The sequence below is a fragment of the Melitaea cinxia genome, chromosome 12 (genome assembly GCF_905220565.1).
Source record: "Melitaea cinxia chromosome 12, ilMelCinx1.1, whole genome shotgun sequence".
Lineage (NCBI taxonomy): Eukaryota > Metazoa > Arthropoda > Insecta > Lepidoptera > Nymphalidae > Melitaea > Melitaea cinxia.
The window spans coordinates 9,252,781-9,396,959 of NC_059405.1; the positions used below are offsets into that span (position 1 = coordinate 9,252,781).

The 144,179-nt window shown below is 34.1% G+C and overlaps 6 protein-coding genes and 3 long non-coding RNA genes across 9 annotated transcripts; 5 read left to right on the forward strand and 4 right to left on the reverse strand.

The window, feature by feature from the left end:
- Window positions 1-8,904: 8,904 nt before the first annotated feature.
- Window positions 8,905-11,646, reverse strand: LOC123658556. The gene is made up of 3 exons (XR_006743912.1): window positions 11,586-11,646; window positions 10,512-10,536; window positions 8,905-9,242 (listed from the first exon to the last, which is right to left on the reverse strand). It is a non-coding gene; the product is annotated as an uncharacterized LOC123658556 (long non-coding RNA).
- A 5,350-nt stretch (window positions 11,647-16,996) lies between these two features.
- LOC123658308 lies at window positions 16,997-35,702 on the forward strand. The gene is made up of 3 exons (XR_006743852.1): window positions 16,997-17,140; window positions 18,216-18,219; window positions 35,658-35,702. It is a non-coding gene; the product is annotated as an uncharacterized LOC123658308 (long non-coding RNA).
- On the reverse strand, window positions 30,893-50,367 carry LOC123658305 (baculoviral IAP repeat-containing protein 7-like). Its single transcript, XM_045593744.1, is given in 11 exon segments — window positions 30,893-31,059; window positions 31,584-31,720; window positions 32,793-33,063; window positions 37,107-37,254; window positions 39,729-39,831; window positions 41,709-41,780; window positions 43,296-43,454; window positions 46,023-46,227; window positions 47,236-47,376; window positions 49,222-49,367; window positions 49,960-50,367. Coding segments are annotated over 10 exon segments (1,776 nt in total). The 3' UTR covers window positions 30,893-31,059; window positions 31,584-31,597.
- A 4,738-nt stretch (window positions 50,368-55,105) lies between these two features.
- LOC123658307 (3-ketodihydrosphingosine reductase) lies at window positions 55,106-65,915 on the forward strand. Its single transcript, XM_045593745.1, has 3 exons — window positions 55,106-55,652; window positions 56,122-56,363; window positions 65,652-65,915. Exons 1-3 carry the CDS (start codon window positions 55,106-55,108, stop codon window positions 65,868-65,870), a joined length of 1,008 nt encoding a protein of 335 aa, XP_045449701.1. The 3' UTR covers window positions 65,871-65,915.
- Window positions 65,916-66,094: 179 nt separating this feature from the next.
- Window positions 66,095-72,366, reverse strand: LOC123658218. The gene is made up of 8 exons (XM_045593660.1): window positions 72,084-72,366; window positions 71,468-71,625; window positions 70,442-70,550; window positions 70,270-70,355; window positions 70,038-70,178; window positions 68,356-68,455; window positions 67,073-67,225; window positions 66,095-66,498 (listed from the first exon to the last, which is right to left on the reverse strand). Exons 1-8 carry the CDS (start codon window positions 72,364-72,366, stop codon window positions 66,398-66,400), a joined length of 1,131 nt encoding a protein of 376 aa, XP_045449616.1. The 3' UTR covers window positions 66,095-66,397.
- Window positions 72,367-95,464: 23,098 nt separating this feature from the next.
- Window positions 95,465-99,414, forward strand: LOC123658747 (protein farnesyltransferase/geranylgeranyltransferase type-1 subunit alpha-like). Its single transcript, XM_045594088.1, has 5 exons — window positions 95,465-95,844; window positions 96,513-96,636; window positions 97,461-97,551; window positions 97,656-97,795; window positions 98,908-99,414. Exons 1-5 carry the CDS (start codon window positions 95,715-95,717, stop codon window positions 99,380-99,382), a joined length of 960 nt encoding a protein of 319 aa, XP_045450044.1. The 5' UTR covers window positions 95,465-95,714; the 3' UTR covers window positions 99,383-99,414.
- A 7,788-nt stretch (window positions 99,415-107,202) lies between these two features.
- On the reverse strand, window positions 107,203-113,006 carry LOC123658398 (asparagine synthetase [glutamine-hydrolyzing]-like). Its single transcript, XM_045593827.1, has 2 exons — window positions 112,860-113,006; window positions 107,203-108,996 (listed from the first exon to the last, which is right to left on the reverse strand). Exon 2 carries the CDS (start codon window positions 108,994-108,996, stop codon window positions 107,341-107,343), a length of 1,656 nt encoding a protein of 551 aa, XP_045449783.1. The 5' UTR covers window positions 112,860-113,006; the 3' UTR covers window positions 107,203-107,340.
- Window positions 113,007-113,793: 787 nt separating this feature from the next.
- On the forward strand, window positions 113,794-116,062 carry LOC123658399. The gene is made up of 2 exons (XR_006743869.1): window positions 113,794-113,922; window positions 115,942-116,062. It is a non-coding gene; the product is annotated as an uncharacterized LOC123658399 (long non-coding RNA).
- Window positions 116,063-126,780: 10,718 nt separating this feature from the next.
- Window positions 126,781-134,877, forward strand: LOC123658178 (virescein-like). The gene is made up of 2 exons (XM_045593619.1): window positions 126,781-126,977; window positions 134,609-134,877. Exons 1-2 carry the CDS (start codon window positions 126,861-126,863, stop codon window positions 134,684-134,686), a joined length of 195 nt encoding a protein of 64 aa, XP_045449575.1. The 5' UTR covers window positions 126,781-126,860; the 3' UTR covers window positions 134,687-134,877.
- Window positions 134,878-144,179: the final 9,302 nt, after the last annotated feature.

The window sequence follows — 144,179 nt, forward strand, 5'->3', positions numbered from 1 at the left end:
TGATTAGTCAGACTAGTACATTATTATACATAATTTTGCACTTGATTTCCATGCATGGTTTTTAGTCACATATCCAATTATTGTACTATAATGTTCTATGTCTGCTGTAGACTTAAATAGAAACAGTCACTATTCGCATAGAAACAGTCACTATTCGCTACCTATTTATGGAATTGTAATATACATAACATCAAAATTTTAGCTGAAATGTCCTTTATGCTATAATTATTTGATATTGACTTTTGGATTAAAAAATAAATGCAGATTTGATTAGAATTCGTTTTGATAATATTGTCAATATGTAATGTATATGTGTATGTATATAGAGCGTTTTGATATTTGGTACCTAAATTTGACCCTTCACAAAACATAAGATTAATTTTAAGCAACAATAAAAATCTCAGAAGCGTTTAATATTCTTATCTGAGCCTTGAGTCAAGGACCATATTAAGTTCATACAATTCGATCATCTCGGTTCGGCAATATTCCATATCCATATTTCAATGAACTAAAAGCTAGTCACACAATGTGATTTCAACAATGCACTTTTTATATTATGATCTAAAGTTGCGCATAGTATGACTGTTGATAAATCATTTTGTAAAGCAGTGTTATTTAAATAAAGGAAAAAAATGTAAATAGCTCCAACATTACAATTTATTTAACTTTCTATAGCAGCCCGACTGGGGTAGTACCTCGACGTTACAGAAGACAACAGCGAAATAATACTGTTTTGAAGAAGTATTGTTTTTCTGGTGGTGAGTAAGGTAACCAGAGCCCCTAGGGGGATTGGGGATTGGGGATTGGGTCGGCAACGCGCTTGCGATTCTTCTGGTGTTGCAGGCGTTTATAAGCCACGGTAACCGCTTATCATCAGGTGAGCCGTACGCTTTTTTGCGACCTAGTTTTATATATATATATATATAACTTACCTGTCATCCTTGTGTTATCTGTCTAACATTTGTTCCTAATTTGTCACGACAGACTATCAGGTTACAGGACCATGCGAAGAATTCCAGCTTGGACGATAATTACTCGAGGCACGATGTTCAATTAGTCTCTCCGAAACACCATTGACTGTGTCGAACCATTCATAGCTCAGACCATTCATCTGTCACGGCACCTTTGTTATACCCTTTCTACTAATTCGTTGTCCTTTGTGCCTCTTGGTTAATACTATTTAAAATAAAAAGAGGTTTTTTTGTACTTTAAAACAGTAAAGGCGGTGTTGCGACGATGTCGTAAAGTTATGTTTCGCATTTATGTTATAATAATTGTCAAAATAAATTCGTTTATAAGCTTGAGGGTAATGCTATTTTAAGAAAACTATGATACTATCTTTATAACCCTATGTATCTAGCGGGTAAAGTTTGATCTTTTTTTTAGATATGTAAATTATGTACGTTTCATCTGTGTTCTACTTCATTGTGTTCCACACAAAAGTCGCTTGAAATGTAAATGTAGTTATTCTTTGTATTTTTTCGTCGGAGGTCTCGCAACGAAGGGTTGCTGAAGGTCACAACATTTGGTATAAAAGCCACTTTGTATTAAATACGGCCATTTAATGTCGCTCCGTTTATATTTAAATGTGTTTCAAAAGTGACATTCACATATCTGTAATACAAATTAACACTGAGTCACGATGATTTGTTTTTAGCCATTATAAGAAGTTATATAATTTCCTAAGCCTAATATTGTGTATTCATATTTGTAAATGAGTAGGTACTAGATATTTGTACAGAAGTTAGATTAGTATCTGTAATATTCTATTCTTTTAACCGACTTGAACGACCGACCGAAAAAAAGTGAGGTTCTCAATTCGACTGTATTATTTATATGTGTTACCTCACAACTTGTTACTGGTGTACTGATTTTGATGATTCTCTGTTTATTAGAAAACTGGTGCTCCATAGGGTTCCATTTAAAATTGATATAATTCTGACGAGAACTTTTTGAGTGATTCCTAATAATGCGTATTCAATTGATTGTTTTCTCAACTACGTTATATTACTTATCGATGTAAATTAAAGTTTTTTCGTTTGCTAGCAAACACAATTATTGTATATAATTATGTACTTAATACAAAGACAAGTAAATAGTCTAGATTCGCGTCATAGGCGCCGGTGACTATATATGATATCTACTTGTAATAATAACGCAATGGGCTTGTTTTGAAATTCTTGCAGATATTACTCAGTGAGAGGATAAAGCACGTTACAGAAACGCTATACCATTGAACAAAACCGCCGGAGCCCTATTCAGACAACTTGTGTTCAATATGGTGCCAGTAGTTTAAGCAAGTACATGTTGAGAATAATCAACCAATATTATCTTTAAATACATATGGCGTGTCTAACTTAGTTTAAGTTAAAATTAATGTAAAATAAATACCTCAGTCTTAACCCTTTGAAAATAAAAAAGACATATAATATAGATATGATACATATAAGATAGATAGGTATACTTACGACAATTATTAAATGATTCTATACTAAGATGAAAAAATAGGTAGTTTATATTAATTACATAAAAAAAATTAAAATATGTAAAACAAATCTTAAACCATAAACATTAAAATATAAGATATTTTATTTCTTTTCTATTCGTTTTAATGTTTTTCTAAAGTCTATAAGAACAGGGTTGCAGTTATAAGTTGTAGGTACCTCTACGTACGGACGGGCAAAGCAGCTTTCACATTTATTACATAAGCATGAATGTATTACTAGATGACATTTTAGCTTAAAAAGATTTATCATCGTGCTTGACGCTAACTTATTTACGATTTCTATAAATCTTAATATACTCTACTTATTATAAAACGGATTTAAATGGAGAAATAGTGGATGCCTGACTTCATTACTATATTGAGATTAAAGTATTATATCGAATTAGCTATTTATGCCACTCTGCAACTTGTATAACCCAATAATTAAAAGATACGGTAACTGTAACGAAATGGCTTAATTTAATGATATCTATAGAAGGGTAGGAAGGGGAAGGAAGTATATTACTCATATCTATGTAGATTTTACTTATTATAAATATTTTAACTAACAAGAGCCTTAATTGCTGAATTTTGTCGATTGCTAGCTATTAAATAAGCAGCACATTTTGTGATGATATCTTATTATCTTTAAAATGTCGTTTTGTCAATTCATTTCGAAGTTTGTCAATGCCACCTTTCTGAAGAGAATCTCAAACAAACTGACTAAAACTTTCTCCATGCAAAATCTTGACATACATATTAGTGTTAAGAAATTTTTTGACCCGATTGCTGAAGGAAGTTTACTTATTTAATTGAATTGCAAATATTGACGAAGAACCTTACAGTTGGCAACGGAGTTTTAGTAATTAACCAGAAACAACACGTAGATAATATCTCGAGGGTTTTTCAACCTTAACTGACAACTTCATTTTAACTAATATAAACGTATTAAGCAGATCAGCATGCCAAGTTATTATTTGACTTCAAGGTTCTGCGTAAAGATAACATCATAAAGTCGCAAAAAGTGAAATTAAATAAATATTAAAACACTGTACACGATATTACCTCCATGTACCTAGAATGTACTGATAATCATATTGTTCATATTGTCTAGTCAGTCATTGACAAATTAGCGAAGAGTTTCAAAAAGAACCTTAACAAACTTCTCCTAGACTGTTGGATTAAGGGCCAAATGAAGAAGACAGTTTGGCTAAAGACAGAACACATTGTGAGATTCATCAGCTTAGGGAACTTGCCAGCAGACCAAGAAATAGTTTTTAAACGATAAATGTTCGACCTACGAAATTTAAGAATAAAAGAATAAGTAATAGTAATAAATATTTATAAAATTATCGTATTGTAATATATAGTAATTTTTATTTTATTTAAATTACATTAGCAATAATTTGAATAAATTTTATATTGAATAGGTATTAACATAAAAATTCGGTTATGAAAGCAAACCATTGTGTGCTTGTTCAGAGTTGCAACACAATCTGGTTGCGGAAGCAAATACGATAGGTTAAGTAACTAACGAGCAAACGCGTTCGTGTAAATATCACATCCAGTACCTACTACTAATTTCATCACAATTCCGTCCCAGATGAAGTATATATTGTGTAATAGGTACATTAATGTACGACTGTGTAACTACACTATTTGAGTACCTAACTTACAATTTATTAGTGACGTCATATAAGTGACGTCACTGATAAGATTATAAGTTATAATCTTATCGATGACGTCACATTTTACTCAGAATTTTTGCTAATCAAGTCTTGTTTATTAAAGATATTTTTGGTATTAAAATATTACGGATAGTAATAATTATGTTATTCTCCTTTATCAGTGACGTAGCCAGCTTAACTCGCGCCCGGGGCATAATATCTTTTTAGCGCCCCCTCCCTCCCATTCGAAAAACATATACCTAATATGTCCAGCAATTTGTTGTTTTGTGGATCATTTGGCACCTCTTTGTGAGTAGCGCCCAGGGCATGATGCCCCCTCTTGCCCCCCCTCCCGCTACGCTACTGCCTTTTGTACGGATTGAGAAAAATAATAAGAAAATTTACAATCTTATCACAATAGTTATATAAAATAGGTACCTACTGTTTGATTGCGAGGTAAATCCCGTTTATTTTTTTAATCATATTGCCATTGTAATATTTAGTTCATGACCTAGTTCAGTGTGACATACATAATTTAATTAATTTAAAGGTTAAATGTGGAATAAAGGTAATTTAATAATATAAAAAAAAAAAACTAGTAAATGGTAATCTTTAATAAAAACTTACCTACACATGCTTTTTTGTAGGATTTTTAGTTGAACTTTAAGGATTACAAAGTATTGTACTCCAATAGTATGTATGTAAATTACAACTGCCTAAAAAGACCCTTTTTTTTCAAAAAAACGAATCTGGAAATGCGAATAAATTTATTCATATTTACCTTTCTATAAAATCTATCTAAACAAGAAAAAAACACGGACGGAACAATGATAGAAACACAAACGCATTGCGAAAAATTCCTCTCACTTTAAAATTTGTCGGATAAACTATAGTTTACCTAATATCTTGAAGAAAAAATAAAGTCAGCTGACCATAACATGCTGGATTATACGTCAGCTGGCTGCTTGAACATGAAAAAAAAAATATTTTAACCGACTTTAAAAAAGGAGGATGTTACTCAATTCGAACGTATATCTATACAAATAAAATTGGAATGTCTGTTTGTAATATTAAAATAACCTTTTTTTACTAAATGCATATGGATGCATACACGGAACATATACCAAAATAACGTTTTTTAAAATTTTGTCTGTCTGTTTGTTCCGGCTACTCTCTGAAATGGCTGGATCGATTTGGCGGGAATTTAACTGGCAGATAGCTGATGTAGTAAGGAGTAACTTAGGCTACTTTTATTTTAGAAATTTATCTATTTTATAACTCTGTAAACCGAACAATAACTTTTTGTTAAATTCCACGCGGCCGAAGTCGCGGGCACAGCTACTCTATAATAATAATAAATAAATATATACACTTTTTTGACCATTATTACTGCAGTGCATAATTACACACTAACATGTAAATATAAAAATTATAAGGAAAAAATTATTTTAATCTTTAAATGCGTGTAGGTATTGCAAAATTTGCTATTTTTGATTAATCTCACTTTTTTATTTACAGAAATCACAAAGCAAAAATAATTATTTCTAAACTTTCTACACTTTTGTCAGTAATTTTTTAAACATCTCAAACGTTTATTTATTTATTTATTTATTTATTCTTAATGTACACCGAAATACAGACACATATAAAGAAAGATACAATAGAAGATGTACAAAGGCGATCTTATCGCTAAATAGCGATTTCTTCCAGATAACCTTTGGGTACAGGACACGATACAGTAGCAGCGGTTAAGGTGTGCACAAATTAAGGAGTAAAGATCAATTATAAATAGATAAAAACTACGATATGATAAACTTACATAATTATTAAAAAAGAAAAAAAACATATAAATAAGTAAATATTTTAGTATATAATGTATGAAACACATATATACACACACACATACATACATATAACATACACGTTTATTATTTTATATTACTCTTTTATAGATGAATGTAAATTTTATTTTGCAAAATGCAGTTTAAGTAGTTGTTGAAGAAGACTAGACAATTATATATGTACATTATACAGCTATATCCAAAGGGACTTGGAATATCCCGAGTGTGAATCAACGCGTGACCCGCTTGCGCGTGCGCATACGGCTTGTATTGTTCTACCAACAATAGCTGATGTCATACAAGTACGAACTGTGATACGATTTCTGGACACGTATGCACCGTATGTGTAACAGCCCGTTGTTCATAGCTTACACAGAAAATGGAATTTTTAACTAGTTAATTGTTGAATCAAAGTCTGTAGGTACATTGATAAGCTTAAAAATGCCTTTCTTTTCACAGTTTTAATTCAAACTCTTAATGTATGTATGTAGGTACATACGTGTTATTTGTTAATAATTGCTTAAAATATTCTTATTTTCAATAACTTAGGTTATTAATAGAGAAGATGACATCTTCCTAAAATACAATCATACTCACGAAATCTGTGCCGTAAAAGCCTTAAAGGCTTAAAATGTCCTTTACTATTAATCTATAAATAACCTGCCAAGAAAGACAATTGAAATTAAATGAGTTGCACTGTTTATGATGATGAGATGTCTTGAAATTTCCACAGGAACATGTAGATTTTCGTCAATGAAATTAATTTTAAAGTAATATGAAATTGGAAACTTCAGTGACGCTTGCTCTGAATTGACCCTTCGACCATTTTATTAAGAGCCCCATTTTCAGAAGGTACAGTTATTATGATTGAAAAGGAGATTGTTAGAAACGTTTGTAAGAAATTATTCCATCACATATAACTTATTGACGTAATATAATGTTGATAATGTTTGGGAGCACGTTATCTAATTACTTTTGTAAAGAACAAGTGTTTTTGTTTTTTTGGCACACGCTAATAGGAACTCGAGCGATAAAATTCCTTTTAGTTCATTGCTATTTGCTAATATCGCGGTAGTAATAATAAGAAATTGAGAGTTTTAAACTCGGGGACTTCGGGAACGAAGCAGCAGCGATAAATGAAAATTAATATGTCGAATTTCGACAAAAAGTACAATTAAAATTGCAAATAAGATATATTTTAAAATAAACTAGGATACGTTTCTTTTTTAATTTGAAAATAACCAAATAAAATTTAAGCTGTCATGTAAAAAATAAAACGATTTCTGTCTCATCTATGATTATTATGAGAAATCGTATAAGTAGGTATAATTTAATTTTAAATAAATAATATTATAAAAAAACAATATATTCAAACAATGATGTATTTTTTATATAAAATGTAACAATAAGTGAATACGTAGGTATAGTTCGTGTCGTTGGTGGCATGTCACCATAGAAATGGAATGCACACACGATACCACGGTTATCGGGTGACCCGGCGCTGATAGCCGGGAATGCAGATGTCATAACAATCAAGTTTCATTTTACTCACTATGTTTCTACGGGTAACTTAAAAACTGTAATATGTAAATAAATATAAAATAATAAATATAATATAAAAAATTGATACGCTGATATAATATTATCTTACGAATAAATCATAACACAAAAATAACTTAAATAATAAATATGATGTCAAAACTTCTGTTATGTATGTATTTGTACTGTATGACATTTACTAGGACAACCTTGGCTAGGGCTTCTATGTTAATGAAAAAAGAAGGGAAAGGAAGCTAATGAAAGCTATTGTGCTCTGCCCAGTGATTATGGTTGGGTATAACAATTTTTTAGCTATACGCTTACAATATACAGACTATTATATATAGGTACCTACTATCTCATACTGGATATATATTTTCCCACACTAGCATCCAGATGAATTTCAAAGCAAAATTTGCTACTTGAAAATCCAGTCGTTGACTGACGTAGAATCCGCTAATTGCATTCATTAAATTGGGATTTGAGTGTCAGGGATATGAAAATTCACACAACTCAAACACACGCTTGAACTACGACGGTTTTTATGATCTATAAAAATATTTATCGTGAACAGGAATCTAAGACGCGATCACTAGCGCAATAGTCAGTAGCTGTGACCACTGGGCCAGCCCACTAATCCTAAAAAGAAACATATTTTATAGTTATTGTTTACATTTATGTTTGTAAGTCACAAATCTACATAAATCCACCATTAAAAAGTGTATAATTCGGTGCTTACTTGTAGAACAAGATTTCACTTTTGATTCATCAAATTTCTAACGATGTCATTTACTGTCTTGTGTTAGTAACAAATCTGGATATTCTCTTGTGTGCGGGACCATATGATTGAATTTGTAATAATTGACGGTTTTAAAAAGTAACTAATGAGTTCCTTTTCAAGTCTGCTCAGTAGAATCTAATGCCGAATAGGTAGCATCACAGTAAATATAACTAATTTATTAAAAAACATATACTTTTTCAACTATTAATTAATTTATTTACTTTACCAAATAACGAGATAAATTACTTTTGACGCCTAATTGAACGAAGAATTTTTTATTTTGATTTTTTGATATTTTTGGGAACAAAATTATTAAAGACTAACTGCCCTTATAATTTATTTTTGTTTTATATTTAAAAAGAAGTAACAAAGTATTTAGCTATATACTAATAAAGTAGAGATAAATTTATATAAGTAGTATTAGTATTAGTATTAGTAAGTAGGTAATCTTCCTTTTCAGGTAACATTATTCAGATTTTTTTGACTTATAAAAAATATAAATATGTATTTTCATATTCGTTAGTCTTACAAATTGTATCTTACCCATATTATAGTAATACTATACAAACAAAAACAAAAACGAAAAGTACAAAAAAAAATCCTTTTAATTAGTGGATATACGAACTGGTCTTTATCAATCGTTCACGAAAAGAAATAGAAATCAAATTGCCTTAAAAATAACCTTTATTTCCTTATCAACCTGCGTATAAATGATAAAAGTAAAACAAATACCTGATAAATCTGATAAAGAGTAGATATGAAGGTAAACGCCGGATTAGATGAAGTAGGTACCTACGTACATTGTACACAATAAGTTTGTGATTTCTAGTATTCAAATGCAGCCGCCCTTGTTCAATATTATACCTCTGTTTTCTTAACAAAGAAAGTGGATTTCACTTGGTTCAAAACGAGCGTGGTAAGCGAGGGTCCTGCGAAAGAAAATCAGGTGAGATAAAAAAGTAATAATTATAGTTCAAAGCATATGATTTGGATTACTTACCAAATTTATAGCTTGACTAACTACTGCTACAGAATATTCATAACGAGCAAATCGACAAGCGAGACAAGAAAGTGATTATATTATTATTTTGTACAATTGCGTAATTACGGTTTCAAAAGGCAGAAAATATGGAGCTCTCTCGTCATTTACAATATATCTCCCTGTTGCTGATTAGTAACATTTAGTCGCCAAATAAGTAGCTCAGATAATCCTACTTACATCGTTATTAGATAATAGACCACTAATTTCTAAGTATTATTTTGCTTTACATATCACGATCCAGCCTGTAACATCCCACGGCTGGGCATAAACCACTTTCTCCTTGTAGGAGAAGGAAATATATTTACATAAAATTGAAAAAAAACTCTGTTTATCAAAAGATAACTTAATTAAGTCCAATACATTACAACAAGATTTTCTCATTTATAGTAGGTACCTGTATAGATAATAGGGCTAAGATCTAGATTAGGTAAAACCGAATTTCGGGACCGTGGGGGGATGGGGGGCGAGAGGGTGGGGAACGCTACCCCTGGTACCACTGTCACACCTCGGAACCCCATGGTTATGGTTATGAGCGTGCTTTCGCACGCAAGGGCGGAAGGGCTGCACTTCCCGTAGCGCCGGAGCCAAGCGTTCCTCTAACTTTCGAAATTCTTCTTCTAACCTCAAAACTTTAACCATGGATATCTCCATAACCATGGGGTTCCGAGGTGTGACAGTGGTACCAGGGGTAGCGTTCCCCACCCTCCCCCCCCCCATCCCCCCACGGTCCCGAAATTCGGTTTTACCTAATCTAAAGCTTTACCGATAATAGAGTAGTACTCTGTACTAATAACCCATAGGTTACATTCCATGACTTTAAATCAGTCTATGCTACAATATATCTAGTGATGAATGACATTGCATAGCGCACACGCCGACGCGGGTAGGCCGAGTAAGGAGTGTCTCTGACTCATTGCCTTGGCGCCCACGCTTTAGTTAAACATTAAATTCTATAAAGCAGATGGCGCCACTGCGCTGGTGTTTATCTTTATTCAGTTTAAAGAAATTTATCTATTATATTGTAGGTTAAGATTTCACAGTTAATATTACGTTTCGTTCTTAGAAGTAAATTTCCCTATATTGAATTAATTAATTAATTAACTTTTTTTAAACTAATTATAAGTCATTTGAACAAATTACTTCAACTATTTCTTACCTTTATTAGTGTATTTTTTTTTTATCTGAAATAAGATATTAATTTTAAAATCGAGATTATTGCGTTGGCGTAGTTGATTTGCCACGCGCTCGTTTCATGTTTATAATGGGTAAGTTACTTGTGGGCGGACAGGAGTTCGTCCTTCGTTAAGGATTACCATTTGCGTTTCATGCAAAAATAATAAATAACATAAGATACCTATCACACAAATGCATGGATATTTTATAAACGCAAATCATGTCTCTCGAAGGACCAAGATAAACTATTCTTGAAAAGGTGTTTGCAGTTATGTATAAACATTCCAGGGCAAAGATTAATATTATTGTGATTAAGCTAATTATATTGTTAATTTTTCAGTTGTACCTACTGTATGCAGCTCCCTTATAAGGCAAAATAATAATAATAATAATAATAATAAATACTCTTTATTGTACACTACAAAGAAATGTTACAAAAAGGGATACATATGAAGAAAGATGTACAAAGGCGGTCTTATCGCTAAGAGCGATTTCTTCCAGACAACCTTAGGGTATAGGACAGGGCATATAAAATGAGAAGCGGTAGGAGAGTGTACAAATAGTTGATAAAGAATTGGCATGAAGTTTACAAGCTATGTGATATAAAAATAAGTAAATATACTACATATAATACATATATATATATATATATATATATACATAAATATACATTTATATAAACACTACATATACATTACTTCATACATACACCATATATACTACATACACAAATACTACAAAATATATTGCGAAGGGACAAAAAATGTCAACAATGGCAAAAGTAAAGTATAATCAAATTACAAGCACATATTATAGGTAACTTAAACAAAATTACCACATTTATGTTTTTGACAAAACAAAGAAATAATTACCAAGAATTAGACTATTTATAGCTCGCGCAAAATAATGGTAGGTAATTTATCAGTGCAAAAGAAATAAAAAATACAATAAAGTAAACGAGCTCAGGCGCACGTTAACTTAATACAGCCTTGCAAGGACGTTACGTCTATGCCGCCTGCAACTATCGTTAATTAATTCCACCTTAACGCTGACTCACCGCACACCGATTATGCCATGGTATATCTGCACACTGCACAGCCCTACAGGTAACTAGCGACATCTAGTAAAGTGCATCTGCTCTAACCAGTAGATTTTAAAACTAAGGAATACTTCAATTATGCACTGCAGTAATAATGGTAAAAAAAGTGACATGTACCCAACATGTAATGATGAATAATGTAATAGCAATATATAATAGACTAGCTGTGCCCGCAACTTCGTCCGCTTGAAATTTGACAAAAAGGTTATTGTTCAGTTTCTGCAGAGTTATAAAATAAATAAATTTCTAAAATAAAAGTAACCTAAGTTACTCCTTTCTACATCAGCTATCTGCCAGGTAAAATCCCGTCAAAATCGATCCAGCTTTATCAGCGATTAGCCGGAACAAATAGAAAGACAGACAGACAAAATTTTTAAAAAATGTCATTTTGGTATATGTACCGTGTATACATTTTTTTTTTAAATATATAGACTAGCGCTTGACTGCGATCTCACCTGAAGCAAGTGAAGATGCAGCCTAAGGTGGTGCGCGCTTGCCTAGAAGATGCCTATTCACTCTTGATTTAAAGATACCTAAATTATAGTTCGTTGGAAAAACGGAAGCCGGAAGGGTATTCCAAATTTTTGCGGTGCGCATTAGGAACGAGGAAGCAAATCGTTTAGTGCGAGATCGTGGGATTTCAACCACATAGCGGTGTAGATTCATGCGATGCCTTGCGGTTCGGTGGTAGAAAGGTGATGGTGGAACCAAATTGTATATACACTCTCCGAAATATAACCTGTAAAATACCGACAAACAGGCAACCTTGCGCCGATGTTCGAGACTTTGAAGTCTAGAGCAAACCAGCGATTTGTCACCAATGAGTCTTCTGGCGCGTCGATCCACAGAATCCAAAGCAGCGAGCTGGTGCTTGGCAGAGCCATCCCATAAGTGGCTGCAGTACTCCATACACGATCGAACTTGTGCTTGGTAGAGAGTAAGAAGCTGTTCCGGTGTGAAGTGCTGCCTGACTTTATTGAGGATACCAAGTTTCTTACCAGCAAGTTTTACCTTGGATTCTATGCATCGATATGCATTTAGTAAAAAGCGGTTATTTTAATATTACAAACAGATACTCTTTATTCCAATTTTTTATTTTGTTTATACTGAGGTAGGGCACAGCAGGAATTTCCTGCTCAAAATCTAGAGCAGCCCGACTGGGGTCAATTTTTGCAGTAATTTTCTGACTACCGATCAGGATTACTTGACTTTTTGATGGGTTAACCGTAAGACCATATTGCTTACACCATTCGGAGACAGTAGCCAAATCTGAATTAATCGCAGCTATAGTATTAGGAAGATTCTCAAGATTCGAAGTTAGGTAAAGTTGGAGGTCATCTGCATATAAGTGGTAGAGAGAGTTTAAATTGAAAGTAATAGAGTTTATGAAAATAGAAAACAGGAGAGGAGACAGCACACCACCCTGCGGAACACCGGCCTTGACGTCACACCAGTCAGAAAAACTTTCGTCAAATTGTATGCGCTGCCGACGTCCTTGCAGGTAACTACGAAACCAGTCCGCTGCCAAAGGAGATATGTTAGGAGAACTTAGCACACTTACCAGTAGGTCAAAATCAACACTGCTAAAAGCGTTGCTGAAGTCAAGAAGGACTAGTACGGTAAGCTGCTTATTGTCCATTGCATAGCGAATGTCATCGGTAATTATTACGAGAGCGGTAGTCGTACTATGACCGGGGCGGAAACCTGACTGGAGAGGACTAAGGATACAATTTTTGTTTAAAAACAGACTGATTTGTTGATTGACGGGGATTGGGTCGGCAACGCGCTTGCGATGCCTCTGGTGTTGCTGGCGTCTATAAGCTACGGTAATCTCTTACCATCAGGTGAGCCGTATGCTTGTTTGCCGACTTAGTGATATAAAAAAAAAAAATGTATAGACGATGATTATTTTCGCGATTACAACTCAATGACTACTATCCAATCTTTTTAGGTCGAAAGGAAATAGCCAAATCACGGGTATTGTTAGATTCATATTGCTATAAATACCTTACCTTATATTATTCCTCTATGACCGTTAAACTTATACGTATCAGATATATAAATATTATAATAAAGATCTTGCTATCTGTTTCAACGTAAGTACTGATAAAGTTGTACTTTAAACGCCCTCCTTGTTATTCTTATCATCCAACACCGGATCCGAGAACACCCTACGACCTATGCATTTTAACTATAACATTGTTCACGTGAATGCGTCATATTTACCGATACAAGTATAAAACAACTAAATGGTTCGTATTTACGACGAGGTCATCATTAACTAGAGAGGATCCGAGAAACTCCAAATACATGACAGCGTGCCTCATGCGGTAGTGGCAATAACCAGGCACAGGAACACCTGTGTCTACTACGCCGACAATAGTGACGATGCAATTGGCGGGTTCGTCGCCCGAGCGATAGATGACATAGCGACAACTATTCTGGATCATAGCTTAAAAGTGTCCATACACAAATGCGAAACAACGATCGCAAGAGGTGTGCTAAAGCTAAGCGAATGTTGAAGAAGTAATTTAGTTATATATGTATATAGTAATGTTGTAAAAAAAAAAAAGCCTGTATTATTATATTATATTATATGTTTGATATACTTATTATATATTTAATATCGTTATAAAAATAAATATCTGTCGGTGTCATAGTCGTGGTCAAGTCACAAGAAGTTATAATTTAATTTTGATAATAATAGATACACGTAAAAAGTAGGTATTTTGTTGATGTATGTAAATAATGTACTTAAAAATATCTATAATGTGACAAAATATAAAAATATTGTTTGAAAATTTTAATTAGTTGTCCACCTAGGTCCTGGATCCAGCCCAGGTTGAGGTCATGACCCCCGTGACACTCCCCTGAATCCGCCCTTGGTGTCGGACAATCCTAGCAATTCTAGATGGTTCTAGAACTGCTGGTCTGAAGTTAAACTTTTATAAAAAAAAAAAAAACGCTTGCCGTATAGTAACAAATATTTTATGTAGTAAAAATGGGATGGGCAACTAAGAGCCCGTGGATGTCGTTAATATAATTAAAAAATTTATTGTCTGTAAAGTCAGTTTACGGGCAATTGTTTTACGTGATATATACTGATGAAAAAATGCATACTTTTATGAATTATTTTGTTGAATTATTATCACAGAATTATCATTATTTTGTATAATACATAGAAGTAGTTAATTGAAATTACAATTTTTTCGATAAATTTACATTTATTTATTCGAAGTTCTTCGAAGTCTTCTAGTTCTGACGTCGATCACGCGAGAAAAGAGATAAATACATGTCTGTGAAAACTGAGAAAATAAGCAATTTTATAAAATTAAAATATATTATATATTTTGTAAAAGTAAAGTCGACTTTAATAAGAATTAAGTTCTTTCTGGTTTATTTATTTTTTATTTATTCGAATATAATTGATTTTAATAATAACAATAATATATGTACGATTTTATTTTTGTGTACCCACACATTAGGAATTCTAAATATTTTTTGATATGATATTCAAAAAACGTTTATTTCAGACGTGTACATCCATAGTGTTAGTGTGTTAGTTACAATATTTACTTATAATCTATGTTACTTATTGTTAGTAAGATGATAATAAAATAAAATAACCATTTTAGTTGGCCTGTCATTGTTTCTATCCAATATTTTTGAATAGAACAATCAGGGCGAGCCGTGATTGTCCTCAGAATGCTGTTATTGTTGGCCCTCATGCGCCGCAGCAGAGACGATGCTTTTTTACGCATAATCGTGTGAAACCCGTGTGTCTGCGAACATTCCTGAAGCGCTGCAAAACCGCGGTAGCCGCAACAACACTCTAAAGGCATTATTATACTGCACACGTAGTGCTCTGTAGGCTCGGTGCGTGTAGCTCACCCACAGACCACCCGAGTAAAAGGACTGACAAAAAGCCCGGAATAGGGTAATCTTGACACCCGCAGTACCACGTGCAAACCTGCCTGCGAGCATATTGCTTCTCACCGCCAGCGCCCTACGCTTTCTCTCAATATCGTAATCATCATTCAAATCAGCAGTGATTATATGGCCTAAATGCTGACCCGTTAAATGCTCAGCAGCACTATGTCGTCAGGGTAACTTAAATTATTGAAGCATTGTCCATCGATATAACATCATGAACCCTGTTGAGACCCTCAATCAGCTGATTAAAGTAGATGATGATGATAGAATGTTTTAGTAAACAAAAATAATATATTACCTGTGTACTGGCCTTCTTATCAGTAACATTTTGATAAGATAATATTGGAGCGATACTCGGGGAATCCCCTCTTTCAGTAGTGGGTTTGATTCGATACTTACAGTTTGTGTTCTATGTAGTATAAAAATATGTATAAATGTAACATTACGATTATGGCTTTATTTAGAATGTGTTTTTGAAGTGGACGTTTTTTTTTTCGTTTTTGTTCGGGTACGTAAAAGTTTGTACCTACAAAAGTAGTAAATAAAAAAAAGTAAATAAAAATTTATTTTTATTCGATTGTGTAATAATTCCTATCATTTCTCTGGCAATTTTTTTTTTTGGGAAGTAATACTTAATTTATTAAAAAGTAGAAGACTAAAATGCAATGCTATAACCAGAGCATTTTAGTAACTAAGGAAATATAATAGAAGGGAAATAGGAATATATCCCAAACTCGAAGGTAGATCCCAATTTAAAGTCAATAAAAATATATGGCTACACTACTATGTTGTTGTTGAATACTGTTTAAATTTTATACAAACACATATCAAATATCAACCACAGCTACCACGGTGACCGCGTTAGGGCACTTATCAAAAGAAATCGAACAGGCATCAGGACACGTTTTGATAACTTTCAATTATCTCGAAGATTGAAAACAAAAAGTAAATTAAATAAATTAAAGCAATACTAATTATTTAAAAAGGATATGTACAGTAAAGAGTATATTAAATTAATTCATTCTAATATTGTTAGAAACAATAATAGTAATAAACATCCTAGCCTTAACGGTGTATTGTAAGATATTAATCCTGTATCGGGGGTCTGGAAATTCTGGCGGAAACACATGCAACACAAACGCCAAGATTTCAAAAATTTATTATGTATGGAATAGAATCCGTTGGCATTGGCGCAACAATCGTTACTCCAAACTGTTAAATACGACAGGGATTCATCTCTAGGGAGCCACTCTAACTTCATAATCATATTCCAAAGTCCGAACACTCAAACTGCAAAACGGTTTCGAATGCCCAGAGAACAGAGCTTTTGTTGGTGACATGAACACGTTGATTGACATTAGACACACCCATACGGTCGGGTCGGTCTTAATAAAACAATTTGCTCGATTTAGCAAATTTTGTGACGCTGCTTAATCGCTGCAGAAAATCAAGAATCAGCTTTGGATTAAAACGAATGATCAAAATCGGTAGACACAGTGAAAAGTTATGTGGTTATAATACAACGTAGGTCGACAAAAAAATAATAAAATAAATACGCATTATTAGATATGACTCGAAAAGTAATCGTTAGATCGCAATTAAACGTTAATAAGACCACATGACACGCACCACCTTTCGATTATAAATAATTGTGTTTGCTCGCAAACGAAAAAAAAATTGACTTCAAATATATCGACCACTAATACAACGCAAGTAGACAAAAAAATTAATACAAAAAAAGTAGTAATCAGATCTTGATCAAATTTAAATAAGACTACATGACAAGCATTAGCTTTCGATTAAAGTAAGAACCATCAAAATCGATGAACCCAGTGAAAACGGTTCAACCGTACAACGTAGGACGACGAAAAAATAATTAAGTGAATACGCAATATCTATACTAATATGATAAAGAGGTAAAGTTTCTAACTTTGTTTGTTTGTAGCGGGTAATCTTCGGAAATACTGATCCGATCATGAAAATTCTTTTTCACCAACAGAAAGCTACCCTATTCAGGTGTGATATAAAACTTTGATTTATTGTTTTGGGACAAAAATTCAGTGAAAAATAATAGTATATGTAAATCAAGTCATCATCATCATATACTTATGTTTATGAGTGATAGTACATATTTTGCGCCCCTATCCCCACTAACAATCAATTTTAGTCCTCTGCCTAAATGTTGCCTGGAAGAAATCGCTGCTTTAGCGATAAGGCTATCTGTTTTTTTACTTAATTAAACTTATGTTACTTTTGTGTTTATGTGTAAGAAAGTGTAAATAAATAAATAAATCTCATTGTATTTTGACAAATGTAAAACAAACATTATATATTTATTTTAGACATAGTCATCGCAAACAATTAATAGTAGAAATTTTCCTTAAGCTTGCGTAAGGACTGATTTTTGGAAAGGACACGACAAAGCTTTATGAGTAATTCGTAAAGGAAGCGAAGTTATTTATTCTTTGAAAACTTGTGTACCTACAGAAGATAACTCACACTTGTTGTTCATGTACTCTTTTTATCATATAACGCCATTAGACGATTGTATTCACAATACAAATCTTAACGTAAGCTAGTATTTTCTTGCATATGTTCAATGACAGATTATTGATACTGTATGGAATGTGTTTGGCAACACATTAGTGTCTCTAGCTACGTAACTACCTTTTTGCGACATTCTCAAAGAAAAAATGAGAAAAGTATCATATAGTATAAGTATGAGTAAGGTGTGTGTATAAGATATTGTACATTATACAATACATTACGAGCTCGGAATATTAGACTATAATAATAAATAAATAATATACCCAATAATACCCTAAAATCAATCATTATCGAAGAATCGTTACTCAATAGCTTCAGAGAAAGCGTCATGACCCAAGCTGTTTGATATTACACGGTTAAAAAGGTTTTCTCCGATAGATACTGTAACGAAATTTACTGAAATACCAATTAAAAACTTCAAACGATTATTAAATAAATGGAATTGCAAGCATTGCAGTAGCAAGTTGACTTAGGACACACTATTTAATTCATAGGTTCGTGTATTTAATGCTATATGATAATAAGGTCGGAGTTTTTTATTAAAATAAGAATCTAATGTCCTTTGAGAGTTTTATACTCATTTTTTACTCAAAATATCTTTAAATTTGATCATTCATACAAACATTAATTTTATAATAATTTTTTTTTTGTTATCCAAATTTATAATTTTAATTACTAAATTAGGCACATAATTTTATAATAACTAGGAGCCGAAACCCTGCCTAATAGGCTATCGCGTTTATGTCTATTGTGTTACTGTACTTATTTAGCAAATTCGATGTTCTAGGGACTGCGGATTGGCGACCAAAAAGTGTCCGTCCGTCGTCGTTGAGACAGAGGTTTCATTACACTACGTAGGTATCTAGATGGTGCTAAACTTACAAAATAAGCTGGAACAGTCGATTTTATTATGAAAAAGTTTACACAGAGACATAGTCCAGTGGATTTCTTCTGTTTTCCAGAGTCATATTAAAAAATCGACTCTACGGTCATAAGATGTCAACCTTTTGACGATACACTCTTTGACGATATACTCATGTTATGATAGGTGAAAACGCTTTTGTTTAGGCTCTAGTCTCAAGTAGTAAGTAGCATTGCAGCCGCCAGACCATACTGCAGTTTTCTATGTTGCTACGTACAAGGCTATTGTATATGAGGATTTTGATTTTTGGTTGTTTAAGTCCATGCATTTTCTTATAATAAAACCATATTTTACTATATGTATTATGAGAAAAAAAATATAAAAGATATTCTTGGATAAAAATATTTTTAACAAAATATATTAAATATATTAATAATATATAGGGGTTGTCCCCTTTCATACTTCGAATTGGAACGAGAAAAGGCGAAATAGGGAAAAATGCTAGGATGTTGCCGTTGATGTTATAAGCGGAAACTTTTTTAACATTTAATACTTCTTAACTAGCTCTCATCAAATAATTATATCTTATCTGCGCAAAATTCAATATCAGCTTTTGTTTACGATTTAAATTTTATGAAATTCAATCCGTTTTTAATGATTGCCGTAAAACCGGGTTAATAGGAACTTCTATATCAATTGTGACGTAACCGGGAATAAAATTCGGCGATGATTTTAATTAAATTAAAATTTTTGATATTGATATGATTAATTTATATTATATATGAGATGCCTCATCTTGCCTTTATTATCGCCAAACCAGTGGGAAAATTACAAAAAGTTGGTATAATGAACGTATTCACCTCCACTGTTACCAGAATTTATGTTTTTAGTGACTATTAAAACTTGGTTAAAATCTACACCTCTTAATGTTCACTTAACAAAATTAGTTTCCAATAACAAATAATTTATCATTGCATACTCGTACTCACCAAAAGATAAATTAATGTAATAAATTTTTATGATAAAATTATGTAATATTTAAAATAATGTTTATTTAGATTTGATACGAAGTTAAAGGGAACGTTAAGGGGGTAAATAGGAAATACTTACGTTTAAATAGATGCCTAGACAAGTAAATAGGGACGCATGAGGAGTTACTTGGAACGGTAAAGTTTGATTTGGGATAGGGTTTTCACTTTAAATTATTCCGTGATTATTATTAATGATGCCTTTTTATTTTCGTTTAATATGTATTTCAATAGATAGGGACTTCGAAATCCTGCATTTTAAGCCCGTCTTACGGTGCTACGTATAATATGCGTATACGCATAGTAATCCCGAAAATAGTGACTCATCGGTGTTGCTGTGATAGTTTAGCCACCTCCTTTGATTAACTTAATCGTAATAAATTACACGGCTTGTTTAAATTGACAATATAAAGAAAGCCATTCGGACAGGTGTGATAAAGCATTCAAACAAATAAATATTTGTTCGTGAATGATATAAATAGTAAAAAATGGCAAAATTTTAATAAATTTAATTATATATGTTTATAAACTAAACAAGTTAAGGATTGCGAATTACATAAAATTTTATAATTTATAATCTTTCTCGCTAATAAACAAGAATGATACCGCAAATCACATACCGGGAAAAAAGGAAGGCTAGTTGTCCTGTTACCATAATAGCCACTTACAAGTCGCATCCCGTCACAGGTGATCATATCTCCGGAAAGCAAATTAAAATATTTATTTCTCGTACCGTAACAACGGGCTAGCAATTATTACGATTTATTTTCAGCTATAATGAAAATATTATTGAGATGAGTTGTAATGCTTACTTTCGGGCGTGGAAATGAAACAGATATTTTTAACCGATTTCCAAAAAATGAGGAGGTTCTAAATTCGACTGTATTTTTTTTAATTTTTTTTTATGTATGGTTACTTCAGAACTTTTGACTGGGTGGAGCGATTTCGACAAATTATCTTTTGATCGAAAGGTGGTGTTTGTCATTTGGTCCCATTTAAATTTATTTGAGATACAACAACTGCTTTTCGAGTTATATCTAATAATGCGTTTTTACTTGACGCTTTTTTCGTCGACCTACGTTGTATTATACCGCATAACTTTCTACTGGATGTACTGATTTTGATAATTCTTTTTTTGTTGGAAAGGGGATATCCCTGGTTTGGTACCATGATAAAGAAACCAGGATCTGATGATGGAATCCCAGAGAAATCGAGGGAAACTCTCGAAAATCCACAATAACTTTTTACTAGGTGTACCGATTTTAATAATTTTTAATTTAAGAGTGTATGCTACCTCAAAAAGCTTATTTTCCACTCGGCAGGATGTCCATATCTTCCAAACTACTGAATATTTAAGTTTGAAATTTATGTATAGTAAAGTTCAGGACATAAACTATCTTTCATATGTTTTGAAAACACGATTCCATAAAATTTTCTCGATACAAAAAAAAATCGCAAAATTACCTCTATTTTTGTATTAAAACCTTAATATCTCAGTAATTGTAGAAGTTATGGACTTGAGATTAATCATGGTAATTAAAATAAGTATGAAGAACATTTTATATGTTGCGTTTTTTAAAAAATAACTATTGATAATGTTTGTGGGGAGAAAATACATATAATTCGCGCGAAGAACAACCAAGCGCTCTCAATTCTCATGTGTTTTTAGTATGGGTGAAATCTGAATTCGAGCTAAGGTAATGTAGCCCCTTAATCGAAAGCTGATGTTTATCATGTGGTTACATATAAATTTTATCGACATCTGATAACTACTTTTTGATTAATCTTTGATAACGCGTAGTTACTTGACTATTTTTTCGTCGATCTACGTTGTATTACTCGTCGATGTAATTGAAGTCGGTTCTTTTTTAGTTTGCAAGCAAACACAATAATGCGTATTCTATTTTCTGACTATACCGGATTTTTCTCGATAATACTTTGTATTCTGTTACCTAGACATTAATAAAATATTATTTCTTGCATAAATTAATGGAGTTTTATTCAATTGTTTTATGATCGCGTTATGTTTATGTTTTATAGGCGAATTGTTATGTCAATAACATTCTACATTTTATGTATAAGACACCCTCTCTTCTTATGAGATAAGTCATTTTTTAAAAAGTTTTGACCGACCAACATATTATAACATTTGACTATGTAAGGTCAGGAAAACGTTAAAGTTTTCATTTTTAACTGAATTTTATAAGCCTTGTTAAAAAAATCCAGGCAAACGAATTATCTTTTATATAGGGGTGGGTTGGAACTTCACTGTACCGCTCCATTACGTGTTGACGGATAATTTCCCCACCAGGAATTATTATGGTCTCTCTGCGAGGTACGATTGTCAGTGTTATAAGAACAAAACACCCATATCAGAAACCAATATTTGTGCAACTCATCACTAAACCAGAATGGTCATTGCATTTTTTTTTTATCGGCGATACTTGTAATAACGAATTAAATGTGTCTTTAAATCTGTATGAGGACATTACAACGCATTTTGCATATTAATATAGTTCCAAATGCGTCGTGTCGACGCATGGCGGCGTCTACGCTATTTATGTGCGTGCTTTCAAGCTATTCCCGTCCACTTTTCCAGACAGTAACTTCGGCGCCTAACTGCTAGTGTTGGCAGGCTTCAGGAAAACAAACTACATTCTTGAAAAAAGTTAACTAGAGTGATAAGTAAATACAAAGTTAAGACAATACAGTTATCTGTTTTAACAAAAAAGATTGAAAAAATACTATTATCTATACAAACAAATAGAATTGGAGTAACAGACGTTTGTAATATTAAAATAACCGTTTTTTACTAAATGCATATGGATGCATACACGATACATATACCAAAATAACATTTTTTACAATTTTTATCTGTCCGTCTGTCTGTTTATTCCGGCTAATCTCTGAAACGGCTGGACCGATTTTGACGGGACTTTCGCTGGCAGATAGCTGATGATGATGATAAGGAGGCTACTTTTATTTTAGAAATTTATTTGTTTAGTAACTCTGCGAAGTGAACAATATTTTTTTTAAATTCCACGTGGACGAAATCGCGGACACCGCTAGTACTAAAATAAGTATCTTAAACCATACGTATTGTTGATATTGATATTTTCTTTTTAAATGTGTTGATACAAACAAACATTGTGCAACATACATATTTGTTGCGAAAATCATAATTATACTTACACTTTTTTCTAGGAAATGACTAATATTAACTTCAATAGTTATATCCTATTCGTAGTTGAAAATTCTTCACCTTAATGTCGAAAATAAAACACAACTTTGATCTGTACATACGTTAAAGTTCTTTTGAAGTTCTATGATCTTAAGTCGAGTGAGTAGAGTTCAAATAATTAAATTATTTATACGGCTCGATAATATGATAAATAAACAAGAAATGGATTTTGAACGCATAAATTAAACTTATACAATGAGCTTATCAATATTTACTTTAATTATGCTAAATGTTAAGGAAATTAAATATTAACTCATACATAATGCCGTGGCGTGGCGTAGCGTGGGAGACCCGGACGGCCCCTGGCGGCACACGAAAAGGTATAATCACCTCGATTTTTTTTTTATTGCCGAAAATAAATTCGAAATTGCGTTCGCAATGTAAAACACAAAAATACAGTACACAATAGGATAGAGAATGAGAAGATTCATTGAGAATCTCCTCATTTATTTAAGTTGGTAACATAATAAAAATTGTGCTTGCAAACTACGGTTGGAACATAGGGGCTATCAGATACATAGGGGCTATCAGGTACATAGAGCTATCAGGTATATAGGGCTATCAGATACATAGGGGCTATCAGGTATATAGGGGCTATCAGGTACATAGGGGCTATCAGGTACATAGGGGCTAAAAGGTACATAGGGTTTATCAGGTACATCGGGGCTATCAGGTACATAGGGGCTATCAGGTATATATATTGACTATCTGGTACATAGGGGCTATCAGGTACATAGGGCTTATCAGGTACATAGGGGCTATCAGGTACATAAGGGCTATCAGGTACATAGGGGCTATCAGGTACATAGGGGCTAAAAGGTACATAGGGTTTATCAGGTACATCGGGGCTATCAGGTACATAGGGGCTATCAGGTATATATATTGACTATCTGGTACATAGGGGCTATCAGGTACATAGGGCTTATCAGGTACATAGGGGCTATCAGGTACATAAGGGCTATCAGGTACATAGGGTCTATCAGGTACATAGGGTTTATCAGGTACATAGGGGCTATCAGGTACATAGGGGCTATCAGGTATATATGGACTATCTGGTACATAGGGTCTATCAGGTACATAGGGCTTATCAGGTACATAGGGGCTATCAGGTACATAGGGGCTAAAAGGTACATAGGGTTTATCAGGTACATCGGGGCTATCAGGTACATAGGGGCTATCAGATATATATATTGACTATCTGGTACATAGGGGCTATCAGGTACATAGGGCTTATCAGGTACATAGGGGCTATCAGGTACATAAGGGCTATCAGGTACATAGGGGCTATCAGGTACATAGGGGCTAAAAGGTACATAGGGTTTATCAGGTACATCGGGGCTATCAGGTACATAGGGGCTATCAGGTATATATATTGACTATCTGGTACATAGGGGCTATCAGGTACATAGGGCTTATCAGGTACATAGGGGCTATCAGGTACATAAGGGCTATCAGGTACATAGGGTCTATCAGGTACATAGGGTTTATCAGGTACATAGGGGCTATCAGGTACATAGGGGCTATCAGGTATATATGGACTATCTGGTACATAGGGTCTATCAGGTACATAGGGCTTATCAGGTACATAGGGGCTATCAGGTACATAAGGGCTATCAGGTACATAGGGTCTATCAGGTACATTGGGGCTATCAGGTACATAGGGGCTATCAGGTACATAGAGGCTATCAGGTACATAGGGGTTATCAGGTGCATAGGTGTTATCAAGTACATATGGGCTATCACGTACATAGGGGCTATCTGGTACATAGGGGCTATCAGGTACATAGGGGCTATCAGATACATAGGGGCTATCAGGTACATAGAGCTATCAGGTATATAGGGCTATCAGATACATAGGGGCTATCAGGTATATAGGGGCTATCAGGTATATAGGGGCTATCAGGTACATAGGGGCTAAAAGGTACATAGGGTTTATCAGGTACATCGGGGCTATCAGGTACATAGGGGCTATCAGGTATATATATTGACTATCTGGTACATAGGGGCTATCAGGTACATAGGGCTTATCAGGTACATAGGGGCTATCAGGTACATAAGGGCTATCAGGTATATAGGGTCTATCAGGTACATAGGGTTTATCAGGTACATAGGGGCTATCAGGTACATAGGGGCTATCAGGTATATATGGACTATCTGGTACATAGGGGCTATCAGGTACATAGGGCTTATCAGGTACATAGGGGCTATCAGGTACATAAGGGCTATCAGGTACATAGGGTATATCAGGTACATTTGGGCTATCAGGTACATAGGGGCTATCAGGTACATAGGGGTTATCAGGTGCATAGGTGTTATCAAGTACATATGGGCTATCACGTACATAGGGGCTATCTGGAGTATATCTATCTAGGAGTTATCAACTTAAGTTTTTTAAATATGTTTCCCGAATGGTCCCAGCTTGTATTTTTTTTCTACTATTAACCTAATGAGTTGTAAAGAGAATTACATAAAATTTAGGTGCCACTAAGTGCCACTTTTGGAATGATATTTTTTTAATTAAATTGACTCTTTTACAAAGCAAAGTTTTATTTGCGTTCAGATATTTATTAACCGTATTTTATGGTTGTAGGTTCTTCTGGGTTAACTGTTTTGTCAAGACACAGTATATATATGATGACTAAGAATATAAATGAGAAGAGTTTTAGCGAAAAAATAGATAAGGTACAAGAAATAATAATAAATAAATTCAGTTTAAATAGTAAGGAAAGGAAAAAATTTATCATTAAATTTTCAAAGCTAAAGTCGGAAATGAAGTCACGGTGGATAACTGCAAAAAGAACAGAAGATAAATTTTTGAAAATGAATCGAGATTGGCTGCAAATAAACGTCGCGACGTTTGCTACGCTCCGATAAGTCTTCAAAGTCTTTAGAGGGACGACCAACACTTGATATTTTTTTTCTCGTCATTGATATTGTCCCTTGCAGCCAATCTCGATTCATTTTCAAAAATTTATCTTCTGTTCTTTTTGCAGCTATCCACCGTGACTTCATTTCCGACTTTAGCTTTGAAAATTTAATGATAAATTTTTTCCTTTCCTTACTATTTAAACTGAATTTATTTATTATTATTTCTTGTACCTTATCTATTTTTTCGCTAAAACTCTTCTCATTTATATTCTTAGTCATCATATATATACTGTGTCTTGACAAAACAGTTAACCCAGAAGAACCTACAACCATAAAATACGGTTAATAAATATCTGAACGCAAATAAAACTTTGCTTTGTAAAAGAGTCAATTTAATTAAAAAAATATCATTCCAAAAGTGGCACTTAGTGGCACCTAAATTTTATGTAATTCTCTTTACAACTCATTAGGTTAATAGTAGAAAAAAAATACAAGCTGGGACCATTCGGGAAACATATTTAAAAAACTTAAGTATTTAATCTTTGAATAAAATAAATAATATGTTGAAGGTAGTTAAAAAAAAACTTGTTTCTAAAAATACTAAGCAATATAATACCAAGTTACTAATAAACATTAATTACACATACCTGGTGCATAAAGGTCCATTGTATAAAAAAGTTCAGTTTCACTTAATCTTGTTTCAAATAAAATATAAATTTCAATTGTTTTTCGCAGCAAACCGTATAGAACAAAGACGATCTAAACGAGACGGTAAAATGACGATTGATTGATATGTTTAACGAAGTAAGAGTGAATGAAAGTTTACGCTATATCATTCATTATGTCCTTATCTATGACTATGTAGCAAAATTTTCTAATATTTATAAATTTTGAATTTTTGAATTTTGACCAGCTTTTTGGGTCAAATCACCCTCTGTGCGATTGTCGAATCAAAAAGCTGAAACGACTAAACGGCACAAATATTCGTCACTAATTCCAAATTAAATCTTTGTGCCGTTTGCAGTCGAAACACTTGGACCTTGGAATAACAGTGCTAAAAAAATTTTGAATGAGATAACTCCTCGCCTTATTGTCTTCACTGGTGACAAGAGGGCTGGTGCATTTTTTTGTCCAGAGAATCGGCTTAGCAATTCAACGGGGAAATGCTGAAAGCATTCTTGGCACAACATTATTTATACCAAAACTATCTGTAAATATTTAGTTCTTAAGTTGTAAATTGTATAATGTTTAAAAATAAAATACATTTTCTTCATTATGAGTGTAACTAAAACACAGATTATATGTTAATATTATTTTATTCTGTATAATTATACTAATAATATAATAATTACAAGCTACATCACCATACTATAGTACTAATCACATGACAAAATTAACTAGATTGTAGACACGGGGACATGCAACATTCACTTTTATATGCTACAGTATTGTGTCTTAATTTTTTAAGGAACAGTATTCTTTTGAATAATATTATATTATAAGCTAATCCATAAAGTTTCAGATCGTTTAACAATTTAATACAATATCAGGTCTAACGCAATAGTATCAATTACAAACGACACTGCCAAAAAAAAAAATACAATTTAATAATAAAGCATATTATTCACATTTTTCGTTTTTTTTTTTTGGTCAGTACCTTTTTCATTTATAATGCACAGCTAAGAATTATTGCTAACAAACCCTTCATACTCCACGTCCAGTAGGATACTCTCCTGTGATTCGGATTCGGAAACGCTTACAACACAAAAGCATAAACACCCAGACCACGACCAAGCATCTAAGTAGACACTACAAAGGTTTGTAAGGAGCCGGGATCGAACCTGCGACCGCAAGGGCAACAATCAGTGCTGTGACCGCTGCACCAACGCGTCGAATTTTAAATACATTGTATACATGCAATAATATAAATTATCGCGGTTTGTACTTAACGTATCTTTGTGTATTCTTCCGGACAGCCGCCACAGGATTCGATGTGGTACAATTCACATGAAAGTAGTCTACTACTATACTCTATTTTTTAATTTGCATACATTATACACTTGAGATGAGGACGCCGCGTTGGCGTTACAGCCACGGATTGAACCTGTTGCGCTGGCGGTTGCGGGTTCGATCCCCGCACATGACAAACATTTGTATTGGTCATACATGGTATTTTCCGTGGTCTGGGTGTTTGTGCAGACCCTGTGGGTCTCCCCACCGTGCCTCGGAGTGCACGTTAAGCCGTCGGTCCCGGTTGTTATCATCTACGCCTGATAACGATGGTTACTCATAGTAGGGAATATATCCGCCAACCCGCATTGGAGCAGCGTGGTGGATTAAGCTCTCCTACATGGGAAGAAAGGCCTATGCCCAGTAGTGGGATATTACAGGCTGAAGCGTATACACTTGAAATACCTTGCAGGTTTAGCACTGTAAAAAGGTGAAAAACACAAACTCAATAAAAATAATTGCAGTGCTAAAATACAGTTTATTTAGTTACAGTTTATTTAGTAAATTATTTAAAATTAGGACTTAGTTTGTGTTCATAATCTTAATCAGTACCTCTTACTCTAATACGTAATTGTATTTAGTATGAAAAAAGGGAAATAGATGTCTAAAATATTTTATTACACGTAGAGAAGTTAATGAAAATGTTTTTTTTTTTTTTTTTTTTTAGTATTCTATCTGTTTTCAAATTACAACTTTACGTATTTATTTCTTTAGTTACACTTTGTGTCTTTACACAACGAACAAAACAAACAAAAAGACAACACAAAACAAAAAGACAAACAAACTTTTTCTTTGTGTATTTTTAAAATGATAAAAGTTCAATTTACATTACATATAGTTGTAATGAATTAATAACATAATAGTTTAACAAATTTGTACAATATGCTTGCCAGTAAAATGTTGTCGTACTTTAGATTTAAAATCACGAGGCTAATACAATAGTTTATATTACAAAATGTGAGATTTTTATTTATATTGTTTTACTAATTGAAATATATTTAAACTATTATATTATTTTATGTATTTTTCACCATCATTTCTATTATAATTTTGGTGCTAGCAACATTTAATAATTTTGTTCGATAATTGTTTCACCATTCTAAAATGTTTAATTGTTTTCGACTTTTAAAATCTCAAGAAAACTAATATAGTATTTTAGGTAATTAATTTTATTTAACAATAATCAATTTTGTTTAATTTGTCACTGAAACCGGTATTACCGATACATTATATTATGAACATCTTTCTTAAGTATAAACTACATTAGACAATTAATACGCTCAAATGGTAGCTTACATAATTACTTGCACGTTTTTACACACTACGAATTAAAACTGAAATATTTCATACAAAATCAGGGCCGGATTTAGAGGTCTGGAGGCCTCGGGGTAACACAGGAGTGGAGGCCCCTTGGCCCCAAATTATTTTTCAAATAAAATGAACGATTTTTTTAAAAGGTAAAACGCGAAAAAAATATGAAGTTGTTTATTTATTTATTTTATTTAATACTTTTTTGTACACCACAAATACATAACAAACAGAGCATAAAGATAGTTACAGACAGTACACAGTACAATGGGTGGGGTTATGGCTAATTAGCCATTTCTTCCAGACAACCCAAACATAAAAAAGAAACTTATTATCTTAATTGGGTAGGTGGTGTAGATGTTTAATAAACTTACATACAAATGTCTAAATTCTAATACTTACAGAAAATACATAAAGAAATAAAAAGAAGAATAAAAATATAATATATATTCTATCATAAACTAATAAAGGTGTAAGCAATAAACGTAAATTGAAGATAAAAATTAAGTAAAATGATAAAAACACAAATAAACATATAAACAAAAAGAAAGAAAAAAAAGAAATTGCACCATATTACACTAAATCGTCTCCATCTTAAGATAGTAATCCTTAAAGTGTTTCTTAAAAATCAATAGTGATTTAGCCTCCCTTATGGGTAAGGGCAGACTATTTCATAATTAATACGTTCAAATGGTAGCTTACATAGTTTACTAGTGTGAAATTGAATTTTTTTCCGAAGTCTTTAATGTAAGGCCTCCTCGTTTGTGGAGACCTCGGGGCTGTAGCCCCGGTTGCCCACCCATAAATCCGGCCCTGTACATATTTAACAAGCATGTAAAATGCAAGACAATTCATTAAGAGCGTTATTTTTAACCGTACAAGAGTAAAGATACAGTACCTACTTATTTTAGAGTTTTATTATACAATAGTACTGATGTATCCATGTACAAAGTATGTTCATGGATGGTACTGTCAATGATGACTTGATCATCAACTGAATGAGATAAAGGGGCCGTCCACTAGTTACGTTAACAAATTTATATTTGTTTAAGACCATTCCCCCCATTCTTCCCTTAACATGAAAATTTAAAATTCTAGAAGACAGCTTTTTTATTGACATTCAACATGCCTAACTGACCTATTTATCCTTGCAAAGCTTGAACTATAATTACGTATATATACAAGCTAGTTATATGAAACTCGATCAGTACCCAATACGGAAGGTCCTTGGAGTATAGGAATGAGTATAAACTGAATTATGCATAATTCAGTAATTTTTGAGTTTATAAGTAGCAAACTATGTTCATCTTTTATTTGGAAATTATTTCGTGTTTTAGGAAAGTTATTACGAAGTCTTAACGACGTAATTTATGGACATCCCCTTTGATCATATTTATAGGCCTTAGAATAAAGCAAACTAGAAATTACGCGTCTTATTTTGTTAAAAAAAATTGATAGTCTAAAAAAATTAATGTAATGTCGTATATTCGAATATGGCGTACAGATAAAACGAAACATAGATTTACAGAAACATACTAAACAACTTATTGATACACTCCTATCGAAACATTTCGCTGCACTGAACAGTTTTGAATCAATTCCAATGTTTTAATTTTACACTTTGAGTATTTATCTCTGAAATAAAAAGATATTCGTCTGATTAATTACTTAAAGAATCTATACTTATATTGTAAAGCTGAAGAGTTTGTTTGTTTGTTTGAATGCACTAATATCAGAAACTAATGGTAAGAATTGAAAAATTATTTTTATGTTGGATAGTCCATTTACAGAGGAAAGCTTTATAATACTTTAGTATATTTTTCCTTTAAATTATTTTAGATGAAACCGTGAGGTACAGCTTTAGTGTAATAATATAATCTAATAATAAAGTACACAATTTAAGCACATATGAGATTTAAATAAAATTTAATGTAATCAAATTCAAAGAGAAAGACGCAACACTTATCTTATATAGGTACATATAATGAATTTTCAAAAGACCATTGTTTGTTAACCTCCATATACTATCTGTCAATATGATAACAATCGATACAATAATATTCAGATTAAATAAGCATTAAATTCGATTAATGTCGAGCATATAAACGATTAGATATCATAGGAACAAAAATACAAACGACGTAATTAGACGTACATACCTAAAACGAATCGGTCAGGCGAGGTATGCGCGGACTAGGGCTTTAACGGCCGCGCGACACAGCGGACACGCCGCTAGCGCCGCGCCGCAGCCCGCGCACGACACCAGGTGTCCGCACGGCAGGAACACCACGCTCACCTGCAGCACACGCTCTGTACCGTACCGAATCGAACCGAACCGCATCATACCCAACCGTACCGTACCAATCTCTGCACGCTTCACACACGCACTCACGCACGACACTAGGTGTCCGCACGGCAGGAACACCACGCTCACCTGCAGCACACGCTCTGTACCGTACCGAACCGAACCGAACCGCATCATACCCAACCGTACCGTACCAATCTCTGCACGCTTCACACACGCACTCACGCACGACACTAGGTGTCCGCACGGCAGGAACACCACGCTCACCTGCAGCACACGCTCTGTACCGAACCGAACCGAACCGCATCATACCCAACCGTACCGTACCAATCTCTGCACGCTTCACACACGCACTCACGCACGACACTAGGTGTCCGCACGGCAGGAACACCACGCTCACCTGCAGCACACGCTCTGTACCGAACCGAACCGAACCGCATCATACCCAACCGTACCGTACCAATCTCTGCACGCTTCACACACGCACTCACGCACGACACTAGGTGTCCGCACGGCAGGAACACCACGCTCACCTGCAGCACACGCTCTGTACCGAACCGAACCGAACCGCATCATACCCAACCGTACCGTACCAATCTCTGCACGCTTCACATACGCACTCACGCACGACACTAGGTGTCCGCACGGCAGGAACACCACGCTCACCTGCAGCACACGCTCTGTACCGTACCGAACCGAACCGAACCGCATCATACCCAACCGTACCGTACCAATCTCTGCACGCTTCACACACGCACTCACGCACGACACCAGGTGTCCGCACGGCAGGAACACCACGCTCACCTGCAGCACACGCTCTGTACCGTACCGAACCGAACCGAACCGCATCATACCCAACCGTACCGTACCAATCTCTGCACGCTTCACACACGCACTCACGCACGACACCAGGTGTCCGCACGGCAGGAACACCACGCTCACCTGCAGCACACGCTCTGTACCGTACCGAACCGAACCGAACCGAACCGCATCATACCCAGCCGTACCGTACCATTCTCTACACGCTAGCAAAAACTCTGCAAATAAGAAAAATTCTATTTACCTCATTATCCATGCAGACTTTGCACATTCGGGCTTCTCTTAACTGTCTATTCTCTTCTTCTAAAGTCAACTGTTTGGTGTTTGACACCGGGCTGGCGTCTCGTTCGTGATTATTATTAGCACTTTCATTGGTTACGCTTTCTGATTGACTAAGGCTTGAGGGTTTATTTGATGACGTTGAAACATTACTCGGTGTAGGTGATCGAACTGGACTATCTGTCTGGGATGTTTGGCTATCTGATCTATCATCTTCGGCGTTTGATGGAATTATTCTGTGTAAAATTAAGATTAAGACTAAGATAAAATTAAGATTTTAAAAATTAAAATTAAATTATTCTTTGAAATATGTCAGAAAACTGTTGTATCCTAAAATGTTGTAATTGACTTAAGGCGCCTCCCTGACCAAAACGCCGCGCTAGCCGTTTTTTGTGCACTTTTTTGGAGCTATCTACTTGTTAATGGAAAAAAGAATCAAACTAATAAAAACACAGTTAAATTCTGCATAATTTTGATTATACAATGGTAGATTTTTTTTTTTTTTTTGAAGGAATAGATGTTAAATAATCTCCTTACAACGATACCACAAAAATGAGAAATAGTGATTGATAATATGCATCTCCTCGTAAAGTAAACATTATTTTATTTTGCAACCGACACCAATTGATAGACAATTGAATACTGAACAATACGTAAGAATTTTTTTTTTCAAAAGACCCAAATTTGAATTTTTATAGATTTTTTTCTAAAATCTGGGCGTATTCACTACTGTAACTCAAGCACAGGGTATCGGAATTCAGTCTGCCGCTAGGTTTGGAGGGAGAAGCTTGTGTTGTTTGTCACCGTGTCGGGTAGCGCACGCTCAATTCACAATATCAATTAACAATAATAAATTTATTAGCATCTTGTTAGCATTTATTGTTGAAGTTTATTTTAATTCGTTTTTATCTATGATATCTTGATGATTATCTATGATAATAAAATTTACTTTGTTTTTATTTTATTTCTCTACTTACACTGTCTGAATAATAAAGATAGATTGCTTTTTAACCGACTTCTAAAAAAGGAGGAGGTTCTCAATTCGACTGTATTTTGTTTTAACAGACTTCCAAAAAAGGAGGAGGCTCTCAAATCGACTGTATTTTGTTTTAACCGACTTCCAAAAAAGGAGGAGGTTCTCAATTCGACTGTATTTTTTTATGTATGTGGATATCAGAACTTTTGACTGGGTGGACCGATTTCGATAAAAAAATTTTAATCGAAAAGAGGTGTGTGTCATTTGGTCTCATTTAAATTTATTTGAGATCTAACAATTACTTTTCGAGTTATATCTAATAATGCGTGTGCTGTGTGACTACGGCACTAAGGGATAACAAGGTTCCACAACCACCTTGGAACTTAAGAAGCCAACCGATGGCGGGATAACCATCCAACTGCTGGCTTTGAAATACACAGGCTGAAGACGGGCAGCAGCGTCTTCGGTGCGACAAAGCCAGTACTGCGGTCACCAACCCGCCTGCCCAGCGTGGTGACTATGGGCAAAACACATGAGCTCACGTTATTTTTGGCATAAACTTGTGGAGGCCTATGTCCAGCAGTGGACTGTATAGGCTGTAATGATGATAATAATGCGTTTTTACTTGACGCTTTTTTCGTTGACCTACGTTGTATTATAACTTTTTACTGGATGTACCGATTTTGATAATTCTTTTTTTTTGGAAAGGTGATACCCCTAGTTTTGTACCATGATAAGGAAACCAGGATTTGATGATGGGATCCCAGATAAATTAAGGGGAACTCTCGAAAATCCGCATAACTTTTTACTGAGTGTACCGATTTTGATAATTTTTTATTTAATCGAAAGCTGATGTTTATCATGATATTTGATATCATCATATTTAAATTTTATCGAAATCTGATAACTACTTTTTGAGTAATCTTTGATAACGTGTAGTTACTTGACTATTTTTTCGTCGATCTACGTTGTATTACTTGTTGATGTAATTGAATTTTCGTTTGCGAGCAAATACAATTATTAGCAATAAGATCGCCTGGTTGAACAATTTGTTACCATAATTGCTTGTTATGTAAATTTTGTTCTTTATTTACATGTGCAATAAAGTATATTATTATTATTATTATTATTATAGATCTCGCCTTCAATCCAAAAAGTCAACACCAAACGAGTATCATGAATACTTATACTTCACTACATAGTATAAAACAAAGTCGCTTTCCGCAGTCTGTATGCTAAGATCTTTAAACCTACGCAACGGTAATATAATAATGTACTAATATATAATATATACATAATAATGAAATACAATATATTTTTTATATATTAGTATCTTTTCATCTATATATATTTTATATTTAGTATCAGCATTGCACCCGTGCGACGCCGGTACGAGTCGCTAGTATTAGAATATAATTGTGTTTGCTCACAAACGAAAAAAAAAACCCACTTCAATTACATCGACAAGTAATACAACGTAGATCGACGAAAAAATAGTCAAGCAACTACACGTTATGAAAGATCACTCAAAAAGTAGTTATCAGATCTCGATAAAATTTATATGTGACCACATGATAAACATCAGCTTTCGATTAAATTAAAAATTATCAAAATCGGTACACCCAGTAAAAAGTTATTACGGATTTTCGAGAGTTTCCCTCGATTTCTCTGTGATCCCATCATCAGATCCTGGTTTCCTTATCACGGTACCAAACTAGGGATATCCCCTTTCCAACAAAAAAAGAATTATCAAAAGCGGTACATCCAGTAGAAAGTTATGCGGTATAATACAACGTAGGTCGACGAAAAAAGCGTCAAGTCAAAACGCAATATTAGATATAACTCGAAAAGTAGTTGTTAGATCTCAAATAAATTTAAATGGGACCAATTGGCACACACCACCTTTCGATTAAAATAAAATTTGTCGGAATCGGTCTACCCGGTCAAAAGTTCTGATGTAACGTACATAAAAAAAAAATACAGTCGAATTAAGAACCTCCTCCTTTTTTGGAAGTCGGTTAAAAAGTAGAAAGTATTCATTATGAACGTAAGTGTAGTGACTGAATTCATTACTAAAATTATTTACGCACCAAAAAAATAAATTTAATTTACTTTTTATTGTACACAGCAATATATTATATATTATACTAATATTAAATAAAACATATTATATATATATATATTAAATTTTTTTTTTAATGAATGCCATGTCTACGGATTCCAAGATCTATATTTTTTACGCATATTCGTAAGTTGATTACCAAATGGCGCTAGTAGTGTTTTACGAAGTATTGTAGAGGTGGGGTGCGGCAAAGAGGGAACGAATGCTCAAGGTTATTTGGTCAGGGTAGCGCCTTAAGTATTAGTAATAATAAAAAATAGTCTTTTGTTTTGTATAAACTCTTGATTGATAAATTTTCGTTTTAATTTTATAAGGTTCTAAAACTATTAAAACTAAATAACAGAAAGTGGTGAAAAATATATTGTTATAAACTGATGAAGTCTAAAATATCAAAATATGAAAAGCCTTATAGATTATTTAATTGCATATGTTGAATAAAAAATCGTTTAAACTATAAACATCAGAGTTAAGCAAACTATCCGGCCATATTTGATTTCGGTAATTAGTTAGCAAAGAGCCACACTGGTCGACCATTACTTTTATTAATATTTCGATGTCCAAAATATGGTTATACACACAAAATAATTTGTATATTCTTTTGTTATAAATGAATAGTAAGTATCAGTTTAGGGCAGCTTTTTGCAACGTAACCTCAGTTCAATCAATAAAAAAGAGTATTTAAAATAAAGGTGAGGTAAAATAAAGCACGTCCAAATTCCTTAGTGGATCAGGTTTTTTTTTTTTTTTTTTTATGTCACTAGGTCGGCAAACAAGCGTACGGCTCACCTGATGGTAAGCGATTACCGTAGCTTATAGACGCCTGCAACACCAGAAGCATCGCAAGCGCGTTGCCGACCCAATCCCCAATCCCCCCAGGAGCTCTGGTCACCTTACTCACCAACAGGAACACAATACTGCTTGAAAACAGTATTATTTTGCTGTGATCTTCTGTAAGGTCGAGGTACTACCCCAGTCGGGCTGCTCCATATTTTGAGCAGAAAAAGGTAATAGAACTATTAAAAGAATAACACTTGTAATATGTTTTGAAACTAAATACTGTTACTCATTCAGATTCTTTAGTTCTAAAACCTACTAAATGTATTACTTAAAAGGTGTATTTAAAATTACAAAAAAAAAAAAAAAAATTGTCAAAATATCTGCATAACTTTTCTATAACTTACCCAGATCGAGGTGCAAAATCCCTTAACGTTTCAGCGAGGATGTCCCTTGCGAGTCGCTGACTATGAGGTGTCACCGACCAAGCTTCCTCATTCAACTGTTCATCTAGTACTGCGTCAATTAGCGCTTCAGACGAATTGAATGGTAGGCCTGAATTATAATAAAAAAAATCTTTGTTCTTATTAATTTTAAAGAATGAAAGTTTGAATGAAAGAGGCTTTATTTTGATTTTTTTTTTCGATTGTGCAATATTTTGCCAATTTTGAATCGAATAAAAAAAAATTAAGGTATGAAACCTTAAAGTAAGTTATGCAGAATACAAATAAATGCATACCATACGTAAGTTTTATACCGATACACTTTATACAAATTTTTTGGACTTTACCAACATCAAATTTTACACATGTTGATTTTATTTTTAGTAGTAAAGGTATAGAATATACGAGTATTTGTAATGTTCAAATACTACGTTAATTTTAATGATATAAGCGAAAATCACAATAAGTCACAATACTAAGGAAGTGAAAATATTATAATTTTTTTTTTAGTTTTACAGTTGTTTTAAACAAGACAATAAGTTTGAACTGCGAAATATATTAAGAAAATTTTTTTTTTTTAAATCAGCCTGAAGACTGTAGATATACTTATAGAATTAAATCTAATATGATGTGAAAGTAATTGGTATCTTTGTGGAAATTTACAACTGATCGAAATGTACTTATTAAAGTTTTCAAAGAATCAATCATACTTTATCGTAGTATGAAGTAATAGTACTCTGCTACAATATCAAGTGCTAAATGAAATAGTATAATTGTGTTGCACTTTTTATTTGTATTAAACTAGATGATTATCGCGGTTTCACCTAAATTATAGTTGCACTGCTTCATTGTTATACGCCGTAGAATAACATTTTATAACATACCCAAATCAAGAAGTTTTTAAAGGAGTTTATTTTTAATCAATACAATTGATACGTATTAGTATAAACGAATAAATTGCTTATTTGTTAGAATAGCAGTATTCAATTTAAGGATTGTGCAACAATACACTCTACTGATATTACATAAAATCCTTATCTAGATTTAAAATGAAGAGTTGTAAAATTCAAGGGCAATGCTACACAATTGCGTCTCAAGCCTGTGCTATACAATTGTGTCTCAAGGATCATTGATCGCCCGATTTTAGCATAATAAAAATATATTCGTTGATTTGACTTTGAAAATAATTAGATTTTTAACACAGTTATAATTAAATCGTTACGCAATTATGGATTATTGATCCTACATATCTTTCGTCAATCATTATCTAAATTTAGTTTTAGGCAGTTTCATAATTTTCGTATTTAATACTCTTGTATGTATATATTCTGAATCTCGGAAACGGCTCCCACGATTTTCAGGAAATTTAGTATGCTGGGGATTTCGGGGGCGATAAATCGATATAGCTAGGATTCATTTTTAGAAAATGTCGTTTTATCCCCGTTTTTAGGCAATGAAAAAATGACTACAATATCGTTAGAATCATCATTACAGCCTAAACAGTCCACTGCTGGACATAGGCCTCCACAAGTTTACGCCAAAAATAACGTGAACCCATGTGTTTTGCCCATAGTCACCACGCTGGGCAGGCGGGTTGGTGACCGCAGGGCTGGCTTTGTCGCACCGAAGACGCTGCTTCCCGTCTTCGGCCTGTGTATTTCAAAGCCAGCAGTTGGATGGTTATCCCGCCATCGTTCGGCTTCTTAAGTTCCAAGGTGGTTGCGGAACCTTGTCATCCCTTAGTCGCCTCTTACGACACCCACGGGAAGAGAGGGGGTGGCTAAATTCTTAGAATCGTTAGAATACAAAGGTAAATTTCGCGATCTGTAGACAAAGTTGTAATAGCTCAAGTGGTAAATCTGGCGGTCAGAGTCGTCCGAGAAGACCACGGTATAAACTACGTCTCCTAACCAGGGCGACATAATCGCTCTTGCGATAAAGCCCTTAAATTTGATTTAAAAAAAAAAAAGACCACGGTACAAATCCCATGTCTCCAGATCGATTATTTCTTTCCTTTTTTTTTTCTAATTGCACTCACAATTTTTATTTAAAGAACCAGTTCATATTTTTTATTATTATGTCGGTAAAATCGGAAAATGTTATTCGTATTTCATCAATATGTAATTCGTATTTAAATATGATTTCCAAAAAACACGATTTACTAAAAATACCGAGCTAAGCTCGGTCACCCAGGTACTTCGTTCTTAAACGCCATCTTTTGGAGTCTGTACATAGCGCCCACTCTGTTTTGCAACTTCATTCGAGACACTAGTTGTAAATATATTCGAAATAACCGACATGACTACTCTGATAACATATAAGAACACTATTGTGATAAAATAATAATAAAAGTAGATGATATTCTATCTTTTAACTAGAGATAATTTTCCTCAATTTCACCTCAGTTATTTGAAAGGAAATTAGTTTATAACATGCTACTTCTCGAAACAGGGACCAACATTATATTGTGTGACGGAATTAAGTTGTTTCCAATTCTCAGTAGAAAAACTTAATAAATTATGTCAAAAAATTTAAATTTAAAAATTGGCTCCTAACTCCATTGTCATAAAGTTGAATTTTACTCACCTGTAGCGCGTAATCGTCTTACTATAGCTCTTCGCACTCGAGCCGCGTCCAATCCCGCTCCCAAAGCAGCTACAGCAGGACTTGATTCCATACATTCTTCTATCTAAAAAAAGAAAAACGTTCATTTTAATATTGTTAACTTAAACACTAATGTAAAGTAAAAAATTATGTGGTGTCATGGGACACCAGCTAGGAACGAAGTTCCTTCGGATAGTATAGAAGCAACACAATTTGAAAAAAAAATGCTGAATTTTATATATATTTTCTAGTCCTTGATTTTTTCTAATTTTGTTGATTGGTTTTTATTTTAGTACATAAAAGTATTTAGGAAATTTAGTATTTTAGAAAATAACAAATACCGTAAAATAAAATAAATCAAACAAAATAATAATAATAATAATTCAAACTATTAAGTGAAATAAAAAAACATGTCTTTATTTAATATCTAAGATTTTATTTTTGTGTTACCCACATTAGGAATTCTAAACATTTTTGAATATCATATCAAAAATTGACCGCTCCAGCGGGGTTCGAACCCGCGTCTCCGACGTACCGTGTCGTTCCATAGCTTAATTGGCTAGAGCGCCGACACGGTACGTCGGAGACGCGGGTTCGAACCCCGCTGGAGCAGTCAATTTTTGATATGATATTCAAAAATGTTTAGAATTCCTAATGTCTTTATTTATTTTTGTCGATAGTATAAAATTTCATAAATAATTTAAAAAAAAGTTTACTAGTAATATTTTAGTTTTACAAACGTCATATTATACAGTCATGTGATTGATATTACGTCACTACCTTTATATATTTTTCTTACGGTTTTAGTATCACATTTTTTTCAGTTCGGTTGCCCAGCCAAATGTCTGTAAGGAACTTCGTTCCAAAAAGTATAGCAGTTTTTCTTCAGTGAATACTTCGTTTAGCTTCGCTTCGCTTCAGGCTGTAATGTGAAGCCGACCGATGGCGGGATTACCATCTAACTGCCGACTTTGAAATGCACAGGCCGAAGACGGGCAGCAGCGTCTTCGGTGCGACAAAACCAGCCTTGCGGTGACAAACCCGTCTGCCCAGCGTGGTGACTAAGGGCAACACACATGAGCTCACGTCACTTTTGGCGCAAACTTGTGGAGGCCTATATCCAGCAATGGACTGCGATAGGCTGAAGTGGAAGCTTAATAAGAACTTTTCATCAGCTATATTAGTGACATTGGAGATAACTCATAATTGAATTGATAATAGTATGCAATTCCTTGGATTTGTTTAATTCCTTGAATTTACATGGAAAATGTTTACGTTTCAGACTGTAATATCCCACTGCTGGGCATAAGTCTCTTTCCCCATGTAGGGGAAGGATCAGAGCTTTATCCACCATGCTGCTCCAATGGGATCACTATCAGATGTACATGATAATAACTGGGTCTGACGACTTAACGTGCTCTCCGAGGTACGGTGGGGAGACCCACAAGGTTGCAGAGACAGTGAAAACTTACTAGTAAAACCAAATCAAAACTAAATTGTTGGATGTTTATGTAATGTTTAAATTTTAACTTAATATTAGTAACTTTAACTTTGTATAATTAAAGTTCTTTCTAGATATATATTGTAACGTTGTATAACTACATAATTATAATTTAAATCCCACATTGAAATATATATAAAAAAAAAACAATTTTATATTAATATTAATATTTTTTTTAATTATTGTAAATCTTATTATAAATTAACCTACTTTTCAAAAATGTTAATCTCCGCTTCTGATTTTATGATGCCACGGCACTACTATTACAATTTAGGTGAGGATTAGGAACTTGTGTGGATTAAGTGCTCAACCCCGCCGACTATTACGTGTTATTACCACCGAGTTGAATATATACAAATAAATTGAGTTGTTTGCATGGAACCCTGTCGTCTTATTTAATCTATCTTAGTGAACAGAGGGAACATATTTATATATTATTATTATAATATATATTTGTTCACCTGACTTGCGGTAACTGGAAAATTAACTGCTGTATTTCGAGTTCTAGAACTCAAACCTCTGTCAGCTGAGAACTGGAATAGAAAAAATATAAAAATTTTATTCTCAAATTCGTAGTTTTAAAGGTCTAAGCACTTCAGACAGCGTGCAGCGACTTTGTTTTATACTCTTTACGCTTCAGCCTGTAATATCCCATTACTGAGCATAGGCCTCTTTGTCCATGTAGGATAAGGACCAGAGCTTAATCCACCACGCTGCTCTAATGCGAGTTGGCGGATATATTCCCTACTGTGAGTAACGATCGCTATCAGGTGTACATGATAGCAACCGGGACCGATGGCTTAACGTGCTCTCCGAGGCACAGTGGGGAGACCCACAAGGATTGCACGAACACCCAGACCACGGCAAACACCTGTACATATTACTATTTAATGAATGGTATATGTATGTTAGTTTATAACTTTAAAATGTTATCCTTAAAAGATAAATTATGTAAATTCTTGTATATTACCTCAATATAAGGAGGAGGTTCAATAATTTTTTTTTTCACAAAAGTTATTCTGAAACTGTGTTAACAACACTAACTGGAAGTTTTTTCATTTGGATTTTCTAATACTAACGCTTTAATTTAGACAAAAATGGATTTTGCTATAAGTAATATAAAGAGAAAATCTTCAATAAGTAGATTAAAAAATGTTTACCATAACTTTACTACATGTAGGGACAATTTACAACAATATGAGGAATTATAGACGCAGCTCGAGCATTATCTATGTCACGAAACAAACGCTGTTCGAGGTTTATAAGTTAATTAGCAATGTACATCGGTGTTTCAGATTCTTGTATAGCACCACATGTAATGGTGGTTAGTAGCTAATTGCTATCTCAGCGCGTCGCCCGCCTCCCACTTGTGAGTGGTTGTCAGTAGTCAGTAGTGAAGCGTACCGTCCGCTGCACGGTGCGGCTGCGGCAGGCGTCGACGAACTCCTTCCCCTTGACGAGCAGCACGTACCCGCACTGCGGGAACCAGTGCGCGTGCTCCGACCACGGCACGTCGCCCGCCTCCCACTTGTGAGTGGTTGTCAGTAGTCAGTAGTGAAGCGTACCGTCCGCTGCACGGTGCGGCTGCGGCAGGCGTCGACGAACTCCTTCCCCTTGACGAGCAGCACGTACCCGCAGTGCGGGAACCAGTGCGCGTGCTCCGACCACGGCACGTCGCCCGCCTCCCACTTGTGAGTGGTTGTCAGTAGTCAGTAGTGAAGCGTACCGTCCGCTGCACGGTGCGGCTGCGGCAGGCGTCGACGAACTCCTTCCCCTTGACGAGCAGCACGTACCCGCAGTGCGGGAACCAGTGCGCGTGCTCCGACCACGGCACGTCGCCCGCCTCCCACTTGTGAGTGGTTGTCAGTAGTCAGTAGTGAAGCGTACCGTCCGCTGCACGGTGCGGCTGCGGCAGGCGTCGACGAACTCCTTCCCCTTGACGAGCAGCACGTACCCGCAGTGCGGGAACCAGTGCGCGTGCTCCGACCACGGCACGTCGCCCGCCTCCCACTTGTGAGTGGTTGTCAGTAGTCAGTAGTGAAGCGTACCGTCCGCTGCACGGTGCGGCTGCGGCAGGCGTCGACGAACTCCTTCCCCTTGACGAGCAGCACGTACCCGCAGTGCGGGAACCAGTGCGCGTGCTCCGACCACGGCACGTCGCCCGCCTCCCACTTGCCCAGCCCGCCGTCACAGTAGAAGCACCGCACCTTAACAACACCGAATATTATTATTTTTTAATACAACTACCACCTCTTCCAACGGCTCTCCCGATGAGAAGCGATAACCGTAGCTTATAGACGTTTGCAACACCAGAAGCATCGTAAGCGCTTTGCCGTCCCTAACCCCAATCCTCCTAGGAGCTCTGGTCACCTTACTTACCCCAGGAAAACGACACTGCTTGATAACATTATTATTTAGCTATGATCTTCTGTAAGAGAATATATCCTGCAATTTGTATTTGTACAAATATTTCTCTTTCTATCAGTCTCTCTGCCTCGGAGAGCACGTCAAACCATCGGTCCCAATTGTTATCATAAATAACTGATAGCGATCGTTACTCATAGTATGAAACATATCCGCCAATCTGCAGTGGAGCAGTGTGGTGAATTAAGCTCCAATCCTACTCCTATATGAAGAAAGAAGCCTATGCCCAGCAGTACAATGTTACAAGTTGGATCGATCGCTCGATATCCTACGATTAAGCGTTCATTAATTTTACCGATGACTGATTAAATTCCACCTTATGTAAAACAGTTTTCTTTCTTTACGAACATTTAACTTTAGACATCTATATATTAATACGCAAAACAAAAACTTTGTACCCCTTTTTACGAAAATTGCGCGGACGGAGGAGTATGAAATTTCGCACACTTATAGTTTATATAGACAAGGAGTGCAGAATGCTAATATATATATATATATTTTAAATTATGCATTAAAATATATTGAATCAATAAGAAAAAAACATTACACACACTACTATGTATTTGACATACACAAGCATAATTATATACTCTTTACTATTTATTTTTGTGTTACCCACACATTAGGGAATTCTAAACAATTTTTAATATCATATCAAAAATCCACCGTTCCAGTGGGGATCGAACCTGTATCTCCGACTGATCGTGTCGGTGCTTTAGCCGGTACGGAATGGTCGATTTTTGATATGATATTAAAAATTATATATACTCTTTTTAACCGACTTCCAAAAAAGGAGGAGGTTCTCAATTCGACAGTATTTTTTTTTATGTCAGAACATTACATCAGAACTTTTGACCGTGTGGACCGATTTCAACAATTTTTTTTTAATCGAAAGGTGGTGTGTGTCAATTGGTCCCATTTAAATTTATTTGAGATCTAACAACTACTTTTCGAGTTATATCTAATAATGCGTTTTTACTTGACGCTTTTTTCGTCGACCTACGTTGTATTATACCTCATAACTTTCTACTGAATGTACCGATTTTGATAATTCTTTTTTTGTTGGAAAGGAGATATCCCTAGTTTAGTACCATGATAAGGAAACCAGGATCTTAAAGGGGTCCCAGAGAAATCGAGGGAAACTCTTGAAAATCCGCAAATACTTTTTACTAGGTGTACCGATTTTAATAATTTTTAATTTAATCGAAAGCTGATGTTTGTCATGTGGTCACATATAAATTTTATTGAGATCTGATAACTAATTTTTGAGTAATCTTTGATAACACGTAGTTACTTGACTATTTTTTCGTCGATCCACGTTGTATTACTCGTCGATGTAATTGAAGTCGGTTTTTTTTTTTCGTTTGCGAGCAAACACAATTATGTTGATTATTATAGAAACAACAGAACCTTCATAATGTTCAAACATATAATTCAAATTAATTATGGTCGAATTTCGACCACTGGGCGACCACTAGTTATAATAAATGTGTTTAACTATAACATAAAAACAACAATATATAGAATTATATTTGTGTACAATTTCCGCATTTTTATTACAATCTTTTACAATATGATAAGATTTATTATGTTAATACACAAGGGACAACAATTTTAGTTACACATAAACTAGGTATGTTTAGTAATGTAGTTCTGCAATTTGTAATAAAATTTTGAAGCGTTAGTAAGAACTCTTTAATGTAAGAAGGATTTCCACCTCATGCTCAAAATATTTTTTTTTTTCAAATTTTATTAAAATATTTACAGTAAACATTTTTGAACACTAAAATTTTATATTCACTAGATCCCTTACAGTAAAACTAACTACCTATAAAAGTGTTTAAGATATTGAGTGATGGGACGGTCGGCCTGGTTATCAATGCCATGTAAAAAGAATAGCATCGGAGAAGGTGCAATCCAATGGACCCTGTGTCTATACATATATCACAAGATGGATTGCATTGTGGTTTGTATCCCTCCCTTCAAAATCATTTCCAGACAAGTAGGAAACGACTAACTCGTAGAAGTCAAGCGAATTACCTCATCACCAAATATTCCATAAAAAATATAAACAGCCTTATTATATTAAAAAGGGGTTCCTAGACTTTTCCCTCAAAATTCTAAAAATAAAATATAAAAGTATTTAATAGTCATCAAATATTAATATTTACATCTATAAATGTTTGTAAGTTACAAATTCAGCGCTCAATTTCAGTTCCGAAAATACTTCTGTATGTAAAATCAAAAATGTAAAAAAAAAATGTACGACATAGATAGAATCAAATTATGATGCAGACTTGAAATCGTCGCAATATAAATAGCAACAGTGCGCATTTTAAAAAAGACAATACCTGGTCATCAATCCCCGTATAAAAGAAACCAGCATCGGCTAGTGTTCGCGGAGCCTGAGCGCGGTCCGCTGGCCAGCGCTCGAAGGTCGCGAGGCGAGCAGCGAGCGCTGCACGCGAGGGGTGCCGCGCCCCACCACCCACCACCCCCAGGGACCGCCATTCACCGCCCGCTTCCACTACACGGGCGTTCTGTTCCGCACCTGACCTACAATGTTATAGACCACTGGTTTAGTTTTTTTTTTTATATAAGACTCGATCGGTAAACAAGCTTAACCACATGATGATAAGCGGTTAATGTAGTCTATAAATAATTGCAATACCAGAAGCATTACTAGCGAATTGCCGACCCTACCCTGGACCTCCCCCCAAGCTCCTGCAACCTTACTCACCACAGGAGCAGAACGCTACTTGAGAGCAATATTATTTACCTGTGATCTTCTGTAAGGTTAAGGTACTTCCCCAGAGGGTCCGGCTTCAGATTTTGAGCAGGATATAATATCCTGCTGTGTCCTACCTGAATGAGCTGATTTACGATCGTTTTGTATTATTCGAATAATTATACAAAACTTTAACCATAGTTGTGTTGAAATATACTCACACATTAAAACTTTTTTACTACTACTTCGATTCTTTAATTCCTTTAACTTTTTTTTTAAATATTTATCTAATTGAAACGAAGTTCCTTACGGCAGGCTTGACATTTGGCTGGGCGACCGAACTGAAAAAAATGTGAAACTAAAACCGTAACAAAAATATATAACGGAAGTGACGTAATATCAGTCACAGGACTGTATAATATGACGTTTGTAAAACTAAAATATTACTACTAAACTTTTTTTTTTAATTATTTATGTAATTTTATACTGTCGACAAAAATAAATAATTATTATTATTTTGTTTTATTTATTTTATTTTACGGTATTTTCTAAAATACTAATTTCCTAAACACTTTTATGTACTTAATTAACAACCAATCAACAAAATTTAAAAAAAAATCAAGAACTAGAAAATATAAAAAATTATAATTATATATAAATATATAAAATATAAAATTCAACATTTTTTTTTCCAAATTGTGTTGCTTCTATACTATCCGAAGGAACTTCGTTCCTACCTGGTGTCCCATGACACCACATAATTATTTGATAATGACCTATAGATATTATCAAATTAACCAATATTATATTTTGATATACATATATTATTGAAACACACTCACGATTGTGGTTTATTACAGGTATTCGATGGTGATTGTATAGGAGGTGTGTATGAAGGCGATGATATTGGGGGAGAAAATTCACTGTTACGTCTTCCTTCTTCTAACTCTGCTGCATGTTCACACCTCGGAAAGTACCTGAAAATAGCATTATATGATAACAAACAACAAAAGTGTGTCAGCTTCGGCGCACAACTGGAGTTTACTCCTTCAGATCGACTGTCTAAATAGGCACAAATGGTAAAAACGAATCAAATAACGAAAAACGTAACGAGGTCATTCGTTCAGTAGATTTTACTCCTCATATTTTTTTCATCCCGGAGGCCTTGTATGAAAATTGATTCTTAAGGAGTTAAATCCACAAAAAAAATTGGCAACGAAAAACGTAACGAGGTCATTCGTTCAGTAGATTTTACTCCTCATATTTTTTCCTACCGGAGGCCTTGTATGAAAATTGATTCTTAAGGAGTTAAATCCACAAAAAAAATTGGCAACGAAAAACGTAACGAGGTCATTCGTTCAGTAGATTTTACTCCTCATATTTTTTAAAAAATTGGCAGTTATAGAGACTGCCGATAGAAGTGGAAACTTAGAACTTTTAGTATTAAAATTTGCACGGCGGTGATACGAACGCGCGAGATTTCACTCATCCAAAAAGCGTCTAATGCGCACAGCACACGGCCGCTGCGCATGCGCCATTCATGAGCATGTTGATGACGCGAAGCCATAAGATTTTGCCATACTAAAAAGTGCCCAACGCGGCTAAATAAGTTTTCAATTAAAAAAAAACTTTTGAAAGAATAGTACAAGATGGTCATATACTCTGAGATTTAAAACATATAAACATTTTCATGTTGTATCTGTAGGAACTCACCTGTGATATGACTTTATCTAATATGAAAAAAGATTATACAAGATTATATTTAACATTATGAGTCGCATGACAGGGGAATCCCTATGGAGCAACATTACTCGTACTTGTATTAAATATGCTAGAACTATAAATTTATATTCTATTTTGCATGTATTTATTACACATCATTTCTGAATAGGATGTGTCATTCGAGAGATACAATGTTTAAAATGTTACCTATTAAACTTATCACAATTTGAATATTTTCCTTAAACGAATTGACTTTTAACCGACTTTACAAAAATGGAAGAGGTTCTGAATTCGATTGTATTTTTTTATGTATGTTACCTCAGAACTTTTGACTGGGAGGACTAATTTCAATGATTCATTTTTAATCGAAAGGGTTAATCGTATTACAGATGCTTACAAAATTTGATAAAAATTGATTCAGCAGTTACAGATAGCAGCGTCACCTACTGAGTCCAATTGAGATAAAAACTACCATATCTTCCAAGTTCCAAGTCAGACAAAATTACAGATGCTTACAAAATTTGATAAAAATTGATTCAGCAGTTACAGATAGCAGCGTCACCTACTGAGTCCAATTGAGATAAAAACTACCATATCTTCCAAGTTCCAAGTCAGACAAAATTACAGATGCTTACAAAATTTGATAAAAATTGGTTCAGTAGTTTCGGAGTTACATACTGATAGCAGCGCCACCTACCAGGTCTGATTGAGATGAAAACTACCCTATTTCCCAAATTGGACAAAATAATTTTAAAATCGAGTTCTAAGCGATTTTTTTTTTTTTTTAGTTTTGAAATAGCCAGTACGTCAAAACGGCAATTTCATAGGTAAAGACCTAATATTATTAATTTTGTTCATAGTATTAAGACTTTGTGTTAAAGAAGTGAAACAAATAAATTTGTTTTATTTAAAACATAATATTGTTTTTATGATATAATTTACATTATAATCTTTTTTTTACTGTCCATAAGAAGGTCACAAAGCATACCACCATTAACATAAAACAACAGTAAAAAAAATACTTTAAACTAAACAATCTGCATTGTTGCTTTAGAATTTATTTCATAATTTTTCGTACCTTTAAAGTGTTACACACTTACATTCTGTGTATTTCCAGAGGTGTACCCAGTGATCCTAAGTTTCTAAATGGTGCAAGTTCCCCCCCACACCATGCGCACCGAATACGTCCTTCACCGACATGATAGAATCCAGCACTAACCAATTCTGACCTTGACACAGACAAATCCTGTAAAAGAAATATAATTACTAAGAGAGGTAATGATTAATGATTACATACTTTAGAAAACCAAACAAAACTTTAAACAGTAGGTAGTAAGGTCAAAGTTGTTAAGTTATCGCTAACTTATTTAAAGGTCAGTTCTCTAACAAAATCTTTATTGTGTTATCTTAAAACAAGTCAAATTTAAGATCTGTATATACCTAATTTTACTAAATTAGGTATATACAGATAATGTAAACACACTTTTATGAAGACCTATATTGTTTTGCTATTTTAAAGTTATTAATTTATTTTAATTATATTTTCTGGTATACAATAAAAACTACATTATTATATTGATAATAATAATTTATTATTGTTTTTTTTTCTTCTTCATCTAAGCCTTTATTTGGTAAGTTAAATGTGGTTAGTCGGATTAAAAATTATGTCACAAATCAGACATTAGAGAACAAAATTAGATTTTATAACCATAAAATTGAACAATTAAACTTTAAATTTGTGATATGAATTTCTTTATAATAATGATTTTTAAACTATTTTAGTGGTAATAATTAATGTAGTAAATACAAATTAATATGAAATATTAAATACTTCTTACATCCCAGTTTACAAACGACAATAAACGTAAAGCGTCACTTTTGTACATTTCATCTTCTTCAGTAATACCATAATCAACAGACTGCTCTGAATTTTGTTGACTATTTTGTAAGTCACTTGTCTGTTCTGTGTTTTGAACAGGATTACATTCACGACTAATCGTTAAGGGCACGTTACCAGATACTAATGGATTCACAACAAAAGCGCAGTTTGGATCCATTCTCCTATGTCTCCACATAACCTGATCCCCGTAATTCCACTCAGAGATTTTTCCACCGCAGCTGAAACACTCAACCTCTGTTCCTTGGCCGGTGTAAAAAAAACCAGCTTTCGCTATTCTTATAGGATCTACAGGAGCTGAAGATGGCCAATTTGTAAATGTATTTAATCTATTAGTCTCTTGGTTCATTATAATCGTTATAAGTACTATTTATTGTTAAAAATAATATGACTAAATTTTTATATATATATTATTCGACGAATTCCATATAACTATTTGCTAAATGTATTTTCAAAATTGAAGGAAATCAATAATGAATCAATGATTGAATTGACAATTTGACATTGTAAAACTGCATTGACACTGGAGTTTTGACATTTCGTTGAAATGTTGAGCGCGTTCCACCTAATGCCCACAACGACCACGACCGCTGAAATTGTCGTTCTGCTAACGACTAACGTAAAAACTAAAAAGGCTGCGGGCGTTGTTATCGAATTTCACAAGTTGAACACATATTTGGCCGCTATCAAGTGTGAGGTGTCCAAGGAAGTTATATAAGTTCCTTGGAGGTGTCAGATGTTTGCTCGCAATATGGCGGCATGGTTAAAACATGCAGCCGTGGAGGTTGTAAGTAGTGATGTTCAGGATATCCGTATCCGTATCCATATCCGCGAATATCCGCTGGAAAAATGAGGTCCGTATCCATATCCGCGCCCGCCACTTTTCTCGCGGATCTTATACGGATCTTTTATTAATTTCCAAATTTAATTGACAGGACAAAATGCTGCATAATAACTTGGATTATGTGATTAAGACATTAAGTAGTATAATTAAAAAATATTTGGCACATTTTATTGTAAAAATATATATTCTTGTAAGTTATCATACTAATAGTAACTCAAATATACTAAATCAACTATCATTTCACTATTGCACATAGAACGCTATGACATTACTTTTATAAATATAAGAAAATGAAAAAAAAAATTTTTTATTGATCAACTATTTCGGATTTAATCACGGTTTATTAAGTTTTTTAGACGCCCGACGTTTCCTGGACCTGGTTGCTAAACAAAAGTAATACGCGCGCAATACTATCTAAGGTTGCCTGGTTTGCCGTCGGGATTTTGCGGGACTCTCCAGAATTTTTGTATATCCTATTCCTTCTCATACTTCTTCTTTTTATACTAACTCTTTTTCGGTACAAGCTGTTCGGTTGTGGAATGCTTTACCCGTAAATATAAGGCGGGCACAATCACTAGACACTTCTAAAAGTTACTTAAAGAAACACTATTTAAACTTATGAGTCACATTATAAGTTTATAAATTTAATTTACTACAAATATTACTGACAATGACTTTAGCCGGTCCTTCCTCTCTTCTGTCGTATTGATATTCGTATTTTCATATTCTTTATATATTATGTTTATATATATATGTGTATGTATGTGTGTATGTGTATGTATGTATATGTATATATATATGTATGTGTGTATGTATGCATATATATATATATACATATATATATATGTATATATTATGTATGTACACCCCCATGCCGTCTAATTCTTTAGTCATGTCCTTTTCATGCTAGAGGTTGTCTGGAAGAGATCGCTCTTTTAGCGATAAGACCGCCTTTTGTACATGTCTATATTTTCTTTTACCGTGTAAAATTTTTCTCTGATAGTGTACAATAAAGAGTATTTGTATTGTATTGTATATCTTTCCGACTTCCGACAAAGAAAAAAGCTCATGAAAAACAACTTCAGTTTAGAAAACAATAATTTTAGTTCCGAATTTCCGTCAAACAAAACGTTGCTAATTGGCGCTCCGGCAATGTTGTTATGCAACTGAGGTAGAGCACAGCAGGAAATATCCTACTCAAAATTTGGAGCTTGGCCTTATTCCGTCTATTACAGACGATTTAGACAGGGTCAGACAGACACTGTGTCGCCTAGAAGGGGACTCTTTAGGAAAACGCAGAGTTGCCTAAGCTCTGCACTACCCTCTCGACTTCACTGGCTAGGCCCACAGGAACGACGAGTCGATATATGTGGAGCCAGTTCGGCTGCAGGAGTCTTTCACATTTTAGAGCTATGCCACGAATGCTTGACGGAGACCCCATTCCGGGATCCAAATGAAGTTTTCCTTCTCCAGGACCCTGATGATTTTGAGCCAGGTTTATGCCTCGGTCGCCTTTTACGACCCCCACGGGAAGAAAGGGGGTGGTGCTATTCTACTCGTCCGACACCACACGGCATACTAATAGTAGGAAGTACCTCGAATTTAATAATACTGATACATAATTAAATTAAACACAGCTAAATAATTCCAGCAGTGTTGTGTTTCTGTGGCGAGTAAGGTGTCCTGAGGTGGGGGTTAGGGGTAGCGTTAGGAACGCGCTTGCGATGCTTCTGGTGTTGCAACTGTCTATAAGTATAAAAAAGATGTTGTTGTAGCGACATCTATCGCGCGAAATACGAACGACTACAAACTACGTAATTAGAGAAAACTGACGTATGCTACATCGCGCTATCAGAGTTTTCAAAGTGATTAAGTATATATACAAGATCCCGACAACAACCGTCGGGGCGTTAGCCCGCTAGACACAACACCCGTCTTGGAGTATCCTCCCTTTTCATTGGTTGATGAGGAATTCAATCACCATGTTCCTCATACTTCCAAACTGTAATGAGAAAGCTACTAGCCAACTCAAAGCAATGAACAACCGAATGCAAGATAAATTCTTTAGCAGTAAGAACAGATCCATATCGATTAGAGTATCCAATGCTGAAAAGGAACAATTTTATAAAGAAGTAGAGTAGTTTTTCAAACAAGCTATTAAGTACTTAGAATAAAGATTTTATTTCAGAGAGAAAACTCCTTCTATAAAAGACTCCCAATTTTCACTAAAAAAGGAGACATATTTTATTAGTAGGTAATGCAATAAGGTAGAAAATTACTTTAAAAAATTGTGTTTAGTGCTGTCTATTCCAGTAAGCAATGCTTATTGTGGAAGAGTGTTTAGTTTACTGAACATTCTATGGATTTAATAAAAACAGTGGTAATAATTACACTCAACATTGAAGTTAATTGTTTGGATTACAAGTTAAATAGTGAAAAATCACAGAAATGGTAAAACCTGTGAAAAATAACAGAAATTAGATGTGGAAAGTTATAAAATAAATAACTTTAATCAATTTCGTTGATTATTATTGATAATACGATAATATAAGTAATGAGAAAGCCATTTTCTATTTTTTTTGTTAGTGTTTATTTATATAGACATTTTATCGGCAGCGGACTTCTCCATAAAGAGTATTTAGTAAGGACAAAAAAAGAAAAAAAAAACCGTCAGCGTCGGACCACGTCCTAGTTTTACTGTCGAGCTGTAGTAATAAAGAAAAATCGCCTGTTGTATTATTATAATGCATGCATGATTAACAAAAGGCATGGGCACTTTAAGCCAAATGAGGATCAAAAACTTTTAAATAATAATAAAAAAAATGCATATGGATCTATACACGGTACATATACCACAATAACATTTTATACAATTTTTGTCTATCTGTCTGTCTGTTTATTCCGGATAATCTCTGAAACGGCTGGATCGATTTTGACGGGACTTTCACTGGCAGATAGTTGATGTAATAAGGAATAACATAGACTGCTTTCATTTTAGATTTTTTAAATTATTTGATAACTGCGATCTGAACAATAACTTTTTTTTGTTAAATTCCACGCAGACATAGTCGCGGGCACAACTTGTATTCGATAATGTCATTTCACAGGCGAGTTCCTAACTTCCTACAGTACAACATTAAATGTGTTGGTATGTTTTAGAAAAAATGATTCACGTAAATCGGATTAGAAATCCGGGCGTAATCGATGTATATACATTAAAAAAACCAAAGGATTTGATAACCTCCTCCTTTTATAAAGTCAGTTAAAACAGCAGTTCGAAGATAAAGTATGTTTAACTAATTTAAAATAAGACGGTCCGAAGTTCACCAGGTCGACTAGTATACCGTTTAAATAGGATTTAATATATATAAAAAAATATTTATTCACGTCTATATTAACTCATATTATTTCATTATTATTTTATCATTATTATTTTATCATTATTAATTCATTGCTCACATACATGTTCGATACGTTATATATATGCTTTATATATTTGAGAAAAACTTTACATTGCATCGTATTAATCTGACTGACAACATATGGGTAATGTAGGATGGAGGCGTAAGGTGATGGCTTGTTTACTAGATAAAAAATAATGAATAATTAAGATTTTAGCTTTTTTTATGATAGAACAATAGTAGTCGAACAAACGATAATTAATCAAAATTAGTGAATCTGAGCGCCAAAAGTAAAGATAGTAAATTTAACTTTTTTCAACGACTTTATTGATTTATAATTGAATAATTTATGGTGAGCAATTTTAAAGGACAACGTAGTTGAATTGAACTATTGAAAATCTATCGATTAGTATTTTTTTTATTACAAATATCATTATTTTGCAGCCTAGGGTGGGGTAGGTATGTGTATCAATAGGTATTGATAAAAATTTGACATATATAATCTGTAATTCTGTATTGTGTAAGTGTGTGAAATTCACACACAATTCACACAGTAAATAGACGTTACAATCATGGGTGTTTAATGGTATACCGTATAAGACCGTGATTACAAGAAGACCCATAGATAAGAAAACAACAATAATATTCACTACATATAACATTGTTTATAGTTTATAACTTTGTATAGACCTTAGAATATTATATTTAACAAATACAGAGTCATCTATGTATCCAGTGCTTAGTCTATTGTTCTAGTAGTCGCTGTAGTCGACTTTCACCTTTATTTACTCTTTGTTTTAACGCGCGAGTTATAAAATCATAACCTTGTTTCGACTGGCAGAATGATGTTCTTTATTGGAATCGTTTTTGCTGTACTTTTTCTAGTTATAGTGATTATCTTACATCGAAATTTAGATAAGAAAACTGTTTATAAAAATCTTAAGGGTAAGCATGTTGTTGTCACGGGAGGCTCGAGCGGCATTGGCGAGGCTGTGGCAGTTCAAGCAGCTCAATTGGGAGCTAACGTTACGGTTATTGGTCGCGATGAGCACAGACTTCAATCAAGCGTTTATGAAGTTCAAAAGCATTGCCCTCTTTTCAGTGGGCAAAGAGTTCAATACGTTGCCTTAGATGTTACATCGGACTATGACTTGATCGAGTCAAGTTTATCGCAGTTGGAAGTTGATGTTGGTCCAATATTTATGTTAATTAACTGTGCTGGAAAATGCATATGTGGGCAGTTTGAGAAAATGGACATTAGGGATATAAAACATATGATAGATTTAAATTATTTCGGTACTGCCTATCCTACAAGATATGTTCTACCAGGAATGAAACAACGTAACGAGGGTTCTATTATATTTGTCTCTTCGGAAGCTGCATTGATAGGTAAGAAATATTTAGTTTGAAAGAAGTTAAAACATAACATTCCATAAAATGTATTAAAAAATATTATTAGTTAATAACTTTGTAACACATTTAGAAGGTATTTTTTTTATTTTAATAAGATAAATTATTGAGAGTAAACAAAAAATTCACCTTTTTTTTAAATAAAATTTACCAAGAAAAAAAGCTTTGGCATGTAATATCCCATTGCTGGGTATAGGCCTCTTTCCCCATGTAGGAGAAGGATCAGAGCTTAATCCACCACGCTGCTCTAATGCAGGTTAGCGGATATATTCCTACTATGAGTAACAATCGCTATCAGGTGTACATGATAACAATCGGGATCACACCAAACATCTATATGGCCAATACTAACATTTGTCATGTGCAAGGATCAAACCCGCAACCGCCAGTGCAACAGTCACAAAAAAGTGCTGTGACAAACAATTACCTAACATAAAAAATGTTTTAGGTATATATGGATACAGCGCGTATAGTGCAGCCAAGTGGGCTGTGCGAGGCCTAGCAGAATCTGTCTTAATGGAATTAGTAGGAACTAATGTGAGCCTGACACTTGCATTCCCCCCGGACACCGATACTCCTGGATTTAAAGCTGAAGAACTTACAAAACCTAAAGAAACAAAGCTTATATCAGGCACTGGAGGTCTTCTTACCCCTGAAGAAGTAGGAAGAAAAATGATCAGGGACGCGATGGTAACTCATTTACAATTGAGATAAATATGAAAATCACAGCTAAATAAATAACACTACTCTCAAAAAGTGTTGTGTTCCTGTGGTGAGTAAGGTGGCCAGATTTCCTGTGGAGGGTCGGGGTAGGGTTGCTAGTGGGTTGCTTACTTCTAGTATTACAGAAGTCTATAGACGATTGAAACATCTGGGATGTATGCTTGTTTGCTGATCTTGTTGTTTGAAAATATTTCATGAATATGTAACGTTGACTTGTTTAGATCATTGAAATTAAGTGAAATGGTTAATACTGTTTTAAATCTATTCTTATACATTTATTTAAATAAGTAGTTAAGATTCGCGGTTTTACATGTGTTAATTTGAAAAAAAAAGACTATAGTCTTTCTTGGTTAATGGTTAACTTTTAAGCTTTATAATGTTAGGATTTATTGTGTTATTTAATAACTGTGTCTGCTCGCAAATGGAAAAAAATGACTTTAATTTACATTGACAAGTAATGTAACATAGGTAATTGAAGAAATATTCAATTAAATATGCGTTATTTGAGAAAACTCAAAAAATACTTGTCAGATCTCGATCAAATAATAAATTGAACCACATGACAAGCAGCAGCTTTTGATTAACACCCAGTAAAAAGTTATACCTAGTAGTGTGTTAATAAAAAAAATTCAATTTAATTGAGAACCTCCTTGTTTTTGAAGTTTTTTTTATATCACTAGTTCGGCAAACCAGCGTACGGCTCACCTGATGGTAAGAGATTACCGTAGCTTATAGACGTCTGCAATACCAGAAGCATCGCAAGCGCGTTGTCGACCCAATCCCCAAACCCCCCCCCCCAGGAGCTCTGGTCACCTTACTCACCAACAGGAACACAATACTGCTTGAAAATAGTATTATTTAGCTGTGGTCTTCTGTAAGGTCGAGGTACTACCCCAGTCGGGCTGCTCCATATTTTGAGCAGGAAATATCTGCTGTGCCCTACCTCAGTTATTCCTGCTGTGCCCTACCTCAGTTATTCCTGCTGTGCCCTACCTCAGTTATTCCTGCTGTGCTCTACCTCAGTTAAACAAAATAAATTAATACATTAGGTATACATTATTTTGTATAAATTATATATTGTTTATTAGGGGCTGATTCCGATAATATGTGGAATAAAAAAAATCATATTGATATAATAACTGTTGTTGCCTGCGACTTGTCCGCATGAAATTTAACAAAAAAGTTATGGTTCATTTCGCAGAGTTATAAAACAAAAAAAAGAAGAGTACCGTCAAATCTGGCAACTTTGCCAAGGATTACTAACTTTGCCACCAGCAGAGTGCGAAAGATAATCCTTTCTAAAACGTTGTACGCATATTTTTTAATGTTATAACTATTTTAGAGGGAAAATACGGTTATCAGTTGGCAACATTTGTTTGAGTAGGGCAATAACACGGCAGTCAATTTTCGGCATTTCCAATTCGAATTCAGTCTGTTACCTAGCCTTAAAATTCAGTGCTCAGGAACTTTTAACATTTTCGTCGATAAGCAACGGATCCAGGTATGTAAGTTTCAGATATAATGTAAATTTTATCTCGAGGATTAGATTGATTACCTTAAAAATGCCCTAGCGTTTGAATTGTGTCTCATAATTTTGTTGGCAATGCTACCAGACTATGGTGGCCAGTATAAGATGGCAACTATACCATGTTTTGTGACGACCTAGGGTTGTACACGATTAAAAAAAAAGTAATATGTAGATGACACAGTCAAAAAATAAAGTTTTATTTTGTAGAGCTTTACATTCTTGCTAGTTTGAAACTTTTAAAACCTTTATATTCTTGCTAGTTTAACTTAATTATTTCTTAATATCTACTTATAAGAGTCAATACTTTACCAACACGCAAACAGATAATATTCATACTAACACGAATGAAATACATATTATATGAAACGAAAAATTTTGATGGCTATGTGAAATACTTTTGTACAGTTGTCTTTGAAGAACCATAATAATTTCTAAAACATCAACTCTCAGAAAGCTTCCACCAACAATCGGTTCTGTAGGTATTAACCATATCTAGCTTTATCCTGCGACTTTTGTCAGCCCCTTTAGTAGTAGGTGGTAACTTATTTTTGTCTATTATTTTAGGAAATGGGTCGCCGTAACCGACGAAAACTAGGATCAAGACACTATAAAAACTATACCCAGGAAATGCTAGAGTTAACCGTTGATCTGGTGAAAAAAAAGAATATAAATTCATTGGAAGCAGAAAGACGATTTCTTATACCTCGGCGTACAATAGAAAATAAAGTTAAGGGACTTCATTCAAAACTTCCCGGTGGCCAGTTACGTCTATTAGACTCTGAGGAAAAGGACATCGTGGATGTCTTAACAGCCGCTGCAGATTTTGGTTCCCCATTATCTCGACTAGATCTACGTATACTTATCTTTGAATATTTGAATAAAAATTGTCGGTCTTACCTATTTTCCAATAAAATACCAGGTAAATGGTGGGTAAGAAATTTTTTAAGCAGAAACAAGGATGCATTAACTGAGCGAGCAGTACAGAACATAAAGAAGGCACGGGCGGAAAAAACTGTGGGTGAAATCGAAACTTACTTCAGCAATCTTGAACGCACTGTATTAGATGTCCCTCCACGAAATATTCTAAACTATGATGAGACTAACTTATCCGACAACCCCGGATCAACAAAATGCATTTTCAAACGCAAAGTTAAATATCCCGAAAGAATATTAAACCATTCAAAAGGTAATATTTCTATTATGTTTGCCGCATGTGCAGATGGATCTTTATTACCTACTTATACGGTATACAAATCTGAAAATTTGTGGTCTTCATGGTGCATGGGTGGACCACCGGAAGCGAGATTTAATAGAACGAAGTCGGGATGGTTTGATGCTTTAGTATTTGAAGATTGGTTTAGGACTGTCGTTATTCCATGGGCTACTAAGCTTGATGGACCGAAAGTCGTTATTGGCGATAATTTGTCGAGTCATCTGAATGTGAATATTTTAAGGTTGTGTGAGCAGCATTATATACGGTTTGTATTTTTACCACCGAACTCTACACATGTCACTCAACCATTAGATGTGGCCTATTTCGGACCATTAAAAAAAATCTGGCGGCGAATCCTAACGTGTTATAAAATAAAAAATCCATCTGAGGCTCAAATAAATAAAACTCACTTTCCCATATTGTTGAAAGAGTTATTGATAAAAACCGAAATTTTCGATAAGGATAAAATTAAATCAGGTTTTAAAGCCACAGGCATCGTCCCTTTTAACCCCCAAAAAGTCCTTAAGAAACTGCCTGATTACGAAGAAGAAACAAAATACAAAATAGACGCAGCACTTTTAGATTTTTTGAAAAAAACTAAAGCGCCTGATCCTCTTAAGAGAACAGTATTAAACAAAAAATTGAAAATAGATCCTGGATGCTCGATTTCATGTCAAGATGCAGAAAAAATTATGAATGGAGCAAAAAGAAAACAAAAAACATTAACCAAAAAGTTGAATAATCCAAAAAATAATGAAAAACATGTAACTATTTTATCAGATGTTCGTCTTTCACCAGAAAACCAAGCTTATTTTGATTTAAATCAATGTAAGAGTCTTGATTTAAAATTAATAGATGCAAAATCTAAACTCCCCTTAAAAAATAAAGAAACTGAAAATATAAATCCATATAAACATCCAGTACACTCAACTTCTGGGACCTTTAAAGTGATCGAAAAGAAAACCCCAATACAAACAAAAAAACGGAAAGTTGATTATGACAGTGACGAGGAAAATGAAGATAATTATTCACTAAGAGATACTTCAGATGAGGAAATGGTCATGTCTGAAGATGAAGACATGGCTTTGTGTGCCATTTTAAAACATAGTAAAAAGTACGAGACTGATTATTATATTAGCAACACATTGCAAGTGTTGGGTATTGATGAAATTAATACAAATCTGAACAACAGTTTAAGTGAAATGAAGGATTTACACTCAAAAATTGACGAAACGAATATACCAGAACGGAAAAATATCGATATAGGTAAGAAAGATGATGTAATATTGGATATAGATGATAAAGAAATGAATGAAAATGAAAAAGCTGAAAATTTTTTATTCTTCAATATGGGCGAAATTGAAACAAAAGAAAATGAATGTATAAATGACCATGAGAAAAAAGAACGTATGCACTCGGACTTGAACAATATTGGAACAAAGGAAAGAGCTGATAATATAGGTGTGAACTCGACTAATGAACAATGTAAAATAAATGAAAAGACGGATAAACAGTATAAAGAAGAAAGTACGGCTATAGACTTTAATATGGATAAAATAAAAACATTCGAAACTGAAAAGATTAATAAACATGAAAAACAAGGAAGTGTGAAAGAGATTGAAAATTTGGATCTCAACCAAAATGAAGATATTGATAATATACACGAGAAAAAACAAGAAGTGATCTCAGAAATACAAGAAAATAAAAAAGAAACCATATTTTACGAAAAACAAAGCGTTTTAGTTAGATACTACAATCGTAATAATTGGAAATATTACGTAGGATTCATAGAGAAGATAGACGTACAAGAAATAGAAACATATTATTCGATTAATTATTTAAAGACTGTTAAAAAGCCTAACTTAAGATTTATAGTTTGCAAAAGAGATTATGATGTCGTACCATCTTCATTTATCGTCAAAGCTATAAAATTAAATTTAGTGAAAAAAAACCGAGAATACTTGGTTGAGAAATGTGATGAACATTATTTTTAAGGCTGTCTAAATATTTGATTATTTATTTGACGATTATGAAAGCCAGTAATTTTTTTTTCCTATAATATTTGCTAGAATTTGTTTTTTTTTTTTTTAAACGATTTAAACATTTTTACATTTTATTTGTTTACTGATACAACTTATTAAACAATGCATAAATAATGACATAATTAATTGTTCCTAATAAAATTTATTGGTATAAAGAATATTTTCTTCGATATAATGCTATAGTATTGTTTTTTGTTTTTATAATAATGTTACAGTTTCGTATGTTTCGTTTTTGACAAAACTTTTATTGGTGCTTTGTATGTTCCTATGTACTTAATTACTCGTAAGTAATAAAATAAATAAATACCTACATAATATTTTTTCATTGTCAACCCTGAACGTATTCACGGAATTTCTATGAAATTCTCAGAAAAGGGTGATCAACTTTGCCAATAACTCTGTGGTTTACTTTATAATAAATATATCTTATGGGTCATATTCCTTAAGTATTGTATCCAAACTATTGATGATTCTTTACTAATGTTATAAGTAGAATTTACATTTTCCAGGAAATAAAATTTATTTGGCAAAGTTACCAGATGGTATAGGTATCTTTGCCATTTTATTTTTTTAACCCTTGCCAAAATATCCTTTATTTTATTTCAAAAACATTTACATCTATGTACTCTTTGATAAATATACTATCTGCCATACATACTTCTGTGATTTCACACGTTTGATTTTTGGTTGAAATTTAACTTTGATTTTGTAACAGTTGTTTAAAGTGGCAAAGTTGCCAGATTTGACGGTATAACAATAGTTTATTGAACATTATACATATTTACAATTCACAACTTAAGAACTAAATATTTACAGATAGTTTTGGTATAAATCATGTCCGCGTGGAAATGTGCCAAGAATGCTGGCAGCATTTCCCCGTTGAATTGCTATGCCGATTATCTGGGCAAAAAATGCACCAGCCCTCTTGTCACCAGTGAAGGCAATAAGGCGAGAAGTTATCTCATTTAAATTTTTTTTAACACTGCTACTCCAAGGTCCAAGTGTTTCGACTGCAAACGGCATAAAGATTTAATTTAGAATTAGTGACGAATATTTGTGCCGCTTAGTCGTTTCAACTTTTTCTCTTGCGGCTCCCGCTTTTAAAGCTGTTTCCCTGACATGAGACGGAGCAAGTGTGTCAACGCAGGTTGCGTCCCACAAAAGCGCCCGTCCCCATTCCCAGGGAACCAACGTCAATCCATCAGGTCTCTTGCCAGAATATAATACATAAAATAAATAAATTTCTAAAATTAAAGCAGCCTAAGTTACTCCTTATTATTATGCTACTGAAAGTCCCGTCAAAATTGGTCCAGCCGTTTTAGAGATTAGCTGGAACAAACAGACAGACAGACAGACAAAAATTGTAAAAAATATTTTTTGATATATATATAGTGTATACATCCATATGCATATAGCAAAAAGCGGTTATTTTAGTATTACAAACAGACACTCCAATTTTATTTATTTGTATAGAGTATAGATATAGTTTTGAAATAAAAATTATACATAAGATGATGTTAAAGATGAAAATTAAAAGTAAAAAACCTTTTTAAAAAACAAGCTTTTATTTGAATGCGCCAAAACGAAAAAAAATTTTTACTTACAAAAAATATATCTATATTATCTATATCTATATCTATATCTATATTATATATAAAAGCGAAAGGTCACTCATCACGAAATCTTCGAAACTATAACACCTACAAACTTGAAATTTGGCAGGTAGGCTCCTTATAGGACATAGACATCCGCTAAGAACGGATTTTACGTAACTCGACCCCTAAGGGGGTAAAACGGGGGTTGGAAGTTTGTATGAAAGTCCTATGTGTAAGCTCTAAAGATGGTGAAAAGGTGTCCAAATAATGTATCTTTAGAAATCAACTCTTTTTTGGGTTTAAAACGGGGGATCGTAGGTTGACTCACTGATCACGAAATCTCCGAAACTATAACACCTACAAACTTGAAATTTAGCAGGTAGGCTCCTTATAGGGCGTAAACTACCGCTTAGAATGGGTTTTACGAAACTCGACACCTAAGGGGGTAAAACGGTGCTTGGAAGTTTGTATGAAAGTCCTATGTTTTTGAAGTGAGTTGAAATTTAAAATGTAAGCTCTATAGATGGTGAAAAAGTGTCCAAATAATGTATCTTTAGAAATCAACTCCTTTTTGGGGTTAAAACGGGGGATCGTAGGTTGACTCACTGATCACAAACTCTCCGAAACTATAACACTTACAAACTTGAAATTTACCAGGTAGGCTCCTTATAGGGCGTAAACTACCGCTAAGAATGGGTTTTACGAAACTCGACACCTAAGGGGGTAAAACGGGGGTTGGAAGTTTGTATGAAAGTGCTATGTTTTTGAAGTAAGAGACTTGAAATTAAAAATGTATGCTCTATAGATGGTGAAGAGTTGTCCAAATAATGCATCGTAATCTATAGATATATATAAAAGAGGAAGGTCACTGACTCACTCATCGCGAGAACTCAAAAACCGCTTGATGGACCCATCCATCCAGGATGGACAAAGATGAAATTTGCCAGGGAGGTAGATTATAGTTAGTAGACTACTGTTAAGAACATTTTGTGATATTCCATCGCTAAGGGGGTTTAATTGGGGATGATAGTTTGTATGAAACATATACAGCAGCTATAAGTTCGCCTGATAGGTTATTTATACTGCAGCCTGAAAATAAAACTAAAAATGTGGTGTATAGAGAGGTTTTATAAATATAACTATTAAATTATACTAAATTGGGTCTTTTAAAAAGTTACCCAGTGTGATAAGCATTTCAAGTGACTAAAATCAAAAAATAATTTGCGTTAAACATCTTAATAGTAATGCATATCTTCATAACCATGCGAACGTAGTCGCGGATAACAGTTAGTGTATTATAAAACAAAGTCTCCAAAAATGTATGTGATCGATTCCCTCAAAATCTACTGAACGAATTTTCATGCGGTTTTACCAATGGAGAGAGGGCTTCGGAACGGCTAAGCCGGTTTTGATGATAGTTTCACTGGAAGTTTGCTGGGAAAACTTTGTGACACACTGATTTTTACGCGGGCGAAGCCGCGGGCACTACTAGTATATATATATATATATATATATATATATATTTTATGTATGTTCGGGGTTAACTTCGTCGTTTATGAACCGATTTGATAATTCTTTATTTGTTGGAAAGTAGATATCCCAGGGTCTCCTCACCGTGCCTCGGAGAGCACGTTAAGCCGTCGATCCCGGTTGTTATCATGTACACCTGATAGCGATCGTTACTCATAGTAGGGAATATATCCGCCAACCCGCATTGGAGCAGCGTGGTGGATTAAGCTCTGATCCTTCTCTTACATGGGGAAAGAGGCCTATGCCCAGTAGTGGGATATTACAGGCTGAAGCGTTTAGATATCCCAGGTGTGGTACCATGATAAGAAAACCAGCATCTGATGATGGAATCCCAGAGAAATCGAGGGAACTTCTTAAAAATCCGCAATAACTTTTTACTGGGTGTACCGATTTTAATAATTTTTTAATTTAATCGAAAGCTGATGTTTCTCATGTGGTCACATATACATTTTATTGAGATCTGATAACTACTTTTTTGAGTAATCTTTGATAACGCGTAATTACTTGACTATTTTTTCGTCGATCTACGTTGTATTACTCGTCGATGTAATTGAAGTCGGTTTTTTTTCGTTTGCGAGCAAACACAATTATCGATGATTAAAAATATTTGCCTTAATTCTAAATTGAGACCAAGATCTTAATAGAATAAATACAATTAATAAATTATTGTTTTAATCTAGTCCTATACAATCTAATATATACTTACTATGTGTGGTTTAAAAATTAATATTAATACCGACTAAGGTACGAACATACAATTTCGAAAAAATTGTCGCGCTGTAAAGCACGTTTTGTCTTTCCATTGTAGTTAATGAAAACTTTTTTTTTGAATACTATAATATGGGTATCAAATTAAATGGCTCAATACAAGAATTTCAAAAAAGTATATCATAATTATTATTACCGTAATACTAATAAAAATAATAATAAGAAAGTTTAAAAAATGTGGACTTTGCTCTTTCCCGTGCCTATGCTAAGCAAGCTGCGAGGCGCGCTTCTTCGTCGCCTCTTAATCGAAGATCAAATTCGGGGAGTAGCCCAATAAAAGTTATGCTTGGTCAAGTAAAAAAAAAAAAACATAAGTGGCGACTTTAGAACCATTGAACTTGAAAATTTAATTGAATCGATTACGTTATTTGTCTAACTAAAAAGACACAAATATAATAATTTAAAGAAATTATTAATTTATTAGTAGGAAATAAATTCTTGTCTGATCAGATCTCAGACTCTCCTCTCCTCACCAAATTCGCCCCTCTTCACAACTCGCCGCCTGTCTCACACCACAATAGATTAATTCAGAATGTCCTCTTAATATAAATGTTAATTGATAAGTTATTTCTGTTGCAGAAAGGTAAAAGATACTCAACGTTTGGATTCAGTGGTCACCTTTTGTCACTTTTGTACTGTGGTACAATTGACAGTGTGTCACAAGTCCTGATCCAGATATTTTCTTTGAGTTTACTAAGAGCTGTTATGGTCTGGATACAGTTGTCTTTTCACAAGATTGTGAGAGACTGTTTGAAAGAAAGACAAGCCGCTGAAAAGGTAAACGAAAAGACCCAATAATGTTAAAAAATGTGTCGTCTTATTTCTTATAAAACTTATAATAATCATAATTATTAATAACTTATTTGGAGGTTTTTAAGTAAAATCTATGTATTATTTTTAGTCACAATGCAATTGTTATTTTTTTAAGTAACAATAAAATTATGCATTTGCAATTTATAATGATTAAACTTTATAATTTATTATAATACTGTATTGATATTGAGAAATATTAATGCATCAAATTAAATGGCATAAATATTTTTATTTATGAATTTTATTACATATTGAAGGTCAAGAACTTATAATAAATGTGTAGTTAGTAGGGTGTTTTGTATACTTATTATAAATAAAAACGCATTTAAAGAAAATATGTAAAAATATAAATAAATAATTTGTTATATTTTGAAGTAAAATTATTTTATTATTTTTATGCCCTTTTCGTCTTTGAAATAGTAATTTCTGGTTACAAACACATGGAAAATATATATGTGGTCTCATGCTCGTACATAAAAGAAACTATTTTTAAATCTCATTAAATTATTATATCATTTAGTACAAGAGTGTTGTTGATAGTTGAGTTTAAAACCACGTCCTGCGTAAATTCCATCTGATCTGAACCATACTACTATTGGTCCTGCTCCATCGTCTGAAACAATATTTAAGTTATAGATCTGGCAATCAACGAGTCCGCGGCGCCCTTAGTTGTGTGAGTGACCAATCTGTATCGTCAATGTAGGTGTGAGAGTGAACGTTTAATTTTTATCTGGGCTATCTGGATATAGATAGGTATATCTGGAATCAGATAGCCCAGATAAAAACAAATAAAAATCGTATGAAAATTTTGGAATCCCTGTTTCAAATACAATAGCTTACAATAACTTCCCGTACAAATCATCGTTTTTTATTCGAAATTTTCAGCAGGGAGACCATAGTATACGCTTCCTTATAATCGGTTTTCTGTTGTTCTACTAGAAAAATTGTTTAAATTTAATATTTTAAATGTATTTAAATATTATTTGCCTCTTTATATTTTTTTATGAAGTAGGTATTTTTCTTTTACGTGATGTAAAAGAAGGTAAATTCATTATGAAAGACGCATGTTTTGAAAGAGATAATAGAAAGTTATATTTATAATATGGGAGGGTAGGGGACAATCTTTTCCTAAGGTGAATAGGTAGTTTTGCAATTAGATATTTGCGAGTACAGTTCAGTTTGTAAACCTGTCACTGGGGCGTCTGACTCGAAATCTTGAAAAACTGAGCCGTCGTTAAGGCGTTCACCGCATAATCTCACTGCAGATATAAGCAGCCAATCGCTTGGACAGTCAAATATTTCAACACCGGCTTGTCGAGGCGGTATTATAGGAAGACCTTCTAAAAATAAAAAATATAATTGTGTTTGATCGCAAACGAAAAAAAAAACGACTTCATTTACATCGACAAGTAATACAACGTAGGTAGACGAAAAAATAATCCAGTAAATACGCATTATCAAAGATTATTCCAAAAGTTGTAATCAGATCTCGGTGAAATTTAAATGGCTTTCGATTAAATTAAAAATCATCAAAATCGGTTCACCCAGTAAAAAGTTATGCGGATTTTCGAGGGTTTCCCTCGATTACTCTGGGATCCCATCATCAGATCTTAGTTTCCTTATCATGGTACCACACTTAAGATATCTATTTTCCAACAAAAAAAGAATTATCAAAATCTGTTCATAAATGACGAAGTTATTCCCGAACATAGATAAATATATATATACGGTCGAATTGAGTAAACTCCTCCTCTTTTGAAGTCGGTAAAAAATTAATAGCTATTTGGTACACTTTTTCTTATACTATAATTATAAATATCCGAGTAAAATACCCGACTAGAAAAAAGGTCAGGCTCAACCAGATCATGTATCTGGACCGGATCAGGATAGAATATGGCATGCCAGATCCGGCAAACTCTATCAGGACCAGGTCTGGTCCAGACAAGGATATCCTGATGTAAAATATAATCAAGTATGATAAGGCATACTGGATCAGGACCCGGTCTGGTCCAGATAAGGACAGCCTGATGTAAAAAATAATCAAGTATTCTAAACATTTTTGAATTCCTCATGTGTGGGTAACACAAAAATAAAATCGTACATATAATCAAGTATGGTAAGAATACTGGATCAGGACCCGGTCCGGTCCAGATCAGGATAGCCTGATGATATTTTTTTCATAGTAGTCACACACATACGTGTTGCGAGTAAATAACACTTATTGTATTATTTTCCTAGTAGGTGATAGTTTTTATTTTTTTGTTAATTGGCACAAAATGTGTTGCGTATCCGAAATGTTTTATATTATAGGAAAAATAATAAAAAAGTACTATGAATATTAATAAGTAGGTAGGTATCTAAGTATGTTATTATATGTATATTTTATAGGTATCAAATATTTATTCTGGTTGTTATCATAAATACACGATAATGATCGACTAAATAACTAAAAATGAGTTTTTTAACGTACCAGTATCGTAGTTGACAATTTGCATATCTCCAAAATTATTATATGTTATACTGCAGGAGGCTTTTGCGCGTTCTATGCACATAGCATAATTAAGATTGTTCTGAAAAAGTTCACAATACTCATTTATAACAATAATCTATACCTACTTATGGAATAAAAAGCCATGAATTAAGTCACCGCTAACTAATTGGTGATCACTAATTGTAAATTACTCATGGCCAATAGGACCTTTCGTAATCTAACGGACAGATAGGTCGCGGTTTTCGATTACATTTAAACGAGTTATTTGTATTTCTGCAATTGCCTTAGATGTAGAATTATGTCTTTCTTATTCCAGTAGTAAGTGATTACCGTACCACATACTATGCCTACCCAAGCCCCGCTATCAACGCAAGCATATCTTCGGGTACACTGGCTACCTTCCCTGTGGAAAAACTCCGATATAAAATGTTAAGTTCCATTGGGGATTATGATAGATCTATCTGGATTGAAAAATACCCAGATAAAAATTGTATTTTAATGTATCAAATTTGAATAAAGTATTTGGAATTCCTGTTCCAAACACACACGGTTACAGTAGTTTACAATAACTTCCCATCAATCATCGTTTTTTATTTGGATCTATCAGGAATTTTTAGCAGGCCTACCTTAAGAACACAACACCATTTGTAAGGGACTACCTTACATCACAGCAAATAAGTATCATTTGGCTGTGATGTTCCGTAAGGTGAAGGGTGCCTACTTTCCCAGTCAGACTGCTCTAAACTAAAAAATTATAGGATAAAATTGCCGGTTCTGGTTACCGTTAATGGTAATATAAAAACATGATAACGATCGCTTTGTATCTAAAATGTGACTAAAGAAATTTTAAAAATCTTAAATAGGTGGAATTAAACAAGGGTCTTCATGTAATTTTGCTATTTTTTGAAGTTAGATGAAACTTTATTGTTAAGGGTTCCGAAGAGAAACTAAGAATAATAAACGTGTACGTACGTAGGTATTCGTTTTTTTTTTCTTTAGGTAAAGAGTAGAAATAGAAATAAAAGTTGTACCACTGTGAAGCTACAGGTAAAACCGAGTTTAAAATATTATTAACTATAATAATTTTATTGTTATAGTATATAAAGATATTATGTTGAGCTGTATTTACAATGTTTTCACCACTTAATATGAGGTAACGCATAAAAATGATAGGTATTAAAAACAAAGTTCAAGTCTTGGCATTTGCTATTAAGTATCATGAATGTGACAAACTTCGGGGTCACGCAAGAATGGTTCGTAAACTTCGGCATACCCAAGAAAGTCGTGGCATGCAAAAGTACGTCATTTTGCGGGTATATGTTACATACAGTTGATGTCAATCTTCTATCGTATAGTGTCGGCCTTTTGCGCACATTCTAGATACCTACATATTAAATAGGTGAGTTTTAAAAAACACACCCTTGATGGAAGGAAATAATGTGCAAAACTTAATTTGTCTATTAAGCATGTACCTACAATGTTTTCTATTTTATAACATATACCTACGTATGGATATATACATATAGTGATGTTATGAAAGTAGTACCTAAATGTAGACACATTTACGTAAATACCTAAAATAACCTGTTTAAATTAAAAATCATTACATTAATTTCATTACGCTTAAATATTAATTACATAAAATTTGTAACGAAACGTACCATGTAACTGGGTGACATTTTTATTCCCATTTCAGATGTCTCGCGATAGTTAAATGATTCTAAGTGTCCATGGTCCCCCTTAAAGTATTGTAAACATCCTGAAGGAGCCCACAGAGTGTCTGACGAAATAATTTGTGTTACCTATTAAAGTGAATATATGCTTAAAAGACTTCCTCTCCCGATTTCTATAAAAAATTTATGAAATGGTATAATTATTTGAAATTTGCCTTACCTTTATGGAAAACAAACGTTTTTCTTCGGTTATTGTCTGGAATGAAAATAATATTGGGCCTTCTGTTTCGGAAACTTCCACATAGACTAAAATCAAGCAAAAGAGATAATGACACACTAATCGTACCTATGTCGTACATATATATAAATTATAATATACATCAATTACGTACTATGTTGCCCAGTGTTTATACCGCACAGAATGGGAACTACACTATTGATATTTTGCCCAGTTACAAAAAACTGATCTTGCTCACAAATTCCAGCTGTAGGTGGTAAAATCTAAAAGGTGACGATAATATAAATGATTACATTTTGTTATTATATGTAAATATCTAATAGATATCGCAAATGATTTTATATTATGTGTAGGTAATATATAGGATGGGATAAATAATTAGGTAGACAAACAGTAAGTCAGACATTAGTAGTAAAATTGGAGTGTTTGTTTCTAATATTAAAATAACCGCTTTTTACAATTTTTGTCTGTCTGTCTATCTGTTTGTTCCAGCTTATCTCTGAAACAGCTGGACCGATTTTGGGGGGACTTTTACTGGCAGACAGTTGTTGTAATAAGGTGTAACTTAGGCTACTTTTATTTTAGATATTTATTTATTTTGTAACTCTGCGTGCCTAACAATTTTTTTTTTTACAAATTCCACGCAGACGAAGTGCGGGCGCAACTAGTAACTTAAATAAAACGGTAAGGCACATTTGATTTTATTTTCTTATATTTATTTATCTTTTTAATTGTCGATTTTGTTATTATTTGAAAATAAGTTATTGACACTTATAGTCTAACGCCTAATATTCAGTTTGGAACATTTATTTTATTGTATAATATGGGTGCAGAAGACTTTCATTAATTCAGAGGCTTGTTAAAATAACGAAATAAACTTGTCTATTAGATAGAAACAAACAGAAATACAATTTGATAATAAATTAATATGCACATAATACAGGTTATGAAATGTTAAACTAATAGAGAAGCAAAATTACCTACTTAAAATAATAATAGGATTGTGTGTTTAATTCCAACAACAAATCTGAAAATAGGATCTATTTATGTATTATATTTGTACATTCCTTACAAAAAAAATATGAGTCTGCTAATATTATTGAATATACGTCCGTGTGTGTATTTTAAAGATATTTATTTAAAAATATTTATTCTATATTAATTATTATATTTCAATTACCTCAAAATTCATAAAATCAAGTCGTATTTGCTTTACTTGTTCAGAATATTTGTCTAAAGTAAAAGTACAAGAAAGCCGATCTGAAGTTGGAGTAGGAAATCCCGGATTAGTAAACCATCCGGTGGAGGACGAAGAGCGATCGTCGCATGTAAAAAGAACTAAAAACAAATTTACACAAAAATCAAGCAATTATTAAATGGTTTATATGAGTCATACATACAATTTTAAGTTACATTCACACGCAAATAAAAATCGAATTTAATCTTCTTTATTAATACTTATATAAAATTCTCGTGTCGCGGTGTTTGTTGCCAAACTCCTCCGAAATAGTTGGATTTTTACGAAATTTTGGGTGCATATTGAGTAGGTTTGACAATCGACCAACATCTATTTTTTATACCCCTAAATGACAAGGGTGACCCACCCCTAAATATTATTTTTTTATTTTTGTGACAAAATTGTATATTTTTATTTTATTACATATGAATTGGTATCGAAAAATACAAACAATCCTAGATTTTAATCCTTCTACCACCAACCACTATTTTTTAATACTCATTAGCGGCAAGACAAAGTTTTCCGGGTCAGCCAGGAGGTATATAAAATCTATACTCACTAACACAGCAAGTTCCATAATCATCAGCACAATAAGTTCCCATTGTTATTCCACCAATTTTTTGACAGTCATATTCATGCAGGCAAGTTCCTTCCAAGCCATCAACAGAGAAACACGATACATGATCGAATTCGATCACTTCAAAAATGTCTAGAAATCGACTGTGTAGTATTGCGTTTGATTTAAAAGTTTTCTGTATTTTGGTACTTTGCGTATATCTTGGTTGGACTACTTTCCTTTTATTTAATCCGATCAAATTATTGTTTTTGACATAATTATTCATATTGTCTGGTATCTCGCTATTAAGCGTAACTTTATTTAATGGTTTAAAATCACTTACAATCGAAATATAATTACGAAAACTGTTAGAATTATTGTTCTTATTTACTGCCGGGTGTTCTTCAGTACTCGTAGGACTAAATATTTTTATTTTTCCCTGTTTCTGAATGTTGTGTGATTTGAATAGTCCTTCAAAACTACCATTATCATTTGCTAGGTACCAATTTTTAGTATGAACACATAAAACCAGACTGAGTAATATGACTAAAGTTTTTTGATATCCCATAATATTACTTTGAATTAACAAATAACATTAAATTTCTTCGTCTGCTAAAGTTCAGTTCAAACGTTGGACTAAGAGCTATGACAATTTATTATGAGTTTTAAAATGCTCGGAGAAGACATCTTGACGGATCTAATTAAACGTTTCAGAAACCGTAATGTTTTACTTATTTGATCCACTTATAAAGTAGGTAGCCATATTTCTATTCTGATTATAGCTCACTTTGCACTGGAATTATCTTATTACATTACTTATTTCAATGTTAGGATTTCTGCATACTTCCGCAAAGTGACTCGTTTTATTTATTACTGTATTATTACTACTGTAGTAAAATACTTCTACATAATTGATATTCTTAACAAATATGTTACTTTAATGCAAAGATGCATACGTTTACCTATATAAAGAAATAAAAGTAGATAGACACTCAAAAAGTATAAAAAGTATAATTTCTTATGAATTTAAATTTTGTTTTTGTTTGCCAAATACACAATATGTATAATCATTATCATTATACATAATAAAACTAAGTTGATAAAATGTACGCTTTAGCCTGTAATATCCCACTACTGGGTATAGGCCTCTTTCCCCATGTAGGAGAAGGATCAGAGCTCAATCCACCACGCTGCACAAAGGGTGATTTGACCCAAAAAGCTGGTCAAAATTCAAAAATTCAAAATTTATAAATATTAGAAAATTTTGCTACATAGTCATAGATAAGGACATAATGAATGATATACCGTAAACTTTCATTCACCCTTGCTTCGTTAAACATATCAATCAATCGTCATTTTACAGTCTCGTTTAGATCGTCTTTGTTATGTACGGTTTGCTGCGAAAAACAATTGAAATTTATATTTTATTTGAAACAAGGTTAAGTGAAACTGAACTTTTTATACAATGGACCTTTATGCACCAGGTATGTGTAATTAATGTTTATTAGTAACTTGGTATTATATTGCTTAGTATCTTTAGAAACAAGTTTTTTTCTAACTACCTCCAACATATTATTTATTTTATTCAAAGATTAAATACTTAAGTTTTTTAAATATGTTTCCCGAATGGTCCCAGCTTGTATTTTTTTTCTACTATTAACCTAATGAGTTATGAAGAGAATTACATAAAATTTAGGTGCCACTAAGTGCCACTTTTGGAATGATATTTTTTAAATTAAATTGACTCTTTTACAAAGCAAAGTTTTATTTGCGTTCAGATATTTATTTACCGTATTTTATGGTTGTAGGTTCTTCTGGGTTAACTGTTTTATCAAGACACAGTATATATATGATGACTAAGAACATTAATGAGAAGAGTTTTAGCGAAAAAATAGATAAGGTACAAGAAATAATAATAAATAAATACAGTTTAAATAGTGAGGAAAGGAAAAAATTTATCATTAAATTTTCAAAGCTAAAGTCGGAAATGAAGTCACGGTGGATAGCTGCAAAAAGAACAGAAGATAAATTTTTAAAAATGAATCGAGATTGGCTACAATGGACAATAAACGTCGCGACGTTTGCTTACTCCGATAAGTCTTCAAAGTCTTTAGAGGGACGACCAACACTTTATATATTTTTTTTCTCGTCATTGATATTGTCCCTCTCTGCGCTGCTCCAATGCGGGTTGGCGGATATATTCCCTACTATGAGTAACGATCGCTATCAGGTGTACATGATAAAAACCGGGACCGACGGTTTAACGTGCTCTCCGAGGCACGGTGGGGAAGACCTACAAGGACTGCACAAACACCCAGACCACGGCAAACACCTGTAGGGCCAATACAAATGTTTGTCATGTACGGGGATCGAAACCGCAACCGCTAGCGCAACAGATACAATCCATGGCTGTAACCGTTGCGCCAACGCGGCGGTGATAAAATGTGCGTGCCGATAAAACTTAAAAAGGAGTCCCAGCACAATAAAGGGACTTATACAGTGTGATAGCCCTTTATCCCCGCTCAAACAAGAATGTTCCCGTTTTAACCTAAAGGGCGTGTTTTTAAGGATGTAAGGGCTTTTCAAACCCTTCATCTTGGAAGTTAAGTGTAGTGGCGCTATCTGTTGTCGAGTATTTCAACTTCATTCAGAACAACGATTATTTGGGTTGCATTTCAAAAGGCGCTGCGAGCAATTGCACCATGTGTAGTAATGGCGCGAAATTTAAAATTCCAATTTAAATAAAGCCTTAAATTACATTTGTTACTATAATAAAGTTATTAAGTTGTATGTATTTATACAGCAGTATCTAACTTATATTTTGGAGTTAAAGCGACATAATTTGAGTTATTCAAATTAGTTCTGAAAACATTTTAAAAATAATGTTTTTAATTTCACGCCTTTACTACGTATGCTAGAGCTGCAGAACCTATTGTTACGGTGGACAATAATGTCGAGAACACTCTAGAAGGTGTGAGAAAGAAAATATTCTCAAACTTTCTCGACTATCCTAGAGCCTAGCTCTTTGAATATATTGTTAAGGACACACAAAGAAACTAGCGCCATCTAGCGGCAACCATTGAAACCACGCAAATACAGAGACCGCATGAAACTCTCTACTCAATACTAGATGGCGTTAGAGGTACTACTGTGGAACTATATAGAAGTATAGTCTCGAAAACCGGGTACATGCGCGAACTTTCCAGAATGGTCTGGGCCTCGCGTCGGCCGATATAAATAGCCGCAGGTAGGCGAGCGAGTACAGTTCAGTTTGAGCGATCTTCGAGGCGACTTCAAGAGTGAAAACTAGTGATCAAGAGTGGTACCAGCGAAACCTACGACATTGGCTACGACTGAGGACATCGTGAGTGCTTAGTGTTTGAACTTAGTGCTTAGTGTTTAAACCTAGTGCTTTGTGTTGGACCTAGTGCTAGTGAATAAAGTCTTGAAAAGAGTCAGCAGGTCTTTCTCTCCAAATCCTTCGAACCCTAACACGTAACAACTGGTGTCGGAAGTGATATTTGGAGATGCCATTGACTCCGAGAGATGACTTTAAGGACGTCAAGGGTGTCAGGACAAGGGCGCAACGAGCTGCGGAGGCCACACCTACTGGGGACCACGCTCCGCCCACCGTGGACCAAGCCCCGCCCACTGACCCCGCCCATCATGCCCCGCCCACTGACCACGCCCACCAGGCCCCGCCCACCCGGACTCAGGTCCCGCCCACTCGTGCTCAGGCCCCGCCCACTCAGGCTCAGGCCCCGCCCACTCAGGCTCAGGCCCCGCCCATTCGGACACAGGCCCCGCCCACTCTGGCTCAGGCCCCGCCCACTTTGTATCAGGCCCCGCCCACCGGACCCGTCCACCTTACCGCGCCCACCAGTGATACCGTAACTTCTACAGACTCTCATGTGGCTCTTCAATTAGGAAGTTTAATTAAATTAATGGAGCTGCAAAGGGCTGAAATTCGTGCTTTGCAAGAATCACAAGAGCAAACAAGTTTCAAATTGCAAGAATCACAAGAGCAACAAAAGGCTGAAATTCGTGGTGCTTTGCAAGAATTACAAGAGCAACAAAAAGAGCTCCAAGAAAAAACGCTTTGGGCTGTAAAAGATGTTAGTGACGCGGTGACTAAGCTTCGAAAAGATGTCGACGTGGTGGAAGAACGAGTTACCGGGTTAGGATTGGATGTTGAAAATGTGAAAACCGGCCTCACTGAATTACAGAAGAAAGTAGTGCGTCTTGAAACCACGGGAGCCGCGATGTCTAGTGGAAGTACCGGAGTGGCGCAAGGACTAAGAGTGAAAGTGCCTCCATACGACGGTACTACTCCGTGGAACGCTTATCGTCAACAATTCCAGACGGTTGCTACTGCCAACGGATGGACGGAAGAGCAATGCCTGACCGCTCTCACTGTTGCGCTCAGAGGGCAAGCTTTGTCGGTTCTGGAAGCACTGCCACAGACAGGAAACGGGTTCCACGGCTTGATGGAGGCACTTGAATCCCGATACGGAGAGCGACACCTGGAACACGTGTTCCGTGCCCAACTGCGTGACAGAGTCCAACGCTCAGGAGAAGGACTACAACAATGGGCGTTGGAAATTGAGAAACTCGTCAGGAAGGCACACCCAGGAGCAGACACCAAGATGGTAGACACGAATATTGTTCAAGCATTTGTCGACGGAATCAAAGACCTGGAGGTCAGAGCTGCAGTGAGGCTTCGTCACCATACATCGTTAAAGGAAGCATTGGCGCATGCTTTGGAGGTTGAGGCTGTTCGCCATGACATACGGCAGACCCATAAGATCCGTGAGGTCTCTGAGGAAGTCAAGGAGGTTAAGGCTCCTACGAAGAAAAGTTCTGGAGTTATGTGCTACAAGTGCGGCGAAAGGGGTCATCTTCAGCTCAACTGCCCGCAGAAGGAAACCCAGATAGCAAGGATGAAAAGGATCGAGGAACAAATAGAGGAGCTGAAGAAACAAGGGGCTTCGTCCCTTGGACGGGAGCAGGGAAACGAATGAAAGCCAGGACTAAGGGGCGAGTGCTGGCTGACGCGGAGGAAGCCCCAATAACTGTTATCTCCCAGGCATGCAGCGGGAATAGTCTTGCGATTCAGGGGACTATTAACGGGACGGATTGCAAAATGACTCTAGACACAGGAGCCTCTAGAACAATAGTGAACCCAAAGCTGGTAAAAGCTGCAAGGGGACACAAGAGGAGAATTAACTGTCGGCTTCTTACGGTCTCCGGTCAGCCAATACCCGTCCTGGGAGAGATGTCAGTTACGATGTATGTAGGGGGGTCCTCATACTCTCATAACGTTATCGTGGCTGAGATTATGGATGATTGCATCTTGGGTTTGGATTTTATGAAGAAACATAACTGCAGAATTAATGTCACTGACGGAGTTTTCAAGTGTGGTGAAGAAGAAATCTTCATTCTTGGTGGTGCTTGCGGGAAAGTTGCATGTGTAAAGAAAGTCATTATACCTGGAAGAGCAGAAGCTCGGGTGTTGGTGAAACTTCCGATAACTGGAAAGAAAAAGTCAAACAGATGCGTGTTGATCGAAGACACACCTACCAAGACATCGGCGCAAAAACTGATGACGGCGAGAACCCTTGTTAGTGGAAGCAGTAACGCTGTGGTCAAGGTTTTGAACCTTGATGATCGCGAGATCTGCTTGAACAAAGGTGACGTCATTGGAAAATGTGAAGAAGTTGTCTGGATGAAAAAGTGTAGTTCGATGACAGGCGCAGACTTGGCAAAGAGCAACAACTACGAATTAGTGACTGAGCTACTCGATGACTGCAAGAGTAATCTTACTTATTCGCAGAGCATGAAAGCCAAGAAGTTTTTACAGCGCTACGCGAATATCTTCTCCAGTCACGAAGGGGACCTTGGAAGAACATCGGTGGTCCAGCACCGGATAGATACCGGAAGCGAGAGACCAATTCGTCAACGAGCAAGACGAATACCAATCGCAAAGGAAAAGGAAGTTGAAGGCCTTTTAGAGGACATGAGAAGGAATAAGATTATTGAACCGTCTGCAAGTCCGTGGTGCTCACCTGTTGTATTAGTGAAAAAGAAAGATGGTAGCACGAGATTTTGTGTAGACTATAGGCGTCTCAATGATGTCTCTAAGAAGGACAGTTACCCGTTACCTCGAATCGACGACACTTTGGATACCTTGAGTGGCATGAAATGGTTCTCAACCCTAGATCTAAAATCTGGATACTGGCAGGTGGAAATTCATCCAAAAGACAAGGAGAAGACAGCTTTCTCGACCGGTAAAGGTTTATGGCAATTTAAAGTCATGCCCTTCGGATTGTGCAATGCACCTGCCACATTCGAGCGACTCATGGAGTGTGTACTGGCAGGCTTAGTTGGAGAGGCTTGCTTAGTCTACTTAGATGACGTCATCATTGTCGGCCGTGACTTCGAGGACCATTTGCAAAACTTGGAGCGAGTTTTCGCTAAAATAGAGGGGGCCAAATTAAAGTTGAACCCGAAAAAGTGTCGTTTATTCAGGAATAAGGTCAGTTATCTCGGCCATGTTATCTCCAGTGATGGAATCCAGACAGACCCGGAGAAACTGGAAGCAGTCCAAAAATGGCCTACCCCTAAGGACAAAACCGAAGTGCGGGCATTCCTCGGACTGTGCTCATACTACAGGCGTTTTGTTAAGGGATTCTCAGAGATAGCCAAGCCATTACATCGGCTGACAGAAGATAAACGACAATTTAGTTGGGATGGGACTTGTGAAGATTCTTTTCAGAAACTGAAAAAACATCTGTGTGAAACACCAATCCTGGGATATCCACAAACCAAAGGTCGATTTATAGTCGACACGGATGCAAGCAACACGGCCATTGGAGGGGTGTTATCTCAAAAACAGGGTGAAAGAGAAGTAGTTATTGCATATTTCAGCAAATCTTTATCCAAGCCAGAGAGAAACTACTGTGTGACAAGAAGAGAACTCTTGGCTGTTGTAAAGACGCTACAACATTTCAACAAGTATCTCATCGGCAGACAGTTTTTACTGCGAACTGATCACGCAGCCTTGAAGTGGCTACTGCAATTCAAGAACCCAGAAGGTCAAGTAGCTCGATGGATTGAGCAGCTTCAGGAGTACGACTTCAAGGTGGAACACCGCAGCGGAAAGATGCATGGGAATGCCGATGCACTCTCACGAAGGCCGTGTTCGGAAGACTGCAAACACTGTGTTAAGCAAGAATCTAATGAAGTAACATTAAAGCTAACAAGAACAAGTCCTTTGGGTATCTGGGAGAGTGATGCTATGAGGGAAGCTCAAGAAAGAGATGACGACCTTCGGCACATCATCACATGGAAGAAACGGGGTGACGTAAAACCAATCTGGAGTGAGGTTGCACCCACTGGCGCTGTCACTAAGGCGTACTGGGCTCAATGGGACAGTCTGATACTTCAAAACGGAATACTCTACCGGAAATGGGAGAAGACTAACGGCAGAGAGTTCCACCTTCAGATAATTGTCCCAAGAACGAGAGTACCAGATGTTCTCCGTGAAATACATGATGGCGTATCAGGAGGTCATCTAGGTGTCAAGAGGACGTTAACAAAAGTGCGAGAACGATTCTACTGGTTGCATTGTCGAGATGATGTACAGGATTGGTGCCGCAAATGTACTACTTGCGCTGCTGTAAAAGGACCACAGACCAGGAGCCGTGGGAATCTGCGATTGTATAACGTCGGTGCACCGTGGGAACGAATTGCAGTTGACGTAGCGGGGCCATTTCCTGTAACGGAATCGGGAAACAAGTATTTAATGGTCGTCATGGACTACTTCACCAAATGGCCCGAAGTGTTCGCCATACCAAACCAAGAAGCTACAACAGTTGCTTCTAAGTTAGTCGAAGAAGTGATATGTCGCTTTGGCGTGCCTCTAGAAATCCATTCCGATCAGGGCAGGAACTTCGAATCGCAAGTATTCCAGGAAGTGTGCAGAATTTTGGGCATGCATAAGACGAGGACCACCGCGTACCATCCACAGTCTGATGGAATGGTTGAGAGGTTTAACCAGACCCTTGAGAGGCATTTGGCGAAATTGGTAGACGACAAACAAAAAGATTGGGACAAGTATATACCACTCTTCCTTCTGTCGTACCGAACCGCCGAGCATGAGAGCATAAAAGCTACCCCGGCGTATGTCAATTACGGTAGAGAATTACGAATACCAGTAGACCTATTGACTGGAGGGGCACCGGAGGGACCAAATACCGTACAAGACTATGTCAGCGATTTAAGGGAAAAAATGCGCTATATACACGCCTTGGTTCGGGAAAATGGGTTACATTCAAGCTAGAACATGAAAACCAGATACGACCGGAAATCGAACACGAGCGGCTTCAAGGAAGGGTCACTGGTGTGGCTGCATAACCCAACCCGCCGGAAAGGGAAATCGCCAAAGCTGCAGACCAAGTGGGACGGTCCATACAAAGTGGTTACCGGACTGAATGATGTGACTTACAGGATTCAAAAGCAACCAAGAGGGACATTCAAAGTGGTACACATAGACCGTCTGGCGCGTTACCATGGCAGTAACAACGATGCTCGGGACGAGCATCTCTAAGAGGGGAGTAGTGTTAAGGACACACAAAGAAACTAGCGCCATCTAGCGGCAACCATTGAAACCACGCAAATACAGAGACCGCATGAAACTCTCTACTCAATACTAGATGGCGTTAGAGGTACTACTGTGGAACTATATAGAAGTATAGTCTCGAAAACCGGGTACATGCGCGAACTTTCCAGAATGGTCTGGGCCTCGCGTCGGCCGATATAAATAGCCGCAGGTAGGCGAGCGAGTACAGTTCAGTTTGAGCGATCTTCGAGGCGACTTCAAGAGTGAAAACTAGTGATCAAGAGTGGTACCAGCGAAACCTACGACATTGGCTACGACTGAGGACATCGTGAGTGCTTAGTGTTTGAACTTAGTGCTTAGTGTTTAAACCTAGTGCTTTGTGTTGGACCTAGTGCTAGTGAATAAAGTCTTGAAAAGAGTCAGCAGGTCTTTCTCTCCAAATCCTTCGAACCCTAACACGTAACAATATGTATAAGAGCTCAGTGTCGCCCGCCAGAGTTGTTCGATTTTAACAGCGAAACAAGCGATTTCGAAACGAAAAGGAATGAAGTTATCTGTGAGCCTTTATTTTCAAGTATCACGTGTGAGTATTTTTAATAGTGTGTTTAATTCACAATTTTAGAGCGAAGAAGAACAAAGTTGTCTGTGAGACTTTATTGTGAAATATCAAATGTGAGTATTGTTATTGGTATGTTTAATTAATTCTACTGTTTTTTTTTTCTTTTCTTTTAATTTTAATTTCCTTAACCTTCAAGCAGTCGCGCGACGTTGAATCGATGCCTTCTATATACTTTTGGCCGTAAACAAAATATCGCGTGACCGCTTGAAGATTAAATAAAAAAAATTCTTTGTGTCAACGTTTTTTTTTTCTTTTGGTATCGCAGGAGAACCCATTTACGGGTGATATCCAGGATGCTCGGGTAGGCATTCCTCGACCGTATGTCGGCTTCAGCATTTAGGGGTGCAATACCGACCAAAACCCCTGCCTTCAGCGACTTTAATTGGAAGGTCCCGGATCTGCAGACAACAAGATCCCTCCAGCGATAGGCTGGCTTCGGCGAAAAGGCCAGACTTCTCCTCCATGGGGACTGTCCGGCTCACCTCTGAACAATCCCGACGACGCTGTGTCTAGCAGGACCGGGTTCCCATCCCGGGCCGATACGGGCACAGGGGTGTTACTGGAGGCGCATTAAGTAGCGCCTCCTATGCACCCTCCTTCGTCGCCGACCGACGGAGGCCTCTTCGGCGGCCTCCACCCTCATCCGCTCGTCATTCTTCTTCTGGGACATTACTGTCTCGCAGAAGGAGACCATCGCCTTCCATTCCAACTAATCGTCGCCGAGCATCGCGGTGATGACGCTCGGCAGTGACAAGTCCTCTCCGAGGACTGTCGTTGAATCGATGAGAAAATATCGCGCGACCGCTTGAAGGTCAAATTTTTTTTCTTTATCTCAACGTACCACCACACGTTTACTTAACAATATATTTGTCTATAAAATGTTTATTTAATTTATGTTTTACAGAATACAATGCATAGACGTAAAAGAGGAGGAGATCTTGCCAGTTCTGCAGCGAAACGGCTGACACAAAAAGAACATCGAAGAAATGAAACGGAAGAAGAGCACAAAGCACGCTTACAAAATCAACGAATCAGAATGAGTACCCTGAGTACAACGTAAGTAGATGAAAAATATTTACAAATGCACTAGTTGTCAGTACGATTTTCGAGGGTTCCCCTCGATTTCTCTGGGATTCAATCATCAGATCCTGATTTCGTTATCATGGTACCACCCTTGGAATATCTCCTTTCCAACAAAAAATGAATTATCAAAATCGATTCATAAGCGACGAAGTTATCCCCGAACATACATATATATATATATATATATATATATATATATATATATACGGTCAAATTGAGTAACCTCCTTCTTTTTGAAGTTGTTTCAAAATATAAAGCAATTATAAAGAAGCTTGATGCGCAGAAAAACAACACGTGCGAGGCTAGTATAAACTCAAACTGAATCTTTAAGTATTTAACAAATGAAGAGTATTGTTAACCAGTGGATCCTTTTTATTTTAGTCAAATAACATACTATTTGCAAATGATTTTTTTTTGCCAAATAGTCAAATATGACAACCTATGAAATCAATTAAAAATCATACAATTATATGCTTTTATCATCTACCTTTATCTACACATGTTGGTACATGTAATATTTAGAACAACTAACAACAAGGAACAATTACCCTATCTCCCAAGTTGGACCAAATTACAGATGCTTACAAAATTTGATAAGAATTGGTGCAGTAGTTTCGGAGTTTATCTCTAACAAACATCATGACACGAAATTGTTATATATATATATATAATCTATCTCTATATATATAAAAGCGAAAGGTCATTCATCACGAAATCTCCGAAACTATAACACTTACAAACTTGAAATTTGGCAGGTAGGCTCCTTATAAGACGTAGGCATCCGCTAAGAACGGATTTTATGAAACTCGATCCCTAAGGGGGTAAAACGGGCGTCGGAAGTTTGTATGAAAGTCCTATGTTTTTGAAGTAAGAGACATGAAATTTGACATGTAAGCTCTATAGATCGTGAAAAGGTGTCCGAATAATGTATCTTTAGAAATCAACTCCTTTTTGGGGTTAAAACGAGGGATCGTAGGTTGACTCACTGATCACGAAATATCCGAAACTATAACATTTACAAACTTGAAATTTAGCAAGTAAGCTCCTTATAAGGCATAAACTACCGCTAAGAATGGATTTTACGAAACTCGACCCTTAAGGGGGTAAAACGGGGGTTGGAAGTTTGTATGAAATCCTATGTTTTAGAAGTAAGAGACTTGAAATTTAAAATGTATGCTCTACAGATGATGAAAAGGTGTCCAAATAATGTATCTTTAGAAATCAAATCCCTTTTGGGGTTAAAACGGGGGATGGTAGGTTGACTCCCTCATCACGAAATCTCCGAAACTATAACAGCTAAAAACTTGAAATTTGGCAGGTAGGTTCCTTATAGGGCGTAAAAATCCGCTAAGAGCTGATTTTACGAAACTCTACCCTTAAGGGGATAAAACGGGGGTTGGAAGTTTGTATGATAGTCCTATGTTTTTGAAGTAAGAGACTTGAAATTTAAAATGTATGCTCTATAGATAGTGAGAAGGTGTTCAAATTAATAATGCATCTTTAGAAATCAACTCCCTTTTGGGGTTAAAACGGGGTATGGTAGGTTGACTCACTCATCACGAAATCTCCGAAACTATAACAGCTACAAAATTGAAATTTTGCAGATAGGTTCCTTATAGGGCCTAAACATCCGCTGAGAACGGATTTTACGAAACTCGACCCTTAAGGGGATAAAGTGGGGGTTGGAAGTTTGTATGAAAATCATATGTTATTAAGGTAAGAGACTTGAAATTTAAAATGTATGCTCTATAGATGGTGAGCAAGTGTCCAAATAATACATCGTAATATATATATATATATATATATATATATATATATATATATATATATATATATATATATATATATATATATAAGAGAAAATTCACTGACTCACTCATCACGAGAACTCAAAAACCGCTGGATGGTCCATCCATCCAAGATGGACAAAGATGAAATTTAGCAGGCAGGTAGATTATAGTTAGTAGACGTCCGCTAAGAACGGGTTTTGCGATATTCCACCGCTAAGGGGGTTTAATTGGGGTTGATAGTTTGTACGTATACAGCAGCTATAAGTTCGCCTGATAGGTTATTTATACTGCAGCCTGAAAATAAAACTAAAAAATAATGTAGTATAGAGAGGTTTTATAAAAATAACTATTAAATTACATATACTAAATTGTGCCTTTGAAAAAGTTACTCAGAGTGACAAGCATTTCAAGTGACTGAAATAAAAAATAATTTGCGTTAAACGTCTTAATAGTAATGCATATCTTCATAACCACGCGGACGTAGTCGCGGGCAACAGTTAGTGTATTATAAAACAAAGTCCCCAAAAGCGTATGTGATCGATTCCCTCAAAATCTACTGAACGGATTTTCATGCGGTTTCACCAATGGAGAGAGGGCTTTAAGAGGAAGATTTACGAAATGATTTTGATGAGAGTTTCACTGGAAGTTTGCCGGGAAAACTTTATGACAAACTGATTTCAACGCGGGCGAAGCCGCGGGCACAGCTAGTATATATATATATATATATATATATATATATATATATATATATATATATATATATATATATATATATACTACACATGTTGGTACATGTAATATTTAGAACAACTAACAACAACGAACAATTACCCTATCTCCCAAGTTGGACCAAATTACAGATGCTTACAAAATTTGATAAGAATTGCTGCAGTAGTTTCGGAGTTTATCTCTAACAAACATCGTGACACGAAATTGTTATATATATATATATATATACAGGGTGGGGATGACAATACGACAATAACTTTGACATCGTATATATAATGATATTCCAAGCCCACATACAAAAAATCAATAAAATACATCCAGTAGTTTAGTCAAAAAATATGATTTTTCATTTTTTAAAATTACTACGTGTTGTATAACATCAATAAACGGTCACCCGCAGGTTAACGACCCTTTGAGCGCGATCGGTACAAACATAATATTACGCGTACGCGTAATTTAAAAACGTGCAAAATTGTTATCTATTTTGGTAGGTCAGTGTTGTGTTAAGACATATTAAAAACATTTGTTAAATAGTTTTAATATTCAGTATGATTCTAATAATTTTCTTTTTATAATTGTTTGTTTTTTAAAAATTTATTGTTTCTTTTAATGCTTAAATTTTAAATTCTGAAAATCTAAATTCTGAATCTAACATAGTTTTTGCAAGTAGGTAATATCACGGGGAGCACACATGGCATATCAACAATATTTAATAAATTTAAGTATTTCATTGACTATATTTATTTCAAAATCAAAATATTCGCGAAACTTTTGCTCGAGCAGTTCAACAAATGCGATAAAGACAACAAATAACAATAATAACAATTATTAATAATAAAATACCACGTTATTACATTAAAATATTAAATCTTGCAACAGCTGAAAAAAACAATCAACGTGGCACGTGTGTTGCAATGACCCTGCGAACGTCTAACGGTGTAAAGGACAACTGGCTGTGCCAGGGCTGCTAGAAAAATTTGTCACACTCATACAAAATTTTCTGTGGTCATATTTTTTAACAAAAGAATTTGTTGGCTTAAAATGCGTATCATTTTCGTTTCTTCTTATTAATTGCTAGGCTAATAATGTGCCCTTAAGGGTATCATTGGATAAACTGTTTCTAAGTTTTGTTCTGATTAAATTAACTTCACTGAATTCTCGTTCACATTACAGATTGCACTGTAATAGGGAAAACATAACAAATTTAAAGCAAATTGAGCCAGTGTTTTATAATTTTCAAATTGTTTTTTATTTCAAAATGTATTTTTTTTTCAAGTCGCAATTATTACCACAAGATAAATTATAAGTTTCATTAGAAAGCAAACAAATACAGCCTTTATATGATTTTTCAAAGAGTCCTCATTCATATAAAAGTGGTAGGTTCATTCAAGTAAGGGAAATTAACGAAATTCAAGCTTGCCGGTGAATGATGTTTCTTTAATTATGAAATGCTTCCAGGTAATAGGAATATAAAAATCGTACATTTTGCGTATGATTTTAGTCTAGCGATCGTACATGAGTAAAAATTAAAAAAAAAATCGTATCGATTAAAATCGTACATCTGTCAGCCCTGGTGCGTAGGCTAGCGTAAACAAAACATGTTATAACCTGTTTTTGGTTTTTCCCTGAGTTGCCGCGTACGCGACAAGCGGCCAGTGGTCTCTGTGCCGTTTATTTAGGTACTCATGTTTCTTGATGTCATACGCGTTGATTTGTCAATTTTCTACATATGCGCACGAGTTTTGTTCGTTTTAATGAATTATTGGATTATCTCGAAAGACTTGGAGTGATTGTGCGATATTTTAACGCTTTATTTTTATAGTGACAAGAACATTAACGTAGAATAAATGCGTAGTTTAATAGTTATTAGGTGAATTGTGCGAAATTAGGCGCTAGTGTTAATAGTAAGAATAGTTTTTATTTTATTTACAATGCCACGTTATAATTACACAGCTTCGGAGTACATGATTTTTGTTTACGGAGAATGCCACGGCAAGGCTAATTTAGCAATACAGAAGTACCGGGAGAGATATGGGAACACCCGTATTTGTCCAACCGATGGCCGCACTATTTCAAATGCTTTTCAGAGGATACGGGAAGATCAATGCTTAATCCCGCATTTTCTGTGAAGTTTTGTAACAAACGACTTGTACTCAACAGACGTAAATACAGTTGATGAGTTAAAAAATAGAATTATTAGACCTTTTAATAAATTAAAAAATATGGCCACTAATGGCGACATCATGTCAAAATTAATGAATTAAATTATAAGAAGATAATTATTTTAGACAGAATTTAAAAATTTAGTAACCTACTATGACCGACCAAACAAACCAACGTACCTAGTTCGTAGTAGTTCGTTGTGTCACCGCGCGTCATAACAGGTCAGTGAACCTATAGTCACACATGTTGTAGTATAATTTTATTATATTTTTCTTATTTAGTTTGTTTGAAAAAATCATTTTTTTGATTTTGACGTTAGAACTTTTTTGATGGTTTTGAAATACTCCTATAAACTAGTATTACCTGTGTTATCAATTTTTGTCGTATTGTCATCCCCACTCTGTATATATATATATATATATATATATATATACATAGATGAATGCATTATCAATAACATGTTCAATGTAAATAAAAGTTAACATGATACGTCAACTACAACTTATAATGTAATTACTTTATTACCTACATATATTAGCAAAATACATTAAATTATTGAGGCTAAATGGTTGTTTTTACTTATGATTTCTTCCGCAAAATTACTTTAAAATAAGTACTAAGTTTTCCCAGTTTTTAGGATACACACTAATATTCAAAGTTTATTGTGTGATCATAGTTTTTATTGCTTGTGGTATTACAAAAAACTTAAAAGTATAATATTTCATTTTGTTTGCATTACCTACCTAACATTCATAACAAATATTGACTTCGATTTGTCAATAACATCAAAGAAAAAAAATTGTAGTCAATTAAAAAAAAGACAAATAGCTACAATCATGGTAAATATATCCCACGTTTGTTAACAGTAGGTAAATATTTTTTAAATTACCTACCTTTATAAAAACCTGACTTATTTTCATAATCGTAGATGTAGGCATGTGAATTTATATTTAGTTTATATATAGTTAAATTAGTACAGCTTAGGTAATGACTTAATGAGAATGACTATTATTATTTGTTTGCAAATAAGTTTGCGTGCGTTCTAAAAATTGACAAATTTTAGGTGGCGACTGGTGTTATAGGCGTATATTACTCTGCTGCACCCGGAGTCTCACACACACGCATACGCATTCAGCCTGTAAATTCCCACGGCTAGACATAGGTTTCTTTCTCCATGTAGCAGAAGAATTGAAGCTTAATCACCATGATGCTTCACTGCGGGTTGGCGGATATGTTCTCTGCTATGAGTAACGAACGCTATGAGGTACCTATTTATGATAACAACCGCGACCGACTGTTTAACGTGCTCTGCGAAGCACGAAGGACTACCCGTCGGTGACCCACAAGGACCAACATCCAAACCGGAAAGAAATATTTGTACAAATCAAATATCAATCCCGAGCGGGAATCGAACCCGCAAACCATCGGTGTTTAAGGCCACTACTAGCAGCACTACCCCAGGGCGGTAGTCTCACACTAGAGGTACAATAATGGAGTCGGACGTACTTATATGTGTGGTAAAAAAATAACAATAAAAAAGTGCTTGGTAGTAGTAATAATTTCTGTAAAATATATTGTTTCCTTTTTTACTTCAAATTTATTTCACAGGTCTGTAGATGTTTATCTACAACATACTGCGCGTAATTAATTCGCTGGTGACTGTAAGGGTGAGGCCAAACTAGCGTAATTTTACGAGTTAACAGTCGCGTAATTTCAGTGGCAGAAATTCTGCCTAGCAGAAATTCTAACTCATTTTACGTCGCCGTGTGGCTCATACTGGACTTTTCTACGAAACCGAATGCAGCAAAAGAAATTTTTTTTTCTTGTAAAAAGAAGGGAAAACAAGGTGACCTTGTTTTATTGTATATTCTTGTAGCATTACAACTTGGTTTCGTAGAAGCTAGAATAATATATCATAGGAAAAAGGCAATTTAAAAATATAATTATAATTTGGTACTTCAAACGTTGAAAACACAAACATACTTAATGTGAGACTTATTATTTGTATGATATTTAGAAGACTATTTTAGACTTATGTTTACTGGATTCGTTTATAAATCGACAACTATGTAGAAACCTCAAGCCTTCTAATAAGATCATTCGTTACATTCTTTATAGTTTACATTAATGGCTTTCATTAGTGCAAAAATAGCACGACTGATTTAGTCAATGTCACGTAGAATCTATATCGTGATCTATATTGAGTTTAAATAATAATATAGTTCGATATATTCTGTGTACATAACGTGTATGTGATGCACGGGGGCAAAAACAATTACGAAACTATAACGTATTTAGGTATGATATTTATGCCATACTTACGCTTAGTATTACAAAATATTTCTTAATGGTTGTTTTATTATCACGGTTAACTTTATTTTATTATCTAGTTGTTCCCGCAACTTCGTTCGCGTGGAATTTAACAAAAAAGTTATTGTTCAGTTTGCAGATTTATAAATTAAATAAATTTCTAAAATAAAAGGAGTCTAAGTTACTCCTAGTAAGGAGTAGTAACATTATGTAGTAAATCAGCTGTAGTAACATCAGCTATCTGCCAGTGAAAGTCCCGTCAAAATCGATCCAGCCGTTTCAGAAATTAGCCGGAACAAACAGATAGACAGAGATAGATCATAATTAAAAAAAAGTAACTTTAGTGTATGTACCGTGTATACATCAAAGTAAAAAGCGGTTAATACCTACGATTTTATTTTTGTGTTACCCCCACATTAGGAATTCTAAACATTTTTTAATATCATATCAAAAATTGACCACTCCAGCGGGACGCCGTCTATAGGCGCCACGGTTCGCTTAAACCGAAAATAAAAATCATCATATCAAAAATTTCGCTCTAGCGGGTACATCGTTCCATAGCTTAATTGGCTAGAGCGCCGACACGGTCAGTCGGAGACGCGGGTTCGAATCCCGCTGGAGCGGTCAATTTTTGATATGATATTAAAAAATGTTTAAAAAGCGGTTATTTTAGTATTACTAACAGACACTCCAATTTTATTTATTTGTGTAGATTTGCTTGTTTGGCGCCGACTCAAAATTATTAATTAAAAACCATGAAATAATTACACAAATAAAATCTTAGGTATACTTACATCAGTTTAAGAACTCAGTTATTATAGGAAATAAAAAAAAGTTTATTCTTTTTTTAACCGACTTCCAAAAAAGGAGGAGGTTCTCAATTCGACTGTATTTTTTTTTTTTTTTTTTATGTATGTTACATCAGAACTTTTGACCGGGTAGACCGATTTCGACAAATTTTTATTTTTTTTATTTTTTTATTGGAACCACAAACAAGTTTACAATAGACATTAACTACATTAAATGTAAGTATTACAATTTAAGTTATTGCAAACTCAACACTGATGGTCACATTGAACATAATCAAATTGCAAATGGTGAACCTGTCTTACAATTCATTGTTTCTATAATTGAATTTGATAAGTCTTAATCAAAATATAATATATAATACATATGTACTCACACATAGATATAGACTATAAAATATATATACATATACATATATACACCCACATACCTAAATATATACAAATACACTAATATAGTAGTTTTAAATATTCTTTTATATACATACATATTTTCTTCAATATAGGTATATTATGCGTGTAAGTGACTTGTGCGTTAAGGTTGTCCATTCAAAATATCAATAATCTGGCTCGTATATGCGTCATTACAATTTGCAAAAATGTCTAATGTATAAAATTTACTATTATATGTATCAAACATTCGATTTAACGGGGAGCGGATACCTGCATTCGTACGAGATCGCGTCACTGCAAAAAATTGATAACGGCGGGATGGTCGCAAATGAGCGCGAGAAGGCACAGAGTATCTAATTTTGCTTACAATGTCCATGCAATCATACTTATTATTACAAAGATCGTAAAGCAACATAGCTTCTAATTGTAGTCGTCTAGATTTCAAGTCGAGCAGTTTGTAGTTCCTTAAAAGCGACTCATAAGGTATACGTTTACGACAATATTTGTAATTTATGTGACGTAAGAATTTTTTCTGTACCTTCTCTAAACTTTTCTCATATTTAATGTATAATGGATTCCAGATAGCAACTGCATATTCAAGTTGTGGCCTTATTAAGGACTTAAAAAGATACACGAGTGTGGATGGTTGTCTAAATTCAGTAGAGGACCGCATGACAAAGTTGTACATTTGAAAGGCTTTACTAATAATGTTATCTATGTGAGCGTCAAAGTGCAGCTTGTTGTCTAACGTTACACCTAGGTCTCTTATATTTTGTACTTTAACAATATCTGTGTCACAGAGAGAATACGTGAAACTGCTTACCGTTTTTCTCTTAGTAAAGCTTATGCTTTTGCATTTATTGAGGTTAAGCTCCAATTTATTTTCATAGCAGTAGGTGGTGAATCTATCCAAATCATCCTGAAGCAACTTGTGGTCTTGGTAAATGTTTATTTTTCGATATATTTTTAAATCATCAGCGTAAAGAAGAAATTTACTATTAAGGAAGCATTTGCTAATATCGTTTATGAAAATGACAAACAGTAACGGACCCAAGATAGATCCCTGAGGGACGCCTGAGCTCACACCTGATGTAGATGATTCATAACCACCAACCACCACCCTCTGTGTTCTATTAGAGATGTAAGATTTAAGCCACCTCCAAAGATTTCCTCTTATACCATTATAAGCAATTTTTTCCAGCAGTATACGATGGTCCACTCGATCAAACGCCTTGCGGAAATCAGTGTAGACACTATCGATTTGGGTGTTTGCATCAAGTCCATCAAATAAATCAGTTGTATAGGTCAAAAGATTTGTTATAGTCGAGCGTCTTTTCACGAAACCGTGCTGCTGCTGTAGGATATTATTGTGCATGAAAGGATATATAGCATTGTGGACTAGTCTCTCAAAGACCTTAGAGAGAACCGGTAGAATGGATATAGGCCTATAGTTCTCTATATCACTTTTTGAACCACTCTTATATACAGGGACAATCCTAGCGCTTTTCCATATTTTTGGGAAAATACCATCAGATACACATTTATTATAAAGATAGTGAAGAGGCTGATCAATCACTGTTGCAGTTTCCCTAAAGAAAATGGGAGGTATATTGTCAACTCCAGCACCCTTAGAGACATCAAGAGATTCTAATGACCTACGAATTTCTGTTTTAGATAAATTTACATCGTTAATAATAAAATTAGATGTATTTTCTGATAAACTAAAGTCATTAATGTCTAGACTATTGGGTACACAGGAAGGCTGATAGACTGAAAGAAAGAATTTGCTAAATAAATTACATGCATCATCGAGGTTACCGGCTTTTGATGTTTTATAATGCAAATTAATAGGAATATCTGTTGATCGTTTCCGATGATTTACATAGCTCCAAAAGTATTTTATGTTACCCTTTATACTAGTTTCTAATGAACCCATATATGTCTTGTAGCAATTTTTAGACGCAATCTTAAATTCTTTCCTATAAACGGAGAAAATATTATAGTTTGAGTCATTATTAAATTTTTTCATCTTTATCCACGCTTTATTCTTTTTCTTAAACAACTGTATTAATTTGGAGGTGAACCAAACTGGGTAACCATTAGTTTTAATATTTTTTAATGGTGCGTTTTCCTGTATTATTATATATAATTTGTCGTAAAAACATGAAACAGCCTCTTCAATTTCTCTATTTTTAAAAACATCACTCCAATTTATCATTGACAATTCCTGTTTAATTTTATCATAATTAGCCTTTTTAAAACAATATTTATAAAATGACCTACGCTGCAAATAATTGGAGTTGCTCGTGAATGGAACTGAAACCCAGAAGGGTGGATGGTGTTCGTCCGGCAACACTAATGAGTGAGGTACTCTCAACAAAACACAATCTAGAACGTTGGTAAAAAATAAATCCAGTGTTGTGTTATTACGATTCTTCAAAGTATTTATTTGATAGCAATTTGTAATCGTCATAAAGTTATTTATGCACCTATTTATTTGATTTAAGTTACCACTCCTCAGGTGTTGCTTATACGGCTCGCTATTTATCCAATTCAAACTAGGTGAATTAAAATCACCAACAATAAAAATATTCTCCACATTATTACCTTCATCCAATATTTTATTTTGCAAAGCATTAAAATAGTCATAATAAACCTGCTGGTTTTGTTTCGGCGGAATGTAAACAGCTCCTATATAATAATATTTGTTAGCTAGTTGTAGTTCAATAAAAACCTGATCTATGATGGAAGGGATGGGAGCGATCGGTGCGAGCGCGCAGCCCGCGCAGAGTGCCCGCCGCACCGCGATCAGTACGCCACCGCCATCGAGCCGACCGCTCGCCTCTCGATCACGATCCGCCCGAAATGTTAGATATCTATTGTCAATATACTCGCTATCCGAAATGTCTGTATGCAACCAAGTTTCGGTTAGTATTATGATATCATACGAATAGGCTAGTATGTTCATGAACAGTGTATGTAATTTGGTTCTAAGACCCCGGCAGTTCTGGTAATAAATAGAAATGTTATGAGTGTAAGCCATTGTTAATTAAACGTATAATAAGTGTCATAGTTGGTAGACATGCAATCAAGTCATAAATACATTTGAGTGATATTATTGTTTTACTCCAGAGCTGCCGTGCAGGAATGATTGATTGATAATATATAGGCCAATTATATTGATAATTTATTATAAACGTACAGAACACACCACAAATAAAGTATAAATCAATATTTTTATATGTTTTATAAAATAAATATAATATATAGGTATTCATGCTCATACAAAGAATGAATTTGAAAGAGACATAAATAAAAATAAAAATCGGACAGAACACATTATAAATAAAATATAAATAAATATATTTTTTATATGTTTTATAAAATAGATGTAATATTTGGATATTCTTATTCATACACAGAATGAATTTGAAAGATACAAATATAAAAATAACAATTGTCACTACGACATCAGTACAAGAATGCATCTTAATTAAATTAATCTCAAAATTACTTATTATTAAATTATTTAATTTTCTTGACGTCATGCTCATTCCGCACCGCAAAAATTGCCGAAGAATCTGTTTGTCGTACGAGTATCGTTCCATTTTTGATCCATACATACTTATATTTATGCTTAGCTGCAGCTTCACGACACATCCGAAACAATTGCTTATTTTTGACGGTGAGGTGTTCGTTTATAAATATGTTTTGCACAGTTCCGGATATCGATAGCTGGTCCGATTTCAACGCTCCAGCCAACTTCGCAGCAGTGATGAAATTGTTGCGAAGGATTTTGGTGGTAAATCTCACTATAATATTTTTCGGTTGAGAATTTTTCTTATCAAAATGAGGAACTCTATGAATTGATACAATACTTGAGGTGTCAATGGGATACTTGATAACACTTCCAATTTTTTCCAGGATAGCAATGAGGTTTTCATCCCGACGTTCAGGTAAGTTAGTGATTTCCACGTTATACAGCCGGGCCTGTTGCTCCATGGAATCCATCTTATATTGAAGTTCGCTTATTTGGCTGCTTATACCTGTATTTTCTTTAAATTTGATTTCGGCTTCAGTCAAGCGAATTTTGTTTTAATAGAAAGGTGGTGTGTGCCAATTGGTCCCATTTAAATTTATGTGAGATCTAACGACTACTTTTCGAGTTATATCTAATAATGCGTTTTTACTTGACGCTTTTTTCGTCGACCTACGTTGTATTATACCGCATAACTTTCTACTGGATGTACCGATTTTGATAATTCTTTTTTTGTTGGAAAGGAGATATCTCAAGTTTAGTACCATGATAAGGAAACCAGGATCTGATGATGGGATCCCAGAGAAATCGAGGGAAACTCTCGAAAATCCGTAATAACTTTTTACTGGGTGTACCGATTTTGATAATTTTTAATTTAATCGAAAGCTGATGTTTATCATGTGGTCACATTTAAATTTTATCGAGATCTTATAACTACTTTTTGAGTAATCTTTGATAACGCGTAATTGCTTGAGTATTTTTTCGTCGATCTACGTTGTATTACTTGTCGATGTAATTGAAGTCGGTTTTTTTTTTCGTTTGCGAGCAAACACAATTATTTGTTTCTCAGTTCTTTCGGTAGTCTAATGTTTTTATAATTTTACGTACTATTTTAGCTTTTACAGCTGATATCTGGTCCAACAAAAGATAAGAAAGGTCAGTGGCCTCGGAATTTGGACCATATCAATGATACTAATTACTACTAAGTACTAACTGTAGCTCTACTGCTCTACACTTTTGCACCGGAAAGTTCTGTTTATTCTGTGTGGTGCGTCATTAAGACATTGACAACTATAATCAAATTTTTTATGACAAATCATGTCAATTAACTACTTGTTAGTTTGTTACGTTGTTATAAGAACCTTATTATTCATACATATGTAAATTACCTGTATGATGTATGCTTGCTATCAAATATAAATAAATCTAGGTGTAAATATATCAAGACAGTTAGCCTAGGCAGTGTATATTTACGGCTCTTGTAACCTTGTTGTAAATATTAACAGTTAGTAAGTTACTAAAATTGATAAAAGCTGAGAAATTAAATAGATTTCTTATAATATTCATTTAAAAGAGGTAAAATTATGTCGGATAGCGGAGACAGCGATGTATCTTGGGTTTTCTATAAAGATAGACCCGATTGGAGTGATGTTACTCCAGTGCCAGAAGACGACGGTCCGACTCCAGTGGTTGTGATAGCACACTCTGAAAAATGTAAGTGGCTTTGAGTTTTTTAATATATTCATTTATTAAAACCAATTTAATGGATATTTTTAAATACCTGATAGCGATCATTACTAAAGTAGGGAACTTAACTGTCAATCTGCAGTGGAGCAGTGAGGTGGATTAAGCTCCTTCTCCTACATGGAGAAAGGGGCCTATGCCCAGCAGTGGGATGTTATAGGCTGAATCGTCTGTGCTTGGATTTGCGGCCCCATAGCATGGACTGCTCAACTAGTTTCCTCCACCAATGCAGAGGAATAATTAACAAAAAAAATATTACCTAACGTAACCTAATGAACTAATTATTTAATTACACTAAAACAATAAAAAAGATTGATAAAAGCTTTTAATTTTAATTATTCATAAAAAAACGACCTAACCAATTCATTCAACTATTCATCTAATTACACAATAATAATTACAATGTAACAGTGTATTTAGTACTTATTAGATTGGCTTAAGCCATGTCTGGCTTGCTTTGCCATGTGGCAATAGTCATAATGTCGAGGCAATGTGATACATAAAGAAGTTCAAATTATTATTATTTATTTCGCCCTAAGTAGTTTGCCATTATTCATAATGTGCTGGAATTATGAAAAATGCCGTAATTTATCACTTAGCCCATAACATATTATAGTTAATTTTTTATTTTATTTTAGTTGAAGACGTCTACAATTACTTTAGAGCTGTGTTAAAGTCAAATGAAGTATCTGAAAGAGCACTACAACTTACAAAGGATGCTGTTGAATTCAACCCTGCAAATTATACTGTTTGGCAATACAGGTATTATTTTATTTATTTTTTGATAAAATGAGATATAGCTATTTATATGAGATATCTAAATAGAGTTGTAGCCTAAGTAGTTGTAGAGTTGTATGCCTAAATGTGTAGGTAGCATAGAAATATGAACTTAATCTATTAAATCGTTGTTATTCTGACTTAAAAAGAATAATAGTAAGTTGGATACTATATTTTTTCCCAGTTTTCTATTATGTCATTTGTACTTGTACAAATATTTTTAGTTACTTTAATTTCCTCATATTTCTTAGTGATTTTATGTTCTACAATAGTTAGCTGATATTAAATGTTTACTTTACAACCCCACCAAGGTAACAACTTCTGCAACATTTACTACATTTGCTTTCTTTAACATTTTCAGTAGTTGAAGATGTTCATCGAAAAAATAAACCTTTTTAAGTTTAGCTTCGCTTCAGTTTTGTGATACTCATGTAATTATAGAACTAGCTCAATGGCTTTCAAAATAAATTAGTAAGTAGACTTTAGAAAAAAGGTGTTTAGGTTAACTAGGAAGAAGTTTTTTTGTTGCTTAATTAAATAAAAATATATTATAATAATATTTAATTATAATATTACCTTGAGAATAATTTATTTTGGTCCAATTTTTTAACATTAAAAAAAAAAAAAACATTAGATCAGATATTAGTGCTACAATACAGTTTTTGTAACTAACTGTAGTCACTAACATACAATACATAACTGTATGATTGTACCGTTTCTATCATTTTTATTTGATCCAAGTATTTATTGTGTATTAGCATTTTCTTTAATAAATAAAAATGAAGTGATGAAACAAAAATATGTTTCAGGAGAGATCTGCTACAAGCATTAGGCACAGACTTAACATCGGAATTAGCATATGTGGAGTCTGTTATCAAACAATCACCAAAGAATTATCAAGTAAGTTATTATGTACATATAATGTAAAAAAAGTAATTATAGATTAGTACTGTAACAAAGAGAAAAAGAGTATTTGTTTTTAGTTAATTTAATAATCCTAATAGGTGTGGCATCACAGGAGAGTTCTAATTGAGTGGCTTCAAGATCCCTCATTGGAACTAGAAGTTACTGGTGATGCTCTACAACAAGATCCTAAAAACTATCACGCTTGGCAACATAGGCAATGGACTATCAAGACATTTGGGTAAGTCTTTTGAAGCAATAACTGTCTAGATTACCATTATCATAAGTAATTTAGTATAACATAAAGGTTTTATGTATGCTAATTGTATTTGTTAAGATTAAATAAATACATAATATAAATAGTAATTTGTGGTGATACGTATTATTTTCAAAAAGTTATCAAAGAATCTTTAATGTCTTCTTTTATGTAATTGATAAACACATACAAATAGAGTTACGTACTAAATGTTTTGAACAATAATTGTGTTTGCTCGCTAATGAAAAAAAAAACCGACTATAATTACACGGACCAGTAATACAGTGTGGGTAGACGAAAAAATGGTCAAGTAAATACGCATTGTTAGAGATAACTCAAAAATTACTTGTCAGATCTCAATCAAATTTTAATGAGAGCACATGACAAGCACCACCTTTTTATTAAAAAAAGAATCAGCGAAATTTGTCTACTCAGTAAAAAGTTCTGCGGTAACGTAAATAAAAAAATACAATTGAAATGGGAACCTTCTTCTTTTTTGAAGTCAGTTAAAAAGACATGATAGGAAAACCCTTCAAAAACAGAATTTAAGCTTTCACAAGTATTAGTACTTCTATTTACTCTTGACAAATACACTAGTATTTGTCAAGAGTAAATAGTATAATATATTATAAAACGATATGTTTCTTTCACACACTACACTAAACTTCATACTACTTTCAATTCCTATCTTTTGAATAATTTCAGTGACTCAAACTTCAATTTCAACCTATCAGAATGACTTTTAGAACAGTTTTTTTTTTTTTTTTTATGGAGTTATTAGAGATATTAGAGTAACTTTATAGTGGGGCACTCTTTCTCTGCTCATCTACATCAACAATATTACTTCCCACAGTCCCTGTTCTTACAATGTTTCTCCACTAGAGACAGTTCCGTGCCTTTTCTCTCACTCTACTATTTATTATTAGAATAATATTATGGTCTTATTATACATAATATATTCCTTTAATTAGATTGTAATTAACTAATAATTTTCTCAAAATAATGACATTATTATTAACTAATTATCATTTTGTATTGTTGTTTTTTACCTATGTACCAACCACTATTTATTTAAAATGAACAAAATTATATTTCAGACTTTTTGATAAGGAGATGGATTTTGTGGATCATTTGATCAATGAAGATATTCGCAACAATTCTGCATGGAATCAGCGTTACTTTGTTATGAATAATCATGTTGGCTGGTCAGACTTTAATGTTCAGAAAGAAATCTGTTACACTTTGGAAAAGATTAAGTTTGTAAAGAATAACGAAAGTGCTTGGAACTATTTACGAGGTGTGCTGCTCCATGATAAGCGGGGAATTAGTGGAAATGCAGTTGTAACATCGTTTTGTGAGGATCTTTATAAAAATAGATGCCGTTCTCCATATTTACTTGCGTTCATAATAGATATTTGTGAAGAAAATCTTAGGAAAGGCGAGTCAAGTTATCTTTATAATAGTGAAAGAGCAGTAGACCTTTGTCAAGCACTCGCCACTAAATATGACAAAATTAGATCAAAATACTGGAATTATTATAGTGATAAATTTAAAATTTTGCAAAATATATAAAATGATCAGGAAAATAAATTTGTTTAATAATTTTACTTATTTTTGTGATGAACTACAAATTAAATAATTTGAATTGTAAAAAGGTCTAATAATTTCTAATTATGATGAAATATTTGAACTCATCAAAATCAAAATGTATATATACTGTTCTCCTGCTAGAAAGATTGAAATATGCATATCCTGTGTTTGATTATTCAAAATATTCTTGAAAATATAAATGAACAAATCAGTCCCAATACTTGAGTTTGTTTTCACTAAAATATTTTTACTATTTAAATCTTTGTTTTGGCAAATTTAGATTTACATGTACATTGGAACGAAGTGCCCGCGCCATCACTCCACAATTACAGTCTTGATTAATGTTTTTGTTTGTCGTCAAACTCGGATCTCTGTCATTAGAGCCTTGAGTAATTTTTGTATCTTCAATAAAGTTTTTCATAATGGGTTTTTCGGTATGATTTAATTTTCCTTGAAATGATTCTGGAAGAAGTTCTCTAATATCTGGACAATTCCTGCACTTACATTGTCTACAGTCGCAAAATGGCTACAATAAACAACAAAATATCACAACTTTTTAAATAGCTATTCTAGATGGCTTCTTTAAAATAATATCCAACTGCTACTATCGTTAAATTTCGTACGGTAACTGTTACTCAATTAAGCAAACTGTTTGCCAAGAATGGGGTTAAGAGCAGAGGAATATGATTTCTTATTTTTTACCTTTAACTTCATTCAATATCTCGTCAACTAGGCATTTGTGGCTCTTCTGGTGTTACAAATATTGTTTACTGGCAGTAGGTATCAACAAACATTGGCTTGACAACATTTTTTTTTTTTTAACGTGGAACAATCTTAATCGGAAATTTACTAATTGTACGATTTTGGTTTAAGCCACTAAGTAATAATAAATATTGTGCCCGTAAATTATGTCTTTTTTCACATTAATAGTGTTACGGATAATGATGATGATAAGGTTGACGACCGCTCTGGTGTAATGGTGCGTGTGCCGTGTCGGCGGCGCCTAAACACCGACGGTCGCGGGTTCGATTCCTGCTCGGAGTGGATATTCGTGTTTATACAAATATTTATTTCCGATCTGGTTGTTAATCCTTTTGGGTCTCCCCACCGTGCTTCGGAGAGCACGTAAAGCTGTCGGTCCCGGTTGTTATCATGTATACCTGATAGAGATCGTTACTCATAGTAGGGAATATATCGCAACCCGCATTGGAGCAGCGCGGTGGATTAAGTTAAGAGACGCCGCGTTGGCGCAACGGTCACAGCTATGGATTGTGCCTGTTGCGCTGGCGGTTGCGGGTTCGATCTCCGCACATAACAAGCATTTGTAGTGGCCATACAGGTGTTTGCCGTGGTCTGGGTGTTTGTGCAGTCCTTGTGGGTCTCCCCACCGTGCCTCGGAAAGCACGTTAAGCAGTCGGTCCCGGTTGTTATCGTGTACACCTGATAGCGATCGTTACTCATAGTAGGAAATATATCCGCCAACCCGCATTGGAGCAGCGTGGTGGATTAAGTTCTGACCCTTCTCCTACATGGGGAAAGAGGCCTATTCCCAGCAGTGGGATATTACAGGCTGAAGCGTGGCGTGGTGGATTAAGTTCTGATCCTTCTCCTACATGGGGAAAAAGGCATAGGCCTTGGGATAGCCCCAGCAGTGGGATATTACAGGCTGAAGCGAATGTTACCGATGTTTTTTACAATAAAAAATGTACCTAAGCTAAAGTGTAGTATTTTATTAAATTATTTATTTTTTATATAAGTAAAGTAGTACCTTGGATGTTATGTTTACTGAAGTTCGCTTTTTATTTCGTTCAGAGTTTTTCATGCTATATTTTTCAAAATAATTTCGATGTTATTTGCTTTCAATGAATGTGTGTGAAGTGTGAGAAACAGGATTTATGACAGTCCGAACTTATTTTTTAAAATACTCAACCTTTGTTAAGTATATACCTACATAGGTCGGTTAGGTCTTAAACAAAAATATAAATTGTTTCAAATATTGGATTCGCTGTATAAATTTAATTATATCTAAACACCTAGTTTATGCCCCCACGTCACAATCGACTGAAGAGGAGGTGGAAGACTTCTACGATACGCTGACTGCGACACTGAAAAGACAACCAAAGCGAGAAATCAGTATCTTAATAGGGGACTCCAATGCCAAAGTTGGCGACACAACAGACAATGATCACCTTAGTCGCGTTATGGGCAAACACGGCATCGGGGAACGAAATAGCAGGGGCGAGCGTCTGATACAGTTCTGCTGTGAAGAGAATCTTACCATCACCAACACCTGCTTCAAACATCATGTCCGTAGACTATACACGTGGATATCTCCTGGAGATAGATGTAGGAATCAAATTGACTACATATTAGTAGGGACGCGGTGGAGAAGCTCAGTGACAAATGCAGTAACTATCCCCGGTGCTGACTGCGGCTCCGATCACCAGCTTCTTGTGGCAACATGCAGGGTGCGACTAAAGAGGATACAAAAACCTAAAGTAGTTCCAAATATACACCGTCTAAACATCAATGGCTTTAAAAAAGGTTTTGAACAGAAAATAGAAGACCTACCAAAAAACATCGCAGACAGCGACACTAAATGGGAATATCTCAAAAGAATTATAGAAGAAACAGCTAGGGATAATAGGCTGGTGAAACCACCTATGAAAGAATTTATAACACCAGATACAACACTAGTCATCCAGAAAAGACGTGAACTTAAGGAGAACGGTATACGCTCAACTGAAGATATGCAGCGTTACGCGGAACTCAACCGCCTAGTTCAACTTCGCTGACGGAAAGATTATGAGAAATACATCAATGAAATCTGTCTCGAAATTGAACAACACGCGATGAATAACGAAACCAGATATCTTTTTCAAAAAATAAAAGAATTAACTGGAACTCGTAAGCCAAAAGCCTGCGCCATTGAAGACAAAGACGGGCGTCTACTCACTAATATGGACCAAGTGTTAGAGCGCTGGAGAAACTACTGCGCAGGGTTATACACGGGAGAGTCCAGTAACGCTAATATTTCATGGTCGAAAGAAGAATCAGATATCCTTCCATCTGAAATTGAGCATGCCATCAAAGCTCTCAAGTTTAAGAAGTCACCGGGTAAGGATGCCATAACAGCCGAAATACTTCAAAATTTAGGTCGGCGAGGCACGCACGCGATTACTGAAATTTGTAACACCATCTGGAAGACTGGAAGGTGGCCAAAAGACTGGACGGAATCGGTGTTCATACCCTTACATAAAAAAGGTTCTTCGAAAGACTGTGGTAACTACAGGACGATACCGTTAATATCTCATGCGAGCAAGATCCTCCTCCATGTGATTAACCGACGCCTGAACTACTTTTTGAGCCGTCAAATACCCGAAGAACAGGCAGGATTTGTAGAGGCAGAGGAACACGGGAGCAGATACTCAACGTTCGGCAAATCATTGAGAAGAGTAGAGAATTCAATAGCCCCGTGGTCCTATGCTTCATTGACTACACTAAAGCCTTTGATTGCGTCCAATGGGACAAACTGTGGAGTGTGCTACTTGAGATGGGAACTCCGGAACACCTCGTTGCGCTTATTCACAATCTGTACACTGAGAACCGTTCTTTCGTCAGGATTGGTACGGAATGCTCCAGTATGTTCCAAACAAAGAAAGGTGTGAGACAGGGTTGTATTCTGTCCTCCGCACTTTTAACATATACGGAGAGTACATTATTAGAAAGACGATTGAAAATTGGAGGAAAGGTTTTCCTATAGGTGGAAAAAGACTATCAAATCTCAGGTATGCTGACGACACCATTCTTCTCGCAACATCCGTAGAAGATATGAGAGAGCTGTTCCATAGGCTGGAGTCGGAAAGGCTAAATATGGGGCTTGCAGTAAATCGAACGAAAACCAAGGTTATGATAGTGGATCGAGCCGGAAACCTTTCAAAAGATACTCTCAACATTCCGGGCATTGACACTGTCGATCGCTACATTTACTTAGGTGCCCAAATCTGCAATGGCGGCAGTTGTGTCCCCGAAATAAGAAGGGGTATTGGGATGGCAAAGGATGCTATGGCGCGTTTGAACAACATCTGGAAGAAAAGGGGAATCGGTATCAGAACCAAGACCAGGCTGGTACGAGCCCTTGTATTCCCTATCTTCCTGTATGGAGTTGAGACATGGACAATCCTAGCCCGAGAAAGGCAAAGGATTGATGCATTCGAAATGTGGTGCTGGAGGCGAATGCTGAGAATACCTTGGACTGCGAAACGCACTAATGCGTCGATCCTGGCCCAGCTCCATATCAAAACCAGGTTGTCCACCATATGCCGACGGCATATTTTGTCGTACTTTGTGGTTGGGAACACGGACAGCAAAAGATCGCGCGGTCGTTCACCAACGAGATGGGTAGACCAGGTCAAGAACTCATCTGCCACTAGGTTATACACGGTCGTAAGAGACGCCATGGACAGAGACCGGTGGAGGCACATCATCCGCTCCAGATGCAACCCTGATGCTGACCACGATCCTCAGACATGAGGGACCGACAAGAGAGAGAGAGAACACCTAGTTTGGCCCATTCGGCGCGACACGGCTACGTTTCATTTGATCAATATCATTTATCACCATTTGATTTTACATTAAATCTTAAATTATGCATCCAAATTATTAAAGAAAAAGTTTATCTCAATAAAATTGCCGTTTTGAAGAAGTTATTTTCATTCGTAAGTATTGTAAGTAATTAATATACCTGGCTGATAATAATGCAATAGAACTTTTACATTTTTGTGATCATTAGTTCGTTGCAGAGTTATTTAAAAACTATGATATCTTCTAAGATATTCATTGAAATCGAATGATTTCAAGGACAATAAACATTATAATAAAATAAAAATTCATCAAAAGCGGTTCAAAAATGAGGAAATCATCTACGAACACACATATTAAAAAAAATATACGGTCGAATTGAGAAACCTCTTTTTTAGGATAGGTGACATAAAAAAAAATCAAACATGGCGGCTGCGCGAAGCCTTTGTAGTTAATGAAAAAAATTTTTTTTTCTCGAATACTACAATATGGGTATCAAATTGATGGGCACAATACAAGGATTTTAAAAAGGTATATCATGATTATTATTACCGTAATACTAATAAAGAAATACAATATTAAAGTTTAAAAAATGTGGACTTTGCTCTTTCCCACGCCTATGCCATGCCAAACTCGCCTCCTAGGCGACGATCAACTTTGGGGTGTAGCCTTTCTAATAAAATACAATGGTTAAAAAAATCATACAATTAAAATTACAAATAAAAATTAATAAATGTCACACCAATTTACAATTACATTAATAAAATCAATAACAAATACATAATACCAAATACAAACAAATAATTTTAATAATAATTTCATTATATTAAAACTAATAGTTGTTGACCTAAACAGTCACCTATTTGCTAAAGGTCAGGCTTACGTTCCTTTGAGCAGAGTGAGATCTTTCTCCGGGCTTGCTATAAGTTCTCTTGACCCTCAAAAATTACATAATCAACCACATGATGTAAACTGTTTTAATGAATTGAACCGATTACGTAATTTGTCTGACTAAAAAGACATAAATAAAATAATAATTAAAAAAAAAAAAAAACAAAAAACCCGCCTGCGTGAAGAGCAACTAATAGAAAATCAACTGAAAAAGCTGGAACAAGATAAAAATTCAATATGCACTCAAAGTCAGCGAAATAAATAGAAACAATATCAAATATTTTGTGCTGTACATTTAAAATATAATAATACGGTAGTCCTTCGAAACTTTATGCAACGTCGTAGATAATATGCAGTCGGAGGCATGAAATTGAAGGATAAGTCAAATCATTCTCTCTTTGTGCATCTTTCTTGTTCCAGCTTTTTCAGTTGATTTTCTATTAGTTGTTCTTCACGCAGGCGGATTTTTTGTTTTTTTTAATTATTATTTTTATTAATTGTTTTTCATAGGCCGGTATCAGCTTTATCTACCCACTTTTCTTAATCACTACATAGTATAAACCAAAGTCGCTTTCTCTGTCCCTATGTCCCTATGTATGCTTAAATCTTTAAAGCTACGAAACAGATTTTGATGCGATTTTTTTTAATAGATAGAGTGATTAAAAAGGATGGTTTCTATATATATAATAACATCTATTAAATAGTGGAGAAATACTGTTATTTTTGAGGTTTCTAATGTGATGTCGTAAATAATTACATTTTTTCCACTTACATTGCAAACGCAGGCTGAACCCTACGAGATTTATCAAAATAATGTACTAAGTATTGTACACATTGTAAAGGACTACAGAAAACTCTGCTATCTATATCTATATGTCTATCTCTTATGGATATCCCATATTATATACATTAAATATTAAATAAAATTTTTTTGTCATTTACTTTTTACGAGAAATAATGGCTAATTTTCGAAGCGATTTTAACCAATAATCCTTATCTAATTAAATACCTTAAATACATTGTTGATTTAATATAGATTTATATGGCCCTTTACAGCATATGATTTAAATGAATATTTTTGAAGATATTATAGATTGAAAAATTGCGATACGTAGCGTTTGCGGCAGTTCCAGCCGGCTTTTACTCTAAAGTTAACGCGTGCGGGCCACGGGCAGTAATGAATAAATCAAAACTACTGGATCGATTTTAATAATTTTTTTCAGTGAATGACATAGGCTATATATTTTATACTCGTGCGAAGCCGGAGCGGGCCGCTAGTAACATATATACAATACAGTCCTTAATAAATTGGTTGGTAAAAATATTTTCATTACATTATTCTAAATAAAAAAGGTTGCATTTATTTTTATTTTCAATTTATTTTTAAGCTATGTAGGTAAAAATCTATGTTAAACGTCACAAAAAGTAATGTTTATTTCCTTTTAAAAATGGCTGAGAGAATTAAAAAATAAATATACAGTTTAGTATGAGAACAATGGATTGAACAGTTTTGGTATTAATATTATATTTTTATTTTTATTTTTGGAATTTAATAATAATAAACTCGCCGAAATGTGCAATATTTTTCCAAACTCTAGTTATACACTGGAATCAGAAGTAGTGCGAAACTTGAAACAATTATTAGATGAAAATATATGCAATTGTAAAATTTGCAGTGGTAATGTGAACTCTTTTCAAACACATACTAGCAGTAAACATGTTCAAGTTACGGGTGAAGATCTATTTAGTACTATAGGTCGAGTCTCATCAGATCCAAAGTTAAATCGTACACATTCACACAATTTACATAAAAACGTTTTCTGTCCAGGCTGTTACATGGCCATGAATTTATTTCGAGATAAAGATATAAAATTTTTAAAAGATGAAGAGTCTGAAACAAAGACAGAAATATTTTGTCATGACAAGTCAACAGAGAATAAAATTAACGTCGTAGAAAAGTCCACTTCAGATACGAATAAAATTGAGTTGAGTGCTGTGTTACAGAGTCAAGACTTATTTAAATATTCGTCAGTAGCGATTGGTATAATTGATAATATAAATAATAAGGTTGTAGCTTCTTCAGAGTGTCAAGAAGGAACGCTAGAAACGAAGCCTGATTATAGTAATTGTATATGTATCACGAATTTTATCAACTCTATAAGACCGCCTTTAACAAATAACGATATTCACGATATATACCCGTAATTAATTTTCTTTTAAAATTTGTAATAATAAATTTAAAATATGTATAAAATCTTTATATAATGAATGAAAATCATACAAAGATATATTTAACTGTATTAAATAAAAAATAAAAAAAAATCAGCTAATCGCAGATTTAATTTTATTTCTTCATTTCTTTTGGAACATTTTCAAGTTGGGCAGTGTGTCATTAATGTAAATATGGTTCGTAAAAACAATGAAATACTAAAAAAACTCAATGACATAACAGCAGCACAACAATATTGTTATGAGGCGGCATAATGTTTAATGAATCTTGCTGACGGATCTGAAACTTGGACCCACTTAGGCATCCAGTAATATGGTGTAAAGTTATATTGACCCGGAAAGAATTTTTCAAATGTATATCTGTAATATTTAGATTCTGCAGTATTTGGTTGTACTCCAGGGTATTCATCAATTGTTTCTGGTAGTCGTTCTTTGATTATCTCATCAATCGTTTTGAATAATGACTTTTTCACAGAAGCGACGCCGTCACTGAAAGCTTCCTTATGTCTAAATAAAATTTCTTCTGGCAATAAACCACTTTTGGAAAAACTATTGCGAAGTAGATGTTTCTCCACGCCGTTTTGGGGCTGCCGTAAAGAAGGATCTAAACTAAGATAGTGGCTAGTAAATTGGATATCTAAAAATGGTACTCGAAGCTCTAAACTATAGGCACTTGTTGTTCGATCTGCTCTTAATCCATCGTATAAATAAATATCTGAAAGAAGTCTTATACTTTCTTCGTGAGCCGTTTTTGAATCAGGAGCATCTCTAAAATATATATATCCCTGTGCAAGTTCATCTGCACCTTCACCGCTAAAAACGATAGTAGTATCTGTTTTTTCTTTAATATACTTTGAAAGAAGGTACATAGGTATACTAGCTCGTATTGTTGTTATGTCATAGGACTCTAAATGATATATAACGTTATCTAATTCTCGTTTAACATCACTCTCATCAAATATGACTTCATGGTGGTCAGTTCCGAGGTATTCTGCTACTGTGCGTGCTGCTATGAGATCGGGGGAATCTCCCATACCGATTGCAAATGTTTGTATTTTGTATGGGAGTTTGTGTGACTTTGCTAACTTTACTACTAAAGCGGTTATAAGCGAAGAGTCTAAGCCTCCACTTAGGAGACAGCCAATTCGCCTATCAGACATTAATCTTTTGTTACAAGCTGCTTCTAAAAGATGGGTAGTTTTTTCGTAAATATTCATTTGTGACATTTCTTCCTCTGCTACAAATGGAGTAAAATGAGGAGGCGTACCAGGGGTAAAATATTTTTCAGTATAGTTACGCTTAACTTTACCTCCATCTAAAATATCCCATTCCTCTAAATGTCCAGGAGGAAATTGACCTAAGCTCGATGTTTTGCTTTCTTTATCTTTTAAGCCTATTAAGCCTTTAGCTTCTGAACAGATAGCCATATATCCATTTTCTTCATCTTGTAATTGAAATAAGGGCCTTACTCCGTATGGATCTCTAGCGATATAAATTTTTCTTTTTTCTCCGTCAATTAGACAAAATGCGAAAACTCCGTCGAGGTTTCTGACGGTGTCACTGATACCAAATTTTTTATAGCAATGAATAATAGCCTCTATGTCGCAGTGTGTTTCATATTGGAAATTGTATTGATTGCAAAGTCGTTCACAATTGTATATTTCGCCATTACAAATGAGAGACACCCGAGGGTAAAGGTGTATTCGCATGGGTTGCATTCCATTTAGACCATCCACAATTGCGAGTCTTTGGAAGCCAAATACGGCGAGTGGTTCTCTTGCATCTTGTTCTATACGCCATGCGTCAGGACCGCGATGTACTATAGCAGAAAAACACTTGACGCATGCTCCATTCAGCCTTCCATCAGTTCCAAACGTTGCCCAAATTCCACACATCTGGAAAGATGAGATTAACTTTAATATTTTATAGGTATAGGTAGGTTATAAATGTGAAAGTTTTAGGGTTTATGGAGAGATATTTATTAATCTTAAACTGCTAGTATAACAAACAGATGTGACGTTATTACGTTATAGAATTCTCATTTAAATATTTCACTTTCATATTGTGTCGTAATTAAAAAAATTGATTTAGCCCGTAACATCCCTATCTATATAAGGGTTCCGTTTTAAATAAAATTAGAGTTGTAACTGTTTGTAATATTAAAATCACCGCTTTTTACTTAATGCATATGGATGTATATAAGGTACATACACCAAAATAACATTTTTTTACGATTATTGTCTGTCTGTATGTATGTCTGTCTGTTTATTCCGACTAATCTCTGAAACGGTTGGACAGATTCTGACGGGACTTTCACTGGCAGATAGCTGATGTAATAAGGAGTAATTTAGGCTACTTTTATTTTTGTTCTTTTTTATCACTTGAACTGAACAATAACTATTTTTTTTAATTCCACGAGGACGTAGTAGCGGGCATAGCTAGTGCTAAATATTAGCTATTATGTCACGGGCTTGGATAGTGTTGTACATTATATTTTATGTTTTTAATAACGCAAAAGTAATACGCTATGTTTACCTTGAGAACTCAAATAACAAGGGGTGCTAATTAAAGAGACTTTTTTAAAAAAATGTAAGACACCCTAAATACAATTCAGCATGGTGGTTGTTTTTTAGCATCTAAACTTTTAACATGCACGAGTATGCGTTCAAGCAATAAACTTCTAAAATATTAATATATGACATAAAATAAGATATTCTATTAGCTTAAAATTTTTAACTCAGTACGCTTAAAATGTAACTCATCCCACATTAATTGATCGTCAAAACTTCGCTAAAATTGCCATCAAATAGTAGATTATGGCCACTAATATAACCCATAAACTATTGATGGAAGAGAAAATAAAATCCATCGCTTCGAAGTTGCAGCCTCTTCGCCCTTGTGTAACAAAATGCAGACACCCACGCTCGCCTCCGCACAAGGGCGAAGGGGCTGCCCTCTCTTCGCGCCTCCGTCATCTAAAGAACACTCTAGGGGTAGGGGAAATAAGACTACGTGGAGTCGGGGTAGGCTGATTCCGTTCTGTGACAATTTTGAGGCATAAGTGAATATCCGTTAGATTTCTCCTAAAAAATAAAATAAAATAAATTGACCATTGCGTTCGTTGCAAGAGCGCGTCTCGTTTGTTTTTTAACGTAAGAGCGAAGGGCTTTCGTAGCGGCGGAGATGTCCGGAACGAAATTATGCCGATAAACTGTCTAATTATGAACTATGGGATTTCTTTTTTTTTTCAAAAATGGTGCGTTACCTTGTATTGCGAGGGGTATCTATGGGGGAGTATGGTGGAAAACTACTTCATTATAGATGAAAAAATTGCAATACGAACACACGAACGATAGTAAATAAATAATATATACGTGACTAACTCGTCGTCGGTACATGTACATGAATCGAATGGCACTCTCTGATTGGTGCAAAATGCAAATGTTGTCGTCTCGCGCGCTCCCGAAAAATTTCGCGTTTGGCTATTTTCACGATAAAAGAATATGATGTAGTATTTTACATGCTAAGTTATAATAAATGATACTGTCTATGGAAGTTTCAATTATATTAATTGAGGACCTTGTGTTGAAGCTTTAAAACGTAAAATGGTGATAAGATGTATAATTCGTGGCTAAGTTAGTAAATTAGGTGGCAAATAAAAATAAGGACAAAGAATAAGAATATGATGTATTATTTTACGTGCTAAGTTATAATAAATGATACTGTCTATGGATATTTGTGTCGGACGGCCCAAAAGGAGCCGACGACTGGATGTCACGATTGTGGCGCAGCGATGGACCCTGCCCAGCACACCCTCGAGGTGTGCCTGAGATGGGCGGCACTGCGTCGCGATCTGACGACAGTCCTCGGAGGGGACTTGTCATTGCCTAGCGTCATCACCGCGATGCTCGGCGACGACGAGTCCTGGACGGCGATGGTCTTCTTCTGCGATATAGTAATGTCCCAGAAGGAGAACGACGAGCGGATGATAGAGAAGGCCACCGACTAGACCTCCGTCCGCAGGCGACGAACGGGGGTGCGTAGGAGGCGCTACTTAATGCGCCTCCAGTAACGCCCCTGTGCTCGTGTCGGGCCGGGATAGGAACCCGGTCCTGCTAGACACGGCGTCGTCGGGATTATTCAGAGGTGAGCCGGATAGTCCCCATGGAGGAGAAGTCTGGTGTTTTCGCCGAGGCCAGCCTGTCGCTGGAGGGATCCTGTTGCCTGCAGATCCGGGACCCTCCAATTAAAGCGGCTGAAGGCTTCCGCAGGGGTTTGGTCGGTAGTGCACCCCCAAGTGCTGAAGCCGACATACGGTCTAGGAATGCCTAGCCGGGCATCCTGGACTCACCCGAAAATAGGTTCCCGTGCGATACAAAAAAAAAAAAAACTATGGAAGCTTCAATTATATTATTTGAGGACCTTGTGTTGAAGCTTTAAAACGTAAAATGGTGATAAGATGTAAAATTCGTGGCCGAGTTAGTAAATTAGGGAGCAAATAAAAATAAGGACAAAGAAAAATAATTGTTTATCTTTACTTGACGATTTCTATAGAATATTTAGTTGGCGTTGTAAAAAAGACGAATTAGTTTATTAGATCTCTCTACAATAATAATTAAGCTTTTTTTATTTTCTCAATAAAAAGTTAATTTTACATTAATTATACTACGATTTCTATAGCATGTATTAAAATTAATAAAATTCAAAACAAAAAAGATACATAAAATTCCTAACTAAATCTAAATTTTTAATATACTTATCATAAATACCTACATATTTTTTAAATGTTGATTTCATGCTATTATGTTAAAAAATATTATTCGAATTAATTTTGATCTATAAACAAAACTTGTAAAAATTGGTGTAACGAACATAATTTGTCTTGCAAAGTTGTTCCATAATATGTTATTATTACATAAATTGTATTTGCTCGCAAACGAAATAACAGACTTCAGTTACATCGACAAGTACCTAATACAACGTAAGTAGACGAAAAAATTAACAAACGCACTAGTCATCACTACGAAGTTCGAGGATTCCCCTCAATTTCTCTGGGATTCCATCACCAGATTCTGGTTTCCTTATGATGATATCAACCTTGGGATATCTCCTTTTCAACAAAAAAAAAAAGAATTATCAAAATCGGTTCATAAACGACGAAGTTATCCCCGAACATACATAAAAGAAATTATATTTATGTATATATACGGTCGAATTGAGTAACCTCCTCCTGTTTATGGCCTGGTGTATATCTATTTCTTAATAATACTTGCAAATACTACTGCACCTTTTGTTATAAAACATTACATGCATAGGAGACCCGAATTAAGATCGAAGCATTTTCCCGAAATTCACAGAAAAGTGAATAAAACTTCGTAACGAAGGTAGTATCTTCAATCGTATCTTTTAGATTGGTTTTGATTGTTGTTATTTAACATTGATAAACAAGCCATCGGTACTTGTTAGGAATAAACATATGGTGGCGGTATAACTTATTTGTGTCAATAGCGTTTGAAATATCCAGGAATTTTAATATTAACCAGATAAGTACTAAATTAAATTTAATAGAATTACGTTAAACTTACTAAATTGACCTCTCTAATACAACTATATTTTTTTTAAAGTTCAAATAAATACAAAAAAAAATGTCTACTTATTTTAGGATACCGGATATGTACAACATTTAAAGTAAATGAGTAGTTTGACATGACTGTATATTTACAAAAATATTACCATAATTTTTTTATAATTTATTTACCTTAGGCAATCGTTGAATTAAGACGAACACTAAAGTTATGCTGATAATTCTAAGTTTTTACGAACACGTGGCTTTACACTGAAATCGTTTACATTTAGAGTGTATAATGTGGTCTACCAAGGTCGTCTATTTCTAAGAGCTGTATAAATATAAAGATCGAATTTATACGATTACAGAGGTATTGCCATTAACAAATGTGGGAAATAATAGCCCAAGATAGAAAAAAATAGTCATTATATAAGAGTGTAGCTAAAGATGAAGTTAATAAATTTTTTGATAAGCATAAACACTACAATTTATTAATAAAATATACGTTATAAGTCTTCTACGCCTTTTCTCTACCTAGAAAGAATTTTTTTTTCAGCTAAGACATCTCTGCTGAAAATTCCAAATAAAAAACGATGATTTGTACGTACAATTTTTATGTGTTTTTATCTGGGCTATCTGGAATCCAGATAGCTTAAAATTGTATGAAAATTTTGGAATCCTATTTTCAAACACACGCTTCAGTCTGTAATATCCCACAACTGGGCATAGGCCTCTTTCGCCATGTAGAGGAAGGATCAGAGCTTAATCCACCACGCTGGTCCAATGCGGGTTGGCGGATATATTCCCTACTATGAATAACGATCGTTATCAGGCGTAGATGATAACAACCGGGACCGACGGCTTAATGTGCTCTCCGAGGCACGATGGGGAGACCCACAGGGACTGCACAAACACCCAGACCACGGCAAATACCTGTATGGCCAATACAAATGTTTGTCATGTGTGGGGATCGAACTACAACAGTTTACAATAACTTCCAATACAAATCATCGTTTTTTATTTGGAATTTTCAGCAGGGATACTATCGAGCAATATGGTAATAGTTAAAAGTTTTTATTGCAGTTTTTACTGATTTCTATAAAAATAAACAAATATTGTGGTAGTTAAATATACTGGCAATGTTATTCAACACCCGAGTATTTGCGAGTGCAAAATGTGATGAGTGGGATGTAATATTCGAGTGAAATAAAAAGCTGTAGCCAATAAACATAACTGGTTCTACCAAAACGATGATGTAAGATATGTATAATTTTGCAGCTCCTATTGCATAATTTTCACTGAGGTTGAGGAGGTTACTAAAATTAAATAGATATTGTTACTAATAAAAATACTTACACATACCTGCACATGTCTTCTTTCGCATTATTATTATTATTGTAAATATTAAAAATATTTCGTAGAAAATTTTAGCTTTGTGTGACTTGAATTGTGATATAGTTTTTGCTTTAACAACATGACATTCTCGAAGCTCATTTCCGGATTATCAAAATTCAAATAGAACAACTCCATAAATTTTTGCGAACATATAGGTACCGTCTATACATAGGTAGATGAACGAATGATGAAGAACCTATAATAAAATTGTAACCAGCCTATGTCTGAACATGAGAGATATTCAAAAAATTTATTTAAAGGGATCTCTATGAGAGTATTAAAAGACAAGGATTTTTAGAAATTTTGTCCGCCTGTCTGTCGCTTTGTATATTTGTTCTAGCAGCACACAAATCGGAACGTGATTGATTGCAGTTTTTTATGTAGCGATTTTAAATATCTTCCTTAAAATCACGTGTTTTTCGATTATAAACAAAATATTGGCACAATTGTGCAAATATTATGAAAGAAAAGGAAATGCACCGGAGAAGTAAGAGTTGTCTGATATAGGCACTATAGGCAGATTAAAATTAATTTTAATAATATATACGAATTGTGGAATATATTGTAAATACTGCCATCTATAGGTCGATGCTCAAACTAATTTGAATCTATTAGAACAAGTTTCAGTGTCGAATAGTTTAATTTAAGTGTTGATAGATGACACTATTGAGATTTTTTATTTATTATAGCCAAACCTTAGTAGAATAGGATCCCGATATAAAACGACCTTCACCGAGCTGTTTATTTGAATTTTATATTTAACTAGCTGACCCGGCGAACTTCGTATCGCCTAACAGTCGATTCCTTAATTTTATTATTTTTTTTTAGAATTTTTCTCTCCGTAAGAACCATCCTCGTACTTCAAGGAATATTTTAAAAAAAGAATTAGCGAAATCGGTCCAACCGTTCTCGAGTTTTGCGCTTAGCAACACATTCAGCGACTCATTTTTATATTATAGATTTAATATGTCAATAAATATACCTATTGCATATGGGTCGCCTAACAAATTTCAGTCCAGAATATGATTAATTAATAATTAAAAAAAAATTAAACATTTCACCGGTTTCATTATTATTAGACAAATTATATACCAATCGAAAGTATAAACAAATATATCTATAGATTTTGCACCGGACTCGATGGATATATTTGTTTATACCTGGCTACCCGAGAGTTATGACCGGAAAAGAATAGGCAATCTAACGTTTGCATATTAGGTATATGGGCTCCATACTTTCGATTGGTATAGAATTTGTCAAACAATCAAAGCGGTGAAATGTTTAAAAAAATATTATTAATTAATCATATCCTGTTGGAAATTACATTAGATGTTAGTGAAGGCTTATAGATGTTACTTTCAACTTCTTTGGCAAGATAGCAAAAGGCACCGGTTCCACTTGGAAAGCCTAATAACCTTACGACATACATATCTATCGGTGTATGTATTTAAAATGTATCCCAGCAGTTTACTTCTGGCAGAATTTAGAGGTAACATTACTACTCTACTACCTTTGACACCCGCTCTGGTGTAGTGGTGCGAGTAGTCACTTAAACACGTTTGAGGGGTCGATTCCCGCTCGGGATGGATATTTGTATTTGTACAAATATTTCTGTCCAGTTTGGATGTCTGTCCTTGTGGGTCTCCTCACCGTGCCTCGAAGAGCACGTTAAGTCGTCGGCCCCGATTGTTATAGTGAATACCTGATAGCGATTGTTACTCATAGTATACATATCTACCAACCCGCAGTGGAGCAGCGTGGTGGATTAAGCTCCAATCCTTATCCTACATGGAGAAAGAGGCCTATGCCCAATAATGGGATGTTATAAGCTGAATGAGATGCGAATGCGATTACTACTCTTCTTAAATCTCTTCTTCAGGATAATACATCTATTGCAACCAGCGCCGCTGCCTAAAAATGGACATGGCCGATTCGTGAAGGTAGCCGTGCAGATGAAGCTTACTAATTTTTGACTTATAAAAAAAATGTGTTACTAAAAACTGTTTATTTTTTTTCAACGACAACTATTTAAATGTTTAATTGTAATACACTTTTGAAGAATAAATTCATATTTCAAATTTAAAAAAAAATTGAAAAGAACCGAAAATACCGAAAAAAAACCGGGAAATTCTAGTTCCGTAAAGACAAATTATCGAAAACCCCGGTTCTCAAACAACAGACCGGTTCTGAAAACCTAATTCATAAGTACAACATCAGTTGACAATGCACAAATGTATGTACAAAATGAATTATTTTCTGTCTTTGTGTAATGTGAATAACTTCATTGTTAGAGCGTAAATATAAAGATGATATCTACACTAGACATGACTTAAAAATTCCAGATTCACATTGGTGACTATGAAGATTTTGTGTGACGCGAAGAAATACAATTACGTACAAAGAGCTTTAACCCGAGGTTTATCCCAGTCGTTTTTCATTTGTTTATATATTTATAAGTATATAGTAATGTTTCCTGTTACATTTAATATACGTATTTGATAATAAAATATAAAATACCCATTGACTAAAAGGGAAAAAGACGACTTTATAAAAACAATCAAAACAAACACACACGTCAATTTTATTATTTAATTATAGATAAGGATACATAGAAATAGGCCTCTTGGAGGTGTTCTCAATTGCTGATATATGTATAGGTGTTGTTAAGACATTTATGTCGTTACAAAATACTGGCTGAGAGATATCATATTATTAATTCATAGGACATAGATTGTAAAACTATATTAGTATTCAAAAATTTGTTAAAAGTAGTTCAAATTACAATCATTAAGGATACAAATCATTAAATAATTTAAACTCGTGACATTTTCAACTCTCTTAAGATAAAAGATGATTAAAAGAGATCAAACTCAGTTTTAAATATTTGATCCATACCTATAAAGTGATACACTAACATGGCGGCAAATTAAATGAGAGTTTGTAATAATAAAAATTGCGAAAATCTTTTTCCTTTGAAACGTCCTACACTTTACGCTCGAAATGGCAATTTTACTCATGTAATAGGTACGAGTACGATTTCAAATAGATGTTTAGTGTTACTTTAATATGAATATACGAAATTTATATAGGGTTCATAATTCTTTAACTTATGAACTGTACTTAGTTCGTAAGCGTCTCTCCTCTTCATATGGAAGAAGGATTATATTTTAATTTTAATAAATTGGGAATTGATAATTAAATTTATTTTTATTTTTAATTTAATAATTCGTATGACTTTTTTTCTAACTTAGATACGTTAAAAAAATAGATTTTTGCACCTATTTGTTGAAAATATTAATATGTCTCTCGGCAAAAAGGAGTTAAGTCACTAATATAATGAACATATAATAAGCTGTGCCCGCGAATAAACGAAAAAAACCGACTTCAATTACATCGAAGAGTAATACAACGTAGATCGACGTAAAAATAGTCAAGTAACTACGCGTTATCAAAGATTACTCAAAAAGTAGTTATCAGATTTCGATAAAATTTATATGTGATCACATGACAAACATCAGCTTTCGATTAAATTAAAAATTATCAATAAAATATCGGATTTTCAAGAGTTTCCCTCGATTTCTCTGGTATCCCATCATCAGATCCTAGTTTTCGTTATCATGGTACTAAACTAGGGATATCTCCTTTCCAACAAAAAAAGAATTATCAAAATCGGTACATTTAGTTTCTACTAAATTGTTTTAAGTTATGCGGTATAATACAACGTAGGTCGACGAAAAAAGCATCAAGTAAAAACGCATTATTAGATATAACTCGAAAAGTAGTTGTTAGATCTCAAATAAATTTAAATGGGACCAATTGAAACACACCACCTTTCGATTAAAAAAAAATTGTCCACACGAGCAAAATACATTTAAAAAAAATACAGTCGAATTGAGAACCTCCTCCTTTTTTGGAAGTCGGTTAAAAATACTTATTGTTCAGTTCACAGAGTTATCAAAAAAAAAAATCTAAAATAAAAGTAAACTAGGTTACTCCTTATTACATCAGCCAGTGAATGTCCCGTCAAAATCGGTCCATCCATTTCAGAGATTAGCCGGAACAAACAGATAGACGGACAGACAGACAGACAAAACCGCATGAACCGTGTATACATATTACTTTAGTAAAAAGCGGTTATTTTAATATTACAAACATGCACCAAAATTTTATTTATTTGTATAGATTACAATTTTCTAACAAATCACACGAGTTGCTTTCCTATTAATTGCCCATTATGAAAAGTTCAATATGTACTTACCCCCTTTTGCTTAACACCTCAAATGTAACAGTGATGTTTATTTAGCTATAAAATATTTTAATCCTGAAGAATGTATAAATAAACAGTCATCTTATTAGTTAAGTTGAAAAAAATTCGCCGTTGAACGAAAACGTCTCTTTTTTCAAAATTGTGATAAAAAAAGTCTCCTTATCACTGTCTATCCAAATGATAACTTTTCTTTTTCGATATCTAATAGTAACCCTATATCAACAGTGATAAAGACCAATTTTTTTAATTTTTAGCTAAGGTCTCCTCCATATGGGAGAAGAGACAGCCAGGCATGGATGGGAAAACCGTAAAGATACATACCCAGAGCAGAAACAAATATTAATACACAAACAAATATCTACCCCAAAGGGATTCAAACTCGTGACTTCGGGTGTTTAAGTAATTACATGGACCACTACATCATGTTGGAAAAAATAATGTTTACAACTAAATCTCGGTTCAGTTATTCACGGCACCAGACATTGATTTTTAAGTATTAGATTTTACACACCCATACGTACCCAACTCTTAACTCTATAATTTAAAATAAAGGTTGAAAGGTATAAAAGGTTGAAGTGGATTAATGATTTCGAGACAGCTGGCTTTGCAATTTGTTCGCAACCAACATTATCGTGTTGTAATTATATTTAGATGTAATCGACGCCATTTTTTAAGCTTCCCTCCCCGAGACTGGATGTAATATTTGTAGGTATATGCATCACGTGCAATACTAATTTTAACAAAATATATTTATGAATAGTAGAATAGAAATTTATGACCGTGTATATTTCAAACACATGTATTTATTTATATTTAAAGAAAATAACCGTTAGTCTATTTTCAACGTAATACAATTATATTTGTAAAGACGGTGTTTAAAAAATATTTCCAATTTTTAAGTGCTAATTACTAAGTTGATCTTGATTATTTCATTGTTTATACATAATACTTATTAACAGCCTTTATTTTGTTATTGAAAAACATTGGATATTATTCTATTTTGCATGATATGAGATCATGTAAACACAAAAGAATTATATGTGCAGGTCGGAATGAAAATAATATACTTTTATAAAAATGCTTCTTTATGAAATTAAGTCAGTGAGACACATTCATGGAAACGCTAATATGGATAATTTAAACACCAATTACAATCTTATCTATGCAATAGGGAATATGTTGTAGTAATTAATGGATATGAATCTCAACCATTCAAGGCATTTTCAGGGGTACCCCAAGGATCCCATCTGGTCCTACATTGTTTAATGTCTTTATAAATGACATTTCCACTTGCTTCCAACATTCCAAATTTTATTTGTTCGCTGATGACCTGAAATTTTTCCGCACAATTTCCAACCCAAACGATATATCACTACTTCAGGGAGATCTAAATCGCTTGAGCTCTTGGTGCAATTGTAATAATATGAGTCTCAATATAAGCAAGTGCCATTTGGTCAGTTTCAATAGACTCAAGTCTGTTCCTCGGAGGTCTTATAAAATAAAAGATATTACCCTTCAGGAATGTAGTGAGATTCGTGATCTAGGCATTATCTTAGACAAAAAATTACGCTTCCATTCACAAATTGACTCCATCTGTAGAAAGGAATTCAAGAACCTGGGCTTCATTCTGCGTAATTGTAACGACTTTAAAAACCCTAACACTATAATTACCTTGTTTAACGCTCTGGTGCGTAGTGGGCTTGAATATACGAGTGTAGTCTGGAACCCACACTATAACATTTATGTCAAGAGACTGGAAAGCGTTCAAAAGCGATTTATGTGGCATCTCGTTTTTAAATACGGCCTAGCTAAAAAAATTCCGTCTTACACACAAAGATTAGCGCATTTTAAAATGAATACTCTTGCCAATCGAAGATGCTTGTTGGACAACATATTCATGTTCAAATTAATTAATGGCATTCTGGATTGTCCAGAATTGTTATCGAAGGTACTAATCACAGCACCATCCAAGTCTTTGCGAATGAGTAAACGCATGATTTTCTCAGTAAATTCTTCTAAGACAAACCTGGGCCATAATTCCCCGCTAAACAGGATAATGAGGTCCTATGGTATTATAAGTAGGAGTAATGAAATTGACATATTTAATTCCAATGTATTTAAATTTAAGAGAGAAATCATGCGTATTTTGAGCAGTCTTAAATGTTAATTATTGATAATTTTTATTAACCTAGATTTCGTCAATTTTTGCTTATATATTTTTTCCTTTTTAAGTTTTTTGTTTCATTTTTTGTTTTATATCTTGCTTGATTATTGATTAGTTTTAGTTTTTGTTTAATTTTTCTTATTTTTTGTTATTTTGGGTAAACTTTATGTAATTTTTCTTAGAATTGAATTTTGTAATTTTGTGTTGTAATTGTTTTATTTTTTATTTTTTATCTGGAACTCAACGTTATTTATATATTTTTTGTTGTTTGTTACCAAATATTGTCAATGTTGTTATCACCTTTAATTAAGATACCACTTGCTTTTTATTTATTGCACTATTTATGTAACTGCAATGTTTTTAGTGTGTATTTTGTTGGTGATCTAATAAATAAATAAAATAAAAATAAAAATAAGTACAGTGCTTACAACTAGCTATTGATTTTCTTAAACGCTTTGGTACTGACCAATGAAAAGCTTTCACTCATACTTAGTATAATTGTGAGAGAGTAATTGTTAATAACATAAGACCGATGGTTTCTCATTGACGACATCAACTGTAAACGTACAGAAATTGGAACTAAAGAATAATAATGAAAAAATTGAAATAGAAGGCTGATTATCTGTATCCAATGTCTTCGTCCGTATTCTAATGAATATATCTTATTTTAATGACATTTCAGGAGACATTCATAGTAATAAACTTTGTGTTTGTCGTTCTTACGCATGGTTTGAACTTTCTGGTAGAGAACGTTAAATGTTTATAAGGTGTCTAAAGTTTTATTCATTACAATTTCAATAATACATTTCTTTTCCGAGTAAGTAATAGATAATATGTAATGTGTAAAATATGTCAAGAGTTATCGACAAACATTATACATAATAGGCTTAGACTTAAGCTAAAGCATTTGACGAATCATAAAAAAAAAAACTTTGTACCCCATTTGCAAAAATTGCGCCCGGAGAGTATGAAATTTCGCACACTTATAGTTTACTTATACAAAGAAGGAGTGCAGAATGCTAACATATTTTTTTTATTATGCATAAAAAAAAAACATTAAATCATTAAAAAATATATTACACACATTACAATGTATTTGACACACACGACTATATACTCTTTTGTTTATTGTACCAACTTATAATTTAAATTAATTATGGTCGAATTTCGACCACTGGGCGACCACTTGTTTATATAAAAGCGCGTTCCGCAAAAAAATATTGTTCTTATTATTTCAGGTTAAATGTCCGCCAGGTAAAATGTCCTTTCCACACATCGCTCAATATTGTGCAGTACCTACAACAGAACAAATTTGATCGCAACGAGATCCCGTATTTGTATATTCCCTGAAACTGTGGCACGCACGTTCCCAGGGGCCCTAAGCCTTCAGCAGCTATAGATTGAATTGACACAACCAATGATGAAAACGGATATATTCTCTGCAACATTGTCTCCAAGGTGTAAAATTAAATATAGAGGGTTTTTTAAAGAAAAAGAAAACATCTTGTCTTTGTAAAAGGGATAATTTTCAGTTTGTTTCAATCATAAGATCGTTTTTTGTGAAAACGAACTTTGATTTTTTCACAAAAAAATTTCGCTTCATAAATATTTTATTTTACAAATATCTGAGATAAAAGATAGTACTTAACTTCGAACCTGGTTTAGTAAAAAAAAATATTATCAAAAGGTTTACAATGTACAAACGAAAAAAACCGACTTCAATTACATTGACAAGTAATAAATAAAACGTAAGTACCAGATTACTCAAAAGTAGTGATCAAATCTCAATTAAATATAAAATGAAATACAAGACAAGTATCAGCTTTCGATTAAAACAAGATCATCGAAATCGGTATAACCCATACAGCAAGCGCTCTATGGTATAACCAGTGAAAATTTATGCTGTATAATACAACGTAGTTCGACGTAAAAATAGTCAAGTAAAAACGCATTATAAGATATACCTAGAAAAGTACTTGTTAGATCTCAATTAAATTTAAATGGGACCACATGACACGCACCGCTTTACGATTTAAAAAAAAATCATCGAAATCGGTCCACCCAGTTAAAAATTCTGAGGTTGACATACATAAAAAATACAATAGTATTGAAAATCTCTTCTTTTTTTTGGAATTCGTTTAAAAAACACGACCTTTTATTTTTTGAAAATAATCAACAAAATTATTTACAGAATAAACACTCTTTGAAGTATTTTATTGTAATTAGAGCTTTTAAGTTTTCGTTTTTCTTTATTATGAATAAATTTTCTGAGGGTTCAGTACCTAGAGAGTATTAACTAAGGGTAATATATAAAGTGTAGACAAATAAGGTCCGTGGCCTGCCCATTTGCAAAATCCTATAGCATGAGAGTTAAATTATAGATTGAACATTGTTGACACCATCTTGTTTAGTTGTGCGTGTGCCGTCTAGACGCCTAAAGACTGGCGATTTGATTTCCGCTCCGTCACCGTGCCACGGAGAGCGCGTTAAGCTGTTGATCTCGGTTGCTATCATAGACACCTGATAGCGATCGTTACTCATTATAGAGAATGTATCCGCCAACTCGCAGTGGAACAGCGTGGCGGATTGGTCAGTAGTGGGAAGTTACAAGCTGATCTAACAAACAATAACTTGTTATAAACGACAAAAAAGGTTTTGTAATAAAATAAAATTGTAATAAAATTAAAGGTATTTATTTTAAATAAATAAACGCCTCACAATCACAAACGTCCTGATTCCGACAAACATCTGAATGGAACCCTTTGTTTGCAAGGCCGGCTGGTCGGTGTTTACAGAATATTACGAGACATTGTTTCATTGATCTCCCACAAGCGTTGTTTCTTGTTGTTTTGTTTACGATTTGAAAATTTTATTGAATACCTAATTGAAGGTAATTCAACGGGATTAGAAGTTAGAAAGAAAATTCTGTAAATTAACAACTACAATACGTCAATGCCAAATAGCGAGAACAACAATAATAAATTTGCTTGTTGATTTGTAATGAAAATGTTTTTTGAAAAAATATTTTTATTAATACATAAAAATAATTTGTCGGTAGAAATAAAGTAAATGTTTATGTGATAGAATACATTTTTATTCTTTTTTTTATATCACTAGTTCGGCAAACAAGCGTACGGCTCACTTGATGGTAAGCGATTACCGTAGCTTATAGACGTCTGCAACACGGAACACCAGAAGCATCGCAAGCGCGTTGCCGACCCAATCCCAATCCCCCCCAGGAGCTCTGGTTACCTTACTCACCAACAGGAACTACTTGAAAGAGGTATTATTTAGTTGTGAGTTCTGTAAGGTCAAAGTACTATCCCAAAAATTAATATATTGTTCATAAATTTCCTCATTCGTTTTGGTTGGACAGCTTTCAATCATTGCAAAAATAGGACAGGTGGTTTCGTACATGTCACCTAGGATGGAGAATACACGAAGGTAGATTGAATGAAACTGCTTAGATAACAATTTTAAATAAATTTGTATAACGCCTTTAACTTGTAACAACATAAACATTAAAGTTAGAAATATATCATATACAACTATGTTTGATAAGGCGTAACAAGGTTTATTCATAATTAAATGTGTTTAATTTTATGTAATTATACAAAAATGTCGGAAAGGGTTAGATACATTTCATATTTATAGGTGGCTGATTTTTGCGAGTAAGGACGTCATGTAAACCTTCATCAAGGCCATATTCATATAGAGAGGGGTCTCATTTCCTAATTTTTGACAAATTCGTATAACCAATACTGTTACTACACAAAGCTTTATTATTATTACCATATTATTATAACCAAGACTTGAACGTCAGGTTTGTATGTTTATAAAAGATAATTCTATTTACTCGCAAACGAAAAAACCGACTTCAATTACATCGATAAATAATACAACGTAAGTAGACGAAAAAAATTAACAAACACACTAGTTTTTACTACGATTTTCGAGGGTTTTCCTCGATTTCTCTGGGATTCCATTATCAGACCCTGGCTTCCTTATCATGGTACCATGCTTGAGATATCTCCTTTAAAAAAAAGAATGATCAAAATCAGTTCATAAACGACGAAGTTAGCCCCGAACATACATATATATATATATATATATATATATATATATATATGTCGAATATTAAAAAAGAGAAGGTATACTTTTCGGCTTGAAGGTATATTTCTCTTTCTCATGATTTCAGAGTACTCACTCAGTCTACTGTGGGCATAAGTGGGTAATGTTGACACAAGTAAACACAACTAATGATATCACCAAATTATTATAACACAGGAATCAGTTAACAGAAAGGTAACGTAGTACGGAAGGCGGGTAGTTATTAGTTAAGGGGGCGAAGACTAACTTCTTAGCATTCGATGGATTCACGGTTCACCGTGCGGGTACCGAGTCCATCGTGTGGCAGAGGGAGTAACTCAGAGCAGTGCCTAGGACTTGCGACCCAGGTGTAGGTTTAAGGAGGCCCCCTTTGCAATGCGCATCAACGCTCACCTTCACTGCTCGAGTTATCCGCCATAATATGTAACAATTAATTCGTATGCACAAAGAAATTATCGAATGAGTCTAGGTTAAGCTACTAGCAGGATACAACTAGGGTATCGTGCCAAGCCAGAGCCAAGACTGCCTTAGCCGAGGTAACACCGTTCGTTTTATACACGTCAGAACAATTCGAGTAATATAATAAATGAGGGTAGGTGACTATCGAACGATGTGCTAGGTGGCGCGTCGATCACCCCACTACTCTAACGGCTAATAATTGACAACTGACATAATCTGAATACACCCAAGTCAAACACTTGACGTTCCGTATTCATACTCTGCGACATATATATATATATTTACTATATCCCTAAATTATATACGTCAAAATTCATCTAAAATTAAACTTGCTCAAGTCTCTATTAAATTATCAGTTGTAAAAAATTTTTCACTGTACACAACATAAGTCCTCAAAGTTTTAGTGTTGTCACCGGCGGTTGCGGGTTCGATTTTCGCTCAGAGTGAATATTTGTATTTGTAGAAATGTTGTGGCCTTCCCACTGTACCTCGGAGAGCACGTTAAGTCTATAGATAGCAATCTCATAGCAATCGTTACTAGTATGTAGGGAATGTATCCGCTAACCCGCAGTGGAGCAGCGTGTTGGATTAAGCTCTGGTCCTTCTCCTAGATAGAGAAAGAGGCCCATGCCCAGCAATGGGATGTTACAGTCTGAATCGTAATTGTATAGTGCTATAGTTATATTACTATATTAGCTGTGCCTGCGACTCGGTTCGCGTGGACTTTAACAAAATAGTTATTTTTCAGTTTGCAGAGTTATAAAATAAATAAATTTCTAAAATAAAAGTAGCTTAAGTAACTCCTTACTACATCAGCTATCTGGCAGTGAAATTCCCGTCAAAATTGGTCCAGCAGTTTCAGAGATTAGACGGGACAAACAGACAGACAGGCAAAATTTTAAAAAATAAGATTTTTTCTTAAATGTACCTTGTATACATCCATATGCACTGAGTATAAAGCGATTATTTTAATATTAGAAACAGACACTTCAATTTCATGTATTTGTATACATGTAGTATGAACAAAATGTTAAATTACTTTGACATATCATTAGTACTCGTAATAATTTGCTGCGGAACTTTACTACTGGACCGGTTCAAACTCGATGAAAATTTTCATTTGCCAATGTTTTTCTTATAAAAATTTTGATTTCGTCGAATTTTTATCTTTATTTTGCCGCTTAACATCTATTACTCAGTTACACGGTATTTTTAAGACGTGTACTGATAATCTAGGATTATTTATTACTTGTTTCTTGTTTAATACAAATCAGGCAAGAGTAAAAAAACGAAATTTTTAAGTGCAATTTTATCTTTTCCATCCTGTGAGTTAAATGATTTAAAAATGTATTTATTATTCATGGCGATTTCGTTGACAGTCACATATTTTTACAATATATTCCGATTTATCGAGTACTATAGGTACAGTTTAGTTATCAGTTACTATATTAATACTTTGATGAGTAATAGTGGACAAATCCACTGATTTTTTATTATTTTAATATTCTATGAAAACGTAATTATGACGTTTTTGGTATGTAATAATTGTATTTATTTAATTGAAAATATATACGAGAAACTGTTTCCTTAAGTTACGACCACATGGTTTTTAACCAACGTATCCATGGGTTTTTTTAATGACGTAGGAACCAATGATCATTGGGATCTATGTTTGCTCATGAGGAAAAACAAATTAATTTGAATTTATTTAAATACAGGTTTGTGGAACTAACAGCATCATTCACTAAGGCGTTGTGCTTCAATTGACATTGGAAATTGAAAAGATATATCTAGAAAAATGAAGTTTTCAATTGTTTTCATGATGTTGATGACGGTGCTTGCAGTATTTGTTGGTCAGAGCAGCGCAGCTCCTAAAATTAATGTAAACGCGTTAAGAAAGGGAGGCAGAGCACTCGTAAGTTGATTAATTTATGATTGCTTTAAATGAATAAGATTTAATTAACTGTAGTAAGTATTAGTAAAAATAAGAAATTTTTGTATTAAAAATCATCACAAAATTAAAGCTTTTGATTGAATTTATTGTTATTGATTAAAAAAATTTTTTTCAGAAAAAAGGTCTTGGAATTTTGGGTGCAGCGGGGACGGCACATGAATTATACAACCAAATTCGCAACAGGAAACATCATTAATGTTATATATAGTAAATTAGATTCATTTGTTTTAACTGTTTTTATAAACTAATTTATATAATATTTAAGTATGCTATAAATTGTACAAAAGTTTAAATTTTTAAATAAACAATTATAGGATCTCATTATCATTAATTTCGTTTGTATTTAATCCTTTTTGTGATATTTAATTTACTCTAAATAACATTAAATATAACGACGTTGGCGCAGTGACTGTGGTCACAGCAAATGACTGGTACGTTAATGGTCATCGGTCAAACACATAACAAACACTTGTATACACTGAAGCTATTTGTAAAGCTCTGGGCGTGTGTGCCTATATTGAGTGCGTTTTCGGACATTCATATCCTGATAACCTTTAAGTACGAGACATCTAATTTATTTTGTTTACTAAAGTGCTTATTTGACAAGTTCAATTTAATTGTTGACATTCTTTAACATCATCATCTGTTTATTATCAATCTACCCTTTTCTCTATTTAAACATTATTATAAGATTTTTAAAGGCTCAGTTATATATTTAAATCAATTTCTGCGAGATTTCAATTGTTCTGAATTATATACTTTATTATTTTATTTTACTCTTACTTTACAACATTTTTTTGTTTAAGTTGAAAAACTGTTATGTTTATATTGAAATAGGTGCGGATCCAAGTGAACAAAAGAATTTAATTAAATGTATTAAGACATTCTTACTGAATTAAATTTATTTCTTAGTTCTTTTAAGGTAATAAAGTATTTTCAAGTATTTCCACGTTTAAATGGCAGCTCAATAATCCAATATAACAATGTACTGGATGATTTGGAGAAGCGGCCAAGTAAAACTTTTATATGAGAAAGTTTAGGCAAAGGTCCTAAGAAAGGCTTATCCCAGTTATTATGAAAAAAGAGGAAAAGAATATCTTCGTACTAAGTGAAAGCTTTATTTATATTTAATTAGTGCTGTGTGGCTACGGCACTAAAGAATTTAGCCACCCCCTCTCTTCCCGTGTTGTAAGAGGCGACTAAGGGATAACAAGGTTCCACAACCACCTTGGAACTTAAGAAGCCGACCGATGGCGGGATAACCATCCAACTGCTGGCTTTGAAATACACAGGCCGAAGACGGGCAGCAGCGTCTTCGGTGCGATAAAGCCAGTACTGCGGTCACCAATCCGTCTGCCCAGCGTGGTGACTATGGGCAAAACACATGAGTTCACGTTATTTTTGGCGTAAACTTGTGGACGCCTATGTCCAGCAGTGGACTGTATAGGCTGTAATGATGATATTTAATTGGTATATATATAAATGTATGTATTACACCCAGAATCAGGGTAGGAATCGAACCCACAACGCCCGAGCAGAAAGCAGGATCAGTACAAACTGCGCCAACGAGCTAGTAATTAGATACATTAGCTATAATTAGCTTAATGATAAAAAAATAATAAGTACCAGAACCTATTGCTAAAATTACTCTGCGGTTACTTCTTATAATTAAGAAGAGAAATTTTCCTTGTGCAGTGGTAAACAACCACTGCCTTTAGGACCTTGGAACGGGGGGAATGAGGCTTCAACGTCAATTGCGAATACATCTCTCACTTTCGTTGCGCAGACGATATCGTCATCTTTGTGGAGGCGTTAGATGAGCTACGAAAAATTCTGGACGGCCTAAACGAGTCATACCGAGACCGGTATCAGTCGATGGTATCCTTCTCGAAGTTGTACAGGATTATGTCCTAGGCCACACCATTCAAATAGGTCGAAAAAACTTCGAGAAGGACGCTGATAGGAGGATTTGGTTGGGCTGGACGGCGTTTGGCAGGCTTTGTTGAGTCATCACTTCGAAGATTCAACACAAAAGTCTTCGAGCAATGCGTCTTGCCTGTTTTAACAAACGGTGCCGAGACGTGAACGCTGACGAGGGCACTATTTCACAAGGTTGAAGTCGCTCAACGTGTAATGGAAAGGACTATGCTTGGGTGCTCTCTCAAAGATAGGATTAGAAATGAGACTATCCGCGAGAGAACGAAAGTAACCAACATAACCCTCAAAATCAGCAAGTTGAAGTGGCAATGAGCTGGTCCATTCGTAAACGCAGTGTGGGCCACCCTTCGGCCCACTGTACCGACAATCTATCTAAGATTGTCGGTTGTTGAGGATTTTGGAAAACCGGGATGTTTGGCGCTAATTTGGGGAGGTCTCTATTCTGCAGAGGACTACGATGCGCTGAAGTGACCCTACCTCAATGTGTGGTGCTGAAGTAATTCTTTGACGAGATTGAATTTTTACAATTCCGTTTCTTTTGTTTCTATCGAGTCTGCAGGTCTGGGAGGTCTAGTTCTATGATATACCATCTTCGTACATCTTTCTTTATTTGTAATAATTTTTGTTATTTGTTGTTGAGTAAAAAAAAGCCTTTTATTTCTTTATTATTTTTTGTTTTTTATTATTATATAAGTATTAATAAAGTATGCATAACAAATACTTCACTCGTTTGATAACGAAATTATTCAGATATTTATTTTCGACTCCGCTCCTGTATAGCCGGCTGTTTTACACTTCTTAAGCCTCATAAAAAAAAAACAATTTTTATATTGGAAAATTTTTATTTCAAATCTAAGTATAAACAAACGAAAAACTCTTTACTTTTTATTCATTTTCTTATTGCTTATTTTGATTACTTTTTTAGTTTTGTACTCAGATCAGGTTTTATTTTTATATACTTTTTTCAAACAATATTGAGTCCGTCTTGGCTTAAACAGCGGTTTAAGTACCTAAATGATTTCCATGAACGTACTTTACGATCTAACGACAAGCTATGAACGACATTCCTCTACTTTCTATACCAAATCCTTCACCGTGCAAGCTGCTCGACTTTGAAATTCCTTGTCCTTGTGTATTACATATTCTCAATCTCTTCCTTTTTTTAAGAAATCTGTTGAACAATACTTTCTTAAAATGGATGGGATTTATTCTTAGCTATAGGTTTCCAGTCTTATGATTATCTCCTTTGGTCACTATTAATTTTGTTTAAAAATTTGTTATTTATGTAGTATGAATATATATAAATATGAATATATATATATATATATATATATATATATATATATATATATATATATCCCCCTATATATATCAGTGATCAGCAATCATAATTATGTTATATTTCAGCGAGGACATACGATTTCTTAAGTGTTTCAGTGATACTACTTTAGTTTTAGGAGTTTCCGAATGATCTGATCTTAGCAGAAGGTAGGCAAGCGGCTGATGTGAAAACAGACGAAGAGTTCTATAATATACATATATTTTTTGCCACATTTTGGAACAGAAGCCTCAAAGTAGACAACGTTTTCTGTTTTCGAAGTCATAATAAAATGAAATCTGACTTTAAAATGCTTTTCAATGTTTTTTAAAAATGCTAATCTGGTTTTTATTATATATTTCTGCGGCTTTTTTAAATATTTGTAATAAAAAGTTCTTTTATGTATGCGCATTGATATTTATGACTATATTAAGATCCTTTGGAAGCTTTGCTGCTTATAACGTAAGAATAGCTTCCTTGATTTTTCTTTATTGCTACGTCTTTATTGCTACATGGGTCTGATTATGAAGACGATATGAGACAAATATGGGTTTAGAGACTTAAAACGGTATTATGAGGTTTATTCAATATGGTACAAAGTTTAATAAATTAGGTTTCTTTATATTTTCTGTAACATTTAAACAAAAGTTATAGGTTGTTTTAGTGTGTAGTACGGACTGTACGGACAAAGGTACGTGTATCTATCATATTATATTAACACGCTAAGGTAAGACGTTTGCCTGCCTTTTAAGGAAAAACCTCACAATTACTACACATAAATTACAGTACCTGGGTGACCGAGATTAGCTCGGTATTTTTAGTAAATCGTGTTTTTTGGAAATCATATTTAAATACTTTATAAAATATGAATGATATTTTTTTACCGACAATAATAAAAAATATAAATAAATATAAAAAACCAAAAATAAAAAATAATTAATAAATACTAATGATAAAATATGAATAATATTTTTCGTTTTTACCGACATGATAATAAAAAATAAGAACTGACTATTTAAATAAAAAATAACGAGTTAGAAAAAAAAAGAAAAATAGTAATCGATCTGGAAACTTGAGGATTTCCCATCTAAGCTATTACAACTTTATTGACAAGTGCGAAATTTACCTTCGTATTCTATCGATATTGTAGCCATTTCTTCATTGTCTAAATACTGGGATAAAACGACATTTTCTAAAAATTAATCCTAGCTAGATTTATTTATCGCCCCCGAAATCCCCTGCATACTAAATTTCATGAAAATCGTTGAAGCCGTTTCCGAGATTCAGATTCTATATATATGTGGAATGATTATTGAATGTGAATGATTTATATAAATAAATAGTTAATCTATGAAGTGTGAATGAAAGGAATTAGAATTAGGTATAATTTTATTAAAATAAATGTGTTAAAGTGATACTTCGCTTCATTGCTGGTATCCTCAATCCCACACAAACATTTTAGATTAGATTTAGATATCATTTTATAGATATTTGCTTGCTCTACTGGCATCCACATTCCACAACTAAAAAAAAATATTATTGCTTTTATTTTTTTAAATTAATTAATGATTAAAATTATTTACTACGAATTATTCGCACGGGTATTGCTGGTTAAGTATTCATATACTTATTACATACACTTATTTATACTTTTACACATTGACTCTTCGTTTGATTTAAATAATTTAATTTCTAATGTGATATATTATGGAATGAGAACAATATCTGATACCTTTAAACGAGCAATTCTTGTATATATCTTATATATAAAATTCTCGTGTCACAATGTTAGTTATAATATTCCTCCGAAACGGCTGGACCGATTTTTATGAAATTTTGTGTGCGTATCGGGTAGGTCTGAGCCAACATCTTTTTTCATACCTGTAAGTTATAAGGGGGAGGGGTATACTATATATATACTAGCTGATATATAACCATAGTCTATCAATAAATACAATAAATACTGTTACAATTAAAAATTAACAAAATATTACATTTTAATTTCCAGTCTGTCATTTTATATGTATGTATGTATGGATTCGTTTAGTACTAAATATATATAACAATGACATCATATAGATAGAAAGAGGGAAAAGAGGGAAAATTTAATTTAATTGACCTAATATTTTTGGAGGAAAATAAGGTTGTTTTATCCTTTTAAATAAATGGAACCCACTATATTTAGTTCATATTTGCAGTTACTGAGCAAATCGCAAGTCAGTTTGCAACAATTGCAACAAACAACATGAAGTTTTCAACTATTTTCATTAATATTGATGGTTGTTTTAAGCCTTTTTGCGGGAGACAGCAGCGCAAAACCTAAAACAAGTTTTACAGTTATCCAAAAAGGGGGGTCGAATGATAGTGAGCTAATTTTTTTTAGGTATTATTAATTTTTTATTTGAAATAAATGTTAAAATCGTATTTATTAACTATAACTAGGGTTATCAAATACTAAGCAACAAGGAATGAGTATATAAAAAAAGTCTACATCTGCCAAAAAAATATTATAGCAAAAAACAAAAGCTGCTGCTGGTGCTGCTGGGTGGTGCTGGACTGCTGGTGATATATACAGTGAAATTTATCCTAATCAATTTAACGCGTAGACGTCTTCGTTTTGCTCATAGTTTTTATCGAGGTACAGATTACGAGGTACAACAGGAAATATCCTACTCGAACTTTGGAGCAGCCCGACTGGGAAAGTATCTTAACTTTACAAAAGATCAAAGACAAATAATTCTGCTCTCACGTGTTATGTTCCTGGGGTGAGTTCAACACTACCATTAAAAAAAATAATGAAATTACTGAAGAATAAGAATAAGCAGCGTCTACGGTGCGATAAAGCCAGCACTGCGGTCGCCAACCCGCCTGCCCAGCGTGGTGACAATGGGCAAAACTCATGAGTACGCTCCAAAAATTTCGGCCCTTAGTTCCCGGCAGCCCCATTATTCCCGGCTGTTTTGCGGCTAGAATTTTTGGCGCAATCTTGTGGAGGCCTACGTCCAACAGTGGACTGCACTAAGATGATGATGATGTGTGTGTGTGTGTTTGTGTGTGTGAAAAATAAGAATGCATTTTTCATAATGTGAATCTTGTGTTCTTTATTGGTATTTTTTATATTTATTGTAAGCTTGGCGCGTCCTGTTATTTGTATATGTCGTTCAATTTTTTATGCTTATTTTAAGAAAATCGTTGTTAATATTAAAAATAATTTTAATTATTTATATTTTATAGATTTAAGAACATATTATACTGAATATATTTAAAAAAAATATAATAAGATAGAGATAAAAACTATTTACAATAAATAAATATAATTACGATAAAAATAAAAATTATACTTTTTTTTTTCGCTCTTTTCTAAATATATATTTAATTTTCATATAATATTTTGCCCTCCCATATTTTTGTTAAATTTACATGATGATGATTTTTGCGCAAAGAATTTCTAGAAGCATAATATCTTGTCAATCCTACATTTCTAAGTAATAAAAAAAGCTTTTTTTATTTTTCGATTACATAATAAATTTAATGTAGCTTATGTCAGTTAAAAATCTATATTTATATATTTACAGAACAGTTAAAACCTTCTACAGTGTATAAGAAAATATATTTATACTTAGATAAGAAAAGTTAAAAAAAGTCGCGTTGGTACAGCTGTTCTTGAGTTTCGCACATGGACATATACTTAGTGACTCGTTATTATTTATATAAGTTCATTATCTCATCTTAATTAAAATTATGTTAGGTTTTCAAAAAATAAATCTAACATTTTTTTGTTTCTATTGAAAAGAATTTATGACTAAGAATTTTAAACTTTATGAAATAATATCAAACTTTTTATTTAGCATTGCAAAACTCTCTGTTCAGCTCGGTATATAAATCACACTCGACAATATGGTTGATAGCAATATCCGACTTGACGTATTACTTCTAGGAACACGCGTAATTGGGTTTAAACGTAGAAAAACCCATATTAGTTTGTAACCATAGTAGTTAGGCAAGTGTAAATAGAACCCATTTAAATAGAGGGATGTAAAGGAAATCATATCATTCACGAAGCAGTTGAGCAGGCGATTACTTGTCGATATAATATTACAAACATACGCTCGCAACCATGAAGCTGTCTGCTGTATTTGTAATGTTGATGGCGGTGTTCGCTCTGTTTATCGGTCAGAGCAGCGCGGACCCTAAAGTTAACTTTAATGCCATTAGAAAAGGAGGCAGAGCTATTGTAAGTACCTATTGTTTACTATTTCAAATAAATACTATTTATTTTAAATTACTATTTCATTCATTGTAGTATCTACATTCTTGAGTAATTTTTGTTTTACAGAAAAAGGGTCTCGGAATAATCGGCGCTGCTGGCACTGCTCACGAAGTGTATAATCACATTCGCAACAGAAAGCATTGATGTTCAAAAAGATTGTATGTAAAAAAAACGATTATGTATTATTTTATTAATTTAAGAAGCACTGTATTGTTATTATATTATTATTATATTGTATCTTAAACCAAAACAAATAAAAATAAACTGTTTCTCTCTTATAAGTGTCAAATGCAAAATAAACTGTTTCTTTCCACGTAATCACAATGTTATGAAAATAATTGTTTTATTTCCTTGTACATTTAAGCTTTGCCTAAAATTGTTTTGTTATGCTTACACTTACAAAAGTTTTCACTATTTTATTTGGGGACTTTTATACACTAGTACATGTCAGTCCCATCGTAATCTTATACTAACTGTACAATCAGATGAGGCTTATGAGCCTGAACAGTATTATGGCCTAATTAATTGTACACTTTTGCTGTAAAAAAAACTGTAATTTGTTTATTTTTCAAAAATAACAAAGTAAAAATGGCGACCTTATCATAAACACTGATATCTTCCAGGCAACCTTTGGATGAAAGCTTTGAAAAATAACAATTTAGTAGGTAGTGAAACGAAACAAATAAGTATACATATCTATCTACCTATAAACTGTGGATATCATACTAAAACTATAAATATTAAACGAATCTATTTGTAAATTATAATACTATAAAAATAAAAAATATAATAGTATAATAATTGTGTTTGCTCGCAAACGAAAAAAAAAACCGACTTCGATTACATAGAAAAGTAATACAACATAAGTTGACGAAAAAAATTAAGTTCTATATACGTACATGGCATGATATAGATACATGTAAATGACCATCCAAGTTCATTTACTTGTTGCATAATAATGATAATCATTGTGGTGAACATAACTACATTTGTTACGTATGTTTTAATAAGTTCGAATTTAAGTGTTAATCAAATTTAAATATAATTATAATTGTACGATACAAAAAACTTATGATTTTACTTCAATTTTATTTATTTTTTTCTAAAATAAAATTAAAATTGTTATTTTCAATCCAAGTGTACCTATATAGGGTCTTATTTATGTCACAAATGATTTTACTACTTAGATTATTGTTTCGGCTTATAACAAATTACACATTCAGCACGGCTTATATTTAACTATAAATATTTTAATCGTTCTAAACCAACTTAATATTAACTTAAATATAGTTTTGGAAAAAAATGCTGCTTGTAACATGACATGAAATTACATGCTCGACATTATAAGTAGATATATAAAAATCAATATGTATAAGTAAGTATACTTACTTTTTCAATCATTACAGCCTATACAGTCCACTGCTGGACATAGGCCTCCACAAGTTTACGCCAAAAATAACGTGAACTCATGTGTTTTGCCCATAGTCACCACGCTGGGCAGGCGGGTTGGTGAACGCAGTACTGGCTTTGTCGCACCGAAGACGCTGCTGCCCGTCTTCGGCCTGTGTATTTCAAAGCCAGAAGTTGGATGGATATCCCGCCACCGGTCGGCTTCTTAAGTTCCAAGGTAGTTGTGGAACCTTGTTATCCCTTAGTCGCCTCTTACGACACCCACGGGAAGAGAGGGGGTGGTTAAATTCTTTAGTGTCGTAGCCACACAGCGCACTTACTTTTTAGTTTAAACTTATTCCGATAGGCTCACTTAGGGCAAGTGTATACAAAATTAAAAGTAAAACATTTTTTACGCAAAATATTTGTTCATTTAAAGTTTTGATGTAAAAATTTTACGACAATCTATGATCAAATAGAACAGTCGATTGTTTCTTTCAGTTCAGTTTGAAGCTGTTTAACATATTTGTATAAGTTTTCAAACATTCATAATCACTGTGAAATTTTTTGTTTTTACGGACGGACTTACCGCGACTGTCGGGTGACTTACCCGTGACCGAAGAGCCTGCAGCGTCACCGATATATCGGGAGTTTCAAAATGACCACAGCGGTAAGCCCAATAGAATCAAAAGTGTTGCTTAAAATATGTAATTTTAAAATCGTCAGTAGGATTTTATTATTTATGCAAATTCCATAGTTTACATTTTACGGTATACACGCCTGAATTCAAGGCACTGTTACTGTCGATGTTACAGGCTGTTACCCGCAATTCCCTCTTCCTCCACTTGAATTAATTTCAGGTGTTCTCGAATAATTGAATGTAGGAGTATACTATTAAATTTAAGCGCTTCATTTTATAGCGAATAATTGTGTACAAAATTATTTTATTAGTCGATCTTGCCAACTGTGAACTGTAACAAGTACACCTACAGTATTAATTTTCTTTTTACAACTAAGTTTTTAGTGTTTGTAATGGCAACATTAAAACTAATTTATTAATTTTGTATAGTCTAATTTTCGTTAATATTTCATTTCAATTTATTGACAAATTACCTTTAGTGTCATTTTTACCACGCTTTTTTTTCTCTATACTGATAGCCTATTTTTTAACCGACTTCAAAAAAGTAGGAGGTTTCTCAATTCGACCGTATATATTTTTAATTTATTCCTAAATATTAAATGCATTAAAAAATGTAGCGTGGCAGGGAAACTCAAACACGATGATCCATAACTTTTATTACTCCGTACTCAAAATTAATATTTTTTCATTGAATTGTAATACTACTACTAAGAAAATCTTTACGGACAAAGTAAACCTCTTATATATATTAGAGGCTCAACTGGATTAATGTCTCAAAAGATCTAATATACAGTAGATACCTACTTTTAGTATCGTAGTAATTAACGCAGCATTTCTCAAAGAAAAGGAAAAATTCCATATCTAATTTTTGCATCATTTCGATGTAAAAGTAATAAATTAAACTAATATTTATTAGCAAAGAGATAAAGAGATAAATATCAAAGTTAAGGAAAATAGATTCGTTAAGTAATCATTTCTTTATTCTGAACGGTGGTAAAAATATAGAATACACATATCAATAGTTTTTAAAGGCAGATATTTAACGTTTTATTATAAATAGCTTTCATTACTAAGTATAAAAGTTTATTGTTATATAAAAAATGTGTTTTATTTATTGAAAAACTATGTTCAGTTGATGTGTAGTATGAAGTTGCTGTTTGTTGTACTCTAGAGACCCTCCCCCGGCTTCGCACGGTTGCAAAAACTATGTATAAGTGTTAATCTACTATATTATGCATGTATTATACATATAAACCTTCCTCTGGAATCACTCTATTTACTAAAAAAAACGCATCAAAATCCGAATGAGTAGTTTTAAAGATCTAAGTATACAGACAGCGGGAAGCGACTTTGTTTTATACTATGTAATGATGATACATATTCTTACAGTGAAATGAAATTTTACGTGTTACGATGAGTAATTTACAGTTAATTTTATAGGAATTGCTCGGACATAAATAAGACATGTGTCGTGTCATAACTACTGTAGAGAAACTGCGTGGTTGTGGTAATGAAAGCACTAATTTATAATAAACTTATTTAATGATTGTACAATGGCGGTTACATAGCGAGCGGCAAGCAATGGAAAGGACCGATAGATTAGAAAACGGAAAGACGATACATGGTGCCACCTTATCGCAAAATACCAAACTAAAAATGGTTGCGTAATAAATAGGAATTTAACTAACACCCTCCCGGGGAACGCAACCCCATTTTTGACATACTGTATAAATGTTTTTCTACAGTGGTGCCCTTAGTTAAATTGTCAGCTATCATATTTTCACCTTTAACATAAGAAAAATTTATTAGCCCATTGCTAACACGATCCTTCAAGAAATGATAGCGGATGTCTATGTGCTTAGATCTAGTAAGATAACCATCACTAATGGATAATTTTACTGCACTCTGATTGTCGCAATGAATGATGAGCGGGTTATTCTGCTGCTGTCCAAGTTCGTCATGCAACTGTTGCAAGTACAGCGCCTCTTGCGCCGCAGTAGACATCGCCATATACTCCGCTTCTGCCGTAGAAAGGGCAACAGTCTGTTGTTTGTGCGACCTCCAGGAAATAGCTCCACCCTGCAACAAAAAAACGTAACCTGTGCACGACTTGCGATCACACACATCGCTAACCCAGTCCGCACTACAGTATCCAGTAACATTTTGGTTACCATCTTTGGTATAAATTAATTTTAAATTTTTTGTGCCTTGAAGATAGCATTGGCATTGATTTAAAATCTTTAAAAACTTCTAGAATATTCATTTTATCTTACAGAAAATATAAATGTGTCATTCTAGTGAAATCATCGGTGAAAGTAATGAAGTACTTCATACCTTCATGAGACTTACTCTCCATAGGGCCACACAGATTAGAATGTATAAGTTCTAAAGGTTTTAATGCTCTAGATCCAACATTTTTAAACGGTAATAGGGTTTGCTTACCTTCCAGGGAATGGGTGCAGGTGTCAACATGACCATTATCCTGGTAAGAAAGTCAAAACTGTACATTGAATAGTTTTTTTAAAGAATACTTTGGGTGTGATCTACAATCGATACCGAAGCCAAAATATAGTTTTTAGAATTTTTTTCTGTTTGTCTGTATGTATGTCCGGGATAAACTCAAAAAATACTGCATAGATTTACTTCAAATTTGGCACGAATATTATTAAGAAGTCGGGTCAATATATAGACTACATATTATCACGATATCACCTACGGGGAACGAGCAGTGAACCTTTATTTATTCAACGTATTCTGTAACAACGTGTAATCTAACGACGCATATTTGAATATTGTTGTTATTATGTTAATAACCATGCTATAAGCTAGTTTCACACTATAAATAAAGACATTCTGTAGTATATTTAGTATCAGCATTGCACCCGTGTGAAACCGGGGCGGGTCGCTAGTTATTTATATTATTATATTGTACACATGCGTAATATTTATACAAAACATTAATCATAACGTTAATAATAAAGTTATCTTAACTCGAACCCATATACTGCCGTGCTTAGGCAAAAGGTGATAACCATTTTTAATATTTTTGTAAAACATTGGCGCCATTACTTTATTTTATAATAAATATGGTAAAATTTATCATTAAATAATTATAATATATGTTTTAACCAATATTAATATTATAATACCATATGATTTTCTAATGTTTACGTGAATTTCAATCGTTATAATGAAACATTTTATTCGGATTTTATCGAGATTTATTAAGTTTTTTAAATGCCCGACGTTTCGGATACCTTACAGCAACGCGTACGCACCATCACATAAATACGCGTCATCAAAGATTACTCATTATATCTCGAACAAATTTGACAGAAAACTACAAAACAAGCATCAGCTTTCAATTAAAATAAGAATCATCAAAATTGGTATACCCAGTGAAAACTTATGCAGTATAATACAAACGTAGATCGACGAAAAAATAGTCAAGCAAATACGCATTATTAGATATAACTTGAAAAGTAAATGTTAGATCTCAATTAAATTTAAATAGGACCACATGACACGTTTCACATTTCAATTAAAAAAGAATCATCGAAATCGGCCCACCTAGGAAAAATTTCTGAGGTAACAAACAAAAAAAAAATACAGACGAATTGAGAACCTACTCCTTTTTTGGAAGTCAGTTACAAATAATAAAAAAATAAACCATTATAGACTTGATATTATACGAGTCTTCGTTACTTTTAAGGTGAAATGGATTTGCATTTACTCATATTTTATTTGCAAACTAGTTGTGACCGCGACTTCGTCGAATAAAAAATAAAATAAAAATTAAATTTCTAAAATAAAGCCAGCCCTTTCAAAGATTAGCCGGAATAAACAGACAGACAGACAGACGAAAATTGTAAAAATTGTTATTTTGATATATGTACCGTGTATACATCCATATGCATTAAGTAATAAGCGGTTATTTTAATATTATAAACAGACACTCCAATTTTATTTATTTGTATAGATAATATAAATCTTGTATATTATGTATATGTAAATTATAATGCTATATTAATGCATGATTAATCTAAGCTATACAAGATACAAGGAAAACAATGGCGTATAAATATTAGTAATAAGAGATAATGCTATTTTTGTAAAGACTAAAACTTTCATTGTTTATTTCATTAAAGTTAAGTAAAAACAAAGTTATTTAGTTGACAAATATGAAGTTCATCATTATCATCATTACAGCCTATACAGTCTACTGCTGGACATAGGCCTCCACAAGTTTACGCCAAAAATAACGTGAACTCATGTGTTTTGCCCATAGTCACCACGCTGGGCAGGCGGGTTGGTGACCGCAGGGTTGGCTTTGTCGCACCGAAGACGCTGCTGCCCGTCTTCGGCCTGTGTATTTCAAAGCCAGCATTTGGATGATTATCACACCACCGGCCGGCTTTTTAAGTTCCAAGGTGGTAGCTGTGTAACTGTGTTATCCCTTAGTCGCCTCTTACGACACCCACCAATATGAAGTTAATAGAAAATAAAATAAATAAATGCTGTACAATTTTATATTGAAAATGAATTGGGAAACCACAATTTAAATAAAAATGAATACATATTTGGTATTTAACGGACAATTTTATGGAGCCTTAATGCTTTCTGTTGCGAATGTGATTATACACTTCGTGAGCAGTACCAGCAGCGCCGATTATTCCGAGACCCTTTTTCTGTAAACAAAAAAATAATTTATTAAAAATTTGAAAATAAAAACAGTTATTGGCATTTATAACTACCGTAACATACAATAACTCTGCCCCCTTTTCTAATAGCATTGACGTTAACTTTAGGGTTCGCGCTGCTCTGACCGATGAACAAAGCGAACACCGCCATCAACATCACAAGTACAGCAGACAGCTTCATGGTTGCGAGTGTATGTTTGTAATGTTTTATGTCGACAAGTGATCGTCTGCTCGACTGCTTCGTGAATGATAAGGTCTACTTTACATCCCTCTATTTAAATGGTTTCTACTTACATGTTTCCTCACAGCAAAACCGCTATGGGTTTTTTCTATGTTAAACCCAATTTGGAGCGTCTTGCTGGAAATATTGCGTCAATCTAAGTATTGTTATTAAATATTTTGTCTATTATTCAGCGTATATTTGTAGAAAACTTATAGTTTTAATCAATAGTTTGTCTATAGTGTATATTCATTATAAAAAAAAAATAGCAAAGCGTTACATTTTTTGTATATATAGATGTGAAAAGTAAGAGCTACAAGAATTACTAAAATAATTTAAACTAGCTACATCCGTGCGAATAATTCGCATTAAATAAGTATAATAATTATCACTATACAATATTACAAAAAAAGTATTCATACATGAGTTGATTTAAAATCGTATAAAAAATTTGGCGACCGTCAATCATGTTGACGGTGTTTCAAAATTAAAGCTGTCGTATAGGTATATAATTTTAATAATTGATTAATTTACAAAAACAAAAGCAATAATAAATTTTTTAGTTGTTGATGCCGGTAGAGTAAGGAATTATCTATAAAATAATATCTAATTTATGTGGAGTAGTTGTGAGGTTTTTTTCTAAAATGGGAGGCAAACATCTTAGCGTTTAATATATATGATTAAACTGTATTCATTAATAAATTCTGGATTAAATTTGATTGTATATAAAAACGTTTTCTTTAAGAGAATACTGTTATTTTAATGTTTAGACATTCAAGATTTAATTGGATTCTATCTCTTAAAAACGCGCAAATCTCTACAAGTGTATGTGCATCTTGTAATGCGGGTTGTCAAGTGTTAAAATCATAACTTTGTAATTTTCATTCTGCACAAACTCTCACGAATTTCAATACATGGAACATGTTCATATGACACTACCTTGAATGTCTTTATTTACTCATTAATATTGTTTATTGTTGAAGCTACGATCGCGTTACCATTCCGCGAGAAAAGTCATTTGGGGATATTCGAATAAGTATTGAATGCCGATTTGATCAATAATAAGCTATTTATAAGGAGTTTTGTGTTTTCCCATTGAAAATATAGAGTAATATTTACTATTACAAAGTGTAATTACCGATTTAAGCTACGAATCTATTTCCATTAAAATGTGGCAACAATTTTATTCTGTTTCTGTAGATTTTCTGTAGTTATGTAATAGTTGTTCTTTTATTTTAGATATTTGGTAATGATTTAGTTCACGAGATAAAACGAATCTTCACTCATCTGCAAAAATTAAATAATCATCGTCTAATATAATAATCATCTTCTAATATACTAAATATTAAAGTTAATCGCGAAAGGTTTGGCTTTAATATTCCTAGCCAGGCTATATTATATTCGACAACCGCCATTTCAATCAGACTTCTAGCAGGCAACTCTTGGTCATTATATTCGCAACGAAACAGCGCTTATTTTGATGTAAGATTTCTTTACTAAACATGTGGGTGAAAGTAACTAGAACAATATATATGTAACCTACCAACTTGTTATGCATTTTCATTTGGTTTCAATTTTCTAAAGGTTTATACTAGGTCGGTAGGTACCTATAAAATTTATTCTTTTAACTCGTAGGTTTTCAGTCAACCCATTCGCGGTTATTTTATTTACTAAATAATAAATATAAAATAATTTTCATCCATTAAGCAGCATAAAAATATTGACTTGACCATTTTTTAAAGTACCTATTTTGTATTAAAGGTCAATGTAATTGAAGACATACATATATATATATATATATATATACTTCAAAGTTTCAAGTTCACTGGGTCATCTAGTTTTATACACAGTCAGTTACTTATAAATTAAATAGGGTTTTTCGGCCGTTATTTAACAATCAGATTTCATTTATTGCTGAGAATTGCCTTGTTATTATTATCAACTTTAATTATGTCGCTCGTTTATATCTTAGTTAAAATATAATAATATCAGATAAGTCACATTAAATAAACATTTACTAATTGACAAAATGAAATAAAAATATAACGTTCTCGTACACAATTAATTTAAATTTCAGAAAAACTTAACAAACCGCAAAAGCAGACAGACGGCTTGTTACTTACTCTTGGCCTAATACTGACAGACATCGCTGTCTATAAAGATTTATATATATATAATGTTTTTTGTAGATATTATATTTAAAATTTACTTAAATTTCTGACTTCGTATACATTTCATAATTCCTACAAAGTTTACGATAAACTTGCGCATTTTAATAAGTATATTGAGGAATACGCTTCGGCCTAAATATATCCGCCAACCCGCATTGGAGCAGCGTGGTGGATTAAGCTCTGATCCTTCTCCTACATGGGGAAAGAGGCCTATTCCCAGTAGTGGGATATTACAGGCTGAAGCGTATTGAGGAATACTCAGAGATAAGTCTTATTAAATTACGGTCAGAAAAATGTTATGTTATGCGTAACACTTGATAGGTACTTAAAAATATCAGTCAGTCAGTCAGTCAGTTCAGCCTATTGCTTTTTACCATTTCTTATCCTGTCACTCACTGAAATTGACAATTCATTATTAACTCAAAAAAGTACATAAATTTGAATATACTAGTTAGAAGGTTGACAATGAAAATGAACACAATCTTTAATGATATTTATTTAAAAAAGACGAATTAAT

Coding starts and splice junctions, on each gene's coding strand:
- LOC123658178 (XM_045593619.1), top strand. CDS start 126,861: ATGAAGTTTTCAATTGTTTTCATGATGTTGATGACGGTGCTTGCAGTA. Junction 126,978..134,608: donor GAAAGGGAGGCAGAGCACTC/GTAAGTTGATTA, acceptor TTTGTTTTACAG/AAAAAGGGTCTCGGAATAAT.
- LOC123658747 (XM_045594088.1), top strand. CDS start 95,715: ATGTCGGATAGCGGAGACAGCGATGTATCTTGGGTTTTCTATAAAGAT. Junction 95,845..96,512: donor GATAGCACACTCTGAAAAAT/GTAAGTGGCTTT, acceptor ATTTTATTTTAG/TTGAAGACGTCTACAATTAC. Junction 97,552..97,655: donor AATCACCAAAGAATTATCAA/GTAAGTTATTAT, acceptor TAATCCTAATAG/GTGTGGCATCACAGGAGAGT.
- LOC123658218 (XM_045593660.1), bottom strand. CDS start 72,366: ATGAATAATTATGTCAAAAACAATAATTTGATCGGATTAAATAAAAGG. Junction 70,551..71,467: donor TTGATTTTATGAATTTTGAG/GTAATTGAAATA, acceptor GTCACCTTTTAG/ATTTTACCACCTACAGCTGG. Junction 67,226..68,355: donor AATTGTCAACTACGATACTG/GTACGTTAAAAA, acceptor TTTTATTTTTAG/AAGGTCTTCCTATAATACCG.
- LOC123658307 (XM_045593745.1), top strand. CDS start 55,106: ATGATGTTCTTTATTGGAATCGTTTTTGCTGTACTTTTTCTAGTTATA. Junction 55,653..56,121: donor TTCGGAAGCTGCATTGATAG/GTAAGAAATATT, acceptor AAAATGTTTTAG/GTATATATGGATACAGCGCG. Junction 56,364..65,651: donor AAATGATCAGGGACGCGATG/GTAACTCATTTA, acceptor TTTCTGTTGCAG/AAAGGTAAAAGATACTCAAC.
- LOC123658398 (XM_045593827.1), bottom strand. CDS start 108,996: ATGTGTGGAATTTGGGCAACGTTTGGAACTGATGGAAGGCTGAATGGA.